Here is a 144179-nt window from a genome sequence, read left to right as displayed (position 1 = left end):
AGACAGATAGATAGACAGATATCATAAATCAAGTCAAAATGCCAAACACAAACTGAGAATAATGTTTGCAATACATGTTTACAATAGGGAATACTCTCCGATAAATGGTGTTGGGGAAACTGTGGAAAGCCACATGCAAAAGAATGAAACTGGACCACTATCTTATACCGTATACAAAAATTAACTCAAAATGAATTGAAGACTTGAATATAAAATCTGAAGCCATAAAATTTCTGGAAGAAAACATAGGCAGTAAGCTCCTTTGCATAGGTTTTGGCGATGATATTCTGAATCTGACACCAAAAGCAAAACAACAAAAGCAAAAATAAACAAATGGACCAACATCAAACTAAAGAGCTTCTGCACAGCAATAGAAAGCATCAACAAAATGAAAGAGAAGATATTTGCAAATCACATATCAGATAAGAGGTTAATATCCAAAATATATAAAGAACTTATATAACTTAATAGGGAAAAAAACAATCTGATTAAAAAATTTTGGCAGACGATCTGAACAGTCTTTTTCTGAAGAAGACCCAGAGATGGCCAACAGGTACATGAAAAGATGTTTATCATCATTAAACATCAGGGAAATGCAAATCAAAACCACAGTGAGATATCACTTCACACCTGTTAGAATGACTATCATCAAAAAGATAAGAAATAACAAGTGTTGGCAAGGATGTGAAGAAAAGGGAACACTTGTGCGCTTTGGGTGGGAATGTAAATTGGTGCAGCCACTAGGAAAACTGTATAGAGAGGTTCATTAAAAAACTAAAAATAGATATACCATATGATCCAGAAATTACGCTTCTGGGCATTTATGCAAATAAACCAAAAACATTAATTCAAAAAGATATATGCATCCACATTTATTGCAGCATTATTTATAACACCCAAGATATGGAAACAACCTAAGTGTACATCAATGGATGAATGGATAACAAAATTGTGGTGTATATATATATATAATAAACATAATAGAATATTAGTCAGCTACAAAAAAGAATGAAATCTTGCCATTTGTGACAATATGGATAGACCTTGAGAGTATCATGCTAAGTAAATGGGCCAATCAGAGAAAAACAAATACCATGCAATTTCTCTTATATGTGGAATCTAAAACAAATAAACAAACAAAAACAAAAACAAAAAAAACAAATTCAAAGATACACAAAGCAGACTGGTGGTTGCAGGGGTAGTGTGAGAAATCAGTTAAGAGGGTATTAAAATATTTAGAAAGAAAAGAAGGAAAGAAAAAGAAAGAAAGAAAGAAAGAAAGAAAGAAAGAAAGAAAGAAAAGAGAAAGAAAGAAAGAAAGAAAGAAAGAAAGAAAGAAAGAAAAAGAAAAAAAAGAAAAAGAAAGAGAGAAAGAAAAGTGGCATTCTTGGGATAGGCTGAATATTCATAACAGGTAGGGAAATAAAAACACTAAGTATGCTAATTTATTATGTGTTGTGATATAAAATGGTTTGTGGAAAATGCTTTTGAGACACCGTATCTACAGTGGTAAGGAACTCATTTTGGATCTAATCATCATTTAAATGTAATAAAGAAAAAGGAATTTGAGTCAAAGGTAAGTTATATAAAAGTAAATAAAAATTACTAAAATTGAAACAAAATTTTTAAAAACAGTATGAAACTTTACCTTATAGTAACACATCTAGAGATCTTATGGTTGTAGATGGTTAAACACAAATGTGGTTTGCTGAAATTTTATAGCTATTCTGAAAATATTGCCTTCTAAATGTTTGTAAAGAGTAAGAATTAAGATTTTAATCTGTAGTCTATTTAATAATCAGAGAGGTAATATGTAAGCAAATTTTTTAAAAAGCCAAAACCAAACGGGGAATAATACTTGCAATTCACACTCAAAAACATCTGATTTCTTTAACACCAGGAGCTTCTAGATATCAATAAGAAAAGACCAATAAAAAGTAAGCAAAATTTAGAAACAGACAAGAGTAAATACAAATGTCTCTTAAAAATATGAAAAGATCTTCAAATGAAGAATAATTCTAAAATGATAATTAAAACTATATTGAAATTCCATTTGTCACCCATCAGACTGGCAAAGTTCAACAAGTTTGGTGAAGTACCATAATGGCGGGTATATAATAAACCAGGAGTTATGTTGCTGCTAGTGGGTGTGCAAATGAATCCAACCTTCATGAAGCACAACTGGCAGTGTCTATCAAAAATTAAATTGTGTGTGGGTGTGTGTGTGTGTGTGTGTGGGTGTGTGAGTTTATTTATTTATTTTTTGAGAGAGAGAGAGAGAGACAGAGAGAGAGAGAGAGAGAGAAAGCCAGGGAATAGCAAAGGGAGAGAGGGAGACAGAAATCCCAAGAAGGCTCTGCACTGTGGGACTCGAACTCACCAACTGTGAGATTAGGACCTGAGCCGAAACCAGAGTTGGACGCTCAACCAACTGAGCCACACAGGCGCCCCAGTATCTATCAAATTTAAGTGCACATACTTATGATCCAGAAATTCTACCTCTAGGAATTTATCCTATGGAAATACTTAGGCATGTGCAAAATGACATTCACATAAAGCTCTTCACTGGAGCACCACCTATATTAGCAGGAGTTTGGAGAGTGCCATCAATTGAGCCTAAATAAGTGGCAAGTCATCTAACCATGGCAGACAACACTCTTGCTTGTCTATCCTATGATCATTCCCCAATTTTTTTTTTTTTTTTTTTTTTTTTTGCTATTGGGCCATATTTTTCTAATCCTCTCCACAACCCCAGGAGATTAATCTTGAAGATCCTAAATCAATCGCAGTCTTTTCATTCATACAATAAAATCTCCAGACTACTCTCTCTGGAGGAAACCAAAGGCTAGAGGCTGAAAGATTTACTTTTCTTGAAATACCCCTTTGAACATGTCCTTTGTAACAAGGACATGTATGTATGGGGGAAAAAATCATAAAATTTTTAAATAATTTATCCTCCTTTATTTATTTATTTATTTATTTATTTATTTATTTATTTATGTATGTATGTATGTATGTTTATTTGAGAGAGATAGAGAGAGAGAGAGAGAGAGAGAGAGAGAATCCCAAGCAGGCTCTGTGCTGTCAATGCAGAGCCTGACCGGGGCTTGACCCCATGAATCGTGAGATCATGACCTAAACCGAAATCAAGAGTTGGACACTTAACTGACTGAACCACTCTAGCACCCCCATCCTCCATTTTTTAATTTAAAAACCTGAAGCCTAAAAAAAAAACTCACAGATTTTTAAAACAGTAGTAGAAATACAACCTAAGTTTACTGTACTCTAGCTGTAAAGTGAGGTGCAGCAAGGCTCAGCCTTTCTGGAAGTGAGGTTTGCTGCTATTTGTTTTAATAGCATCTCTTCACTCCCCAGTGGATATACAGAATGGTTTAGAGGCTGATGACTACAAAATTCGGCAAGAAAAGCTCAAAATCTGTCTCTACCACTCCCCCTACCAGCTACATGACTTCAGGCAGATAATATACTTATTGGAACCTCAGTTGATTCATCTTCAAACAGGCTAATAATGAAACCTTAGAATTGTGAGAATTCAATGAGTTTATTTGTTTTATTTTTATTTTTTCAATTTTATTTAAATCCAAGTTAGTTAACATTCAGTGTAATAATGGTTTCAGGAGTAGAATTTAGTGATTCATCACTTACATATAACACCCAGTGCTCTCCTTAATGCCCATTCCCCACCAGCACCCCTCCAGCAATCCTGTTTGTCCTCTGCATTTAGGAGTCTCTTATGGTTTGCCTCCCTCTCTGTTTTTATCTTCTTTTTCCTTCCCTTCCCCTATGTTCATCTGTTTTGTTTCTTAAATTCCACACATGAGTGCAATCATATAATATTTCTCTCCCTTAGCTCTATGCTGAGCTTTACTGAGTGCTCTAGTGGATGTTGATTATTGTAATGTGTTCACTGAAGTAAGGAGATTTCTTTTTTAATGTTTATTTTTGAGAGAGAGAGAAAGAGAGAGCACAAGCAGGGCAGGGGCAGACAGAAGGGGAGACACAGAATCCAAAGCAGGCTCCAGGCTCTGAAGCTGTCAGCAAAGAACCCGACATGGGGTTGGAACTCATGACATGAGCCAAAGTTGGATGCTTAACCAACTGAACCACCCCAACGTTTAACCAACTGAGCCACCCAGGCGCTCCTAAATTTTTTTTAATGTATATTTATTTTTGAGAGAGACAGACAGACAGGGTGCAAGTGGGGGAGGGACAGAGAGAGGGAGACACAGAATCCAAGCAGGTTCCAGGCTCTGAGGTGTCAGCACAGAGCCCGATGTGGGGCTCAAACCCACAAGTGGTGAGATCATGACCTGAGCCGAAGTTGGACACTTAATGGACTAAGCCACCCAGGTGCCCCCACCAGGCACCTCTGAATTAAAGAAGACTCAGTGAACTTTTGGTTCCAATCAGGAATTTTTCAGCATTTCTCAAAATAATCAAAACCACCACACCAGCGGTCATGAATCTGAGGTTGGCATAACTCCTATCAAATTAGTAAAAGGTTTTTCTCCTACTTTAGCTTTGCCAGAACATTAGAATGACCTAGCAAGCTTTGGAAAGTACTGTTGCCTGGGTTCCATCTTCAGAGATTCTGGTTTCATTGTTTTGGGCTGCAGTCTGGGCAGCAAAACCTTAGAGGCATTTTTGAGGTTCTCAAGATTGAGAACCCCTGGCCTAGGCTCTTCATTAAATCATCCGCTATTAACTTAGTTGTAGCTATTCTCATCATATTGGCAGAGGTTTTGAAGGTCAATGCATTTCCCCCATAGATCAGAAGTTTCATCAGGGCAAGAGTGATCTCTTTTTTTTCTTCTTTTTTCTATTCTTTCTTTCTTTCCTTTTTTTTTTTTTTTTAATGTTTTAACCTCTGCCTTCTATCTTCCCTTTAGACTTGCGAAATACCTAGCTGAATCTCAGTATTCTCTGGTGATTGATCAGCTATTAAAAATGGAAAAGTCTTACAGCAGCTGGAGGCCTCCCTCCAGTAGGGTCTCCCTCCTCGGGTGGTAAACTGTGAAGAGAATCACAGTCAAGTGGGGCACATCTGCCACACTGCTCTTGCTCCTTCTATGAGCAAATATTTTGGAGAGGGGTTCCATTCTCAGCCAAAACAGTCATGTTCCCTGTTGTTTTTCTTGTCCTCCCAATCATTTGCAACTCTGACCGGATAAAATAATGCACACAAAACCATGCCCAGAAGTAACCAACAATTTTGGTTTTGCTTGCAGACATTTAGGGAAGGAATGTGATATATTAGAAGAGCACTGGATTTGAGGTGAGGACAGGGGTTCAAGTCCTGCACTACCACTTACCACTGGGGAGTCACTTTGCACCACAGGTAGGCCTTCATTTCCTATTTCATAAGACAGGTAATGATGATATAGTATTGTTAGGATAATGAGATCATGTGGGTGAAATTCACTTTATAAAATATAAAGCATTTTTCAAATATTAATTATGGTTGTGAAAGGAATCAGGGACAACACTAAGCAACTGATTATATTGACTGTATTCAACAATTATTTAGCATCACCCATTTACAATAAAAATATTTCCCTTAGGTCTTTCCTTGTTTGCCTAATATCAGATTCTATATCCCTGTCTAAAATTTAACTTGGTTATTTTTATTCCTAACATTGTAACAGGAGTCCAATTTGTCATCTAAACCCAAAGCAGGTGTGTCATTATTGAGTTAGTCCTTTTTCCAACAAGCTCTTTAGAAAGAGGACATGTGGGGCGCCTGGGTGGCGCAGTCGGTTAAGCGTCCAACTTCAGCCAGGTCACGATCTCGCGGTCCGTGAGTTCGAGCCCCGCGTCGAGCTCTGGGCTGATGGCTCAGAGCCTGGAGCCTGTTTCCGATTCTGTGTCTCCCTCTCTCTCTGCCCCTCCCCCGTTCATGCTCTGTCTCTCTCTGTCCCAAAAATAAATAAACGTTGAAAAAAAAAAATTTAAAAAAAAAAAAAAAAGAAAGAGGACATGATATAAAAGGCAAAGTGAAGGAAGCTGATAGGTACCGCTCATTCATCCATTCCGTAGGATTGTGTTATTGAGAAACTTCCAGGCATCTTGAGAGCCCACCAGGGGCAAGTGTTATCTACGGTTGAAGGAATGACCAGGTCAGACACTGGTGGAGCTTCAGTCTGGCAGGGGAACATGTGATAAATGTCTCAACTGGGAAAGATGGCAATCATTAGCAGGGCACTCCACATAGTCAAAGGCTGTAAGAATTCACCAGCCCAAACAGAGCTGGGCAGGACTGGTGCCCAGGCATGGAGAACAGGAAGGTCTGGGCAAGAGACAGCATGGTTCATTAGAATAACTGAAAGATGTTCAGTGTACCTGGAATGTCTGAGGGAAAGTGGTTGAGAGAAGAGCCTGGGAAGGTAAATATTAGTCATAAGCCATGGAACCCCTGTCAAGGAATTTGGAATTTATCCTAAGGGCATTGGGAAACCATTAAAAGACTTGAAAGAGGAAAATGATATAATCAGATTCCTAGGGGTTTTGTCTGTGGGTTTTGCTTGGTTGAAATGTGGAGCACGCATTTAAGAGGAGAAGGAAGGGGGAAGGGGACTGGATGTAATGCTCCTGAGGAGAGATGTTTGTGACCTGGTCTTATGTTAGGACAAAAGGAGTTGGAGAGATGGAAGGGAGCAATGTTCGTAAAACTCAAATCTGATCATGCCACTCCCATGTTTGAAACTCTTCAAACTTTTCCCATTGTTCTTAGAATAAAATTTCAAAAACTCTTAATGTGACTTATAAGGGTACTTCATGTTTTGGCCTCCTTCCGCTTGCATGCTGACCTCTCTGTTCTTTTTATGCATTAAGTTCTTTGGACCTGAGGGCCATCCACACAACCTGCCCAGAAACTTCACACAGGCCATGACTGGTCCACTGAGCAATGAATGAAGTGGCTGATTTAAGAGATATGGAGGAAGTCAAATCAATAAGACTCAGAGGCTTATATTGAGTCCGAGGTGGTTGCAAGCTATCTGAGAGGAGATGCTAACTAGGCAATTGGAACTAAGTACTTAGCACATGCCAGATTCCATGCCAGACATTTTCACATGTATTATCTCATGTAATTAACTAAAGCCAAAGGTAAATCAAAACCATTAACTATATGACCTAATTTTAAAGTAGGCTCCACACTAATTATGGTAATCTGGACTATGAGAAGCCTATACCTATTCATCCAGGGAAATGAGCATTTTATCCTGAAGGAGTAAAAAACTGTGTAATGATTGAGTCACTTCATTTCCAAAGTATCCTTATGGCATGATTATGGGAACACTTAAAAAACAAAAACAAGTATAGATGGGCTGGTGAGTAATTTTATTCCCACAGAAGAGTTTTAGGTGCCCCTGGTCTTTTGCATGAATAATCACAGGGCCCAGTTCATTTTAAATAAACCAAGTAGAGGGGTGCCTGGGTGGCGCAGTCAGTTAAGCGTCCGACTTCATCCAGGTCACGATCTCGCGGTCCGTGAGTTCGAGCCCCGCATCAGGCTCTGGGCTGATGGCTCAGAGCCTGGAGCCTGTTTCTGATTCTGTGTCTCCCTCTCTCTCTGCCCCTCCCCCGTTCATGCTCTGTCTCTCTCTGTCCCAAAAATAAATAAACGTTGAAAAAAAAAATTTTAAATAAACCAAGTAGAGGTACAGAAGAAATGTCCTAACATCTTCACCTCCAACAACACCCCTCAAGCCACATGACCTTCTACACCAATTTCTGTAAGGGCTTCCCCTTCCTACTTTTGGCAAGGTATTAAAGGCCAGATCTGTCAAGTATTTCTTGCACCTAGCTTATACTCACTGTGTATCTAGGTGCACCGTTAGCGTTCCAGAATACATTTCCACTGCGCCTTTCAACCCTCAGTTTCTAGGTTCCCCAGCAAAAGGACTAAGCTCTTTGTTCCATAATCGTTCAGAAACATGTTCCTCAAGGTATAATCTGTACCCAAGCACACTGGAATCAACAGAGCCGCTTTCTTAAAACATAGGCTTGGGCCCGTGCCCCCCATCTACTAAGTCAGCATTTCTCAAAATGGGGCCCCGGAGTCTGCATTTAAAAAAGAAAAATGCTGTCCAGGCACTATTAAGCAAACTAAAGTTTGAGAATGTTGAAAAACATTTTAAGTATGGTAAATAATTCTCATTACACATTTTGCTACCACAAATAATTGCAGAATATCTCCTCACAGAAAAGTAATATACCAGAACAATACATACATTAAATAAATAAATAAATAAATAAATAAATAAATAAATATTTGAATCCTCAAGTAAAAACAAGAGACGATTTGAACACTCCGAATTGGACTCCATGAAAGAAGGCTTTAAAAGATTTTACCCATCTACTAGAGTAATTGATGGAGAACAGAGTTGTAAATGTTTTACACAGAAGTACTTAATACCAGATCAGTATTCACTGATTACAAAAAATAAGCTAACTGAAGGGGGTACTTTATAAATAAGATGTTTTATTGAGAGGTGAGATTTATGTTACAGAGTAGTTCCTAAGAAATGAGGTTTTTGTTATTAGATTTTGTTTTCTGTTCTGTTCATTTGTTTGTTGTGTTTTGGTAAGTGCTTTTCCAAGAAGTTTCCCAAAAGGAATGGCAGAATTGACTCTGTGAATTAAACTCTCAATTATTACCAACAAACTTTTATCCAATGCCTGTATCATTACTCACAGAAAGACTGTGTGTGTGGGTTTACATATATATATATATATGTATATATATATATATATATATACACATATATACACACACACACACACACACATATATATATATACACACACACATACATACATTTTTAATATGTACACATATATACAAAATACATAGAGAAATATTAAACTCTCAACCCAAACAGGGATATTTCAGTGTGACTAAAACTCTTTTGTTTTCCAAGACAAATACTATTATTTGAAAGATACTGGATAAACGGAGGTATATGAGACTAAATCCCCACTTAATCTGTATTTTTTAAATTTGAAAAACAGAAGAAAAATCATTTCTGTGAACGTTTTCATTCACAAAGCTGCAGTCTTTTTGTTGTTGTTCAGATACCAAAAACTTAATTTTTAAATACTTTTCTTTTGCAAACTAAATAGAAAATTCTATTATCCATCAATTAAACGTAGGTAAGAAGTAACAGACATTGAACAGAAGAGAGATACATACTATGCATGCCAGGAAAATTAAAACTTGGATGTTGGGGAAGGGGGGTATGTGCTTTGATGTACAAAAGAACCATTGTTTATGTGGGACAAAATCTCCCCAGTATGGAACAGAGATAAAAAGGAAGGAGTTTCTAGCAGATCAAGGTCAACTGAGATCTATGAATAACATAAATGCTATTAACCTAGTACCGAGTGAATCACGGGAGTTGAGCAGGGGACGGTTATGTGGCAGAGTGTTTTATGTCACTTTGTGTTATATAATGAGCATATGCAGCAAGATTCCTAAATACTATCCAAACTGCCATAGAAGAAGCTTTAGGGAGCTTGAGAGAACAAATCAAAGAACCAGATCTGAGGCACAGCAAGGTAATAGGGATGTTCAAACAGTGCAGCAAGTTTACATATTTGCAGGCATCCGCACAATCTCACTCTGCAGGAAACAGCGTGAGAAAGGATTCCTTAGTCGGACAGCTAGAGGCTTATTATGTACAATGTCGCCTCCCTCATTATGTTCCTAGTTTATTAGTTAGAAGAGATGCAGATGCAATACCTTCCTCTTATGACTAATTTAAAATACTGGAAGCCTTGGTGGCTCAGTCGGTTGAGTGTCCGACTTCGGCTCAGGTCATGATCTCGCAGTTCGTGAGTTCAAGCCCCACGTTGGACTCTGTGCTGACAGCTCAGAGCCTGGAGCCTGCTTCGGATTCTGTGTCTCCCTCTCTCTGCCCCTTCCCTGCTCAGGTTCTGTCTGTCTCTGTCTCTCAAAAATGAATAAACGTTAAAAAGAATTTTTTTAAATAAATAAAATAAAATACAAAATAAGCTGTGTCTCCTTTCTTCAGGGGAACAGTAAAAAAAATCACTAAGTATCATTCTTTTTTCAGCTTAATCTACCTGAATGCTTGTGATCTCTTTCATCTAAATCTTACTGAAATATATATTTACTGAATATATTGAAATACATAGTCATAGAAAAAATACATTTTTTCTTTTTTTACATCGCAGACCCATACGTTTTGAAAGCACAATATAAGGAGTTGAAAAAAGGAAAAAACACAAAAAAGGAAAGAAAATGAGAAGGAAACAGAGGACCTGTAACTGGTAACAGTAAACTAATCCAACAGAAAATAGGAAGAAAACAAAAGAGGGAAAAAAGAAAGTAAAAGTAAAGAATATAAAGGTAATTTGGAGGTGGCGGGGGGCTGGGTGGCTCAGTCGGTTAAGTGTCTGACTCTTGGTTTCAGCTCAGGTCATGATCTCACAGTCTGTGAGTTCAAGCCCCACGTTGGGCTCTGTGCTGGTAGCTCAGAGCCTGGAGCCTGCTTCAGATTCTGTGTCTCCCTCTCTCTCTGTCCCTCCTCCCACCTCAAAAATAAATAAACATTTTTTTTTTAATTCAAATATAAAGAAAGGTAATATTGAGGGGGAGCGTGGGTGGCTCAGTTGGTTAAGCATCCAACTCTTGATTTTGGCTCAGATCATGATCTCATGGTTGGTGAGGCTGAGACCCATGTCAGGCTCCATGCTATCTCCTGCCTGGGATTCTTTCTCTCTCCCTCCCTCTCTGCCCCTCCCTTGCTCTTTCTCTCTCAAAATAAATATTTTTTTTTAAAAAGGTTAATTTTTTTTAAAGTAGACTACACAGTAATATGCTTTTCACTAATGGATTGCATATCCATCAACCCACTTGAGGTATAGAACCTTATATAAAAACACTGAAAACTCATAAAAAGCAAGCACTCTACAAGATTAGCCCATGAATGACATCTTAATTTGAATGCAGCTGGCCATATATATTGGGTTTCTACCACTCAGACCCAATTTCAACCTTATCCATCCATTTATTTAACAAGTATTAAATGCCTTCAATTAGGCACAGAGAATACTGCAGTGAACAAGACACAGAATTACTGCCCTCACAAAATTTCTTATTTTAAGACTGATTTGGGTGGTTATAGTGAGTTGAATAGGGTTCTCCCAAACGCCAAGCCTACTCAGGGACGCCTAGGTAGCTCAGTCAGTTAAGGCTCCAACTCTTGATTTCGGCTCAGGTCATGATCTCACAGTTCGTGGGATTGAGCCCCACATTGGCTCTGGGCTGACAGCATGGAGACTGCTTGAGATTCTCTCTTGCCTTCTCTCTCTGCCCCTCCCCAGCGCGTGCATGCTCTCTCAAAATAAATAACTAAACTTAAAAAAAAAAAAAATTCAAGCCTATCCAGAACCGCAGAATGTGGCAATATGGCCTTTACAGCTGTAACTAAGGATTTTGAGATTTAGGGTGGGCCCTAAATCCAGTGTTTGTTGTCCTCATAGGAGGAGTAGACACAGAGAGAAGGCAGTCATTGGAAGATGGAGGTGAGACTGCAGTGATGGAGCCACAAGCCAGGGAAGGCCAAGAACCACTAGCAGCCACCAGAAGCCAAGAGAGAGGCATGGGACGGTTCTCCCACAGAGCCTCCAGAAGGAACCAACCCTGCTGAAACCTTGATTTCAGACTTTCTGGCCTCCAAAACTATGACACAATACATTTTTTTGTTTTATTTTTTTAATTTTTTAATATTTATTTATTTTTGAGAGAGAGACAGAGTACAAGTGGGGCAGGGGCACAGAGAGGGAGACACAGAAACTGAAGCAGCCTCTGGGCTCTGCACGGTCAGCACAGAGCCCAACGCGGGGCTCGAACTCACAAAGCGTGAGATCATGACCTGAGCCGAAGTCGAACATTTAACTGACTGAGCCACCCAGGCGCCCCAAAATTTCTTTGTTTTAAACCACCAAGTCCATGGCCATTCATTATGACGGCCCTAGGACACTAATACAGTGGTGTTAATGCAAAAATCAGCATGCAGATTACAGTCTCTCATCGCAGAGTGCCACTGAGCATGTGAGTGGCCAGAGGAAATAAAGGTACAGATGGGCGCTGGCCTTAACAATGTCCTCAATAAAAGGACCAAAGAACAGAGGTGAGTTTACTAAAAGGTTCACAAACTATTAAGGCCTGCAGAAATTTTGATGATGTCAAGATTCATCCAATTCATTTTACAGCTGAAGAAATTGATGTGGTCTGTCTTTTCGCTTCCCTTTCTCCTCTGCCTCAAGTGAGGTGCAGATGGTCTGTCCTATCTCAGGCAGGAAGTCTCTGTCTGGCTGACACCTGGAATGATTCAGCTGGATTCCCATAGGTGTGGAGGGGATATTTCTTGCCAGTAAGATGGTAACTATAAAATCCATTTACTTTCCAGTTATTACTACTTACTACTTACTACTTTCCAGTTATTATTACTTACTACTCTGTAAGTAACAATGGGAGAAGCAAGAAATGTGAACTTCTGTCCTATAGAAACACATTCACAATCACAAATATGAGATATGTCATATTTAAACTGTAAGTAAAGTCAAACAAGTACCTTTTTGGTCCCTGGGTTAAAACTAAAGACTCAAAACAAGGCAGAAGAAAAGGAAACTTTAGAACATTTCTATCAGTGGCATTTAAAACAAGAGCAGTCCCTGATGAACATGGGTGCAAAAATCCTCAACAAGATATTAGCCAACTGGATCCAACGATACGTTAAAAAAAATTATTCACCACAACCAAGTGGGATTTATACCTGGGATGCAGGACTGGTTCAATATCCACAAAACAATCAATGTGATTCATCACATCAATAAAAGAAAGGACAAGAACCATATGATTCTCTCAATAGATGCAGAGAAAGCATTTGACAAAATACAGCATCCTTTCTTCATAAAAACCCTCAAGAAAGTAGGGATAGAAGGATCATACCCCAAGATCATAAAAGCCGTATATGAAAGACCCAACGCAAATATCATCCTCAATGGGGAAAAACTGAGAGCTTTCCCCCTAAGGTCAGGAACAAGACAGGGATGTCCACTCTCATCAGTTATTCAACATAGTATTGGAAGTCTTAGCCTCTGTAATCAGACAACACAAAGAAATAAAAGACATCCAAATTGGCCAGGAGGAGGTCAAACTTCCACTCTTCACAGATGGCATGATACTCTATATGGAAAACGCATATATTGCAGGATATAAAATCAATGCACATAAATTGGTTGCATTCTTATTCACCAACAATGAAGCAACAGAAAGAGAAATCAAGGAATCGGTCCCATTTACAATTGCACCAAAACCATAAAATACCTAGGAATAAATCTAACAAAAGAGGTAAAAAATCTATACACTGAAAAGTATAGAAAGCTTATGAAAGAAATTGAAGAAGACACAAAAAAATGGAAAAAGATTCCATGCTCCCAGATAGAAAGAACAAATATTGTTAAAATGTTGATACTACCCAAAGCAATCTACATATTCAATGCAATCCCTATCAAAATAACACCAGCATTCTTCACAGAGCTAGAATAAATAATCCTAAAATTTGTATGGAACCAGAAAAGACCCCAAATAGCCAAAGCAATCCTGAAAAAGAAAACCAAAGCAGAAGGCATCACAATCACAGACTTCAAGATGTATTACAAAGCTGTAATCATCAAGACAGTATGGTATTGGCACAAAAACAGACACTCAGATCAATGGAACAGAAGAGAGAACCCAGAAATGGACTCACAAATGTATGGCCAACTAATCTTTGACAAAGCAGGAAAGAATATCCAATCGAATAAAGACAGTCTCTTCAAGTCATGCTGGGAAAACTGGACAGCAACATGCAGAAGAATGAACCTGGACCACTTTCTTACACCATACACAAAAAACAACTCAAAATGGACGAAAGACCTAAAGGTAAGACGGGAAGCCATCAAAATCCTCGAGGAGAAAGCAGGCAAAAACTTCTTTGACCTTGGCCGCAGCAACTTCTTAACACGTCTCCAGAGGCAAGGGAAGCAAAAGCAAAAATGAACTATTGGGACCTCATCAAAATAAAAAGCTTCTGCACAGTGAAGGAAACAATCAGCAAAACTAAAAGGCAACTGACAGAATGGGAGAAGATATTTGAAACGACATATCAGATAAAGGGTTAGTATCCAAAATCTATAAAGAACTTACCAAACTCAACACCCAAAAACCAAATAATCCAGTGAAGAAATGGGCAAAAGACATGAATAGACGCTTCTCCAAAGAAGACATCCAGATGGCCAACCGACACATGAAAAATGCTCAACATCACTCATCACCAGGGAAATACAAATCAAAACCACAATGAGATACCACCTCACACCTGTCAGAATGAGTAACATTAACTCAGGCAACAACAGATGTTGGCAAGGAGGTGGAGAAAGAGGATCTCTTCTGCATTGTTGGTAGGAATGCAAGCTGGTGCAGCCACTCTGGAAAACAGTATGGAGGTTCCTCAAAAAACTAAAAATAGAACTACCCTATGACCCAGCAATTGCACTAAATACTTAACAAGGTATTTATCCAAGAGACAAAAGTGTGCTGTTTCGAAGGGACACATGCAACCCCACGTTTATAGCAGCACTATCAACAATAGCCAAAGTATGGAAAGGCCCAAATGTCCATCAATGGGTGAATGGATAAAGAAGATGTGGTATATATATACAATGCAGTATTACTTGGCAATCAAAAAGAATGAAATCTTGCTATTTGCAACTACGTGGATGGAACTAGAGGGTATTATGCCAAGCAAAATTAGTCAGCCAGAGAAAGACAAATATCATATGACTTAACTCATATGAGGACTTTAAGACACAGAAGAGATGAACATAAGGGAAGGGAAGCAAAAATAATATAAAAACAGGGAGGGGTGCAAAACATAAGAGACTCTTAAATATGGAGAACAAACTGAGGGTTACTGGAGGGGTTGTGGGAGGGGGGATGGGCTAAATGGATAAGGGGCACTACGGAATCTACTCCTGAAATCACTGTTGCACAATATGCTAACTAATTTTGATGTAAATTTAAAAAAGAAAAATTAATTAATTAACTAATTAATTAAAAAAACAAGGGCAGAACTTTGCTATCTGGCTTTGAGCAGACTAATTCTACTTAGAAAAACCAGACAAGGGGCAGCTGGGTGGCTCAGTCGGTTAAGCGTCTGACTTCAGCTCAGGTCATGATCTCATGGTTCGTGAATTCTAGCCCCACATTGGGCTCTATGCTGACACCTTAGAACCCAGAGCTTGAGATTCTGTGTCTCAATCTCTCTCTGCCACTCCCCCGCTCACACTATTCTTTGTCTCTCTCTCTCTCAAAAATAAATAAAACATTAAAAAATTTTAAAACCAGACAAGCAGGACCATACACACATCCCCCACCCCCCCCACACACACCCACACCCACACCTATTTAATGTGTTGAAAACTATCAAAGTAGCTCCTTGAAGAGATCAAGATCCTTGAAAGAAGAAAAGTTAATCAAGAGGGTGGGCAGAAAGTGGCTGCTGAGATGCAGAGAAACTGAGCAAAACTTTTAGCAGTCTGATGGAACAGGAGAGTCAAAAATGGGAGGTCAGGATTATCAAGAAACCCAAGATATAAGAAATAAAGATCCTGGACAGAAGGTATCCATAGGAAAATCAGCCTGATAGTCTGACCCATGTTTCCTCTGGATAGTCATCCATTTGTCTGTGGTGCTGGCCAAGAGATAGAGAAGCTGATCCAGAAAGTGCTTGCTAAGTGGCTGGAACACTAAGCAGAGCTATTAAGAGTCTCACTGTGCTAGGAAAAATAATAATAATAATAAGAGTTCAGGGTCACCAAAGTGGAAGTGCCCAGGCAAACTGTCCAGTTTGAGCCCTGCACAGGGCTTGGCACTGACAGTAAGGGGCCTGCTTGGGATTCTCTCTCTCTCTCTCTCTCTCTCTCTCTCTCTCTCTCTGCCCCTCCCTTTCTCTCTCTCTCAAAATAAATAAATAAACATTAAAAAAAAGGGGGGGCAAACCTTAAATAGTCAAAGCCTATAAGAGGGAGACTCAAGCTCAAATTGGTTTCCCTCTAATGGATTAAGGTGATCTCCACTAACTGCCTTCCAGAAACCAAAGAACAACCTCTCCAAAGAGAGTATCATCTAGACCCTCTACAATGTTTCATAAAACTTCCCTGGAAGATTATCAGGCACACCCAGATGGAGAACTACGATTAAAAAATCAAAATAGAAACAGACGCAGTTGTGATTCAGGTATCGAAATTATCAAACCAATGTTAAAACAAGGGCAGGTTCCCCTCCCCCCTCCACCTCTACCACAGATCATTCACAAAGTACCACAGACAAACTTGTAGTGCCTGAAACCAGAATGGGGCCCTGCCCAGCTAGGAATCTTGGTAACTCAGAAATGGGCTTCTCCTTGGAAGACATGTGTGTGGAGAGACCTTGAATAATAGCAGGGAAATCTGACTGCCATCCCAGAGGCTCATTCATTACACTTAGTGATTACTCACATGAACCCAGTACCTCCCCAAATCTCCTAGAGTCTTGAATTGTTGCACAGCCTTTAAATTTCTTTTAATGATTATTTATTTTTGAGAGAGAGAGAGAGAGAGAGCACAAGCAGGAGAGGGGAAGAGAGAGAAGGAGACACAGATTCCCAAGCAGGCTCCAGGCTCTGAGCTGTCAGTGCAGAGCCTGACGCGGGGCTCAAACTCACAAACTGTGAGATCATGACCTGAGCTGACGTCAGATGCTAAACCGACTGAGTCAACCAGGCGCCCCTGAATTTTTTAAGTAAAGCTGAACTCTGTGCGAGGACAGGCGTTAGGGTAGACTGGCTTTGTGGTCAGGAGAAGAGCAGGGGGCTCAGAACATCAGCAGAGAGTTTTCTAGGAGTTGCAGTGCAGGCTGGCTGCTGACCAGGACTGTAGGATGGAAGAAAATGGAGATCCCACAAAGATTTAATTAATATTCCTTTACTTTTATTCATAAGAGGCTAGGGATGAACATGGAAGAGGGGCTGTGAGAATTTCAGCCCCCTGCCCCTGTCTTCTCTTGTCCCCATATTCAGTCAGTCACAAATCAAAGAATTAATAAAACTAAGACAAGCCTGGGGCAGCCGGGTGGCTCAGTTGGTTAAGCAGCCGACTTTGGCTCAGGTCACCATCTCACAGTTCATGGGTTTGAGCCCCGCGTCAGGCTCTGGGCTAACAGCTCATAGCCTGGAGCCTGCTTTGGATTCTGTGTCTCCTTCTCTCTCTGCCCCTCCCCCACTTGTGCTCTGTCTCTCTCTCCTCTGTCTCTCAAAAATAAACATTTAAAAAAATTAATAAAACAATTAGAAAAAAACAAGATAAGCCTCCCCATTACCTAATTCAATTTATTTTCTTTGGTCTTTTCATTCTCGTTTCTTCTTCCCAGATTCCCTCCATGGATGCTGCATTTTATCCTCTTCTTTTATGGTGCCCTTAAAGCTATGCACACTCCCCCCACCCTCCCACTAAGCCCCAGCACAGGCCTGTCCCTGTGGTAACAGCTTCTGGAACCAAGACAACCAAGCAGAAAGGAAACTAAGGGGGTGCCCGGCTTTCTCCACCGGCAGCATCAAGTGTGCTCAGAAGGCAGGCAGGGGCTCTGACCCTGATCAGTGCACACACAGGAGTGAACCATTCTCTCCACTGGGCCAAGACACACAGCAGGCTTTGCTCTGGTCACATCTGTGCTCTGTGTGTCCTTGCAAGCTAAAAACAAAGGAGAGGGTTTTACCCCGTCTCTCCCTTCCCATAATTACTTTTAGTGGTGAAGCAGTTAATGCGGTATTCCTCCTCTTGGCTCAGAGTTTTCATTCTTTATTGGCACCGTTTCATCCCAGGAGACAATAGCAGATTGTTTCTGGTGTTCGCAGAAGGATCTTGTTCTGGCAGGCAGGCTTCCAGTCAACAAGCTTGACATCTTCTGCAAAGAACGTGCATGTGCTGTGTTTGAACCTGACTTTCAAGTGTCTTGTATAAAGACAATCATCCTAATCACAACCTGCAACTGTGTTAGGAACTTGCACAAAACTGAAACCAAAAATACTCCTGAGAGAGACTGAGAGAGAAGCAAAGAGAGGAAAGAGTAGGCAAGGGGTACTGAAATCCTTGGACCAAAATGCTCTGGGCTCTCTTCGTGTCACCTGATTAGAAAAAGCCCTTCTCTTCCTCATCCCTCTGACCTGGTTAGCAGCCTTAAAACAGCGATATTGGGTAATCTTAACCACAGCAATCACCCCAGATGAGGAACTTCCCTGGCAGGAAGAGAAGAAATGGAAAGCAATGCAGGACTCCCTACTGGGATCTGTGGGTCCCTCCAGAGCCAGCAACTGCCCCCTGAGGCCTCAGATCCCCCTCCACCAGTGGCCATTCCACTGACAGCTAGGCAGAAAGCACGCGTAGATAACCTTCAGGAAAGGCTGTCACAGGGGGGACAAGAAAGCTGAACTAAGAGAAGCAATCATCAAGTCCTTCCTATAGTCACAGTTCATAAAGCACAAAGCATTTTGGCCTACCATGTCTCAAAACTCTATGTGAAGAAGACAGATTTTTAAGATAAGGAAACAAACTCATCGAGGCAAAGCGACTTGCCAGAGGTCACGTGGCTAACCAACAACAAAGCTAGCTATTATAAAATAAACTTTCTGGAGGAGGAATGACAAATCTGTCATGCAGAAAAATTCCAAATAATCCACTGAGACGCTCTGCTTTCAAGGAGGTGGAGCACAACTCCCCACTCCTTGAGTGTGGGCTGTGCATAGCGACTTCTTTCCAAAGAAGCTGCCATGGAACGGTGAGCATAACTTCACAATGAAGAACCTAATAAACACAACCGCAGACAAGCGGTCAAGGTCAATATCAACTTATAAGTCATGTTGATAGCACGTACCCTAGATCTGATGTGATGAGAATGGAACTTTACCTCCATAGTCTTCCTCCCCAAAACCCATAACCCCAGTCTAATCATGAGAAAGACACTGGACAAATCCCAGCTGAGGGGCACTCTACAAACACCTGACCAGTGTCCCTCAAAATTTTCCAGGTCATCAAAGACAAGGAAAATTTGAGAAACTATCACAGCCTATGGAAGCCTAAGGAGACACGGTTACTAAACGTAATGTGGTACACCAGACGGGATGCTGGAACAGAAAAGGGACAGTAGGTGAAAACTAAGGAAACCTGAATAAATTATGGACTTGAATTAAAATGTACCAATGCTGGTGCATTAATTGTAACAGATCATACTAATGTAAAATGTTAATAATAGGGAAACTGCACTGGGTATACGGGACCGCTCTGTAGTATCTTCTCAATTTTTCTGTAGATCTAAAACTGTTCAAATATTAAAAGTTTATTTAACTAAAATATCAGGCTCTGAGCTCCAACTCACAACTTTCTATAAGAGCACACAGTTCTACCTCTTGTTAAGCAGGCATCTTCTTGGTCTGCAATTCAATCAACATCTAGTTCCCTTGGCAAGCACTAGATTCTGAGAACGCAAGCGCCATGTCAGCTTTTGCTGGGCACTTGACCCCCTAGCGCATTGCACACCACCTGGCACATAGTAGGTACTCAATAAATATTTGCGGAATGAAAGAAACCAGGTTCAAGGGTGTTTAGAACTGGTTTGTCTAAACGTATTAGATTCAAACATTCAACCCTAGGTCAGAGAAAAAGCTAAACTATTTAAGGTATCAAAATAAGAAAATAAAATCCCAGACCCTATTTCAGTTGGTAAAGTGTTAATTCCAATGGTGGTGGTAAACATGGTCATTTAAGAACAAAGCAGAAACTACAGCAAGGTTACAAATGTGATTTGGAACTCACATTGCAAAGAAGAGGAAAAGAAGAGTCCGTGAACTCTAAGCTACAAGCTGGTGTCGCATTAAAAGTCAGTGTTATCAGTGTGTACTCACAGAAATGCATTTGGAGCCCACACGTTATTCTTTCACTCCCGTGGCTTCTTGGCTTTACTCAAAATACAGTTTGAGATTCCCTACAGAAACGAGACAAAATAATAAAATGATTACAGAATAAACAATGGCCCCATGAGGGAAAGTTTAAAAATTGAGGAAGTTTAGCTAGAAAAGGGAAGAGCTGTTAAGTGACTTGATAATAATTACTTAATATATAACAAGTTTTTATAAGGAGAGAACTAACCACTTCTGTGGCTTGACAGAAAACCAGACAAGAGAGAATTGAGCTTGAATTGCCATCAGGTTTTATCATCAGAAATTTCCTCTTTTATATCCTGGATAGCTTTAAAATTAGAATGGTCAGCTATCTGGTCAACATGGCCTACTAAGAATGGTGGCCCTGATGATACCCTTGTTGATCTATGAGTCTATTATCTGACTCAGTCTTCATTCTGCACATGGATAAAATGATGGTACAAGGCTTTCTTCCATCACCAACCAGACCACAGTCTTTACGTGGGCAGAAACCACTTCTGTGTTGTGCACCTCTCCCCTTATCACCAAACATTATTTCCTGGCAGTGAGTGCTCAATAAATACTCGCCAAAAAACAAGTTAATAAGTAAATCAACCCTGAATAATGAAAACGATGACCAATTATATTCTGCATTTTTAGACTTAAGAGAACATGAAGTAGAAGAATGAGAGCAAAAGAATGTTGCTTTCATTGATCACTATTTAATCATCTAAAAGAACTTAAATAGATACTCTAAAGAAAAGCCTAGAGGGGTGCCTGAGTGGCTCAGTCAATTAAGCGTCTGACTTCGGCTCAGGTCCTGCTCTTGCAGTTCGTGAGTTCAAGGCCCACGTCCAGCTCTGTGCTGACAATTCAGAGCCTGGAGCCTGCTTTGGATTCTTCGTGTGTGTTTGTGTGTGTGTGTGTCTCTTTGCCCCTCCCCTGCTAGCACTCTCTCTGTCTCTCTCTCTCAAAAATAAACATAAAAAAAAAAAAAAAAAAAGCCTAGAGAAAGGCATTGACACAGTCCCTGACACATTACAAGCTCTGTGGCAAATGTATTTTCTAAAGATGGCCAAAGTTAACATGACCCCTCCCACATGTTCTTACCAAGTGAGACTGACACACCTCTACTAGGGTCTGTTTCCTTTTCTTGAATCTAGGCATACCTTGCAACTGTTCCAAAAGTTGCAAAAATGATGCTGTGTAACTTCTGAGTCAGACAAGGCAACATATGGCTTCAGCTTCTCTCTCTTTCTCTCTTTTAGGATGCTTACCCTTGATTCTCAGCCACCATATTGGGAAGCAGCCCAGGCCACGTGGAGAAGCCAGACATGCTCACACCAACATCAAGCACTAGACATGGGAGTGAATGCGACTTCAGATGATTCCAGTCCCCAGACTTCAAGTCATCTGCCTGTGGACCTAGTCCTCATGGAGCCCTCTTTCCTGTGCTAACCCTGAATTTCTGACTCAGCAAAACTGTAAATAGTAGCGTATGATTATTAGCGTTTTAAACCACTAAATCTGGGGTTATTTATTACACAGCAATAGATGACTAATACAGGTACTTACTAAATGTTAGTTTAACTGGTTTAATTGACTTGAAGATCCCTAATTTAACTGCACAAATTTCCTGAATACCTACTCCTATGTGTCTGGCACAGAGTTAGGCCCTAGGAACATACACAGTTAAGACATGGCCCCTCCCTTCCACCAGCTTCCTGTAAGGGGATTAAACACAAAGTAAAAAGTTCATTTCAGAATAATATGATCTATCTTATACTATAATATATAATATATATCTTACACTAGTAGATACTTCCGGGCTGAAACTGGTATCCAAAATCAGGAAGCAATTCCCCTGTCCCTGTGGGCCCCTATTTACTTGAACTGATGGGCATGCGGTCTCCAGGCTTATCCAGTGAGGGTACCGACCAGAACTGTAGCTAAAGAAGGAGTCAGAAGTTATGTTTTCAGTGGCGCCTGGGTGGCGCAGTCGGTTGAGCGTCCGACTTCAGCCAGGTCACGATCTCGCGGCCCGTGAGTTCGAGCCCCACGTCAGGCTCTGGGCAGGCTCTGGGCTGATGGCTCGGAGCCTGGAGCCTGTTTCCGATTCTGTGTCTCCCTCTCTCTCTGCCCCTCCCCTGTTCATGCTCTGTCTCTCTCTCTGTCCCAAAAAATAAAAATAAAACGTTGAAAAAAAAAAAAAATTAAAAAAAAAAAAAAAAGAAAAAAAGAAAAAGAAGTTATGTTTTCAGTGCACCGAAGCTCCGGAGAAGAGAAGAGATACAGAATGAGGGTTGGTATGTGTTACACAGCGCAGGCCTGATTCTGAGTCTCTCTGAGAGAGGGGTAAATTGAGAAGTAGAAAGAGTTAAGTTCCTGAAAGATCTTGCAGGACCTTCAGCTCTGGCAAGACTGTCTCAGAGGCCCAGTGGTAAAGGTGCAGTCTGTAAGACTGCAAGTATGATGTGACCGCCTTAGTGATTTTTCACTCAATTAATACAAAGTCTATGTTTTGTTTTGTTTTTAATGTTTGAGAGAGAGCGCGCGCGCAAACGGGGGAGGGGCAGAGACAGAAGGGAGAGAGAATTCCAAGCAGGCTCCACACTGTTAGCACAGAGCCCCACGCGGGGCTCCAACCCATGAACCGGGAGACCATGACCTGAGCCAAAACCAAGAGTCTGGCGCTTAACCGACAGAACCACCCAGGCGCCCTTAGGGGTTTTTTCTTTTATTGCGGCAAAAGAGACCTAACATAAAATTTACCATTTTAGCCATATTTAACTGTACAGCTCAATGGCATTGAGTACATTCACAATAATGTGCAGTGATCAGCACCATCCATCTCCAGGGCTTTTTCATCACCCCAAACCGAAACCGTGCACCCATTAAGCAGTAAGGGCCCATTCCCTCTCCCCCTGCCGCTGGTCACTCCTATTCTACTTCCTGCCTCCACCTACGACTCTTCTAGGGTGGGGGCTTCCGCGCTGAAATTTGAAACTGGCCTGGTGGAGGGAGGGGTAGGAGAGATGGAAGAAAGAGGCAGACCCCCTTCCAGGCTGCTAGGCGGCAGTTTTTTAAAAAGCAAGGGGGACAGTTTTAAAATAAGCCTACTTACGAGGCTTGTCTTCAGCAGCCGTAAGACCAGACCGTTTATAGAGGCCTTAACGGGGTTCAGCCACGTATACCATCTAGACGGTCTAAACAACACGTTGTGCCCTCAAGGCTGTGCCCTCGAAAAGCGACCCCGCCGTGGAACTGGTGGGCGGAAGGTACATTCCACGGAGAGCGGAAGGGTGGGGAACTTCTGATTACCAATCCAGCTCTGGGTCAACCAGCGGTCACGTCCTCTGGATGACCTCCTCCTCCAACACTGCAGCCCCGGGCCTGCGCTTCCACTCTTACACGCCCCTCCCACCCTGGAAGTGTGTCCTGAGCGGTCCGCAGGGGGCGTTCTTGGCACGGGGGTGCCTCCTTTGGTAGCTAACTGGCTGCGCTGGAGGCAGACGCCACAGTAACAATTTAGTATCTGCGAGAGAAAACACAGATTAAGACCATGATTCACAAAGTGAGTACTAATTTTGTCCATTAAGAGCCTCATGATCTGAACTCTGATTTATTAAGTCCCCTAGGCTGGGAATTGGATCCCTCAGGACATTTACTTGTGTCCTCATGTGATTTAATAAAGATGATACATTAGTATGTAGGAACACAAAATATTCTGTTTGGATAATGGCATAGGTTCCCCCTTGCCAGACATAATGTAATACTGTCCAAGTCCACCTTATTTTGGAAGACAGTTTTTCTCATTAGGAACGTTTCAGTGTTCAGGGCCACCAGGGTTGTTCAGTCCGTTAAGCATGGGACTCTTGGTTTCTGCTCAGGTCATAATCTCAGGGTTAGTGGGTTGACAGTGTGGAGCCTGCTTGCAATTTTCTCTCCCTCTCTCTTTGCCCCTCCCCTGCTCAGTCTTTCTCTCTCTCAAAATAAATAAATAAATGAAACATTTAAAAAAAATAATAAATTAAAACACGAATCGTTTTATTTAAAATGTTTAATTTATGCATGAGCAATAACATTCAGAAGGTCCCAATTGTACTATGGAGATACTTTTTTGTAGAACACAATGATTAAAAAATGTTCATGCACACACCACTTAAGATGATTACCCTATGTAAGTGTCCTATAATTTGGAAAACTGTGCTCTGTAAATGAGAAGATTAAAGGCACCTGCTCAGCCTCTGCAAGCTGGCCTGCAGCTACAGCCCAGAGATGCCACCACCTGGAATCTTAACTCTGTCACCCATTGTCCCACGAGGAAATGATCCAGCAGGAATCCCCTGTCCCCTCTCCTGGGGAGCTATTCTGTCTCCCTCGTCTCCCACTAGGACTTCATCATCGGCCCCTGCTTGAGTCTCCAGGCTCTTCCCCCATTACACACTACCCTTGACTTTGTGCTCACCACACAAAATTCCTTGAGTTTTGACATTTATTGTTTTCTCTCCCCTTCTTACCATTGCTCAGGATCTTTTCTCTGTAATTCTTTTTCTCTACCTCCTCTCTTCACTTGAAAGAAAGAAAGAGAAAGAAAGAAAGAAAAAGGAAGGGAGGGAGGAAGGAAGGAAGGGAAAGGAAGGAAGGAAAACAGGGGCGCCTGGGTGGCTCAGTTGGTTGAGCGTATGACTTCAGCTCAGGTCATGAGCTTGCGGCTCTTGGGTTCAAGCCCCACATCAGGCTTTGTGCCGACTTTGAGCTCAGAGCCTGGAGCCTGCTTTGGACTCTGTGTCTCCCTCTCACTCTACCTCTCCCCCATCTGCACTCCATCTCTCTCTCAAAAAGAAATAAACATTCAAAAAAAATTTTTAATTAAAAAAGTTAAATAAAAAAGCAAAACAACAACTTATGGACCTAACAGAAGAAAAGATTTACTTCTCTTTATGATCTCCAATTTTAAATGGACACAGCATGTGGACAAGGTGTGTAATTTTGCTCAGTTTTACCACAATGCCTCATTCCCAGCTATCGCTTTTATAAAACTCTGTTATAAATTTATTTATATTACTTCCATTCTTTACTCTTGCATCAAAATGCCTTGTAGATTTATAAAACTGGCCATAATGCTCTCAAGCCCAAAAGCTCAGACCTAAGTAAACTGTAAAAGAAATGTGTCAAAAATGTCTTTTTCCACAATATAAAGTCACTTTCAGTAGACATAACTTCTATCTTTATATGTAACACAAATCAAATATTTAAACCATATCTTGCTACCAAAGTTCTAACTTAAGAGATAGAAGACAATATAAATATTTAGAAAGCTTATTATACTTAATATAATGATCTTTTGGTTATCAATTAATAATTATAGAATTACTATATCTAATATAAAGCCTTTAATTTCTCCAAATTATTTAGCCAATGTAATCTCTCCTAGAAAACTTCAAATGGATGAGTCTTGTCAACCATGTTCTCATTCAAGACAATATTAGACAAAAAAAAAAAGTTAAAATCTAAATTCAAAGATGATTTTTAAAATAATGTGGCAATGTTTATAGGAAAGATACTCCTTTATAAAAACCTAAGCCTCAAGTATCTTATTAAATTCCTTCTTAAGTTTTATTTTTCCTAAGTCACAAAGAAGAACAGGAAATTTATTTTTTTTAATTTTAATGTTTGTTTCTTTTTGAGAGAGAGAGAGACATAGCATAAGCACGGGAGGGGCAGATAGAGAGAGAGGGAGACAGAATCCGAAGCAGGCTCCAGGCTCTGAGCTGTCAGCACAGAGCCCGACACGGGGCTCGAACTCACAAACTGTGAGATCGTGACCTGAGCTGAAGTTGGACGCTTAACTAATTGAGCCACACAGGCGTCCCAAGAAGAACAGGAAATTTAGTCTACCACCTCAGTTTACAAATCTAACAGAATGCCAGCAACCCTCTATTACAAGAGTAAGACCCCAGAACTTAGAGGGTCTTTCATCTCATAGACCCTGGATTCCACTGTGTCCTGGATGGTAGTTGTTGAAATAAGGCACATCTCAAATACTGGTTTTTCAGAACACACCTATAAAAATAATATTTTTTATTTTGTTCATAGTTATTCTTGAAAACTGCGAAGATAGTAGTTTCTTAGGAAATAACATATTTTATGCTTTAAGTTTCTCAATCTAATGGCATCTTATATTTTTTGGTTTTTCTTACATCATTTGTTCATCTTTTGCTTGTCTCCCATCATTTCATCTCCACTGTCACCCTGTGAGGCGGCAGGGTTGTGTGGCAAGTGCTCTCTTTCCCCTTGTTCACTTCTGTCTGAGAGAGTGTTACCTCAGTCTGCATTTGGGGAGGCGGTATGCTTCAAGGAAGCTGGCTGTTCCTCCATCTTGTTAGCCTCGGCCATCATAATTATATTGCTCTTGCCAGTGAACGGGTTAGGAATGGCAAAAAGATGTGAGGGAAGGCTCTGAGGGGCTTCTGAAGAGGTTTTAAAACACACCTGGGGGGAGCCTCTCTCTTTTCCTGCCTCTGAATGTTGTAGTCACAGAGGAAGAAAGGGAGCCCATGAGAGACTATCGGGCCCAAGCCCCATGTGTTAATGGGAGTGAATGGGAGGGAGTAAAAAGGGAAAATACTTATGACCAGTGGACAATATACATAAAATAAATATATATAAAACATACATGAAAGTGTACAATAATAACAGGCTGACATAGGTCCTTAATGACTCAACCCAAACTACAGAACAATAATACACCTTAACAAAAGAGAAACTAGTGCCAAGAAAATCAAGAGATGAACTACAACCACATGTATTGTTATGGATGAATCTCAGCATTGATAAAACATCTGCAGAAGAATCCACCTAGGACGGTTGCATTTATATAATGTCCAAAACTGTGCAAAACTAAAAAACATCTCTTGGTTATAAAGTTGTAGAAAAGTTGGGGCCCCTGGGTGACTCAGTCAGTTAAGCATCTGACTTCGGCTCAGGTCATGATCTCGTGGTTCATGGGTTCAAGCCTCAGGTCGGGCTCTGTGCTGACAGGTCGGAGCCTGGAGCCTGCTTCAGGTTCTGTGTCTCCCTCTCTCTCTGCCCCTCTGCCACAAATTCTCTGTCTCTGTCTCTCTCTCTCTCTCTCAAAAAATGAATAAAAGTTTAAAGTTACAGAAAAGCTATAAAGAAAAGCAAGAGGATGACAAATACAAAGTCCAGGAGAATTTCCCTGTGGTACAGGTAGAAGGCTAGGGTCCAGGAGTATCCACTAGGCCTTGAAGAGCCCTAGGATTATCCTATTCACAGGCCTGGTGGCAGGAGACAGGTGTTCACGTGTTCTAGTTACTATTGTTCTTTATGCATTGCAGGTTATAAATATCCCTGCATAGTATTCAATATGTAAATTCTAAAAAAAAAAACTATTTGCAAAATAAAGAGAATATTGTCAAGTGGCCAGTTAGGAACTTGCAAATACTGCAATATTTTTATTTAGAGAACAGAGTTCCTTTGACTCTCTGAGAAGGGTAAGGCCTCCTACTTTCATCTGAGGTTGCGTGATCAGATCCTGGGTCAAGGCAACTCACAGTTAAGTGGGCTGTCAGTGCGAGGTTTCATGTTTGTCTGTATAGAAGTCAGATTGTGTTTACTCTTGTGGCTGCAGGTGTCAGAGGCTAAAATTCCTTCTACCTTCATTGTTTTTTGTCTCCCCTGTTGTCTGTGGGTTTCCCTAGACACTCCTTCTTACATAGGATCTGAGGCAGACAGTCCCTTCTGTTGCAATCCCTAGTTATTATACAGAGGCACAGGCCATGTGGTAGTAACAGGTGGGGAGAGGGGAAGTATTCTATTAGTCCTATGACCAGGTCTCAACCTTTTAGTGAGCCCGTGCCCCTGGGATGTGATCTTCAAACATGCTCCTCAACTTCAGATGAAACAGGAAGGCTAGAGGGGGCAGTAGTTGGGTGTTTTCTTCTCCCACATGGAAGGCTAGAGGGAGGTATAGTTGGGTGTTTCCCTGCCCCTAAGTCAGGGAGCCTCTGATAAATAATGTCTCCAGCAGGCAGGATTTTGTTCAAAAGAACAGAATGCTCTGGGCAGATTTCAAAGAGACCTTACCCCTTCCTGCCACCAGACACACCAGATTTTTCTCTGATTTTCACCTTGAGAACTTGGTGGGGCACTGGGAGGTAAATCTAACAAAAGCATGGCAGACTCCTAAAACTGAGCCTCCTAGAGATTTTAACTCTCTAGCTCATCTGCACTAAGCCTCCAGAAATTCATCAGTGTAAGTTTTTCTACCCTGGGACTGCCTTCTGCTCCCATTAAACTGTAATTCTCTGTGTTCACCTATCTCTTCAATACTTGAGGCAATGTCTGGCCTTGTGACCTGCATCCTCTGAGAAATCTAAGTGCACGTCTTGATTTTCAGTTTGTTCAGCTTTTTCTTGTTATAAGGACAAGAGGGACACGCAAGCCCTTTACATGTCTGATGGGAAATGGGCAGCTCACAGTTCACTCTGCGGACTTTTAAATTTTGTAAGTAAAACTGTGAGTAAGACATTCATAGTTTCTTCCCTTCGACCTAAAGAGTACACTTACAGGTCTCCAAGGGAAAAGGGAAGGGAGGCAAAATGAAAAGTCATGGTGCTGGCCGGGATGAGAGGTTTCCTCCAGTGGGCAGACTCCCTGGGACAGAGCAGGACTCCAAAGAGCAGACCTGTGCAAAAGGGTGTGTGGGCCACTTAGGGCTCTCTAAAATTCGGTGTGAATTATTTTAAATAACATTTACAGAATCAACAGGAATAAGCCAGAAAAGAGTACTCCAGAATCTTAATTTCACTTTCAAGCAGCCCTAATATTTTCTCATCAGGAAGCACATATAAATATTCTCTAGAACAGGTTTCAAATGCTGTCAAGAACAGTTTCGCTGAAACAGAAAGACACGTTTTCGGAAATCCTCTTATCAAACAATGTAGGCAAGAAGCATTTTGAGAGACAGATTTTCCTGAATGATAAAAGCATCCAACCCAGTATGAGAAGCTTAACAATTATAATACTAGATGCCCAGTGACCTAGCTTCAAAATGTATACAAACAAAAAATTGACAGAATTACAGCGGCCAAGTCACAATGGGAGCCCCCAGGCTGTTAACATTTTTGAGAGAAATACAGCACCATTTATCGGACAGTGGACAAACAGCTCATTCGAATTAGTTTCACAACGTTAACATGAGATCACACTATATTTGTTTCCATAACACCATACCTTGTGAAGCTGAGTTGTCAGCGATTGCTGTGATAAAAAATAAGCAAGCATGACTTGGAAACATCAATTTAGAACAGGAAACAAGGGTGGTGGTGTCTAATCTGATTCCAAGGTTTGAGAAGTTCTGTAGTACCCAACAGGTGCATACATGCCATTGTTAAGTAATTGTGATGATCTAAGAATAAATTAGATGAACACAGAAAATTATTTTTCTCTTTAAAAAAAGACTCCAGGAACAAGGGCTAAGTTTTACAGGGTTGCCTCAACAACCTTTGTGAGCTGATTTCAGGAAGAACACTTGTTAACGTGAGATGTGTATTCAGTCAGGAAAATAGAGGCCAGCATCCCAAGCAAGACCTGATTTCACCCAGGTCATTGGAGTAGGGCCTTGTTGCCTAAATGGTTTCTAGTAAATTTATAAGTAAGTAGGATTTTAGACCCCTTTGTTTTTAAGGACTAGAAACCAATCTAGTTAAGCAAAACTGATGGAAAGATGTTTTTAGAAAAGCTGATGAAATTCAAGGATTGATGAAAAACAAGCTTTCAGGATCCACATAGGGCTGCTCTGGGAACCTCACCACATGAGTTTCCAGTGTCTCAGTTACCAAAAACTCCTAGTCTCTGTTTTTAAGTTCTGAATTTCTGGAACAGAATCTGATTGGCCCGGCCTAGGTCAGTTGTATACCTTTGGACAAATTAGCTGTGTCCATGGGACTGCAGAAACACCATAGCTGGTGGACGCGTGGGTGACTTAGTCACTGAGCCTCCAACTCTTGATTTCGGCTCAGGTCATGATCTCACGGTTTCGTGGGTTCGAGCCCCAGGATGGGCTCCGTGCTGACAGGGTAGAGCCTGATTGGGATTCTCCCTGTCCCTCTGCCCCTTCTCTGCTCGTGCTCTATCTCAAAATTAATAAATAAACTTAAAAAAAAAAAAAAAAGAACCATGATAGCTGGAAGAGCACCTCCATGTTCAAAGCAGAAAGCTCTTCTCAAAGAACCAGATACAGATTCAGGTTAATAGTGAAAAGGCAAAGTTCTAACCTATTGACTCCCCTGAATCAAAGTCCTCATTTAAACTTAGTTTAAATGTTACAATATTTTTTTTCCACAAAGGAAACTACTGTAACAGCGCTGACATTTATGTCATAAGAACACTGTGGAAACTGAGCAAGATCCCCTTCCAAATTCATTACATTTTGATGGAATGAATTTATAAAATGAAAATCTCTCTCCAAGGGTTGATATTTAACCTTTTACATGTGATTATTTTAAGATGCTTAATTTTATTTGGATATGCCAGGTTCTGATATAAATTTTTGATGAGGTCTTTGTACTAATAACTATGTAGAGACATTGAATCTCATAGCCTGCGAGTTCAGATAGGCAAAAACATATCTATTTTTCTATAACTAAACTTATTTTCTTTCTCGAGCCCTCGTTTCACTGATGACATAAAATTAATGCTAGTCCGGCAGAATTTCCTTGGCCAATTCACAATGCCCTTCCCATCCCCTTTCTATTTCTCCAACATTGCATCAAAGATACAGAAAGATCTACAACATCCAGGCATAGGCAGCAGGTGTGCCTCGGGGCCCAGCTGTCATCTGCTCATCCTGGCATTTCCTGCTGGTCCTCATTCTCACTGGTCTCTAATGTGGGACATCTATAGTCCATAGTCCCATGGCCATAGTCCCACCTGGCCCGCAGTCTAAACTCCTTGGCAGGTCTTCTGCATCACTCATGTCCTAACTGTGGGGTTCCATATGTTCAACAGCCCTCTCTGCCTGTTTCTGTGTCCATCTTAGGGAGAGGGTAAGGCTTTCGATGCTCTCTTTGCCACTTTGCCTAGACATCATGACCCATGCTGTAATGTAGGAGAAATCTGGAACCTTGCCTGTCACCCAGTTCCCACCAAGGAAACAAGAGTTGCAGTGCACTCCTGCATGGAGTCCTTCATTCCCTCCTTTCATCCCCTAATCGTGGCTTTCCTTGCTTACTCTCTTCTTCCCCTAGAGAGATATAACTTTGTCTAGTCTTGGTAGGTGGGCTACCTGGATCTGTGTAATAGCCCTCTCTACCTTGTTTTTGTGGCATAATATTTTATATACTTCAGTTCTCCAGAGTTCTGAGTTTTGACACTGATTTTCCTACAACTCAAAAAACTTTTCCTTTCCAACTGCTATTCCTGCAATGAATGTGTTATTTGAGAACATGAAACCTAACGTTCACTTTTTTTTAGTCGAGCCCCTTACTTATTAGTCCTCGCCTTGCTGTTCTAATAACCATACACCGAGAAATGTTAATATTAACCTTCCCTGCTGCCTGGCTGAGGGGCACATGGTAGGGGTCACAGGGGAGACCAAAAAAAAAACTGCATAGATTAATACTGTAGGCTACTATCTCATTGCACTAAAATATTTTGCAATCATTTTTGATATTCATTTCAAAATAAGTATGACATTTAAAATGTAAGATATTTTCCTTTAACTTCCGATGAATAAGTGAAATAGAACACTTATTTTATTTTTTTTAACTTTTTTTCCAACATTTATTTATTTTTAAGAGACAGAGAAAGACAGAGCATGAGCAGGAGAGGGGCAGAGAGAGAGGGAGACCCAGAATCCGAAGCAGGCTCCAGGCTCTGAGCTGTCAGCACAGACCCTGATGCAGGGCTCAAACTCACAAACCTCGAGATCATGACCTGAGCCAAAGTCAGACGCTCAACCTACTGAGCCACCCAGGCACCCCTGAAATAGAACATTTATTAATGAAGTATCAATGAACAATGAACCTATTCATGAAAACCCTAATCCACTTTTATTTTTAGTTTAATTTTTACATATATTGAGGGACCTTTGTTAAAGATAATGACATGAGGGGCTCATGGGTGGCTCGGTCGGTTAAGCGTCCAACTTCGGCTCAGGTCATGATCTCGCAATTCATGAGTTCAAGCCCCATATCAGGCTCTGTGCTGACAGTTCAGAGGCTGGAGCCCGCTTAGGATTCTGTGTCTCTCCCTCTCTCTGCCCCTCCCCTGCTTGTGCTGTCTCTCTGTCTGTCAAAAAATGAATAAATATTTTTTAAAAATTTAAAGATAATGACATGAAATTAAGACATTTCTTAGGGGCACCTGGGTGGCTCAGTTAGTTAAGCATCCAACTCGATTTTGGCTCAAGTCATGATCCCAGGGTCATGGGATCAAGCGCTAACAGCATGGAACCTACTTGGGATTCTCTCTCTCTCCCTCTGTCTCTCTGCCCCTCCCTCACTGGTGCTCCCACTCTCTCTCAAAATAAATAAACTTTAAGACATTTCTTAAATATATTACCAGTGGAATAAGTATACCCAGTGAAAACACAAAGTCCAAATTTGACCTGGCCAATCTGCCCTGCCTGTATGGATATAGGTCAGAACAGCAAGGATACTGTGGGCATCAACCATGGCCTTGGCTCTTTCCACTGAAGGAGCATTTGCAGTTTGCGTTGGGAGCTGGACATTCTGATTTGTGTGGGACCTGCCCCACCCAGGCTGCCTGCAGCCAGCATCTCAATTCAGCACCTCAGTGAAGTGTAATCAGTCCCTCCACATGGTATCTTTGCCATTCTGACCTATATCCAGATTCCCTTATTCTGGTTTCCGGAGCCAGGTAACCTAAGTCAGCCCAGCATTTTAGTCCCTCGTTATAGAAAATCCTGAGGGGAAAGAAAAACGTCTACAATTTGTCAACTCGTCTCTGCTTGTGGCACTGCCACATTTTAGGGTGTATTTCACTTTTGTTCTAACTGCCATCCCCGGGCCTCTCTTACTCATTTCTTCTCACATTCTGACTGTCAAATAAGACGTTTTGTTGGAAACATAACACAGAAGGCAGCACAGAAATATTACTCAACCAACCCCGACACTCGACCATTAAGAGTCCCTGGAGCTGACCAAAGAGTGAATCAGAGTGTTCAGCCTTTCGGCCACTATTGAAAACACTAATGTCATATTCCATGCAGTTTATAGGCCATGATTTACCGTTGCTGGACAGTGACTGTATTCATTATTTTACTTTTATATTATTCAGTAATATATTACTATTATGTGATCATTACTTTATGTATTATTATATGTAAGGGTGTCATGAACATCTTTATATAAAGTATTTTTTCTTTGCTGAATACTTTCTATATGATAAGTTCCCATAAATGAGATTATTACAACTATCACAAACAGTAATTATGATAATTGTATAAAAAATAGATTTTAGGGTAAAACATTGTTAAGGAAAAAAGAGAACACAATTTGTTTGAAAAATAGTAACAACTGCATGGGGTCAAAATCAGGAAAAAAATGAGCCAAAATGAAAATTTTGTCAAGATAATGAGATTAGAAATGATTTCTGGGTGTGTAGGTGGCTCAGTCGGTTAAGCGTCTGACTCTTGATTTCGGCTCAGGTCATGATCTCACAATTGTGACATTGAGCCCCGCCACCCCGCCGTCAGGCTTGACCCTGGGTGTGGAGCCTCCTTGAGATTCTTTCTCTCCCTCTCCCTCTCTCTCTCTCTCAAAAAAAAAAAAAAAAAAAAAAAGGAAGTGATTTCTTTTTTCTTTCAAAACTTGACAATGTTTAAATTTTGTTGAAATTTTTTTATGTTTTATTTCTTTCTTTTGAGAGTGTGTGCGTGTGCACACACACAAGTGGGGAGGGGCAGAAAGAGACAGAATCCCAAGCAGGCTCCGAACTCTCAATGCAGAGCCAAACGGGGGGGGTGGGGGGGGTGGGGGGGTAGGGGGTGCTCCACCTCGCAAACCATGAGATCATGACCTGAGCCACTATCAAGAGTTGGCTGCTTAACTGACTGAGACACCCAGGAGCCCCTGGAATTTTTTTGAAAAGACCACTGACATCTTCTGATTATAGGGGCACATGAGTTCTCCATTGAAAAAGTAGTAATTCTTATTCTTCAAAGAATATGTGAAAAAAGAATGGCTTTTCTTTAGAGCATTATAGTCCTTCGATGACATAATCAAATTTGTACTGGTTGCATGATCTACTGGCATTTCAGTGTTTGAAAAGCAGCTGACAAACAGTAACAGCACAGAGTCTCAAAGTACCCCGTTTTAATTGTACTGCTCTTACAAACATGCACATTTGAGGGGGTGTGGTTATGGCTGATCTAATTCAACATAACTGAATAATTTTTTCGGAATTTATTCCTCATTCAAATTCTAAATTTAATTCACATTTTGTATGTACATTCCAGAGGAAAGACAGAATACACAATAAGAAGGGAATAATACTCAGAGTTAAGTGGCTTTGCTTTGTTTGAACAGTAAATCAAATCTTTTCTCTATTTGTAAAATTATCTTACAAGATAGCTAATAGCACTAATGCATTCTAGTTGCTTACTTTAAATCAAAATATAACAGGTCTCAACCCTTTCTTCCTTTTGTTTCCAGGTATCATTATATGTCACTTTATCCTTCAACAATTAGGTAGGTTCTAGCATTTACTAAGAAGCGTTTGTTTTATGTCTAAAAACTTCCACATAGGCTAAAACAGATACCATTTTTATTCATTTATTTATTTTTTTAATTTAAATTTCAGGTAGTTCATTTTTTTCTAAATCAAAGTGCCTAACGCATTTCACCCTTTTCTAAAACCTTTTTTTCTTTTCCAGCTTTAGCAAGACATAATTGACAAATACTGTCATACTAGCTTTAGCTGTACAACATGATTTCACATCATTTCACTCTGAAATAATAGTGCAAAAACGCTGTAAACTACCACTGTAAATGTTGGCTTTTTGTTTTCCTTTGGCCGCTAAGTGTACTCTCTGTGGTGTGTGTGTGATTCCTGCCTTGGTAAGTAAGGTTAAGCGGGGGAAATACAAGGAAAGGGAAATTATAAGAAAAAAGGCATAGACGTTCCCTATCAACTTGTGTTTGCCAATCCGGAAGGGAGGTTTGCAAATAGGGCCCTCATTAAAAGTTTATATGGTAAATTCAGGAAGGCTGAACCTGAGGAGAGCAAGACTAAAGGTTTTATAGAGAGCATTCTGGGTGGGCATCAGCAGCGGGCAGAAACCAAAGTTTACATAAACCATTTCTCTGATACTCATCTAGCCCCTCAAAAAGCATTCAGTTATTACTTACCCTTAAGTCAACACATCTGATCTTTCTCTTCCCCTTCTTCTCAGACATTAAAAGAAGGCAAACTTGGTTACACAATTAAACAGCTCATTCATCCCTCATACCCCCATTACAGATATGTGAGAGCTAAGCGTGCCAGACCTGTGGGATGGGAGTGGTACAAAATAAATTATTTAAAGAATTGGCAGTATTTTTCTTCACTTAAGAATGATATCTTTTTCGCTTTTTGAAAAATGTTCAAAATTCATCCAGAAATCTGTGGACTGATCAGCAATGACAATATACAGGAGCAATGGAAATTGTTAAGATTTTTTAAAGCATTTTTAACTTTTACTGACATGGGCAACTAAATAGGCCATCTACTTACTTAGAAAAATATAAAATACCTCTCCAGTAAAAGCAAAACCATACTCCTCCCTCCAAGAATCTTACTAGCTTTATTTTCCAGAAAAATTCCCTAGTGTATAGATCCCATCGTACATCTTGATGCTTTGATCTTGTAACTCAAGATCCTCATGGTTCTCTGGATAATCTTGTTCCTTCCATTCTATTCTCCTTTCAAACTCTCCTCCCAAGGGCTCTATCTTTCATATATGCAGCACAGCATAAGCTCAGGGCCTAAACTCAGTTAAAAGTCTTTATCTGCTTCTACCTGTTAGCATTCTTGAAATATGTTGAAATAAACAACTGAGGACTGAAATTACTTGGATTTCTCTCCAGTCTAAGTTGTAAGATTAGGGCGCCTGGGTGGCTCAGTGGGTTGGGCATCCGACTTCAGTTCTGGTCATGATCTCACAGTCTGTGGGTTCAAGCCCCACATCAGGCTCTGTGCTGACAGCTCAGGGCCTGGAGCCTGCTTCCGATTCTGTGTCTCCCTCTCTCTCTGCCCCTCCCCTGCTCATGCTCTGTCTCACTCTGTCTCAAAAATAAATAAAAACATTAAAAAAAAATTTAAGTTACTTGTCAGATTAAATACTTTAGGGACACCTGGGTGGCTCAGTGGGTTAAGCAACTGACTTCAGCTTAGGTCATGATCTCATGGTTGGCGAGTTCAAGCCCTGCATGGGCTCTCTGCTGTCAGCACTGAGCCTACTTCAGATTCAGTCTCCCTCTCTTTCTGCCCTTCCCCTGCTCACTATCTCTCTCTCTCTCAAAATAAATAAACATTTCTTTTTTTTCAACGTTTATTTATTTTTGGGACAGAGACAGAGCATGAACGGGGGAGGGGCAGAGAGAGAGGGAGACACAGAATCGGAAACAGGCTCCAGGCTCTGAGCCATCAGCCCAGAGCCCGACGCGGGGCTCAAACTCACGGACCGCGAGATCGTGACCTGGCTGAAGTCGGACGCTTAACCGACTGCGCCACCCAGGCACCCCAAACATTTCTTAAAAAAAGATTAAATACTTTAACAGTCACATGAGCATTTCTTGGCCTTTATTTCCTTGTTTAGATTTTAGTAACTGTACCATTGAAACCCTTTTTGTGATGCATGATTTTCTAATGAAACCTGGACATTTCATATTGTGTTATGAGACTCTGGATCTTCTTGAAACCTGTTTTAGCTGGCTTTCTCTGGCAGGAAGGGTGTTCCAGCTCCCCACATGGTGACACTGGGGTGGTCCTATTACCACTGGAAGACCAAAGTCCTGACTCCTGGTGGAGGGTGGAATGCCTCATAACCACCTGGTGAGCGTTGAAGTCTGGACACCACGCTTTGTTGGTCAAGGTTGGAGGAGACACAATTTGTTTCTGTGGTGTTGGTTGCTGTAGAGTAGCTGTTGTCCAAAAGTTTTCTGTCCTGTTAGGTTGCCCCTTCTCTGGTCCTGTGGGTAGAGAGACCACGGTTTTGCTGGGCACTTTTTGTGTCTGTGGCCTTTGGTGTTTCCAGTTGCTGGCTTCTTTGGCTCCATGTCTGGGATATACAAGGCAAAGGAAAGCTCAAGGTATTCACCCCAGTGTTGTTTTCGAATCCGAAGGTCCCTAGCTGGTCTGCCTTCCTCTCTCCACCTTTTTTGGTAGATCTGTTTTATATAATGTTCAAGGTTTTTAGTTATACTCAGTGGGTGGAATAGAAAAGCATGCCCGCTCCATCTTTCTAGAAGCAGAGGTCCTCAGAAAAAATCCTTTAACAATCTTATTTTGCCTAGAACAAAATCTGGAAAACTGTACCATTTTGACAGGAAGACAACTTTCACTCAAACTCCATTAAGTTTAAGCCCAAATCAGTTCTGACCTAAGATGAAATTTCATCCTAGGTTGGGGGATCCTCCACCTTGATCATATTTCTAGAGGTACGCAGTATACTAAAGATGCAATAATTGCCTTCTCATTTCTATGCAAGAATCCGCCCCTGCCACGGCTTCAGATGAAAGCAGCTGTGACCCTGTCCTTCCATCCTGCCGGGTGACGCTGTGGGTGAGTACCACAGACTGACAGAATCCAGGGCGTCTGGGAGAGAGGCACATGAAATTCCATCTCCAGAGAGTTTGAGGTTGGGACACAGAGAGACTTCATAAGCTAACTTCTGTTAAGTTCAAGGTCAGGTCCAGTAAAGGGCTGAGGCAGGCACTTGGAGATGACTGTTATGAGTTAGGCACAAGAAGGAAAAACTGAAGAAATCAGTCTGTAGGAAGAAAAAAATAATAACAAAGCAGACACACAGGGAGAAGAGACAAGAAACCATGGGGTTCCAGAGAAGACTTGTGTGAATGTGTTTCTGACTTGGCCCCTGCTCACTGTCCAGTGACCAGTTTCAGGTCTTTTTGCATATAAGCCACATTTCATGCCCTTAGGTTTCCTGAGTCCCAATATCCCTACATCCGTCTAATAACTTTCTCACGTAGATTTCTGAGCTTTGCAACAGGAGTGTCTACTTGTGGAGTTTGGATGAGCACGGACCTCTGGTCCTGCTGCTGCAGCTCTCCGTATGGACCATGACAGGAAACATCTACCATGGCTGCTAGAGTCACTGCACAGCCTGAATTATTGGCACAACATACGTTCCCTTCCTATGTAGTTGCCTTCTTGTCTATGGCCACGCGACCCTAATGCCCTCGCTCTCATCTACATATTTACCTTCTTTCCTTCCACTCTCCCTCCTAGCTTTCCTTCTGTGTTCTTTTCCCACTTTCTCTTCTGTTCTTCAACATAATTATTGAAATTTGAGAAATATTACACAGTTTGGGAATACAAAGGACATACAACTGGCCAAGAGTTGCCAAAAGAAGTTGCCATCGGGGCGCCTGGGTGGCGCAGTCGGTTAAGCGTCCGACTTCAGCCAGGTCACGATCTCGCGGTCCATGAGTTCGAGCCCCGCGTCGGGCTCTGGGCTGATGGCTCAGAGCCTGGAGCCTGTTTCCGATTCTGTGTCTCCTTCTGTCTCTGCCCCTCCCCCGTTCATGCTCTGTCTCTCTCTGTCCCAAAAATAAATAAACGTTGAAAAAAAAAAAAAAAAAAAAAAAAAAAAAAAAAAAGAAGTTGCCATCAAAGACGACAAGTTAAAACCAGAAATGACCATATCATGTGGTTAAAAACAAACAAACAAACAAACAAACAAAAACAAAAAGAAAACACAGCCTCTTATAAAAGAAGGTCCAACAGCTATGGAAGCTCAAAGGAGATAGATACCAACTCAAATTTCCTTTTGCTAAGTCACGTTACTGCTCACACCAAGGACTGTTAGGGCATGTCTGGCATAAACAACAGACTGAAAACGGGCACTGTGTAATTTACTGACTACTGGGATTCCTAAATCCAGATGACAGTGCAGAAATCATACAACCAGGAAAATGGTTAAATTATTGGAGGGGACAATAGCTTATTTTTAAGAGGATAATTCTAATGTTTTCTGAGCTTTCTGTATACAATCCCAGTGACGTCTGTTCAATCTTACAAAAAGCAAAACCCTCTTTTTAGCACTGAATATTCCATTGTCTGATACTACAGTTTATTTATTCATTCACCTACTGAAGTACATTTTCATTACTTCCAAGTTTTAGCAATTATGAATAAAGCTTCTAGAAACATCCATGCACTGGTTTTTGTGTGTTCATAAGTTTCCAACTCCTTTAGGTAAATACCAAGGAGTGCAACTGCTGGATCCTGGAGTATGTTTAGCTTTGTGAGAAACTGCCAAACTGTCTTCCAAAGTGACTGTGTCACTTTGCATAATAACCAGCAATGAATGAGAATTTCTGTTGGTCTGCATCCTCTCCAGAATTTGGTGTTGTCCGTGTTCCAGATTTTGGCCATGTTAATAGGTTTGTAGTGGTGTTTCATAGTTATTTTCATTTGAATTTCCCTGATAACATGGGATGTAGAATACCTTTTCATATGCTTAGCTGCTATCTACGTGTATCTTCTTTGGTGAGATGTCAAGGTCTTTCGCCCTTTATTAATTTATGTATTTTTAAGCAGGCTTCACACCCAACATGAGATCAAGAGTCACACACTCTACCAACCAAGCCAGCCAAGGGCCCTCTTTGGCACATTTTTTAATCAGGTTGTTTGTTTTCTTATTGTTGGATTTTAAGAGTTGTTTGTATATTTTGGATCATAGTCCTTTATCAGATGTCTCTTGCAAATATTGTATTCCACTCTGTGACTTGTCTTCTCATTCTCTTCACACTGTATTTCACAGAGATTGAGTTTTTGGTTTTCGTGAAGTCCAGCTTATCAATTATTTCATTCATGGATTGTGCCTTTAGTGTTGCATCTGAAGAGTCATAACCATACCCAAGGTCATCTAGGTTTTCTCCTGTATTATTTTCTAAGATTTTTATAGATTTGCATTTTCCACGTAAGTCTGTCATCTATTTTGAGTTCATTTTTGTGAAAGGTGTAAGGTCTGTGTCTAGATTCATCTTTTGCATGTGGATGGCCAGTTGTTCCAGCACCATGTGTCCAAAAGACTACTTTTGCTTCATGGTATGGCCAGTGCTCCTTTGTAAGAGATCAGTTGACAGTATTTATTTAGGTCTATTTCTGGGCTATTTTGTTCCATTGATCTATTTGTCCCTTCTTTCACCAAGAAAAGACAATACTTTCTTGATTTCTGTAGCTTTGTAGTAAGTGATGAAGTCAGGTCAGGTCAGTTCTTCAACTTTGTTCTTCAATAATGTGTTGGCTATTCCGGCTCTTTTGCCTCTCCATATAAACTTTAGAATCAGGTGCTTGATATCCACCAAATAACTTGCTGGGATTTTGATTGGGATTGCATTAAATCTATAGGTCAAACTGGGAAGAACTGACATCTTGACAATACTGAGTCTTTCTATCCATGAATATAGACTATCTCTCCATTTACTTCTTTAATTTTATTTATCACTTCTATAATTTTCTTCATATAGATCTTATACATATTTTGTTAGATTTATACCTAAGTATTTCATTTTGGGGGGGTGCTAATGTAAGTGGTACTATGTTTTTAATTTCAAATTCCACCTGTTCATTGCTGGTATAAAGGAAAGCAACTGATTTTTTTTTTTTTAATATTAACCTTGTATCCTTTAACCTTGCTATAATTGCCTGTTGGTTCCAGGAATTTGTCTATTCATCTCAAATGTGAAGAACGACAGTTTTATTTCTTCTTTCCCAATCTGTATAGCTTTAATTTCCTTTCCTTGCATTATTACATTAGCATGGACTTTCTGTACAATTTTGAAAAGTGGTGGTGAAATGGGAAATTCTTGCTTTGTACCTGATCTTAGTGGGAAAATTTGGAGTTTCTCACCATTAAGGATGATGTTAGCGCTAGGGTTTTGGAGACAGTCTTGATCAAGTTGAGGAAGTTCCCCCTATTCCTAGTTTACTGAATGCTTTTATCATGAATAGATGATGAATTTTGTCTGATGTTTTTTCTGCATCTATTGATATATTTATGTGATTTTTCATTTTTAGTTTGTTGATATAATGAATTACATTGATTTTTAAATGTTGAACCAACCTTGCATATCTGGTGATAAATCTTACTTTTTATGCACTGTCAGATTTGATTTGCTAATCCGGATTTGTAATGAGGATTTTTGTGTCTATGGTCATGGGAACAACTGGTCTAGTTTACTTTTCTTGTAATGGCTTTGGTTTTGGTATTAGGGTATTGCCAGCCCCATAGAATGAGTTAGGAAGCATTCCTTCTGCTTCTGTCTTCTGAAAGAAATTGTAGAAAATTGGTATAATTTCTTAAATGTTTGGTAGAACTCACCAGTGAACCCACCTGGCTTGGTGCTTTGTATTTTAGAAGGTTATTAATTACTGATTTGATTTATTTAATAGAGACAGGCCTATTCAGATCATCTGTTTCTTCTTGGTGAATTTTGGCAAATTGTGTTTTCCAAGGAGTTGGTCCATTTCATCTAGGTTATTAAATTTGGGGGTATAGAGCTATTACTCATATTCCTTTATTATCCTTTGGGGTTTGTAATGATGATGTCCCTTTTTCATTTCTGATATTTCATTTCTAATTTGTGTCCTCTTTTTTTTCAGCCTGGCTTTATATAGGTTTATTAATTTTCTTTATCTTTTCAAAGACTTAGCTTTTGGTTTCCTTGACTCTGTCTATTGAAATTCTGTTTTCAATATCACTGATTTCTGCTCTAATTCTTTCTTCTGCTTACTTTGGATTTAATTCACTCTTTTTCTAGTTTCATAAGGTAGAAACTTGAATTATTGATTTTAGCTTTCTTCTTTTCTAATGTATGCACTGTTATAAAGTTCCCTCTATGCACTGCTTTCACCACCAATTTTGCTAAGTTGTCTTTTTTTTTTTTTTTTTAAGTTTATTTATCTTGAGAGAGACAGAGACAGCACGAGCTGGGGAGGGGCAGAGAGGGAAAGAGGGAGAATCCCAAGCAAGCTCCACACTGATAGCTGTGGAGCCCAATGCATGACTCAAACTCATGAACTATGAGTTCGTGACCCAAGCTGAAATAAAGTCAGTCACTTAACAAACTGAGCCACCCAGGCACCCCAATAAGTTATGTTTTCATTTTCATTTAGTTCTAAATATTTTTAAATTTCTCTTGAGATTTCTTATTTGACCCATGTGTTATTTAGAAGTGTGTTGTTTAAAATCTTCACAAATTTGGGGATTTTCCAGTTATCTTTCTGTTATTGATACTTAATTCCATTGTGATTTGAGAGCAGAAATAGTGTTATTTCTATTCTTTTAAATTTATTAAGCTCTACCTTGTGGCCAAGAACGTAGTCTACTTTGGTGAATGAATAATGTGTCTTGTTAGATGAAGTAGTCTGTAGATATCAATTATATCCAGCTCATTGATGGTGATGAGTTCAGCATATCCTTACTGATTTTGTCTGTTGGATCTGTCCAAAAATCCTCCTCTGAAAGATTTCAAATTTAAGAATTCAGATAGTCTTGCATTTGACTCATGTATATTGAAGATGGCTAATGAGACATCTAGTCAACAGCAGTCTAATGGGATGTGTATTGTGAGTTTCTGACAGTCCCAGTAAAGCACTTCTCTTTCCCACGTGGGTTATATATATGTAAGCAACACAACAAAAGAGTGGAACATGGAGAATTAAAATACTAATTTTATTGCTGATAAAACTAGATTGGAGGGTACAGTTTAGTTAAATGAATTCCAGAATTAGGCAGATGTACCCTACCCAGGTCATGTGAGACTTCCCTGAGCAGGAGCAGAACAGAGCTTGCCCTGAAGAACAGAGCACAACTGCAACCCCTGTGAGCTGCTAGCTCCCCAGAGGAAGAAGAGAAGCTGAGCAGAACATGCCTAGGTGTTTACACTTCAAATTTATCCATCGAATAAATTACTCCCCAGGGGAAGACCTAATAAAAAGGGAGGTCAGAAGTTATACTAATTACATTTCATCCACAAGGAAGAAACATCAAAAGTGGTGGAGGAACTTCCCCCCATCTTCCAACAGTACATTAAATCTTAAAAGCAAACAAACAAACAAACAAACACCTCTAGTTCACAAATTGTAAAATATTAGCATTATTAGAAACATTTCCCTAGAATTTGAGGTCCCAGAGATTTGCCAAATGTAGACAAATGGCTGAAGTTAATACACAGGATGGGGCTCACATTACAAGTAATTTCTCATTCAGAATTTTTAATATTTGGCCTTTACTCTTGACTTCAGACAATGACAAACTAGGTTTATGTTAGCAAAAAAATGGTAATTGAAGGAAAAGGCAGAAGAGGGAGAAAAGGCAGGAAGTAAGGGAAATAGAAACAAAAGAGGGGAAGGGCAACCGCTGTTAACAAGTAGGTATAAACAGTGCCAGACTTCTTTCTCTACATCTCCTCTGCACTGTGCTACACAGAGTTGAGAGGGAAATCAATTTCAGAATCTGGAACGTTAACAAGCAAGAGGTATGTATTTCTATAGGGCTTCATTACATATTCTTTCTTTAACTCTTTGAGAAAATAGGTTTTTTTCTGGGGAATAGTTTGGAGTGAGAAAATATGGATTTCCAGCTAACATTGAGGGGGAAGGCAAAGCAAAGCTCCAAACTGTACATAATCATTGCAAATACACTATTAGGGAAGTGTCTGCACAGACTTCCCTGGTGGGGACAGCCAATGAGTCTCAGAGTCATATCTCCTGTACTGGTCAGAGGGCAGAATTCAAGGCAGGTGAGAGTGGAGATGGTGTTTTGGGGGGCCTATTTGGGCAGCAGGGTCTCTATCTAGAAAGCTACTTGGCTCCAAAGGATCAGACTTAATTTCATTTCTGAAAATACAAACCAAAATCATAATTTGGGAGCTAGATCACTGTAAAAAGAGATTGCCTAATTCACCTGAGCCATTCTCATTGGTTGTTTTACCAAGCAATAATTTAAAAATGGCACCTGCTTCCCCTAGCAAAGTTTTGTTGACAGGAAGTGTGGACAGCACTGAATGGTCTCTGCGATAGGGGCTGAATTATGGCTACTGATATTTTCACTAGGCCTATCTGTTAGCAGTTGTTGGGAAGTTAGTCGCTCCATGGGACTCCCAGTTAGAGGAAAAAAAAGAGAATGAAGGGGTGAGCAAAGCAGATGTAAACCCGCTGCTTACACTGCCACTGTATTGAGTTGACTGACAATCAATAAACCAAGTGCAAGGAGACTGGATGGTCAGTGATCCCGTGGGCAGGCTCATGTTGGTGGCTTCTTGATGACCTTGAGCTGCTCTTCTGGGAAAATGGGTGGCTTTGGGGAAATGGATGGTTACACCTATATCAGTCTGAATTGTTCTTAAATATCTGTAACAAAAACCTGAGTAACAATACCTAAGCAATTATTTTTCTTTGAGCAGTAAGTTGGAAGGTAGGCAGGTCCAGGGCTCATGCAGTGCCCCGTGATGTCAGCAAAATCAAGGCTCCTCCTTTCTTACTGCTGTCATACTTAAGTCTACCAACTGTTGCTTCAATGGCACAATAGTTGCTTCAGCTCAAGATGTCACACTTGAGCTCAAGAAAGGAAAAATTGGGAAAAAGAGAATGAGGGGTTGCCAACGTCTGTTGGTTTAGCCAGAGAATAGTGACTGCCACATCCTGGAACACAATTTTGGTCCTGAAACAAGGGGAATTAGTTTGAAACCCAGAATCATTTTGGTCTTCCCTAAACCTACCCAGCCTGGGTATTTTGTCGACTCCGACCCCTTTCCTCCTTATAATAACCTAGTTCCAGAGAACTTCTCACCAAAAATAGACCTATCAAAAGATCACAAAGCAGGACATCTAAATGCTGCAGATATCAGATCCTGGAATAGCCCAGCTCCCAAAGGCCCTGAAGTCACATGTCATGCCTCATCTAGAGACTAAAGAACCAAGAAAATAAACCTTGGTTTCTCAGGAGAAACAAAGTACACTTGCAGGAATAAACAGTAATCTCCCCCTGAGAGTGGTCTCCTGGGATACAGAGAAAAAGGCACATTGTCTCAGACGTTGTACCTCAGATCAGCTCACCTTCATATGAAACCAGTTCTGCTGACATCATAGAAGACAGGGTCATCCTAGTTAAAAAAAAAAAAAAAAAAAGTATGTGGAAAAAGTCTGTAGGATTCTGTAATAGTTAACAGTGATTGCTTCTGGAAAGGGAGAGAACATTGGAAGGTATGTGAAAAGGCGAGATCACAGTTTATTCTAATACGTCTTGTACCAGTGTAATTAGAGGGTGCCTGTACCATCATTAACTTCTGAGGCCAGTAGTAGCTGCAGTGGCAAAGCGAGTGGTTCACAGGGTCATGTGGAGAACCTCAGGCTTGGTTTTCCAAGCGCTTCCTCTGTGCCGGGCACATCAGAGGCTAGGAAGCTACAGCAGGCACAGGCCCAGCCTCCAGAAGGAGAGATGAGGCATGAATTGCCAATCACTGCCACACAGCAGAAAGCAGATTAATAACGGGGCTCAGATGAAGTGTCCTGAGGATTGGAAGAACGCTTATTTCCTTCTGAGGAGGACCAAGGAAGGCAGAGCATCATGGAAGACATGGCAAACTATGAAATGTTTGTAATACACATAAACATACTTGCACATCTGTTTTCTCTAGATCTAGTTCCAGTGTCACCTCCGTAGTGAGGGGAGCCCTGGTTCTCCCAGAGGTCAGTTGTTCAGATCCATGATTTCTGTCCCTACCTCATATTAGCACATTTTTCTGTTTATAAATCTTCCTCCACTGGACCCTGAGTTAAAGGGCAGAAAGTATTTTCCGTATCCTGATGCACACACAGCTTGGCACTAGCAGCCATCCCATCCAGCCATTTTCTGAGCTGTGCTGGGTGTCGGGGAGGCAGGCAAAGTTGAATAAGATTTAGTATCTGCAACTGAGGATAAAAACACGAAAAGTCAGTAATGATAATGCGGTGTCCTGAGTGCCTTGATAGAAATAATACACATGGCTATGAAAACCAAGAGGACCAGAATCAGAGTGAGATGGTGAGAGAATGGCCTTCCCAAAAGCTCTTTTTAAAGAAGGTGGAAAAATGAATAGGGTATATGGATTTCATGTGAAGGCAACAGCACCAGCCCTTCAGCATTCAAAAATATTTAGTTGACCCCAATTATGATCAGGGTAGAGTCTAGGGAGGGGACTTAACTCCCATCTAAGTATTTCCCTTCCAATGTAATAGACATTTTTGAAAATAAATTGAAGATTAAGAAACCATAATTATAAGAGAAAGCTGGTGAGTCCTAGAATTCCTAGAATCAGAAACAACCTGCCCACAAACTATCTTCCGATCGCTTCTCAACCAGGATTTTAGCACACGGGTCCCCTGAGTTAAAGCAATATGTCACCAATTACAGGTTTCCCCCGCTATCCAAAAGTAGAGCATTCCTATGAAACCTTTTGTAAGCCAAAATGTATAAAGCAGCAATTACCACAGATTTATATGAAAGCAATTACCATTAAGTTTATTACCATTAATTTTTGAGTATTCCTGGATCCAAAAAATCATCTCTCTCAGGCTTTTCTGGTACCTTAGGAGACATCTTGCTAACAAATGCACAAAACCAACCATGATTAAGTCACAGATGCTCACACACACAGTTCAGAGCTCTGGCAGCCTGATGCTGAGATATTAGGAGCCGGTCATGGGGAGCAGCTTGACGGGGCCACTCTGGCCACCTGGGGTGTGCACTGCTCCTTTAACAGCTTGCTGCAAAACAAATGCTGACTGCTATTTTTGCTTTTCACCTTTCTTCATTAAAGCTAAAATCTTCGGATTTCTTTCAGTTAGCAAAAACGAGAACATAGGTTTTCACAGAAGTGAAGTGGCATACTGCAGACTTTCAAAAAGCAGGGGATACTTATAAAAAATAACATCACTACAAAAAAAAAAAAAAGTAACCTCATTCCAATTCAACAGCAAAGCTTGGAGGGACTGGTTTGGGGGCCTCCACGCTTTGGCCTGGAGAGATGTGTGTGAGCTTCTTCTCTCCCCACCAGCTAGAGTGCTTTATTGCTCATCAAACAGGCAACTTCCTTTCCCTTGGCATGATTGTGTCCTTTAAAGTCAATTGTCACCTAAGAAATTTTGCTTTGATTCCACTTGCTGCAAAGAAGATACAAGGAACAAACATTAGATCAACAGGATATTATAATCACCCTTTCTTCGGCAGGTGCAATGCCCACATCAGGCAAGGGTCGGGCTTGTTTCAAATCCTTGAGGCATCTGCTGACACTAACAGGCAGTCTTGGTCAGGAAACACTGAGCAAAGGCATAATATTGCCCACCTTGTTCTTTTGCTTAAACCTCCCCTAATCTTCAGGTACATGTTGTGCCCCTTAACAAACGGGTGAGGAAACTGAGGCTTTGGTTAAGCAAATTGCCTCAGCTTACATGGAAGTTGATATTTGAGCTCAGGTTTTATTAACCTGGCTCCCAAACCCAGTCTTTGTTACATAAAGCTGCTTCTCTTAATAATCCATAGGCTCCTCAAGGATAGAGAAGGGAAGGTGCTAGTGGAAAAGTAGTTACGTTTTTTGAGGCAAAATCAACTGTCTGAAAATTAATCCAATTCTGCTCACTTTACAGGATTATGGAGAAAACAACTGCCTTCTCAGCACAAACAGTTCTATTCTGCCACAACGCTCCCACACTGCCCCTGTTGATACAGCCCTGCAGAGCCTCGCTGTGTGTATAAAGGCACGAAAACCAGAAGGGTTCTCATTCAGAGAAGTCATAAAGCAAGAACTCAAGAAATGCTCATTAACTCTTTAAGATCTGTTTTATGTGCCTTTTCCCTTTCCCCGCAAGAAGTCTTCCATTGATCCTAACATTGTTAACTAATCACCTGTGTACTAGGAGCTAGCTAGAGAGAGCACACAATGGTGAAAAAGGAATCAGCAGTACCATCAGACCCAAATCCCGGAACTTCAAACTATGGGAAGGAAATGTGCTGTCCACTGGGCAGGTATATTGCACTGGACCCTCTGGAAGTTGAAGCTGGAATGTTAATTTACCCAAACTTCCAGGTGATTATAATGCACCATACACAGCTCTAAGAGAGGTCCTAAGAATCATTCAATCAAGAATTCACCCCTGAGATCCCACTCGATTAGGGAAATGTTAAGACTCGTTTATCTTTTAAAAGTTCATACCTCTCAATGAACTGATGTTCTTTTCCATAATCTGCTGGCCATTTTAAAAGCTGGATTTAGGAAGTGATATTTCCCATTTATGCCATCACCAATGCTTGGTAGAAATTAAAGAGTCTTTAGGTCTTATCTCTGAATAAGATGAAAATTAAAATTGTAGAGCCCAAATCCCATACATAGATTTCATAGCCAAACCAAATCACCAAGCAGGAATTCAGATGGCTGGTAAAGTAAGTTTGATGGGAAAGGAATGATAAATGTATTTCCACACAGGGGATTTATGTACAAGAACTGTTCTTGAATCTCTGAGTAGTTCATACTTTCCAACAAGGTTATCCGCTACTTTTCATATGCTGAGGGCAGAGGCTCTTCCAAATTTCTTTGGAGCTTTGAGTAAACTTATGTTTCCTGACTTTGCTATGCTTCTGACAAAGCTAAAAGAGGAAAGTATGCTGTAAGGATAGCCTATACCCCTTCTTGTGTCACTGAAGGTAAAATGTTGATTTTAAGTAAAACAAACACACAAGGAGTGGGAAAGTAATGAGGTGACTCATTTTGCAAGTGTGAGAGATAGGAAAGCCACCTGTAAGTTTCTGTAAACCAGGAGTGTATGACGTTCGCTTGCCGTTAACCTCAACTGCTAAAACAGTAATACTCTAACTACTGAATTTTTTTACGGTTTTCATGAAAATCAAGTGGGTTTTTAAAAGCTGGTAGCTCAATCTTTCAAAACCAAAATCAAAGAATGAAAGCTAAGCTGAAAACTTCAAGAAAGAAAAGTTAATGCAAACATGTGGGGTTCAAAATAAACATCTTTAAAAACTTTTATGAAGTATGGAGTGAGCTTTTTGGTTTCTTTTTTTCTAAGTAACTTGAAGTTTTTTGCACTTTAGGTCTTATGTCCCAAATGAAAATACAAGCCCATAACACAGGCAGGTCTGGCCCATGGTTACCACTGATATTTTGCAAAGTAGCAATGAACATAAATTATTTCCATAAAGCTTGTTTTTTGCATTTATTAAAATTAAACTACAATCACCTCCCAACAAATTACTGTGACAAGTTAAATGTTGTTCCCCACTCTAACCTAATTCCATGCCAGGTGTTTTCATCTTAAATGACGTCTACCATATAACCATTTTGTGAGGCCAAGGTGGCAATAATATGTTGTCAGTCTTAAACTGATTTTCAAAAGGATGCACAGGTTCACATTTCCACATCTATAGAACTTTATTAACAAGTAAAACACATGTCAGCATGTTTTATATATGGGCAAGGATATTCTTACAATAATTGGCACATCATCATCTAACAGTTGAACTTTATCCTGAATGAGATTTTTTAAAAGAATACACTAACATTTCATATGTCGGAGGAATTATATAACTAATAAACAATTAACATAACATTTAACAGCAGTCTTAAAATATAAAAGCTCATTGTTTACTCTTTACTATAAGCTGGAGTCATTCCAATACAATTTCTATTTAAAAAGAAAAAAGAAAGAAAAAAAAAAAAAGATACTGTGCGTATTCTACAGGCCAGACAAATGCACTGGCTAGGAAAGGCTGTGACAACAATTAACTCCTGACCTAATACGCCAGCTCCTTCTCCCAAAGGGCAGTGGGCTTAGGCAGTCCTTCTCAGTGAAAGGTACAGCTATATAGACACTGTGTTCATATAACTTATTCTCCTTTTTAGGACACTTTTCAGAGAAGAGGCACTATTTAAGCTGAGAAAACAAATAATCACAACTGTTTCTGAGCAAGCTCAGGACATGTCACTCCAGTTAAATACAGTATCACATTCACCACTGTTATGTTTGTGCTTTGGGGGACAGAAAGGACCAGTTGAAAAAGAAATGTTAAATTAAGAAACCCTGATTTTTTTTTTCTCCAATTGGACTTTTTGGATTTCACTTTTCCTGTGACGAAAGGTTTTGCTGGGAATTAGTGATTACTGTCCTAACAGGTTAAAATTTATGAACAACCTCAAAGGCAAGGGAGGTATCTCACGGTCTCAAAAGGCTAGACATTAGTATTTTTTTTCTCTGTTAAACGGAGATTTTTATTTTAACTGAGTATAAGATCTTCTAATTTCAAATTTCTAATTCGATCCTGAACACACTGTACAGAAAAATGTATTTTTACCTTAAATTCAGTTGATTTCATAAATACATAAAAATGGATTATCCTGGCCATAACTAGCTTACTCAAATATAATCAATATAATAAATATTCACATTAACTTCCAAGCCCCGAATCATATTCATTCAAAAATTATTTAGGCATCCTAACAAAGATTCCGATTTGTGAACTTCAGGACAGAGTGCAAAGGTGGTTCAGAATCCCCCAAGCACAACAGCAGCTGCTCTACCCCAGCTCACAGCAAATGAAGGGAAGTGTGCAGGATTTCACAGATCCAGAAGAGAATGTTAAGTTTTTAAAACTAATATTCTGATTCCCCTGACTAATGAGATTTAAGGCTACCATTGAATTGTACCACTTAGAAAGCATCCGGCAACATGCACACTTGAACCTTATAGATTTGAAAGGAGAAAAAAAAAAAATCCAAACAGAAAATGAAGTTTTTGATGTTGGACCAAAAGTGACACATCCATAATCAGAAACCAAGTGTAAATACCACAAGAACTAAAATACTACATTTTAATAAAGTGATGTGATAGGTGATCTAGTAATCTAAAATTACCATGTATGAAAGCTTAATTTCATTTAAAAATTACCACAAAAAAACAAGTACAGGTGTACAGGAACTTAATATGAGATAAAGAAGAGATCTAGTATTAGATCATATTTCTTATAAGTACATTCTAACTTTAATTTCCAAATCAGGCAACTAAATTAAATATTTTGTTTTCTTTACCCCATGCTACTGTTTGACCTCAAGGGGGTAACACAGGTACCTCAATCAACAATAAGAAATTCCATGCAGGGAGAATGAATGAGGAAAAACAATAGGCTCAATTAGCAAAACAAAACTGCATGTTTTATTTATCAAAGACAATGAAATAAATCAGAAAATACAGAGAAATACAAAAGAAGTTATAAAGTATAACTTATTTTTTCAGAAATGGAAAAATGTCCCTGAATACTTTTAGATGTATTTTTTAGTAGTCAGTGTCAAATAATAAACGAGCAACCAATTTTGTATGTTCTATATATCCGTATTAAATGATTTTTAAGTTGAAAAGAGGATATAATTTCCATCATTTTTAATGTTGGCATTCAAAAGCAAAAATCTAACTAAAAAGAAAACAGATGAGACACAAAATGATTTGCAAAATGGCAGTAGCTTATGAATGTAGATTCCAGTTGTAATAATGGTCACAGACACACATATTCTTGCAACACAAACACACACACACACACACACACACACACACACACACACACACCACACCCCCATATTCCACACGTTTCCATAACTTGAAGACAGATTAGTCTGCATATCTCAATTCAAGATAGGATTTTTATAGGTTATTCCTATAATCAAAGCAAGAAGCTACTAGTACAAGTTCTGATTTGCTTCGTTTAACAAACTAAACCTCTAAAGAAAAAATTATTACAATCATAATTGAAAGATACTTTTATTGGCTTTTTAAAAGACAAATGCAAATGAGAGTATCTTATTCAGAAAATTAACTTTCAAAAACATCTTAAATGAAATAAATAGAACATCTAATACAATCTCTTCCTCCAAGAATCTCTAAGATGGCAATGCTAAAAACCAAGCTTCTCAATTAAGAGTCCCTAAAACTGGCATGTCCCTTAAAAAGAAAAAAAAAAACAGGAAGATTTTTTTTTTTTTTATAAAGGACATGTGGAATACCCACATTTGCTTAAAATTTGTCCTAAAACAAACTATCTTTAACACCCAAATTTTCTCTATATATTAAGTTCACTTAATTTTAAATTAAAAGATATCCAGACAGTTTCTAAAACAATGCAGAAAGTAATTTATGCATGGTTATTTACAGAAAGAATATGCTAAATAATAATGTAAATATCATGTTCACAAATCTGACAAAGCTTTTCTATAATCAGCACTGCAGGTTTCAAAAACCTATATATAACAAAGGATGTTCCATGTGTAGAGTTACTAGATGAATCTAGAAGCCAGAAACTATAAAGCATTTGACATGGTTAATAATTTCATTTTATTATACTAAATGTCAGGTCAAAAGTCAATGGCATTTACATGCTGGAAGACTGTTTTTTACTCAGCTCTTTCAATTATACCAAACACCGAATGACCAAATATGACTGGACTTTACTGATACAACTTTACGGTCTCTTTCAAGTATACGCAAATCTTTTAAATGGGCACATATGCAAATGTGCAAAACGAATGAAATATAAATATTTAAGAGAATGAACAGAATTGGCCTTTAAGCATAAACCACCCTGCCATTCAATCTTGAAGATCTATCTTTTCTTCACTAATTTGTCTTCTGCTTTTAGTAGTCTTCTATTCTATTAAAGTTGTAGGTTTACAGATGATCTGGAAATTTCACATTGATATAAGAAAAGAATGTCTGGTCGATGTAGTCTAGGGACAAAGAAAGAATTAGTCTTAAAGTATATTAAAATGCAAATATCTAAATGATAGTACAAAAACCCATTTTATAGCAGTAGTACATCAAGTATATAATGCTCTTTTGGTAAAGATGACATAAAACAGCATATATCAGAATATATTTCAACATTTAAGCTTCTATAGAAAACCATCTAGAAAATATGTATATTATAGACTCTTGAAAATGCAAACAAGACAATCACAATACACTCAATGTTATTTCTTGCAAAGACATTTTAGTGGCTAAAGAGAAAATTGACCTCTTCTAGGTAGAGGTAAAAGAACATTCTTTAAAAATGCTGGTTTATTTTTGAGAGAGAAAGGGAGAGCGCGCGTACGCACAAGCGGGAGAGGGGCAGAAAGAGGAGGAGACACAGAATCTGAAGCAGGCTCCAGGCTCCAAGCTGTCAGCACAGAGCCCGATGCAGGACTTGAACCCAGGAACTATGAGATCATGACCTGAGCCTAAGTCAGACACTTAACCAACTGAGCCACCGAGGCGCCCCGAGGTAAAAGACCATTTAAAAGTATACTTTAATATTATCCAGAAATACAACTACATTCACTCTACTCTTCAGCAGAAATAAATAAATTATATTAGATAATGTAAAACTCATGTTATAAAGTTTAAGCGCTCAAATAAAAAAACCATACAATTTATTTATAAAAAGTATATTTAGTTATAGTAACTTTGGAACGTTTTGTACTTGTAGACAGATACAGAAGTTAAGTGTTTTAGCAGACATTTTGCTTATGGAGTTCAAATACTTTAAAAGTTCAAATCAATTATAGACATGAAGTATATGGTGCTTGTTTTAAAAATAGTATAGAGGGAAAATATATTTGTAAGCCATATATTCAATAAGGAGTTAATATCCAAAATAAAGAACTTGTATAACTTAATAACTGAAAAACCAAACAATCCAATCAAAAAATAAACAGAGGATCTGAACAGACATTTTTCCAAAGACATACAGATGGCCATCAAGCACACGAAAAAGATGCCCAACATCACTATACATCAGGGAAACGCATATGAAATTCACAATAAGATTATCACCTCATGCCTGTCAGCATGGCTATAATCAAAAAGATAAGAAACAAGTGTTAACAAGGACATGAAGAAAAGGGAAACCTTGTGAGCCGTTGGTGGGAAAGTAAATTAAGGCAACCATGCTGGAAAACAGCATGGAGCTTCTTCAAAAAATTAAAAGTAGAACTACCCTATGATCCAGCAATTCCACTTCTGGCTATCTGTGTGAAGAAAATGAAAAGAGTAATTCAAAAAGATACATGGACCCCTCTGTTAACTGTAGCATTATTTACAATAGCCTAGATACGGAAACTAAGTGCCCATCAATAGATGAATGGATAAAGAAGATGTGGGTGTGTGTGTGTGTAAAATGTAATACTACTCAGCCACAAAAAAGATACTGCCATTTGTGACAACATGGATGGACCTTGAGGGTATTATGCTAAGTGAAATAAGTCAAAGAAAGACAAATGCTGCACGATTTCACTTATAAATGCAACCAAAAAACAAACACACACACACAATAAAACAACATCCAGACTCATAGATACTGAGAACAGAGTGATGGCTATCAAAGGGGAAGGAGTTTTGGAGTGAGGGGGGCAAAATGAGTGAAGCGGATCAAGAGGTACAAACTTCCAGTTACAAAACAAGTAAGTCATGGGGAAGTAATTTACAGCATGGGGAATACAGTCAATAATACTGTATTAACTTTGTATGGTGGCAGATGATAACTAGACTTACTGTGATGACCAGTTCACAAAATATACAAATGTCAAATCACTGTATTATACACATGAAACTAATACAATATTGTATGTTACCTGTATTTCAATAAAAAATAATCTATTATAGAAAATAGAGATACAAGGTCCCTTCAGGTGAAGATACTACAGGTTGCACACAGCCTCCAGAAACTCACTGGATAACTAGTAAGAAATCCCTGCTCGTTTCTTTATTCCCGTTTATTCAAGTTGAAGCCTTCATTATTAGTATAAACTGACACACTTCAAGTAAACAATATCAGAGCTCCTATTTTCTTCACACAACTTTTACTCTCCGATCTAGTTTGTTAAGATCAGTGCACAGAAAATTACTTTCCAATCACAAATTTGTTTCTTGTTTTCTTCAACACATGTGTGACTTTCACATTGTTTTATACAAAGTGCCCATCCCTTCTATGTAAGTGCCTTATCCTATTTTTCCGACCTTTTAAATTTTGTGCTAATGGTTACATCCTGTGGTTAATCTTTAAAAAAGAAGTGTAAAAAGTCTGACTTAAAGTTTGCTTATTCATTATATATTTAAAAAATTGAAATTTCCAAAGAAATTCAATTTTTAAAATCTATTTTAAAAAGTTCACAACTTATTAAATTTTCATTAGTTAATTAACAGTATATCAATATATTAAATATGCTAAATTTAAGCAAACAATATGAGTGCAAACAATATGCATCTGGTGAATATGAATACATGAAGGGAACAGTTAATATGTTAAGATTTCTTACCTCTATAATAAGAAGAAATACCTTGTTCTATGAGCAGCTGCCATACTTTCAGACATGTTTCTGACTTTTAGATAATTAACAAATCCTCTGAAGAAAAGAAGCAGGCCTGAGAGGTTAAAATCACAGATACATTATGTTCTTATACAGAGGGGGTACCACAAATTTAAAATAGACAATTATAAACAAGATCCTCTCGGCTTAAAGAATTTAATCTGTAAAATTCCATTCATTCCATAACCTATTTTACATTATAATGATAATTCCATCTTAGAAAAATTTAATAAAAGTTTACTGCCTCCCAAAAATTCTTTCAATTTGTTAAGTCCAGATGTATCTAAATTAAAGTAAAGCAAATCCAGCCATGAAAATCCACAATTATAAAAAATATATACATTTATTCCATTTCTTTAAATAGAAAAGCTACCTAATGCATTTAATGTGATTCAACTCACAGAAATCCCATTTTTATATGAAACTTTTCTTTTTTTTGTTTTTAAAGAAATTTCTGGGTTTTTAAGTTTATTTATTTATTTTGAGAGAGAGCAAGCAAGAGAGAGGGAGAGAGAGAGAGAGAATCCCAAAAAGGCTGTCATATTCAGTACGGAGCCTGATGATACGGGGCTTGAATTCAAGATACATGATGAGATCATGACCTAGCTGAAGTCAGATTGACTGACTGAGCCACTCAGGCACCCCCATATAAAACTTTTCAATTAATACAACTACTAAGCAAACTTAAGACATATTTGCTAATATAAAGTATTCAAGAAGGAATATATGCGTGTAATTTGCTAACAACTGTGGGATAAAACCAAGAAGCCTGTCTAGCAATATCAAGTGCCTGTCATCTGTGAAATCTGTATTTGAAGACATGTGTGTTACATAAATAATTTTAATTATTACTTCTTATTTTCAAGTAATAATAAGACTAATTTATAATACAAATTCACATTAAGAAGACTCAGGAAAGACTTATGAAGCAACCACTCTAGTGATTTCTTAAATGATTTGGGATAGATCTTACTATATCTATTTAGTATTCTCTGTAATAGGAATTTTAAATAACAGCCATTTGCTAACAGGTCTCCTTAGTAATTGAAGGAGAGCAAGCATTGCCTGTGAAATGCTTCAAAGTTTCAGATGAAAAATATTAGTTAACCACAAAAAGCATTAGCATTATTAGTAAATTCTCTGATATACTTATTACGCATAGAATTCTAAGGGAAACATTTACTAACTTCAGTAAATATTTAACTAGTAATGGGAGGGGATGCAAAACAAAAACAGAAGATATATATACATATAGCAAATATATACAAATGCAAAGTTCCAAACTAAATTCGTACCCCAAATGCAAGACAGTAACCAAAGTACTAAAAAAGAGCATGGTTGTAATAGACAAAAAAGATAGAAGATACACAAATAATGACTTAAACAAGTGGTATAAATTTCAGCTAAATCTGATCACATCTGCTTCCCATATCCTAACTCCTTCCATTTGTGACTCCCACTCTGAATTCCACCTCATGCTCTTGCAGATGCTGTTCAAACATAATGCTATTGTGATCCAAATGTAAAAGCATTATTGAATAATGTAAACCAAAATTATTTGTGAAATCCCTTCTTTTGTCTATGAAAACTGCTGTTTCTAAGACATATTTTATTCTGCTCAACCATTTTCTAAAATAAACCAATTCATACCTAGAAACCAATCAATCATTCAGCAGCTATCATTTCTCAGTGTTCTACAATGTACTCAACATTCTTCTGAGTATATGTGAAAGCAACATTTTCATCATGGATTAAATTTTCGTATTTCCCTAAATGCTAGATAGATTATGGTTCTGATGTGGAAATGAGGTCATCCTCTGCATTCCACTCAGGCCTATAGTTGTCTTCCTAAGGTCCAATCATTAATAATATATTCAGAAGCAACTATACTCACCTAATATGCTTAAATATCTAATAGACTATATGTTTTTTTTCACTGTTAAATAAGTAGCTCAATAACGATCACAGAATTCAGGCAGTCAGAACACAATTAACAATGCAGAAAAACTGCCTAAACCCTCGTAAGAGTCTGGCTCCCTCACAAAATCACAACAGCAGAATAATTTCACTATAATTATTAAATAAAGAATACAGGATCTTTAGTGACCTTATCTGATCGCAAGAATTTGTTTCCATAAAGATCCTAAAGATCCAATAGCAGGACTAAACAAAAACTCAATGAGAACACTGCCACCTACTGAAATGCTATTATTTTCTGGTACAATAATGTTCCTAGAGAAATGTGGGCTTTTAAACTTCAGTATATTCTTCACGCCAGTAAATAAATCTGAAATGTGGATTAAAAACATCATGTGATTTTAAGATTAACTTATCATACATCTAAAGTGAAAATCACCAGGCAACAAAAATTGGAAATCCATAAAATTCATCAATATTAATAAAAAGACATGCCTTGTAAGAAGAAAACTCAACAGAAGTACTGGGGTCGTTAGGCATGAAGTCTTCTGCCTGGCTGATTAATGATTAATGCAGGGTATGTTTCAAAAGTATAAAGAACGTTTCAATGTTCCAAAAATAAGTAAAATGCATAGAACAACTATCCTACTCTCAACATCTCCTAGGATCGTTAAAAGAAATTATGCATGTATATTTTCCAAGATAAATGCCAAAGACATTTTTTAAAATCATTTTAGGGTGTTCAAGTTTTATATATTTAATTATCATCCAACCACTGATTTTTTAAATCGACAGGCTCTGGATTTTAAATCCAAAATCTAGAGTGCTATGTATAATTACCCAAATAGCTTAGATGATTTAAGTGCTAGGACAGGAGAACTTTACAACAGAAAAATTATTACCACCTAAGTTCCAACACAATGGGTTTACATCTTACAATTTGAGGAAATGTCAAAGTTAAACTAAATGTAAATTAAACTGAAATTTAATTAAGAATAAACTTACCAAGTACAAGAAATATCCACCAAAGCCAATACTGTCCATTGAAATATCCAGTAAAATAATCAGAAAACTATGGAGTGAACATAAATATATTAACCATATTTATGTACCTGAATTTGAAAATGAAAGATCAGCCTCAATTTCAGAATCATGTACCTCAAATAATCTCTAGCACTTAACACAAAGAGAAAAAAAAAATGCCTAATACATTATGTAATACATACATAATTACTTAATACATTATGTAATATATACATAGTTACTTGAGGAGAAAAAACTCTTTAAAATCTTTTATACAATAGCTAACAAACTTATATAAAGTATTTTAGAAACAAAAATGAGTTTCAAGATGCTTGTAAGAAAGAAAGGTAAATTCTATGTATCTGAATCCAACTTTCTCATTAAAGAGTTCACATGTCGGTTCTTTCTTCATAATCTCTCAAAACCACAACTACCATCCCAAACACACTACAGCAACCCGCTGCTTTAGATATTAACACCAAAAGCCACATTAGTTTAATCTTATCAGATGGGGATGTTCGGCTGACCTCTAAAAAGAAGAGCTTTTGACCTTCTGTACACCCCCTACTGTTAATCACTGCCAAGAATACTAGGCACATAAAGACCCCCAACTCACTAGACTCTTTTTATTTTCAAACTAGATGCTCCAGTATTCAGCTCTCAACAGTGAGCTGAGAACAGCTAAATGAACCTTGAAGTGGCATTTCAACAGTTCCTATTAGTGACCACGGTAGACAGTTTTATATGTTCTGTAAAATGAGAATATGAACAGGCAGATGGGAAGGGAGAGTTTGATGACAATGAACACGGCTATCTTTTCCTTGATTAGACTCTGGACGTCATGATTTTAATTACTGAAAAAAATTTTTGTAAAAAGTCAAACTAATTTTCTTCAGAGTTACTTCAGATAATTCTTCTCTATGACCCTTTAGCATTAAACAGTGTTGCAAATAGTTGTTTGTTGAAAGTAATATAACCTAGTCTAAAACTATTAAAAATTACGTTGTTTTATCTACTGTTTCCATTGGTCTCCAAACTGAATCTGATTTAACTAAAAATGATTTTATCAAATGGAGACTTGCCCTCAAGTCTGAAATTAAAAGTATCTACCTCCAACTTTTTTTGATAATTATTTCCAACTATCCGTTGGTATTTTCCACAGAAGCATTTTTAAAAATCCTATAGGTTTGGTAATAACCAAAATGCTTATAAACTGTAATAAAAATATCACTACGGAGGATGCAAATGTACTAAAGATTATCTAAATCTATTTTTAAAACCTTAAATATTTCCATAGGAAGTATTTATAATTAATAAATCAACTATAATCTAAATTCTCAGCTTAGAGTTTCAAAAATTTCAGAGATTAAAATTTTTAAAGTGCCATTATAGATGCAAATTCCAGACTCCTACATCATTAAAATAAGTACAAGGGAGAGCTAAAAAATTAGGAAAACATAGCTTGTAAAGTAGGACTGCACTATATTTTTTAATCAAGTGATTACTAATTATAAATAAAAGATTTTCATATGGGTTTTAGAGTCTATAAGAACGAAAAGAAATAAAGAAGCAAAGCAATACATTTAACTAATATTTAAATATATTGTAGAATATATTTAATAAATAATACTAACAGGCAAGAGACAACCAGAAAGAACATCATCATTCTTCACCAAAAATATTTGCCAAAGTTAGTTTTTACTTACTTCTGGGTAAAAAATATAATTACCTTCACCTTGAAATCAAAGAGAGACTTTGTAAAGTCCACTACATAAAAAGGATAAACTAATAAGCTTTTGAACTCATTACTGAGTGAGCAAAAATGTTTAAAATACCAACAGTCGCAGGGCTGAGCCAACTTGGGTTTTTTAATGAATAAATCCATCATGTTGACTGGCCAATCACAGGATGCAAAAAAAAAAATTTTGAAAAATAAATTAACTGACAATAGGAATTTATCTAATTTTATTTTATTAATGTAACACCAGCATTTTATTGTTTACATCCTGTCTACTTTCAAAAAGAGTTGTTAGTTTTTAACAAAACACATATGCATTTTCAAACAAATAATAAAAAGATCAAAAGCCGTAGACAGAAATAATACCAGAATTGGCTAAAGATATTTACATTAAATCTGAGGTTCATGGAAACTCAGAAACAAAAAGAAAAGCTGCAGTATGATTTATAAATTACTTATTGTCTAATAAAATAAAACAGGTTTTCAGGAGAAACCCTTTCTCTCAGCACTGAGCTCCACAGGGAATTTATTGTTTGGAGCATTATAATAAAAGTCAAAATGCAGTGTCATAGAGGCAGTACAGAACCAAGAGAACATGCACTGAACTGGGATCAAGCTAGTTTCTAATTCACATACAAACTATGGGATGTGGAGCAAGTTATTAGACTTTTTTTTATTCTTAGCTTCATCGTCAATATAATGGCTGCATTGTCACGAGCATCACTGATACAGGTAGGGGGTCAAGAATTTGATGTTGGTAACGAATTCTGCTTGGAACATAGTAAGTACTCAATGAATGGCTGCCATTATTACTTTATACAAAAGATCTTTAAAAATCCTTTTCTTGTATCAATTCTCAGTATACACTAAAGGCATGACATTAACCTTAACTCAGTAGCAGTACTTTATTTTTTTTAAAGGCACATTTTATGGTTTGGGTTTTTTTTTGTTTTTTTTTTGTTTTTTTTAGTTTATTTTTTTTTTAGTAATCTCCACACCTATGTGAAGCTGGAACCCACGACCCTGAGATCAAGAGTCACATGCTCTTCTGATTGAGCCAGTCAGGTACCTTTCAGTAGCGCTATTATAAAGGGAAACTAAACAGTCCTGGTGATCAAACTTGATGCTAGTATATACCTTACAAAGCTTTGAGCACCTCTAGTCTTTGAATTTAAGTTCCCCACCTCATCACATTAACTGGAGTTAATTACTAGATAATCAAGCCCCTCCCAACTAGGGCTACTATGGGAGAATTAGGAGCTAATACCCCTAGGGCATAGGTTGCATATAATGGACTAGACTACCTTCTTTTTTATAAATTTAGAATACACAAATTTATTAAGCTTAGGAGAACTGAAAAAACAGTCCTCAAATCATTTTGTGTTCTGTGACTAAGATGAGAAATCCTATTTGAATAACAGTAATTAGTTCTATTACTAATATAACCATAACCAATGGACATATCTAACTTCAACTCTTTTGAGGTTCTCTAGTAGTAACTTCTACATCATCTACTCCTATATCATCTCTTTATATTTGTATGGTCCATAACACCTTAACAGATTTCTGCTCATCGTGGGAATCCACTCCACAACTTTTGAAATGAAATTATAAAAAGAATCTGCCAGGGGGCTATTCTTACAATAGCTCTAGTTTTAATCATCTTAGAATCCATGCAATAAGGTCTCACCCAAGAATCAACTGATTAATAGCCAAAACCTTAATCTGGTCTGAACACAGACAAGGTCTGATAAGATTACTGAAACTCTGGGAGGCAGTAAGTTTAAAAATAAAGCAAAAACACATTAAATCCAGTTTTAATTTTTTAAATCAATTTGATAATATAGATGCATAACAAGTGTCTGAAGCACGTAAGGGAAGCTGACATTTTACTATGTGACTGTACCGAATATTTTAGGAGCATTTGAGCATTCATTCAATTAGAAATCAATGTTTAAATAAATATGATTTGTTGAAATTATGCATTTTATCAACTGTAGAATAGCATTTAAATGTATAGGTTACTTGTAAGAAAACTTATTAAAACAATAAATAAAGGCACTCCTGATCATTCTCCTAGGCCTTACCCTAAAGAAACCAGGGAAAAGGCTTCATCAAAAGGAGCCAAAGGGGGCCTTCAAAAGGCAAAGAGCTGGGGGAAAGCTATGCTAACAACACTACTGCTGGTGGAATGGACACAGAAAATTATTATGGGACAAGCTTTGAGATGGGAGAAAGAAGAGGACTTGGCATTATCTCCCAACACACCATCTCGTAAGTGATAAGAAGTAGACAGAGGGTGAATCCCAGGAACAACAGAGAAATGAGAAGAAAGGCTGAGAAGGAACATAAAGGAAAAAAGGTGAGTTCTGATAGCCACCTCAGGGGCCTTAGTTTACTTTTGAGTTCTTAATGCTACCCCCCCCCCAAAAGAGTGGGAAAATAACTAAATCCATGACAATTTACTAACTGATAGAAATTTTTATGTTTTGACTGATCACAATAGTCATAGACACAGTTTACTGAGCACATTTGTGCAGCAACTGGGTGAATACTTTAATTCTATCACCTCTAAGACTCACAAAAATCTTGAAAGGCAGCTATTACCAACCCATTATGAAGAAACTAATGCTCAGAAAAATTAAAAATTTAAGGTTAGAACACTGATATAAGTAAGACTCAAACTCAATTTTTTCTGTTTTCAAAGCTCTTTCCACGTAGTAAACAAGCTCTCATTTAAAATGTTCATCTCACAGAGATCACTACAATAATAAGAGGTAAGAATAAGTCTCAAAATAATTGAACTCCTAGACATAAAATGAACATTCATGAACCACAGATTTTCATACATTTTAATTTTAGAGATAAGAGTAATAGACACTATCAAAACACTCACCCTAACGATAAGGATCCATTTGATCAATGAAAGTCCAAATCCACATATGGCACCATATCTCCCAGCTATGGTATTGGTGATACAGAAGGATAAACAAAACCCAAGCCAGTTGAAAATAAATGCCACTAAAAGCAAGAGAAGTAAAAAGTTCTTTTAAAGATCACACTTTGGAAACAAATTAACAAAGACGTAATATTAACACTACTTTACTGCACAATGGAAATAACACTCCCGTTTCTTTTGACTCTGTACCAATTAAGTCTTCTTTACAGACTGTAGTTTACCTTTTGCAAATGTATTAGCTATTAACTATACATTAACAAACAGGTACGCTTGGTTTCTTGTCAGTTTGGCCAAGAGGAATCAATTCCTTAAAATGTGTCACCACTAGGTTAAACTGCATTTTTAAACCAGCTAATAAACCAAGTCACAGGGTAGCTCCCTTGTGATCCCACCCTAAGCAATCAGCCAACCAAACTGGATTTTTTAAAAAGCAATATTAAAGATGAATCACATAAATTATAAAATATTTCCAGAGAAGATACTGTTCATTGCCTCTTCCTCCTACTTAACAAAACCTGTTTTTCCCTCTCCTGAAGAATCCACCTACCTACAAAGTCTTTAGTTTAGGGAAGTCTGGACTCCATACTTAACTCCAAAAGGTGAATCCTGAGTAGTCTGGGGGGAAAAAAAAATCACAGGAGGCCAAAACTCCCTGCCAATTTTTTTTTTGAAATAGGATTTCTGAAAACCATTCTTCAGTTCTTAAAAACACATCAAGGAGATGGAGAATGGAATATAGGTTAAATAACAGTGGCTCTAAATTAATCACTGTTGAATCTGAATGATAAATACATAGAAGTTTATTACATTCTTGCCTAGTTTATGAATTTCTACTATATGTGTGTGTGTGTGTGTGTGTGTGTGTGTGTGTATACATACTGTGTTTATTTTTTTAAATACTGCTTTCCCCCAGATGTCTAGTTTGGATGTGATACCTGGAACCACTGCAGGGATCTTGCTATCAGCCTGAGGATTAAACTGTAACTCCAAACGGGCTAGAGAATGAAGGAAATCCAGGAGGAGCAGAGCTATAGCACTGATACTTGCTACGGCTGGGATCTGCTTGTTCATGGATTTTCTGTTTTGTGAGATAATCTCCTAACTATTTAAAATAGTTGAATGAGGGTTTTCTATTACTTGTAGCAGAAACCATTCTGACACAGGTCCTTGAGATATAATCAGAGTGCCCTGTGTCCAAGAGAGTAACATTACCAAATAATAACAGTAACAACAGTAAAACCGAAGATCAATTTGAACAGAACTTTGTCCTATTCACTGCCCATCCTCTTACCCCAAATATCTCCACCCAACTCTCAGGGTAAACAAAGTAAATTATCTAGAGAAATGCTGACTTTTTCAGAATTCTGAAGACAGAGAGGAAACATTTTAGGATAAATTTAAATGAAATAGCTATTTCTTCAAAGCAATTTCCCTACTCCTGTAATTTCTTCCTTCCCAATGTCTTCTATAATTTCTTCTTTCTCCAAATGCTTTCCTGATCATTTATGGTAAGCTATGTTATATGGTGCAACAGTCAGGAGAATGAATTTTGAAGTAAGAGACCTGTGTTTGAGTCAAAGTGTACTCACTCACTAGATAAATGACCTTGGACTCACTACTGACTCTGGTGAGCCACAGTTCTCTGATCTGTAGTACTACTTCACAAGGCTGATAAGGGGATTAAGTGAGATAATCAATTTAAAGAGTTTAACATGGTATAGAATCTGGCACATGGTGATCCCTAAGTAAACGTTAGCCATTATTACTACCCATACAAGATGATCTCTTTACAGAATAGGTTATATCTTTTCAAAAAAAAAAAAAAAAAAATTCAGGTGACACTACTGGAAATAAAACTTGTTTACACTCCACACTTTCTTTTTTGTAAACCCAGATACTGATCAGTACTTCGCTGTCCTCTGCATCTGTTATCCAGTGCCCCCCAGCCACACTGCTTCTTCCACTTGCTCCAGGAACCTACCCTGCTCTACAAAGCGGGATGTTTACACTTTAATTAATTAAAATGACAGGAAATTTAAAATTTAGTCCCTCAGTCACACTAGCCACATGTCAAGTGCGCAATGGTCACATCTGGCTTGTAGCTACCATATTGGACAGCAGAGATACAGAATATTTCCAGCATCATAGAATATACTATTAGACATAGCTGTTCTACATCCAATGGGTTAATATTTGTGTTATCTGTGGAGAAACCATGCAACAGCTTTATGTAATATCTTCCTGTCTATTTAAAATAAAGAATTTACATTAATAAATAGCAGTAAAGATTCCCAACCTATGTGCCATATGTGTGCTGTGACTGGCTGAGGCAGTTACTCTCCTCCTCCTCAGTGGGTGGGTGAGGTCTGGGGCAGAGGACAGACTGCCAGCAGCCATGAGCAACTTATTACTTTATCCCAGTGATGCCTCAGTCTATCATTTTAAAAGCATGTCACATGGTTAAAACACAGGAAGCACTGATGGGGAAAATACAAAACAGCGAAATATTCCAAAAGTGCATTTTCACCTCTGAGCATGTTTAGTTCAGGGGAAAATTCAACATTGTTTTCTTCAAAATCAGATCTACTGGTATCTAGTACACATACCACTGTACCCACACCAGAAATAAGATCCAAAAAACAAAAAAGTACCTATTGAGTCATCATGTTTTCTCTTTTTGCACTCTGCCAGCAGCAGGGATTCCTACAAGCTATGCTCGTGCAATATAACGTATTATGGACTGAACTGTGTCTCCTTAAAACCCTAACTCCCCAGTGTGACTGAATTTAGAGATAGGGCCTTTATGGAGATAATTAAGGATATAAAGGTAGAGCCCTAATCCACTAGGATTGGTGACCTTATAGGAAGAGGAAGAGCACTAAGGGAGCTCTCTCTCCACCCACATGTAGAAAAGAGACCATGTGAGACACAGCAAGACAGCCGTCCACAGCCAAGAAGAGGACCCCTCACCAGAAACCAAATTTTCCAGCACTTTGATCTTGGACTTCTAGCCTCCAGAACTGTGAGAAAATAAACTTGCACTGTTTAAGCCACCCATATGGTAGTATTAGCTCTAAGAGACTAATACATAACTTTATCCATCTGTAATTGATTTAAGCACTAGGAAAAAAACAAAGTTGGTGACTACTTGAGTGTAGACACATTCACTTTTTTAAAAAAATTTTTGAATGTTTATTTTATTTTTGAGACAGAGCATAAGCAGGGTAGGGGCAGAGAGAGGCAAAGACAGAGGATCTATAGAGGGCTCCGTGCTGACAGTAGAAAGCCCGACGCAGGGCTTGAACTCACGAACCACAAGATCATGACCTGAGCTGAAGTGGGATGCTTAACCAACTGGGCCACCCAGGGGCTCCAACAGATTCACCTTTTATGGCCTTGGCCTGTAAGATAGCAAGTAAAGCTGAACAGGTCTTAAAACACAGAAAGGGCAGAAGCATTAAATTCTGAATCCTCTATGACATGTCTGAATTGGCAAAAAAGAAAATAAATGTATGCTAAACCTTAAGTGTGTAAAATCCATAAAAGAAACATGTAGTAGAGGCAGGTGAATGTAATATGCCTAGGGAAAAAGACAGGAACACTTTTCTTTCAGCTTTACTTCATTTGTGCCATGTTTCCCTGGAAACTTAGGACAAAGCTTAAAAGGCATAGGGCACCTAGTCCCCACACAGTCAAGGCCCAACATGGAATCCAAAGAAGGAACAGACTTCCAAAACCTATATTCCTTAGAAAAAATAAAACTGGGGGGAGCAAGCAGCTGCAAAGCAGGGCAATTAAGAAAAGTTGGTAAAGAATGCAAAGTGTTGCTCCAATTACACTCTCCACAGTCACGTTCACAGTGCCCTTCTTTGTATGAAAGTGAGTCAGACAGGTTAATGACATTTGAAAGAAGGCTGCCAATCAGTTTAAATCATGTAAAAGGTGAATTCTCAATTAAGGATGTGGAAGGAGAACATTACTACAAACTACCTTCACCCAAAAGCACTCTATAATTTATGACATTTCACATATTTTAACTTATTTGATCTTCTCATTAGCCTTTTAAGAAGGGCAAAGTCAGAATTAATTCCATTCTACAGAAGGACAAATTGAGACCTAGAACAGCAAAGTGCCACATAAACTCACAAAGCAAGTAAGAGGTATAGGTAGGATAGGCACATCCAAGCCTTTCATGTCTTCTATGCACTGATCTCTTTCTTACATATACCTCCCATCTACAGAAAGAGGGTAGCAGAACAGCCTAGAAAGCAATATTGTACACTAGTTATCCATTAATAAGACTTTACTTTTAAATTTTCAAAAGCCACAAGACACTTATTAATTACAAAAGGAAAAAACAGTGAAGAAAGCTAGCAGACACCACCTTAACCTGATGAGAACTGACATCACCAGTAAAAAGACATAACTGGATCACTGCCTCCTGATACAATGCACTGAGAAGGACACATCGTATCTATGGTATTTGTGTAGCAACTGGGCGAATGCTTTAATCATATCACTTCTAAGCCTCACAAAAATCATGAAAGGCAGCTGTTACCAGCTCATTATGAAGAAACTAATGCTCAAAATTATTTAAAATTTAAAGTTAGAACACTGATATAAGTAATACCCAAACTCGATTTTTTGTTTTCAAAGCTCTTTCCATGTAGTAACGGGCTCTCATTTAGTAAAGTTACAAAATGTTCACACCACAGAGATCACTACAGTAAGTATAAAAGGTAGGAATAAACCCTAGAAGTAAAGTTTTCTAAGCAGAGTCCATTCCATTTTTAAGCACTAGAGTTCAAGGTCATTTCCAGACCATCAATTATCCAATGAATTCAATCTTAATTTCTAGCTTTTAACTAACAACTGACTTTCATTCCATTGTCTTAAGAAGTCTGTTAAACAAGCAAGTTAGGCATGTATGAGACATTTTGCTGTGACACTTCAAGGGATTATGAAAAGCAAAAATTATCAAGGGATACATACATTTCTTTCTCTACATTTTCTGGACATAAACATGCAATTATTTTACAAATTTATGTGTAAACTTTTTTCAGGATTACATATGGTAAGAGACTGAAAAATGGATGTTGAAACAGAATAGGCAAGAATTAAGCCACCAAAGAGTTTTAACTGAAATATTCTTACTGATATTCACCGTAGTTTGTATTCACACAACTTTTATTACCTGAAATGCTTAAGCTATAAACCATATTAAAGAAAATCTATTTCTGACAACCAATAAGTATTGGTGAGGATGTGGAAAAAAAGGAACCATCACACACTGCTGGTAGGAATGCAAACTGGTGCAGCCACTGTAGAAAACTCTATGAAGTCCCTCAGAAAGTTAGAACTGAAGTATCCTATGATCCAGTAATCACACTACTGAGTATGTACCCAAAGAATATAAAAACACTAATTCAAAAGGATATATGCTACCCTATGTTTATTTCAGCATTATTTACAATAGCCAAATTATGAAAACAGCCCAAGTGTCTACCGATAGATGAATGAAGAAGATGTGATGTGTATACACACACACACACACACACACACACACACACACACAGAGTAATATCATTCAGCCATTAAAAAAAAATGAAATCTCGGGGCACCTGGGTGGCTCAGTCAGTTGAATGTTCGACTTCGCCTCAGGTCATGATCTCACAGTTTATGGGTTTGAGCCCTGCACTGGGCTCTGTGACAATAGCTCAGAGCCTGAAGCCTGCTTCGGATTCTGTGTCTTCTTCACTCTCTGCCCCTCCCCTGCTTGCACTCTGTTTCTCAAAACTGAATAAACATTAAAAAAAAAAAAACTAAAAAAAAAAAAAAAGAAATATTGCCATTTGCAACAACAAGGATGAAGCTAGAGAGTATAATGCTAGGTGAAATAAGTCAGAGAAAGACAAATATCATATGATTACGCTCATGTGGAATTTAGGAAACAAAGGCAAGCAAACGAAAAAAAAAAAAAGAGAAACAAACCAAGAAACAGACTCTTAACTATAGAGAACAAGCTGACAGTTACCAGACAGGAGGCGGTGGGGGAGGGGAATGGGTGAAATAAGTGATGGGGATTAAAGAAGATACTTATGATGAATACTGAAAATGTACAGAACTGCTGAATCACTATATTGTACACTTGAAACTATTATAACACTATGTATGTTAACTGTACTGAAATTAAAATGAAAAATTTTTAAAAATTAAAAAAAATCTATTTCTGAACCACAGAAATAGAAAATAGAACAGAATCTAAATCTAGACAATAGCTACTATTAGATAGTGGAAGCATGAAAAATATACCAAGTTGCAATTTGAAGAACAGCCACTAGATGGTAGTGATTACAAATAAATCTATGCTCATCAAAGCAAATAAACTCAAACACTGGCCTACAGTCTACCACAAAAAAATATGTTAGGAAATGAAGTCTGAAAATAATATATATTTTTACTCTTATAATATTGGTGCAGTACTTATAGAATGGGATGCATAAAAAAATAAGGTGTAGAGGCATTAGTAAAAATGCAGTAAAAGTAGGTGATTTACACTAAATATATTAAATATATTTATATTAAATTATATACCACCACAGGCCAAGTAAGGTCAACCACGTGTCTAGGTTACCAAACACAACACTGTTTAATCAAGAAAAATGTTTTCAAATCTAAAAAAAAATAAAGGTTAAAAAGATAGCAGGGTTGGGGCGCCTGGGTGGCGCAGTCGGTTAAGCGTCCGACTTCAGCCAGGTCACGATCTCGCGGTCTGTGAGTTCGAGCCCCGCGTCAGGCTCTGGGCTGATGGCTCAGAGCCTGGAGCCTGTTTCCGATTCTGTGTCTCCCTCTCTCTCTGCCCCTCCCCCGTTCATGCTCTGTCTCTCTCTGTCCCAAAAATAAATAAACGTTGAAAAAAAAAATTAAAAAAAAAAAAAAAAAAAAAAGATAGCAGGGTTAAGTGAAATCGAGAAATAGAGAAATAATCACTAAGCTCTGAGTCAAATAACTAGATGGTATTAAATCACATTTTTATTCCTAAGAAACAGGTCTTTATACTAAAAATAGCCCAATTAATTTAAATTCTCTTTTCCAATTAAGATTTTTAAAAGCTATAACCATTAGAGGAATTAATATTTACGCTCTTAGCAAAATATGTGGAAGACTTGATAATAAAGGCTTACTAGTTAAACTAAAACTAAGAAAAAAGTCAGTTTACTAGACTGACAGCACAAGACAGTAGTTATCTGTAGCCAAAGTGTTCCTTTCTACTATACCCAACATTGTATCTAATTACAAACTTTAACTAAAACCACAAGATTTAAATATTGCATATACATCAGCTGGCTGCGAAGCAGAACATAAGGTACTGAATTTGAAGAGAAAACGTAACCATCTTCCCACTAACCTACCATTTCTGAGTAGTTATCTACTTCTGTTCTTCAGCAGGTGAAATGAAAGCAAGCAAGCAAGAAACCATTTCAAAATGGAGGATTAGGGATTTCCCAGACTCAAAAGTAACTCAAGAAGAATTTTCTATTTTTAGATTTGAATGTGATACTTTAAATAAGTAAAATATTCCTCAGTTTTATTATCAAAATAAACATTATACTTAAAATGAATGAAATATGCATTCTGTGAAAGCTTGGTCATTTAACCAGGTTGAGGGCAGAAATTCACCATATCCTAGTCTAAGAAATTTACTTACATGAATATTGGGTTTCTAAAACTTAATTTTAGCAATTAAACAATTCAAGTGTCATAATATTATGTACTGAGTATACTATATGCCAATCCCTGTATTAGGAATTTAAATAATAAGACTATAACACAGTCTTCCCTCAAAGCATAAAGCATACTTTATAAGTTCAGATATTAAACTAAGAATTCTGCAACATGTTAAAAAAAAAAATCTTACTTAGGTTTCTGGTCTTCTAATCATTTACCATTCCCCCAAAGAAGACATACTTGATTTCTTTTGTGTCTCAAATCACATTATTCCAGTTGCCCAAAATATTTCCTTTTCCAACCCTTCTTTCGTGCCTTATAAAGACGCTCAAATGGAAGTCCTTTGCCCCAAAAGCAGAAGTTAATAGTTTCATTCTGCCTGGTCCTACATCACTGCATGGACATGCAACATTTTTCATGCAAAAACATATTTAGCTTGGGGCGCCTGGGTGGCGCAGTCGGTTAAGCGTCCGACTTCAGCCAGGTCACGATCTCGCGGTCTGTGAGTTCGAGCCCCGCATCGGGCTCTGGGCTGATGGCTCAGAGCCTGGAGCCTGTTTCCGATTCTGTGTCTCCCTCTCTCTCTGCCCCTCCCCTGTTCATGCTCTGTCTCTCTCTGTCCCAAAAATAAAAATAAAACATTGAAAAAAAAAAAAAATTTAAAAAAAAAAAAAAAAAGAAAAAAAAAACATATTTAGCTTAAATATGCTTATATAACTCTATACAATCAGTATCTAGCATAATGATTGCAATACACAGTTGTGTTTAATAAATTCTAGGATTTTTATGGTCTCACATGATCACATATCAGAAACAATTTATATTTTACACTAATTAGACATACTTTAACAATATTTGCCTTTCTTCACTATCTATGTTACTTTAAATACACATGTAGCCAGTATACCCAAAGAAACAATGTGGAAATGAAAAATCACTTACTGAAAAACGCCAGCATAAAAATTCCATCATTACCCACTCGGAGCTGGTCTGCATCACTAAAGTCATCTCTTGGTTGACACTCTTCCTCCTGAATCTGTAAAACATGTAACATTAGACTAGCACACTAAAAACTAATTACAACTTTATTATCTTAAGTATAAAGATAAAAAATTAAATAAAATCAAATGTCCTCAATTTGTTGTATAGACAAAATGATACAGAGAATACAATATCTGGCACAAAGTAATCAAAAACATTAGCAAGAATTCATTTTTCATGGGCACCCTTAAAAAGGGTTAAACAAAAAAGATAAAAACTAAATACTGGATTAATGAAAATGATATCAAGAAAGATGTGACTGACACTGTGCATTTGCATCCAATGGGAAAGAGGAATTTTCATGATCATTGGTGGAGTGTAAATTATATGACCTCTATGGCTGGCAACTTGGCAATATTTATCAAAAATAAAAATGTAACCTACAACTATATGGTCAATTAATCTTCAACAAAACAGGAAAGAATATCCAGTGGCAAAAAGACAGTCTCTTTAACAAACGCTGTTGGGAAAACTGGACAGCAACATGCAGAAGAATGAAACTGGACCGCTTTCCTATACCATACACAACAATAATTCAAAATGGATGAAAGACCTAAATATGAGACCCAAAATCATTAAAATCCTAGAGGAAAATCCAGGCAGTAACCTCTTTGACATTAGCCGTAGCAACTTCTTACTAGATACATCTCTCCGGAGGCAAGGGAAACAAAAGAGAAAATAAACTATCGGGACTTGATCAAAATAAAAACCTTCTGGGGCACCTGGGTGGGTGGCTCAGTCGGTTAAGCATCTGATGTCGGCTCAGGTCATGATCTCACAGTTCATGAGTTCGAGCCTCAGGTAAGGCTCTGTGCTGACAGCTCAGAGCCTGGAGCCTGTTTCGAATTCTGTGTCTCCCTCTCTCTGCCCCTCCCCCACTCATATTCTGTCTCTCTCTCTCAAAAATAAACATTAAAAAAATTTTTTTTAAGTAAGTAAATAGGGGCGGCTAGGTGGCTCAGTCAGTTTAGCATCCCACTTTGGCTCGGGTCATGATCTCGTGGCTCATAAGTTCAAGCCCCACATCCAGCTCTGTGCTGACAGCTTGGAGCCTGAAGCCTGCTTCGGATTCTGTGTCTCCCTCTCTCTCCCCCTCTCCCCTGCTTCCGCTCTGTCTCTCTCTCTCTCAAAAATAAATAAGTAAGGGGCGCCTGGGTGGCTTGGTCGGTTAAGCATCCGACTTCGGCTCAGGTCATGATCTCACAGTCCGTGAGTTCAAGCCCCGCGTCGGGCTCTGTGCTGACAGCTCAGAGCCTGGAGCCTGTTTCAGATTCTGTGTCTCCCTCTCTCTCTGCTCCTCCCCTGTTCATGATCTGTCTCTCTCTGTCTCAAAAATAAATAAACGTTAAAAAAAATTTTTTTTAATAAATAAATAAATAAGTAAATAAATAAACAAACAAACAGCTTCTGCACAGTGAAGGAAACAAAACTAAAAGGCAAACTATGGAATGGAGAAGATATTTGCAAATGACATATCTAAAAAAGGATTAGTATCCAAAATGTATGAAGAACTTATAAAACTCAACACCCAAAAAATGAATAATCCAATTAAAAGGTGGGCAGAAGGCATGAATAGATTTTTTTCCAAAGAAGACATCTAGATGGCCAACAGACACAAGAAAATACTCACCATACTTCATCATCAGGGAAATGCAAATGAAAACTACAATGAGATACCACCTCACACCTGTCAGAATGGCTAAAATCAAAAACACAAGAAACAACAGGTGTTGGTGAGGATGTGGAGAAAACAGAACCCTCCTGCAGTGTTGGTGGAATGTAAACTGGTGCAGCTATTCCGGAAAACAGAATGGAGGAAGGTTCCTCAAAAAGTTAAAACAGAAATAACTCTATGATCCAACAACTGCCCTGCTAGGTATTTACCCAAAGAATACAAATATACTACTTCAAAGGGAGACACGCACCTCAGTGTAGCATTATCTACAACAGCCATATTATGAAAACAGCCCAAGTGTCTGCTGATTGATGAATGGATAAAGAAGACATGGTACATACATACAATGAAATATTACTTGGCCATAAAAAAGAATGAAACCTTGCCATTTGCAATGATGTGGATGTGATGTGGAGCTAAACACAGTATTTTGCTAAGCGAAGTCAGTCAAAAACAAATACCACATGATTTCACATATGTGAAATTTAAGAAACAAAACAAAGGATCATAGGGAGAAAGAGAGAAACCAAGAAACAGACTTAACTATAGAGAACTGATGGTTACCAGAGGGGCAGGGGATGGGTCAAAAAGGCGATAGGGATCAAGGACTGCACTTGTTGTGATGAGCACTGGGTGTCATATGTAAGTGTTGAATCACTAAACTGTACGCCTGAAACTAATATCACACTGTATGTTAACTGGAACTGAAATAAAAACTCTTAAAAAAGAAAAAAAAAATTTACCCACACACCCTTTGACCCAGCATTCCAGTTCTTGAAATACTCTGTACAAATTTACTTCTTATATTCCCACTTACAAGAAATCATGTATTAAAGATAATTTGTTGCAGCAATGTTAATAAGAGCAAAAGATCAGATACAATCTAAACGCCCACCAACAGTGGACTCTTGTCAGGAGACAATTCTTGATGAGTCCTTCATGTTTCTGATTGTCTTCCAGGTGGAGGCAATGGCTGCCCTTCTTCTGTACTATCTTTTCAAGGATGTTTATATTGCAGACGGCTTTGAAAGAGAGAGCGTGTCACTCCCTAGGGCAGAGATGTGGGCATGTTTAGTGACCATTAAAAATACATTGGGTTCACTAAACTCAAGGTTCCACACTGTGTGTGGAAACATTACTTGGTCCTCTTTGTGTTTCTTAGTGGGAACTGAGGCTCAGGAGACTGGTCAAGAAAATGCTAATATATTCATGGCAGTCTCACTACATACACTGCCAAAAGAAAAAGGCTTTCAGAACCATATTGCTCATTATTTGGGCCAAAAGATCCCTCAAGTACTCTGCAATCATATATCGTAGAAAATTCAGTGATTGGCAATGACTAAATACACAATAAGATTTTGTATAATTTCAAGTTAATTCAAGAAATGAGCATTAAAACCCAGTGTAAGCCCCTCCAAACCAGTCAGTATGATAGCAAGAATATAAACATTTCATATTTTTTTCTAAATATCAGTCCAGATATTTTTATCACACATCATTTGTAAAAAGAAAACATATATGCAAAGATATCTTTACGACATTAACAATGTAAAACATACACACATCAACACACATTTCAAAATAATCTGATAACTTTACCAGAGAGGAATGACCACTAAATTACAGTAGCATAATTGATTCCATGGAATTTCACTAAACCATTAAAATAACAGAGAAACATTTAGATAAAATGCTTAAAAAATAAAAGAAACTCTGTGATAATTTCAACAACATTAAACACAGCTTTATAAATCCCAAAACTGGTAAAAGACACCAATATATTTTAAAATGAAAAGCTGTAAGAGAACAAGTGTGGTATTTTCTTCTTCCTAATTTCTTTCTCTTCATTGCTAATTTTTAAAAAGTATTCAACTTAATAAACTGTAATTTATTAAATACCAAGTATGTGCCAGATAATAGCGAGGTGCTAGAAATGTAACCACAAGGTCCTCGTCCTGGAGTTGCTCACAATTTATAAAGTGTTAGTTTTTGTGTCAAAAGACAAGTTACTGACAAACTTTAAAATAAGGTACAAAAAAACAAACACTGCTCACTATTAGGTTGTAAGATAAGACTACCTGGTGAATAAGCCATGTTCTAAAAGCTTTTCCTCACAGAGAGCAAGACAAGGCTTGCTTCTTTCTTTGGAGAGTTCTACCCTACTGTGTGCAAGTTAGGGCAATAGAGGTCCCAAACTTGCTTAACATCCTTTTAAGGACCTCTGCCATTTCCAAGGTCTCTAGAGAGACACTCCCTGAGAAAAAGAGTCCTTCTGGTTCACGGAGAGTGCATGCATGCATACAATGCATGGACAACCACATATGTGCCAGGCAACCTAGAGTTGATTTTGATAGAAACTCCACACTCTATACAGATCTATGCTCCTTCTCTATGATTCTCTCCTCCAAGCATCAAAAAACCCTTATTGACTGAGCTGTATTTATGCCACGGTCTTAACAAAGACTTGCTTTCCCCCTCAGAGGGAAAAGGCATAAATAATAAATTTGAGGCTTGCTGTTTTTACTTATGTGCCCAAAGCTATTTATGTTGACATTTAACTCTGTGTGTTGGAGTACAAGAGTGGGAGCAGGCATGGAAAGTGCTGTACTGACAAAAGAAACCCATCCAGGAGAAAACACTCACCTATCAAATACACTACTTGCTGGGCTCTGGCCTGATGGCAGGAGAACGCTGTGCACAAAAACTCCTTTCTCTCCCTTTATCCCTCACCTCATTCTAGCTTTCTGTGTAAACATAAGTTTGGGTGTCTTTTCCTGAAAAAAAATGGGATGAATCTAGGACTCTGAAATGGTACTCATCTCTAACGTCTAAAGCAAGAAAAAAGGGCAACAAACTCTAGCCCGGCTTGCAGCCATGCTGAAATGAAATAACTTCCATCTTTTACTGGACTGTAAAATAGCGCACATGCATCTTGTTGACTGTCCACTACTGAGATAGTCACTCCTTTACCAGAACAAGAAGTAGCATCCATATGTATCACTGGCTCTCCTACTGAGACAGTAAGGGGAGAAGGGGCAGGTGAAATCCTTGACCATCATTCTAAACTTCTAGTGTGGGATGTGTTAAAATGCCAACAAATATTAAAAAGTTAGTTGACAAACATAATTTGGAGGCCTTGTAATGTTATTTCTCTGTGTTTTTTAACCTACACTGAGTTCATTCAGAGTCACTAGACTGGCTATACTAATATACACAATTGAGTAGGGGAAAAAAAGATGCTTTATGATTGTAGTTAAGGACCACAAAATCCAAATTATATAAAGAAGGAAATAAGGATATCAACAGTGAAGAGGTCAATGGGATACAGTAACTAGAGTGAGGGGGGTAAAAGCACGTGAGGGAAGACAAATCAAGACTTAGGAAACATATTGGTAAAGATAAGGACTAGGATGTCCACAAACTAAGATGGAGTGTAGGAGGAAGACTGATATAGAAATTAACAGAAAAAGAAATGGTGGAGAAGGTGGATTTAACTAGGAGAGTGCCAATTTCACCATAGCATGACAACACACATAAGCAGTAGTAGAGAAAATACTAAAAAACAATCTACATGCACAAACACTCTTAGAGAACTATTTCTGACATTACTGAATGTACTCAGAATTACTAGACGATATTCTCAAAAGGAAGCAATCAGATCGCCTTACTCTCTGAGCTGTTTCTGCTGCTGCAGCCGCCATGGCAGCAGCCTTGGCCTTCTCGGCTTCATCGTATGTAGGAAGGGAGGTAGCGACACTGTAGGGAGGTGGCACGGGATAAAACTCACTGTAAACTTCTGAATCTGAAGAAAGGGATTAAAAAAGGACAACCATTAAAACAAACTATTTTTTTTTTAAATATTAAACAATATTATTTAAATATTAAATATTAAAATTAAATATTAATTTAATTAATTAATTAATTAATTAAATATTAAAACAAACAAACTAAAATTTTTACAGTCAAAAACATAATTTAATAATTTACAACAGGCTACTAAAGACTATTACTGCTATTTGTAGTCTTATTTTATAAAGCTAGGTAGTATGTAAGTTACTAATTCAATCCTATGTGTTAGTTTAGTCCCATATCTATTATAAAGGGAAAAGACTCATAAATATCATCTAAAGGCTGTTACAAAAAACAAAAATATCAAGAATGAAATCTGAAAATCTGTGCAAGACAAGGGAGGTGAGAAAGTCATCACATATGAGCATCCATTCTACCTACTGCTATGCTCAAAGAATTTAATTTACTTGCTCATAATCTCATAGCCTAAAAGTAGAAGTATCAGGAATAATAACACTTGTATAGTACTCATTATTTAATATGCCACTTCTATAGACATTAATCCTAGCAACTCTCAAGTTCAGAAAACTTAAGGAATTTGCCCAGTATTACACAACCAACAAGTGGCAGAGTCCAGGGATTTCCTAATTACCAATATTTGCTCTCATAACATGTAAGGTTCATTTTTTTTTTACATGTCAGTTTTAGCAACTGTCCAAATCTCTTCAGCAAACTCAACATTTCTCTTTCCTAAAAAAGACTGGTGATTTTTAGTTCTTTTTTACTCCTCTCCCCCTCTTCTCATTTTTTTCCGTATCTACCTAGTTTTTCAGAGTTTCTTTTTATGAAGAATTTTTCCCTCCCCAATTTTTAGATGATTTTTAAAATATGATCTTCAGAAATATAACACAATAGCAAGGGGAGAGTGCTAATTTTACTTTTTTTTTAAGTTTATTTATCTATTTGGAGAGTGACAGAGACAGAGCAAGTTGGGAAGGGAGCAGAGAGAGAGAGAGAGAAGGAGAATCCCAAGCAGACTCCACACTGCCAGCACAGAACCTGATGCGGGGCTCGAACTCACAAACCTGTGAGATCATGACCTGAGCTGAAACCAAGAGTTGGACGCTTAAGCAAATGAGCCACCCAGGAGCCCCAAAGAGTGCTAATTTAGAAAAAAAACCTGCATCACTTATCACCAACTTCAGCAGTACAGGTAAAGCGATACATACAGGTTGATATACTGATTAGACTCATGCTAGCATCACTGCCAAGAAAATCAGACTCTCAAAGTTATCCACACCCCAATGTCTGACATCACTTTCGTGATTTCCTCGATTATAAATACAGCATTTGCACATTTTCTATATCGGTTTATAATTTTCTCTATCAGAATTTCTTGCATTTCCACATGAAAACACATTTCACTCTAGCAATTCTTTTCCTTTTGTATTTTAATGTATACTGGTTTTAAAAGAAGTTTTTTAAATGCTATCAATAAGAGCTAAGGATATGAAGCTAGGCAATTTTTAATCCAATGACAGGTAATGCTAGTAGCAGCAGAACACTGAGTACCACCAAAATGGTACAAGGCTCATAAATCCTTAGAAATGACTTCTTATTCAGATGTAAAAACACCACACACAGTCAGGAAAATAGATTTCTTTAGTTCTGAAGCCTCGAATAGAAGCAAAATTTAAGTGAAAGCAATGGTTATAAATTTTAAGGCAGTAACATTAAAATTATAAATTTAAAAACTGGAACAATGACATACATTACCCAAAAGGATGAGATCTTTTACATTAACAACAGATATGTAATTTTTGAAAAGTTTTAACTCCCGTGAAAGGCAAAATGAAACTAACAAATGCAATGCAAACTGGGAAAAAGCACTGCTATAGTTTTAACTTTCACTGGTTAATTTTACTTATTTTTTATCTACCCTTTAAGGCAGCAGTTCTCAACCAGAAAATTTAAAGTCTGGGGAGCGCCAATCCTAGCTGCTCGTCTTAAGCTGTGTGACCTCAAGCAAATCACTTAAGCACTTTATGAAGCTCTACTTTCTCATCCATAAAACCGACTCAGTAAGGCTGTTACTTGCTGTTATACGACAGGATTTAAGAGTAGTCAAGAGGACTCTGTAAACTGTAAAGCATTATACAAATGTCAACTATTATTATTGATGGCGCTCAGATCTATAAAACCAGCCATAAAGTGACCTACTGAAGAACATAATCTCCACAGAAAACTGGTACTGTCCATGCTTAAAATTTAACAGTAAAAGGCTGAAGAAAAACACTATTGATGTTTTTCATTAAAGAGAAGCAAACTTCTAGAATTACTCAGTTCTTGTGTTCAATTACAGTCATGAATGGCCTTTTAGTACAAGTGTAAAAATAAGAGACCAGTAGTCACACAGATTATAAGAATAACTGAATACCTAGGTAGCAAGGACAACCTGTCTTAAATGGAAATTTATCCAATCTCTAAAAATGACATGATCTGTGTGGCACCTGGGTGGCTTAGCTGGTTAAGCATCTAACTCTTAATTTTGGCTCAGGTCATGATCTCATGGTTGTGAGATCAAGCCCCATGTCAGGCTCCACACTAAGTGTGAAACCTGCTTGGGATTCTTTCTCTCTCTCTCTCTCTCTCTCTCTCTCTCTCTCTCTCTCTGCCCCTTCCCCACTAACACTGTTTCTCTCTCAAAATACATAAAAATTAAAAAAAAAAAAATGACATGCTCCATTATCAAAACTATTCTAGAGCACAGAAGAATGAGAAGCTTCTCAATTCATGCTATGTTGCTTCCATACATAATATTAACACTAAAACCACAAAGACAGTACAAGGGTTAAAGATCCCACTAATAAAATTGCAAAACTTTTGGGAAAAAAAACATTAACAAATATAAATCCAGAATGGATTAGAATATGGTAACAATTTAGTCTATGAATGCAGAAATGAATTGGCTTAAAAAGAAATCTAGTAATAACATATTTCATTATGTCAAAAATTAAAGGAGAAAAAAACATAATTCTGTGATAAAGACCCAAAAAGATGCCTTCAAGGTTTCTGGCCTAGTGGAGCCATTTACCGAAGTGAAGACAACTGACAAGGAAAAGGTTCAGTGATGGAGGAAGAAGCCACTGACAGTTTTAAAGGTACTGAAACCTCCTTTATTCTTTCAAACTCTTCCCATCAAGAGGTAGAGACTAATTGTCTTGAATAAAGACTAACCCCAGATATTCACTTCTAACAAATCAAATGTGGCAGACGTGACACTGTGTGACTTGAGTGGTAATGCCACAACAGGTGACACAGATTCTATTTGGCTTGTTCTTGGAACTCAGCCTCCATTCAGTGAGGAAGCCCAGGCCACAAGAGGTCACGTACAGGTGTTCTGGCCAACAGTCTCAGCGGAGGCCCCAGCGGAAGCTTGCATCAGCTGCCAAATATGTAAATAAGGAAGCCTCAAGATGACTCCAGCTCCAGGTCACCAAAAGATAATAATAACATGAGATCCTGGGAGACAATCGCATAACTGAGTCTAGCCCACCCCAAAAACCATGAGAACTGATAACACTAAATGACTGCTACTTTACTCTGTTTGTTTTATGGTAGCTTGTTATACAGCCAGGCAATGGTGGCCACAAGAAAAAAACCTGTAATTTCAATCTTAGCATTGTCCATCATTCAAACACAGGCAAAGCATCAGGAAAATACCTCCTTTTCTTTCTTCAAGACTACCATCAAATAGATTTATTTTTCTTTTACCTAGACTAGAATAGCAAATTCACTGCACTATATTCTGGAAACTCGTAGAATAATGAAAAAAAAATTAGCCCAAAATAAATTTTAGCTAGCACCAATCCAGCTGTTAAATCCTATGGACAAAGACAAATAAAACTGATATAAATCAATATAAAAACTGTCCATCAAACTGGGCACTAAAGAAGCACATTGATCAAATAAACATTATATACAAACAAAAGGAGTAAGCATTTACTAAATTAGTGAGAATACCTTCGTAAGAAAATCATTTTCAGCAATTGCATAAAATTGTAAAGGGAAAAAGTAAATGGTATGATCTTTTTACACACCCATATGGTCTAGATAAAATTTGTAGAAGCAGAAATGGTAACAAGATAAGGTTGGCAGAAGTTTGAGAAGTATTGATATTGATTACAGAATAAGAGATAAGAAAGATGAATACTCTAGTGAAGGGTCTTCTAATATTAAAATGTTTCTTATAATAGATTTAAAAAGTGTTTCCTAAAGAATACATAAAATACGTAGAGGTTATTTACAATCGTATACAAAAGCACATTTAAAAATTTAAATATTTATTTTTGAGAGAGTGCAAGCAGGGGAGGGGCAGAGAAAGAAGAGGATAAAGGATCCAAGCAAGCTCTGCACTGACAGCAGGGAGCTCCACGCGGGGCTCGAACTCACAAACTGTGAGATCAGACCTGAGCCAAAGTTGGACGCTCAACCAACTGAGCTACCCAGACGCCCCTAAACTTTTTTCAATTATATAATGATTAACTCCAAGAAACAACAAATGTTTGCAAGGATGTGCAGAAAAATAAACTCTCATGCACTGCTATGGGAATGCAAACTGGTGCAGCCACTGTGAAAAACAGTATGGAAGTTTAAAAAGTCAAAAATAGGGGGTGCCCAGGTGGCTCAGTCGGTTAAGAGTCTGACCTCAGCTCAGGTCATGATCTCACCATTCATGGGTTTGAGCCCTGCGTCGGGCTCTGTGCTGACAGCTCAGAGCCTGGAGCCTGCTTCCGATTCTGTGTCTCCATCTCTCTCTGTCCCTTCCCAACTCTCACGAGTGCTCTCTCACTTTCTCTCTAAAAACTAAATAAACATTAAAAAAAAAATTTTTTAAGTCAAAAATAGAACTACCCTATGACCAAGTAATCGTACACTACTGGGTATTTACCCAAAGAACATGAAAACATTAATTTGAAAGGATATATGGGCCCCTGTATTTATTGTAGCACTATTTACAATAGCCAAATAGCCAAATTATGAAAGAAGCCCTAGTGTCCACTGGTAGATGAAAGGATACAAAGGATATGGTGTGTATGTATATAGTGGAGTATTATTCAGCTTTTTTAAAAAAGAATGAAATCTTGCCATTTGCAACAACATGGATGGAGCTAGAGAGTACAATGCTAAGTGAAATAAGTCAGGGAAACACAAATACCATATGACTTTACTCATATGTGGAATTTAAGAAACAAAACAAATGAGCAAAGGAAAGAAAACGAGACAAACCAAAAATGAGACTATGAGACTATTAACCACAGACAACAAACAAATGGTTATTGGAAGGACGTGAGTAAAGGGATGAATGAAATAGGTGAAGGGGATTAAGAGTACACTTATGATGAGCACTGAAATGTACAGAACTGCTAAATTATTGTACACCTGAAACTAATATAACACTGTATGTTAACTGTACTGGAATAAAAGTAAAGAATAAAAAATAAATTATATAATGATTAGCTTAGCATTCCTGGGAAAATACAAATTGTGGCCGGAGAAACTGAGGAGGATATCTCTTTAGAATGACCTGAAAAGATAAGATGAACAGTAAGAAGCCGGAACCACTGTTGTATGTCCAGGAATTACTACCATATGTATGTGATAACATTATGTACACCCTTCACCTCCGTTCACACATACCACATTCCTGCTCACACTCAGCATCAATAATACCTTGTTTTACAACTATGTAAGTAAATATACACAAACACAAATATATAAAAATATGTCGTGTACATACAATGTATTTATTTCTTCCAAAAGCAATATGCTACTCTGTTGGAAATAGTAATAAGCATAAACAAGTTTATACTTATAATTTTTTTTGAAAACAACAAGAACATGAGGCAAGTAATATATGAGTAAACATTTCACAAACTATCCTTGGGAAAACCTTTTTTTAAAAAAATCATAAAACCAGGAAGCCTCTTAATAGACTCGATAATTACACGAAACCATACTGGTTAAAAAAAAAAAAGGAGGGGCGCCTGGGTGGCGCAGTCGGTTAAGCGTCCGACTTTGGCCAGGTCACGATCTCGCGGTCCGTGAGTTCAAGCCCTGCGTCGGGCTCTGGGCTGATGGCTCAGAGCCTGGAGCCTGTTTCCGATTCTGTGTCTCCCTCTCTCTCTGCCCCTCCCCCGTTCATGCTCTGTCTCTCTCTGTCCCAAAAATAATTAAAAAAATAAAAATAAATAAATAAAAAAAAAAGGAGATATTAAAAATATTACTTGTCGTTTCAAACTAGAAACAATACCTGAAGTTGTAGGTACTTCCACAGTAATACTGCTATAAGGTGGAGGAGAAGAGTCAGTTTCAAGTACTGATGCAGAAGGAGCAGTCTGCGGTGTTGAGTTTGAAGTCGATGGTTGCTCTACAGCAGATGACTCTGAATTATCCTCTTCATTGTGAAGCTAAGAGAACAAGGAAAAAGAAAACAATAATGTAATTCTCATTATTATTTTTAAAAAATTTAAGCTGATTTTCAAAGACTGTTTTAGGCAAAGGATCACTTTTTAGCTAAAAACAAAGAAAAATAGCATTTAAAAAGATGAACAAAATTTGTAAGAGCCCTACGCAGTCATTAAAAAATTGTATTTTTGGTAGTTTCTTTACAATAAAATTGAGGTTCAAATTAAGCACTTGTAAAGAAAAAAAATCATGACCAAAATACATTCAAATCCATTCAATCCTAAGTTAATTATCATCTACCATGTATTAATCGCTACAAAGAAAACAACTAATACAACCACAATACCATTTCTATTACACTAGCATCTAGGATAAGAAATGTAACCTGAATTAATAAAATGAAATAATAATATATAAACATTTCAAAAATGCAGAATACTCTAAGGAGGTCTTCTCAAGTACCAGAAGAATTACTTATCAAGCAAGATGAATCAATGTGTATATAAAATCTTGGAAGACGCTCTTCAACACAACAAACGGACTGAAAGCTCAGAATTGCAAAATAATACGTTGGATCTGTATTTAACTCATTTAATCCTCACCACATATCTATGAAATAGTATTATCCCCATTTGACAGATTAAAATGGGGGAAGGGAACAACCCTGAAAGGGCTAGAGTAACTTGCTAGACATCACAACAGCCAGGACGGGTAAGGCCAGGACTCAAACCTGAGCAGCAGGGCTGCAGACTTCTTACTTCATTTACAAGTAACCTTTTAAAAAGTCTTTTAAAAACTTTAAATTTGTTAGAAGGTGATGATAACGGCATACAGTCAAACTAATTCGAGGTCAACCAAAAGCATCAGTATCTAAAAAGTGACTCATCAAAAAGGTACTATAATTGATCCCTATATTTGCAAAAGAGTTCTTATTAACTATTTAAAAGAATTTTAATATAATTTATTGTCAAGTTAGCTTACAGTATATACAGTGTGCTCTTGGTTTTGGGGGTAGAATCTCAAGATTCTTCGCCTACATACAACAGGCAGTGCTCATCCCAGCAAGTGCCCTTCTCAATGCCGATCACCCATTTTCCCCTCCCCCCAATGCCCCCCCATCAACCCTCAGTTTGTTCTCTGTATTTAAGAGTCTCTTATGGTTTGCCTCCCTCCCTCTATTTGTAACTATTATTTCCCCTTCTCTTATGAAATATTTTAAGATACTTTTAAATCTATTAGAACCTTGTTTTGAAAAGAAACTACAGGTCTTCAATATTATTCAATTTTCACATCTTAATTTATTCTTGTAAAGAAATTCAATGTTAAAAATCCCCCAAATAAATTCTGTCACACAGCAAAACTGTATAAACACAAATCTGAGTGTTGTGATGTGGTGAAATGAACATGCACTTGGAGTTTAAAAAGAGCATGCAAATTCTTGCTCTACCTTTTAGGAGCTTTGAGAAACCTCTTCTCTGTGCCTCAGTGTCTCCAAGTTTAAGTTCTAAATGCAGCCAAAATCCTCATAGCATTGTAAAATAATATTTGGAAGGCACCTAATATTAACATCTAACACACAGAAGGCATTTAATAAATACTAGTTTCCTCGTTCTTCCCCTTTAATATACTTTATTCTGTGACCTGAAATAATTGGGTGCTATCAGTCCAATAGTCACTCATATGCCTCTAAAAAAATTAAAAATATACATACGCAAAGTAAAATTTACTTCACTGCTGTTTGCATGTGTCTTGGTAAGTGATCTCACTAACACAATACTTTTGTCGAGTTCATAAATTTTAACAGAACTGCCATAAACATACCTAAAATCACTTCTCAATTTACTAAGACAGTTTTTTTCTCCATAACACCAAGGTTTATGTGACAGAATTCACTCACAGAAACTGAACTGTAAGGTCAAAGAATCATAAAGTGAATTTTGCATGAGCTTTGTATTTACCTGCAGTTTTCCAAGCAGGCACTACACGACCACCCTCCTGACTAGCAACACTGCCTCAGAGTCACAAAGCATCTTCCATGTTTCCTAGTACAAGTTACGCAGGGAACACCTAACTTAGTCATCTTTGATCATATTTTGAAAAGCAAAAATGTTAGACGAGCAAATTAAGGCAAATAAAAGTGAAGTACAGATATATACTAACATTCACAACTAAACAATTAACAGCGACGGTGTCAAAAAAGGAAACCACTGCTCCATCGCTACCATTAACAATGCAAATGTAAGTGAACTGTACTAAAGAAAACGCCTTATGACAAAACAGCTCTCCTCTGGTTCCTAAGAAACACTCCTTACCATATCAAATACATAAATGTGTTCCCCAGAATGACCAACTCATTTTTAAAACCTATCAAAATGTACTCAAATAACTGCAATAAAAAGAGTTAACTACAGATATTTTTATATATGATCTCAGAAGTAGAGCTCGGAACTTGTAAAACATACCCTAAATTATTTCAAATGCCCTACAGTTCCAGTTTTATTTTTAAAAAAAATTATACAGTGAACATTTGCCATGTATCAATAGTAAAACCCAATAACTCAGTCAATAATGTCTATCCACTGTAGCAGAGAACTTCCAAAATGCAATTTTTTTATTTGATCTCTTTGGTGCCTCTGTAAATTAACCTACTTTGAGTGCCTTTTAACTAAGTCCATTCAAGGGCTCAAACCAAATCACATGTTTATCAAAGCAGACAGTGTCATTTGTGGAAATTTTTCCTTTATCATGCTGTGCAATGATTCTATTTTACATTCTGTAAGGATTACCATAAACAGCAAAAAAAGGGGCAGGGATAAATAGAGTAGGACCTACATAAATACAATAATGAACAACGCACCTCCAAAGTTATCTTCCTAGCTTATCCTATTTATAAGTCTCCTGAAAAAAAACATGGGCACAGGAAGGGGCACCTGGGTGGCTCAGTCAGTTAAGCCTCTGATCCCTGATTTCAGCTCAGGTCATGATATGGTTTGTCATACTGAGCTTCCATATAGGAGTCTTTATCTCCCTCTCTCTCTACCCGCCCCTGGCTCGCTCATGTGCTCTCTCTCAAACTAAATAAATATTTTTTAAAAATAGCACATGAAAACTAAAACATGTCTTTTATATAGTGACCAGGGTGATGAAAAGTTGCACAGGGAGCCACAGCTTTTTAGCCTAAAGGATACTAGGATAACAAGAGGGCTATCTTCAACATACCTGTAGCTAATCCTTACTGATGTATGCTGACTATTTTTAATGATAAGACAACCTTAACCATTATGATTAACTCTACCTTGCCGTCCAGCCTTCTCATGTGTAAACTACTATTTATTTTCCTTTAAGCTCTCCTATGCTATGGCACTTCACTCTATCTTAACGTGATAAAAGATTAACATAATAACTGTGAGCTTTGCTTCTGAGAAGCCAGAAACCTAATGAATGTTTTCTAAACATACCAAGATGAGAATGTATGGATGTACTATGAAGTGTTCAGTGAGCAGTGTTTGAAAGAGAAAAAAAAAAATTGTAAGTTATTGGGGGGGGGGGGGGAAGTACGTGAAGAACTAATGTATATTTTGTATACTACCATATTCTTACATTTAATTTTAGCACAAAACAAAACTGGGAAGAAGAGTTCGTAGACGCAAGGAGATAAATTTTACCTCAATAAAAAACCTTTAAAATTTTTTAATTAGATATTTTAAATTATTAGAATGCTAGCTTTTCTGAAGGGCAACACTTTCAGGCAGATTTTGTATGATTCTCTGGCAAGGCTGCAGACCATATAACTGTTTTTCCCAGAAGAGTCCTACTTTTTATATTTACTGTTGCAGGGCTCCATTCAACTTAGCATTTTCTCCACCCCTTTCATTCTTAAGAAAACTGAATGGTCAATTCAATAGTCAACCTACATATAATGGGATTCTTGCCCTTTATATAATATTAATAGATGGCAAAGGCTGCTATAAGATAACATGACTCTAGCAAAAACCTATGGTAGTCTCTATTATTCTATGTTGCCTTAACACCTCAATTAAAGGAGAAAACAGATTAGAGTTGCAATAAAATCAACTGGTAGAGTCCAGCTACTCATTTTAATCACCCAAGAAGAAAATGAGCTACCTTATCTATGCCTCTAGGGATAAGGTGATAATAGCAGGAGCTACGAAATCCCTGCAGACAGCACAAGCGATCTAAACCAATAGCGTGGAACACAGGTTCCCACAAAGCACCGCTGCCTGGTATATGAAGTTAGATTTTCTACCAATAAAACTAAATTATAGCAGTCTTCCTTATATATATAAATATGCTATTAAGCAAAGTAACAGAACTGTCTTAATGTTAGGGTGTTTTTTCTTCGCTATAACTTTCCTGTCTCTGGACATTTATCCACTAATGAGAGCTAGCTTATGATAAAGCAAAAATATAAACAATTAGGAAAGAATGTATAAGCAATGAATGAATATTAATAAAAAACTGTCAGTTGGCAAATCATGCTTAATTTTCAGCTTCTTCTCTTGAAAGTACAGAATTTTAGTTGTTTTATATTTCATAATATAAACATATTTCTGCTAGTAAAACCTTTCTTCTTAGCATGAAAGAATATCATTATTTCATAGTGCTCCACAAACGGTACCATGAGTTCTAGATGCTCCATCACCTGAACAAGGCTGCAAAACAACTATTTAAAACCAAGTGTCGGGGCACCTGGATGGCTAAACTGGGTAAGTGTCTGACTCTTGATTTCAGCTCAGGTCATGATCTCATGCTTCATGACTTTAAGTTCAAGCCCTACATTGGACTCTGCACTGACAGTGCTAAGCCTGCTTAAGATTTTCTCTCTCTCTCTGACTCTCCCCTGCTCACACTCTTTCTTACAGAAAAACAAATACATAAACTTAACAACAAAAAAAAGTGTCATCAGATATTTTATCAAGGCACATCTTAGTTTTCTCTTAAACAAATAAGGGTTTTGGTTTCATTTCAAAACTGCTATTGTCTGCTTCCAACACGTCAACTGAAAAAAAGAACTGAGATCTCAGACATTAAAATAGAGTGAAACTATGAAAATAAATGTCACCACACATGAAATAAGCCCCTAATTCAGCAATCAGAATTTGAACATTCAAGAGCTTTTAAAATCAAAACCATTTAGGCACAAGAATGAAAAACAAGATCTAGTCAATTCTAATTGCAACCATTTCCTTCCAGCAAACTACCACTTGCAAGTCTGTACTGTGCTTCATGATGCCCTGTGGGGGCTTAGGGACCCTGACAACCTCTAATTAGATTTGGGAATGTTTCCACCTTCCCGATCAGATCATAACCTTCAGAAATTTGGAAAGTATGCTTTATTCATCCTGGTATACCCTAAAACAGGTAGCTGAGTGTAGAGCTTGAGTAGGCTTCACATAAAATACAGTTGTCTAAGCCTCCCAGAGTTTTTTTACCAAAATGGGGGAGGGAGTTTAGTCAAGTAATAGATGCACTTAACATTTCAAGATCAAGAATCATACTTCATATATTTCTATGATTTCCTCGGTGCTCTACATATAGTAGACACCTGAAATATTTAGTCATTCAACTTTTGTGGGCAGTTATTATTAATTAATAAGAAAATGTTTGTTATTAAGCCTACTAAAATTAAACCATATTTTCAGAAAAAAATCTCTGAATTACATTAAACAAGAAAATAAATTCCAACCCCACATCACCCAAGTCTTCAGAAAAACTACACTAGAGTCAGCCTTTCTTACCACAGCTAGACAAGACAACCAACAACAAAGAAAGTCACAAAAATCACATGCAGCTATCCTCTCCCATAAGCAAATCAATGAGTTGGCAAGGGTAAGGGTCACTGGATTACAGACAAACTACCTGAGAGTGTACGTACAGATAGAAGCATCAGGGACTCAGAGCACAAAGAAGTAGCGAAAGTTCATACACAGGATTTTTACTCATCAAAAAATAGTTTACTATGAAAGAATATAAGTACAAAACCAAAAACAGGTCATAAAAGGGATGATCTTTTGATAAAAGTTAGTAGAAATGAAAACTCTAAGAAAACAAATTTTACTGGACATAAGAAACAAAACAGCATCACACAGAAGGAATATAAATTATTAATGAAAAAAAGAAAATATTCCTAATAATTAAAAGAGCACAAACTGTTAGGAAGGATAGTGTTGGGACTCAAACTAAACTAGTAAGAGTATAAATTCACTGAACTACCTTGAAGAGCAATTTGGCAATTCCTATGAAAGCTGAAGGTGTGTAGGATACAATCATTCTACTTCCAGATGTCAACACTAGAAAACTCACTAGGACATAAAAATACATGTACAAGATTGCTCTCAGCAGTACTATCTGTAATAGTAAGATACTGAAAACAACAGTCTGCCAGCAGGAAATGAATATTATTTCATGATTTTATAACACAATTCAACACTTTAAATTGATGAATTTGATCAATATGAATCATCATAGATAAATCTTTAAAACATTCCAGGTGAAAAAGCAAGCTGCAAAAGTATAAAACAGCAAAAAACTGTAATAAGTACATTTTCACATAAATCTAAAACCTATCTATTTCATATAGTAAAAACATCCATAGAAATCATACACATCAACTTCAAGATAGCATACAAGGAAGAAGGGGGAGGCATGAATGCAAGGCTTTAAGCATACCTTTCCTTAAAAAAAGGAAAAAAAAGTTCAAAACTTGAAACAAACATGACAAAATGCTATTATCTCCATTTGCCATTATCTCCACAGTGGATATAAAACTATCTTGTATATTATTTTCTGTACTTTTATGTCTGAAATGTTTCATAATTTTAATATTTACATTTAAAACAAAAAGTTGAGCTGGCCAAGTTGTCTCCATGTATATTTATAGCACCCACGACTCCTTAAAAAAAATTAATCCACAATGAAAAACAGGCAATCAGAAAATGAGTCAAATACAGGGCAAAGAGAAAAGTATTAGGAAAAGATATGGTGGTTAGCACTGAATCCTCTTAAATACAGAACTAATGCTAAACATGGAGCTAAAGTCTAAGCTGCTGGCAGAAATCAGGAGCGCCTGGGTGGCTCAGTCAGTTAAGTGTCCAACTCTTGACCTTGGCTCAGGTTATGACTGCCCAGTTCGTGGGATGGAGTCCCACATTGGGCTCTGCACTGACAGTGCTAAGCCTGCTTGGGATTCTCTCTCTCCTCTCTCTCTGCTCCTCCCCTGCTCACGCTCTTTCTCTCTCTCATTCTCAAGATAAACAAATAAACTTAAAAAAAAACAAAAACAAAAACAAAAATCTGGAGCACCTAGGTGGCTCAGTTTGTTAATAGTTACGTATCCAACTCTTGATTTCAGCTCACATGATCTCATGGTTTGTGAATACTTGGGCTCTGCACTGACAGCCTGCTTGGGATTCCCTCTCCCTCTCTCTCTCTGCCCCTCCCCTGCTTGCACATGCTCCCCACCCCTCTCTCATTCTCAAAATAAATCAATAAACATTAAAAAAAAAAACTTTAACAAAAAAACCCAAAAAGCAAACATTACATAACCTAAAAAAGTAAAAATATATGTAACATAGAAATGAGGGACTGAGGAAAAAAAGAGATGAGAGAAAGTATCATTTATCTCATCTATCACAGCTGGGATTTAATCTCCAATACCTAAAATTAAAACATGCAGTTTTTTTAAATTATCCTAATTCCCTACTGGTTTTTGTATTTTTTCTTAATTTTGATGAAATCTTACATAACCGAACAGCTCTGTGTTAAACCTTTATCTAGAATTCAGCTGTTCATTTAGATTTTTTCCCCTGGTGTTGAATTCAAACAAAATCATATTTCATGTTTTCGTTTTTTAAAATAGCATAAATGGCATTATCCTATTTTTATAACATTATTCCTTTCTATAAGCACAAATGAAATTATGTGCACCAAATGCTAACATAAGTTATTTCTGGTTGCTAAGGTATGGATGCCTATATTGCTTCTTTCTTTGTACTCTTACTGCCTACATTTTTAAAAATAAGTATATATAACTTTTTAGAAAAATTAAAAAGGTCATTACAAAAACACACTTTAGTCTAGTAATTCTTACTTTAAGACTACACCCAAACAAACTAATCAGAAACTTAAAACAAGATTTCTTTATAAAGCTGTTCATCACAGTTTTACAGTAATGGAAAACTGGAAACAATCTATTCATCCAAATTAATATAGGAGTATCAAAAGAATGGAACCATTTAAGATGGTGTTTCTAACAGGATACTTAATGACATAAGGAAATGATCATGATATAGTATTAAAAAACTGACAAAATTGTGGATAAATTATGTATTATTCTATGTTTAAATAAGAAAAAGTGTTTCAAACTGACAGGTGACAAAATGGGCAGCATGAGTGCTTGCAAGTTGTACTTTATGTTTCTTTGTTTTTTACTTTTCTATTTTCTCCAAGTTCTCTAGAACTGAGATGAAAGTAAGAAACATTCGTTTTTATTCTTAAGACACAAAGTGATATATTAAAGACATTTCCATCTATGCTTAAAGAAAGAAGTTTCTGTAAGCTAGAAAACAGACACTATAAAATTTCTCCATTACCAAATTAAAAAAAAATCACCACATACTCTACATACATCCAATAACCTTTTATAACCATTATCTTTACAAGAAAAGAAAGGTATATAAACTGATATGATCTTTATTTTCCATCAATTAGTTAATAGCACTAATACATAAAGTAATACCAATATGTACCCATTTTCGTGTGATGATTTTCTAATAAAACACACTTTAGAGGCCAAAATTACTCAAAAGGGCTTTTTCTTGGTCTCTTATCCATCTTATAGCAGAGTTTGCTTTATGGGGTCCCTTTGCCTTTGTTAATCACATTACATATTCATGTACATCATTTACAAAGTCATTCTGTTTGCACAGGAACACTATCTAGTCCTTAATACTCCAGTTACAAGGATGGCACACTTACATCGTCAGCAACATGCCGCCAATATTCTGTTTTATTCAACAACTCAGCTAATAAACGACTCTGCAAACTTTCCACAAACAACTCTGTGAGAAAATGCTCAGTAAGCACCCAGTAAAGCAATAGTAAGCTACTATGGCAGTGACTGTTGTGCTGGTCAGTTTGCTTCCACTATAGCCCTATGTTTAAGTGTAAACAGTACTTCCTCAATCCAAACTAAACTCTAGAAATCAGATCTTTCACATTATCTAGATTCTGTATGGTAGGAAAGTGCAAACATGATGGGGACATATCAAAGGACATGGGAGATGAAAGAGGAAACCACTGGTCAAATCTGGGATGAGCTGAGCCTCATAATAAATGATAATAGTATCAAATTATAACCAGTAGAATAAAATAAGAATCCATTAATTCATACTAATATAAATGAATAAATAAACTGGAGGCAAGGAAATGTTTCCTTGTACAACTCTAAATAAATGTAGAAGAAATGAAAGAACTAGAAAATTACCATGACGACTACCATAGGTATAACTATTTCAGGCAATAATAACCAGTAAATTCTAAAGCCAGTTAGTGAAAGTATTGTTAGGAAAAAAATGGACATTTGTGGAGTATACTACAAAATAGCAGATGTGAATCTTTCCAAAACATTGTCATGAAAGACTTAAAAAATTAGACAACTGTTCTAGATTAAAAGAGACTAACAGAAGCACAATATTTAATAAAGAGCTACATCCTGATATTATAAAAAATATTTTCTTTTGCTATAAAAGATCTTAGGGAAACTAGTGAACTTTGCAGATTATATTATATCAATGCTACTGATTTTGATAATTTGCACTATAAGTTTATAAGACAATGCCTTTGATTTTACAAAATATACACGGAGATATTTAGATGTAAAAGTACAGCATGTCTGCTATTTACTTTCAAAAATGCTTGGGGGGGGCGGGGGAGGAAACAGTGTATGTTTGTATATATACATACAATGTAACGGGAATATCACAAAGCAAATATAATAAAAAATCAACATCTGAAGAAACTGTATACACGCTATACAGGATTCTTTGGAATCTTTTTCCACACTTTTTATAAGCCTAAAATTATTTTAAAATAAAAGTTAAAAAACAAAATGCTATACAATAAGAAAATAGAACAATATGTTGTACAAAAACCAACAGATTAACTTAAACTCTATAATCTGGCTTCTAACAATTTCCATTCCAGCATTAGAAATCCTATAAGATCATGAAAAACCTCCACACCTTCAGTCACTGTAGAAAATGGTTTCTCCACATTTAATCAAAATCCAACTTCCCCGGATGGCATTACAACCCTCAAAGGCCTCTCAAATATGTCAATCCTCCCACAGCTCCCCCTTATCTGGGAACAAGAAGAAAAGGGACATTTTCTTGGATATTGCCAGATCTAGATCAAGAGGCTCTCTTAAAGTTTACACTATCTATACAGCTTGTTAGACCCACTTTCATCTTATTATTACTATTCACAAGGGTCAAAAATCATTCCCCAGTTAAGCCTGACAAGCCAGCTCTCTACCCCCAACATCCCCTCTGCCTTAAGTCCTACTATGTTACAGGATCACTAAACCAACTTAACACCCCAGCTATAAAACAGGAAGTGATGATATTCAGAGTTGAGTTATCCAGAGACTACCTCAGTTCACCACTTTTCCTGACCTGACAGTCATCTATTCCTGCTTCTATAAAAAAGATTTCTACATCTAGTACTTGGTTCACAAACTCCTGGCATTTGCCTTTCTCACTTCCTTACTTCCACTAAGTCTATTCTTTGGGCCCTCCATTCACTGCCACTTGGTTTTACTTTCTATCCTATGCAGCCAGGATTATAAAGTGAAAAATTTACATGGCACACTCAATTTTCTAGCTCCTATATCCTCTGCTACATGTACACTACTGAGATCCAATCTGGAATGAGTCTCTCTGCTATTCTCCAGGTAGAAAGAGGAAAACAAATCACACAATTGTGCCACGAAAATTTAGTTTCTCATCTCAGCAGGGCCATCAGAATAGTCCTCACCACGACAGGTGTTTCAGCTCTGTCAACCTCCTATCCTCCACTTCCGACCGTGGAGCTCAGTCAAAATCTTTGCTTCCTACTTCACAGAGGAAAACAGGTTTTCAAGCAAAAATTCCTTCAACTTCTCTCCCCTGCATCTCTAAATTTAGCATTATGGCATCCATCCTAACATATTCTTTACTCCTAAATGCCAGACAACTGCACAGAGAAGATCCTGCCTCCCAAAGGCTCATTTTCTCTTTAAATTATGTCTCTCCTTCCTTTCTCCACTAATTTCTGCCTCTCTACCCACATGTATATTCTATTCATGCCATAGTTAAAAGAGAAAAACTGCCATCAGCTAAAAATAAAGTTTTTTTTCCCCTGTGCTTTTTGAACTATTTCCATCTTGCCTTTCTTTCCTTCCTTCAGTGACAAACACCCTAGAGAGAGAGAGAGAGAGAGAGAGAGAGAGAGATCTATTCTTACTCTGTGCACTTCTAATTCTCATTTCCTCTCAATCCATCACCAACTGGCTTTCACTCAAAGAGCTCTTGCTAGGAACACCTACCTCCTAATTGTTAAATCCCAAAGCCTTTTTTTCAGTCCTCATTATAAGAAAATCTTTAATACATTCAACTCGATTGAGTGTACTTCTAATTGGTTTTTCTTTAGCCTCCACAGAACTATTTCCTTCTGGTTTTCCTCCTACCTCTGACTACTCATTTTGTTTCTTTTGTAGGGGTCCTTATTTTACTCTGCCAACTTTAAAAAGTCTTAGCTAAAACTGAATCAAGAGCTGTGGAGACTGCCTCGAAGACAGACTGGACTGAAGCTGGATAGTGTGTAATTGATATGATTTAGTTTCATTTACCAAGGGCATAAGCAACTAACCCCATGTAACAATGCTGAAGTTGCTATTACAAGCATTCACCATTTAAAAAAAATAGCACAGTGTACTGTCTTCTGATTTTACATTCTCTTAGATGGCTGCGTAGCTGCTAATGAATAAACTAGAAAAGAAGATAACCTAGTATCAGAAGATCTAAATTTCCCACCCCTCCTAACTGCATAATCTTCACTGGTCTTTGGGCTTCATCTTCTTTCTGTGAATCATTCATTTTCATTCAGTAGTCAGTTATCTAACATCTACTAAGTGCCTAATATGTTCTAGGTACCAGACTGGCTGCAAGAAATGGGTATAAATTCCAACCCATCAATCCCTAGAACTTCTAGCTTCTAACAACTAGGAGCTCTAGGCAAGGCCATGATACAGTATAACTAGGGCTGCAACAGAGAGAATAAAGGAAAATAAAAGTCTGTATCGTCTATCACAGATAAACCAGAGAGCCAAGACCAGCAAGGACCCAGGCCTGAAACATCAATTTTCCCTCAGCAAACACAGAGAAGCTACGAACAGAATCCTCAAGCAAAACTAAATACAGTAATAACAATTATGAGAAAAGCTGTTAATGATTCATCCAGGAAGGATAGCAAATGCCAAGATGCCACTACAGGCAAAAGTCAAAGGACTCATCCATCAGTGTTACATGCAAAAGCAAACCTTCAAAAGTTGGTTGATAAATCAAATACATAATCTCAATAACTTCACAATATCAGAAGCCAAACACACACACATTCTCTCTGTTCCTTTCAAAAAATCATGTGTTTCTACACTGACTCACACTATGTATTTTATTCCCATATAAATATTAGTTATTCTCATGCTATAGTGATCACTATATTGCCACATTTCTAAAGGCATGGTCAATACAGAAACACCATTATGCCTAGGTTTTCCACACAACTTGATGTGACTGCTGGCATTTTCTAATAAAAATTTACACACATGAATTCCATTACTGTATTGATTTGCCCTAGGAGCAAAGATGCACAAGACAAAAACATGTTATAACTTGTGCCTCTGAAGAAACCAGAGCAAAATTACTTCCCAGAGAGAAGCTGAGTAGGTGGTTCTCTATGTTACTCAAATTCCAACTGTCAGCAAATCTCAGCACACATAATAAAACAAATTTACCAAATAGGTTTTTCGGGGGGGTAGGGGGTGGGGGAGGGGGAAACCTGGTAATCTAAATGCTTTACTCTCTGCAAAACTGAATTTTGCTTTCAAAAGAAATCTTTAGTTAGCGTAAGTAAAACAGTGAAAGACTTGAAAGTACATATTTCATTATACAGTAATTTTGCTTTTAACTAGAGTCAATGAATAGCACTGTGTAGGCATGTATTACGTATAGACAAATGAAATAAAATACTAGCACAAACAGTTCTGAGCCCATCCTCAATCACCTGAATTGGGCTAAGAATAAGAAGCATACTGGGTTTAAACACAACAGGGTTGGAATCAACTTTTCTAGATTCAAATCTAGGCTCCAGCACTTACTAACTCTTGTGATCTACCTGGGCTTCAGTTTTATCATCTTAAACACAAAATGGTTACTCACAGGGTTTCTATAAGAATTATAAAATTAACACCTGTAAACACTTCGAATAATGCCTGACACAGTAAAACTCCAATAAGTGTTAGTTTAAAAAAACAAGACAAAGCCACTTTACATGTATCACCCACTTCTGTCTCTACGATAACCCTCTGAGTATGGCTGAGTAAAATGAGCACGGTGGAACAAGTATGAATTGAACTGACACACCTAGTTAGAAGCAGAGTCCAAGATTCAAATACAGGTTGTACTGTCTCTAAATTCAGACTCTTTCTATTTCAAAATGCCTCCAATAAAAAAATCAGGGGTAGTAATCCATTCTGCCACAAAATAACCTTTTTGAGTACTTCTTATGCTTATTCAAGTACGTACACACACACACACACACACACACACACACACACGCGCGCGCGCGCGCGCGCGCACACACACCCCATCTTTGAATCCACCCATCTACTTCCCTTCAGCGCCACTCCTCTAATCCAAGCCACCACTATCTCTTACCTAAACTATTGCCATAGCTTCCTAACTAAATTGCAGACACTAACATTTGTTAATTCTTGGTTGGTTCACCAAGAAATAATACAACACTGAAGCCCACCTATGTCAGTCAAGAACACATAAACACATCTTATAAAACACAAATCTTTTAGAAAAATATCTCCTTTAGAGGAGTACCCAACTTAAAGAAAATCTCCAACATGAAAGAAAAACAAAACAAAAATATTAAAAAGAAAGTTAACGTAGGGAGTAGAAAATAAAAAATCTCACTAATCTACAGTTGGATCTAGTTCCAGCATGGCAGTATAGGCCCCCTAAAGTCAAACCCTCCCACTGATAGCAACTAAAAACTTGGGACAACATACAAAGCAACCCAACTGCCTGAGCACTCTGAACACTAAAGAAAATAGGGATGTAGAGGAAAGTTAAAACTTGATGAAACAACCTGCACAAAATACCAGCACCCCACCACCACCCGCCTTTTATTTCTTTTTGCAGCTTTGCTCTGAGGTAGAACCACAGTTGTGGAAAACCACTGTGGCTTGGGCTACTAAAACCCCAATAGAAATCCTATTCCTGGCCAAAAGAAGCATGGAATGCAGCCAAACCGGCCAGAAAGTACAGAAGCATCACTACCTTTGGAACCATGTAGGTGTAAGACTGACCCAAAATACATCAGTAAAGGCCTAAAATTTAATGTCATATTTGAACCACTGCACACATAGTGTGAAGCAGTACTTAAAATCTAAAGCTGAGAGGATGGCTCTTAAAACAAAACAGCTATATTCTCCAGAGGACCACAGCAAAACTCAGAAGATCCAGGATAAAATCCAAAATTACTAGAAATAAAAAATACTAGAAAATATAAAACATTCTCCAGGAAAAGGGCAATCAAGAGATGCCAATTCCAAGATGACTCAGATTATAGTTACCATGCAAGCATTTTAAAGCAGCTATTATAATTATGTTCCAGGAAGTAAAGCAAAATTACCTTGAAATCAATGAAATGACAGAGAATCTGAGCAGAAAAACAGGAAAAAAAACAGCAACAAAATTTCTGAGTGAATTTTACCTCCAAGCATCTTTTCTTAGGAACCTACCAGAAAACATGTCACAATGAAATAAAAGAATAAATCAAAATCAGAGTAAGACTTGTAATTCAAGAAACAGAATCCAACATAGTATTACACAAAGAAGCCTCAGTATGACAGCTCTGTACTAAGCCTAAAAAACAAACAGTACAAATGGAAAAAGGAGGAAGAAGGGCTCTAGAAGACTATCTTCAAAGAACAAAATAATAATTATCTGATACAAAGAATACAGCTGAAGACCAAATTCTGAAAAACCACCATTGGGTATGCAAAGAATTAACTCAGATACAGAGAAAAATAAAGAAATAAAAATTAGGCAACTCTATTAAAAATATTAAAAAGTTCCACAAAATACACCACCTGACTCAGTAGCGAACAATATTTTCATGTCATAAAATGTAAACACTATTACTGATTTAAAAATTAGGTAAATTTCATATATTTAATCCTCACAATAATCTTATGAAGTAGGTCCTGCATTTGTACTGCCCTTACTTTATAGATGAGGAAGTTATAGCACAGAGAGGTTAAGTAACTGGCCCAAGGTTACAGTGCCTATAGCAAGGAGCCAAGATTTGGACGCTAGAGGTGAGACTACAAAGATCAAGATCTGAAAGGGGAAAGCAGGACATGTAAGAAAATACTGTTGACCCTTTAACAACATGGGTTTGAACTGTGTGGGTCCACTTACATGCGGATTTTTTTTCAATAAATACAGTACTGTAATTGTATTTCCATTATAACTTTCTTGGGTTTTGTTTTGTTTTGTTTTTGAGAGAGATGGAGGGAGAGAAAGAATCTTAAGGAGGCTCGCACCCAGCACGGAGCCCCATGCAAGGCTCAATCTCACAACCACGAGATCATGACCTGAGTTGAAATCAAGAGTCAGACACTCCCAACTGAGGGACCCAGGTGCCCCGAGGAGAGAAAATCTTAAGAAAATTATAATGAGGGGCGCCTGGGTGGCTCAGTCAGTTAAGCGTCTAACTCTTGATTTTAGCTCAGGTCATGATTCCAGGGTCATGGGATCAAACCCCATGTTGGGCTATGCGCAGAGCATGGAGCCTGCGTAAGATTCTCTCTCTCTCTCTCTCTCTCTCTCTCTCTCTCTCTTTCTCCCCCCCAACTCCCTCTAGCTCTCCTTCTGCCTCTCTCTCCTTTCCCCCGTTTGTGCACTTTCTAATAAAAATAAATAAGTTAATAAAAAAAGATTTTCTTTTCTCTAGCACACTTTATTATAAAAATACAGCATATAATACATGTAACATCAAGTTATACCTATGTTGTCCAAGGATCAACTGTAGAATTAATCAATAAGTAAATGAATATACATATTATATGTTAAAAATGCAGAGTTAAAGCAGCTAAAAAAGATTTTTTTTTTTTAGGAGAAAGGCTTAGAGGACAAAGAATGGAAAAGGGGACTATTTCTCAGTATTTGACATTAATATTAATATCTACTACTGTAACATATATTATAAAATGTAATATATTTTAACTTAACTGATATGTTTGCAAGTAATAAAGTAACATCTGTCCTCCCACCTTTGCTGCACAACCTGGAACAGACCCCCCTCCTTCAGTTAATCTATAAAATGAGAAGAATGAAGAAAATGATCACTAGCTAACTTCCACAATAAATGGAAACAGTTTATTCTCCTTCTTTCCATAAGTAGATCAAATAACCTAACCATGGTTCACTATCTTGCAAATACAAGCCACCAGTCAGATGAAGAATTATGTAAAAATTGCAGAATTCATCTAAACAGATTCCTCAGCACTATTCTAAAAGAAAGTACCTACCCTAATTATGGACATCAAGAATATCAACATTGTATAGGCTAGGCAAAACATCGTTGTTGGGTTTTTTGGTCGTAACTTTGGAAAACTGTTCACTTTACAAATAAAAGATAATACACCAGTAACTCATGCATACACCTGAAATCATTCAGAAAGACCTGATCTATTTCTTCAATAAGTATGCACTATGCATCTATAATGGGTTCAGAACTATGATATATACTATCACAAACAAGACAGACCTAAGCTTTACTTCCCATTGGGTTTACAAAATACATACCAAAGAACAAGAACTATGATAGGGATCCATGCACAGTATTAAAATAACCCACAGAACTTGGTAGTAAAGGGTGGGAAATGGGGGAGGGAGGAAGCAGACAGTGAGAGAAGATTTTCTGGAGGAAAGCACATCTAAACAGATCTGAGTAAAGAACAGAAATTAATCCTGAGGAAGGAGGGACATAAGAAAAAGGGGGGGTAATATGTTCAAAAGCCAAAAAGCAAGAGAGCATGCTTCGGAGTGGTGGTTAGAGAGGAGCAGAGCAAGAGAACAAAAGTAAAAAGAGTTCAAAATATCCTTAGTGCACAGCGCAATAACAAATCAAGCAGAGGCTCATGTTGTTCTCTAAACAAAAACTCAAAAAGGGTCCAGATTTATTTCAAGGCCCTTCCTCTTTTGGGGAAATCACACAGAAGTCATCCTGATATAAATGAAAGCTCTAAGTGAGAACGATGTTCTATAAAAACTGTCACTACTGGATTTCTTCAGTCCAACATCTAAAGTCTACAAGTCCTAAGCACCTCAAAATTAGTAAAGAGGTAAAACCACCCAGTTTATCTCCTGATTTTCAAAGCCTATGCTAAACAGCACTCTCTTTATATAAGGTAACTGGTAATTCTGGAGAAACATCACAAACTAAACGACAGCACATTCCTAACTTTAAAATATTAAATTGTTCACGTTCAAACAAATCTTAAAAGTAAGCAAGTTGAAATAATCTGATAGTAAATCTTAGACCACTGCAGCATTTCCCAACTTGCATTTGGCATGTCTTTAACAAGAATTTTATCCACACCTTAATTCCAGCTATGTAATCAAACTCTGGAAGAAACCATAACAACAAGACATGAAAACACAGACACAGGATGGATTATGATCACATGCTAGGCAGGCTAGTCCAAATTACAAGGATCTTGTCAGTAAATTTACATTTAATAAACATCAGCAGAATAGAATGTATTCTATAGTTATTTAAACTTAAGTCAGGCCTATAAACATAAAATATATACAAAATTCTGAAATATTATTAATACACACATAATCAGACAATGTTTTAGAATGTAAGTCTGACATTAAGGAAAGAATAAAAAGAAAATAGTCGTTAAGTAACCAATATAAAACAGATGAGAAAACCAAAGGAGTACTCACAGCTCCATAGTTAAGGAAGATACTAAGCCGGCCCACTGCAAATGGCTTCATGGGTTAATAAACAACTCTAGGGGGTGTCAATCATGTATACACAGAAAGACAAGGCAATACATGTTAAGTTGGAAGGTAACATAAACACACACCACCACCACAACAACCTTAGAGATCCCGAGTGTCAGTAACAATGAAAAACAAATATAAAAATAGAATAAAATAACATAAGCAAGGTTTTGAGTGTACGAAATTGGTCTGGAGCTAGCATCATTTGTTTATTCGTTCTCATCAGATACTTCTAAGGGCCTCCCATATACGAGGTATTGAAAGATACAGCAGTGAACTAAACAGACAAAATCCCTGTCCTTATGAAGATTACACCTGTGGTGAAAGGAGGAGGTAGGAATTAAATATGCAAAATATTTAGAGTATCAGTTGGTGATAAGTACTATGGGAAAAAACTGAGAAAGTGGAATTAGGAGTATTGTAAAGAAAGTGTAGTTATTTCAAGTAAGAGGGCCAAGAATGGCTTCAATGACGTGACCACTCCAACAGAATGAAGATTCTACCAGACATGAGAAACCTGTCTTTGCCATTCTCACAGCAAAATGTTATACTCTATTCCACTATCCATTCATCTCTACCCCCATTCTAGTGACAGACTAGGTAGCTGCCCGATTACAAGTAAGTGACACAAAACCTTACCACATTCCTAAGGGTTTGTTTTGGACACTGGGTGAAATAAATAATTTGGCAAAAGCATCTGGCAAAGGGCCCCAAATTCAGGACTGATTGAGGTACATTCCCAAATCATTTACAACAGGGGTGGACAAATTACAGCCAGCAGGCCTAATCCAGCCCACTGCTTTTGAGCCACATCAATTTGTTTACATATTAAGAATGGATACTTTTGCACTACAACGGCAGATTGGAGAAGTTATGACAGAGACCATGTTACCCTGGAAAGCCTAAAATATTCACTACTCGGCCCTTTACAGAAAGTTTGACAACACCTGGTCTAGATCATCATCATAATCATCATCATCATCATCACCACCCCTTCATAGTAAGACCACTTTCAGGGACATCTTCATGAGCACATGACCAGTGTAGTCACACAGAATCCTGACTCAAAAAGGCCCCATGCTTGGGGTTTAATGCTTTGTGGTCACCATCTTAAAATTCTTAATAATTTTATCTTTGAATCTGAGTTTTTTTTTAAATACGAAATTTATTGTCAAATTGGTTTCCATACAACACCCAGTGCTCATCCCAACAGATGCCCTCCTCAATGCCCATCACCCACTTTCCCCTCCCTCCCACCCCCCATCAACCCTCAGTTTATTCTTAGTTTTTAAGAGTCTCTTATGGTTTGCCTCCTTCCCTCTCTGCAACTTTTTTTTTCCCCCTTCCCCTCCCCCATGGTCTTCTGTTTTATAAGTGAACTCCAAAGGGACAACAGACCATGTGCCAGGGGCTTAGAACCTTGGTTCATAAGCAGCCTGCCTCCCAAGGAAGAATTCTCAGTCAGCTGAACTCTCTGGCTCAGCTTGATCTCCCCACCTTTGCCCCATGAGTAGAGGGGCAAAGTAGATAAGACCCCATCCCAGGCTGGTATCACCATGACACGTTCACAGGCAAACCAGCAAGGTCTTCTCCTATTGCTGATTCATGTATGGAGCAAGTCCTAGCATGGAGGATGCAATCCATTGGGAGTTGTCCATCTGCTGTGGGTTGAGACAGCAGACCTACAGAAAGGGACTGCCCCAGGGCAGGACACCACATTTTCATTTGGCATTGGACCTTGCAAATTATGTAGCTAGACTTCACTGTTTTCATAAAACAAAAATTATAAACTGAAGTTGTAAGTGAAAGTTCCATTCTTCAAATTCATAAAATTACTATGGTTTGTCCCATTACACTATGAGCCAACTCCCTTCATCTTGCTCTACCACAGTTTTCTTCATATTTCTTAAATAAATTCATTTCCACCATAGGCCACTACCACACCTGAAATACTCACCAACTACAACAGTTCAATCAAGTCTCATCCTAACTGTCATACCTTCAGAATGGATACAGTTCTCTATTATCCTGATTCCAATCAACCAAGGGGTCAAACCAACTGGTGTGACATCTCCAAAGATGGTCACTACTAATTTATTACCACCATGTACATGCATGTCTCTCCTTCACTGAAAGATGGAGTTCATTTCCTCTCCCTTTGAATCTGGGCTGGACCTAGGACTGCTTTAATTTTTAACACACAAGAGAACTGAAATGAGTCAGTCAACAGTGTCAGCTGGGCTCCCAATCAATAGTCAGCATCAACTGCTAGCCAAGTGAGTGTTCAATCCAAATAAGCCACAAAATGGCTGCAGACCCTGCTAACATCGCATGGAGCAGAAAAACCACTCTGTTGATAAGAGCCAACCCATGGGATCCTGAAACATAATAAAATGCTTGTGTATGGAGTAGTTTGCTACAAAGTAATATAAAACTAAAACAGGGGCACCTGGGTGACTCAGTAGGTTAAGTGTCCAACTTCAGCTCAGGTCATGATCTCGTAGTCCATGGGTTCGAGCCCCGCACTGGGCTCTGTACTGACAGCTCAGAGCCTGGAGCCTGCTTCAGATTCTGTGTCTCCCTCTCTCTGCTCCTCCCCTGCTCGCTCGCTCTCGCTCTCTCTCTCTCTCTCTCTCTCTCTCTCAAAAATAAACATTAAAAAAAAAAACAAAACTAAAACTATATCTGAATACAAGATCTATCACAGCTGGGCCTATTATTTAACCTCTTTATGTCTCATTTTTTCTCATCTGCAAAGTGAGGATCATGACATTATTTCATAGAAGTGGTCCAAGGATTAAATGTGCTCATATGCATAAAGCACTTGGCAGAGTTCTCAGCATATTCCTGACATAATGCAAAGTCATTACTGTTCTCTTACTGCTATTTTAGTATTGATGAAATGTATTATTTATCCCACAAGGCTGTTTCATTTTCTTTAAACTACCTAGTTCTACCTCCTCCACCAAAGTATAAGCCATAGGACAAGAACTTAACTGTTTTGTTCACCAGCACTTAAAACAGAATTTGGCAAAGATACTTCATAAATTATATATTGAATAAATAAGTTATAGGACCTCTTTTTCATAATCAATAATGATATCTAACACTGTTCCCATACCTTAAGTGTAAATCTGACAAGAGGTACTCAAAACATAAAATAAGCATATAAGCTACAATGTGATATTTTCATGATATAATTCCAATGCATTTACTTATTACTGCACAAATCATTTACAATTACTAGCTCATGTAATGAACAAATACGCCCTAATTAATGACTAGCATTTGATTCAACCTCCAATTACGTGTGCTAATACAGTATACTCATTTGTATAATTTTTTAATAGAGTATTTTAAGCTTTTTAAATTCCAGTACAGTTAACTTACAGTGTTACATTAGTTTCAGATGTACAATATAGTGATTCAACAATTCTATACATTACTCAGTACTCATCATAAGTATACTCTTTAATCCCTATCAGCTATTTCACTCCCCCCCCACCTCCCTCTAGTAACTATCAGCTTACTCTTTATAGTTAAGAATCTAATTCTTGGTTTGTCTTTTTTTTTCTTTTGTGTGTTTGTTTTGTTTCTTAAATTCCACATGAGTGAAATCATATGGTATTTGTCTTTCTCTGACTTATTTCATTTGGCATTATACTCTCTAACTCCATCCATGTTATTGCAAATAGCAATATTTCATTCTTTCTTATGGCTGATTTATATTTACGTGCCCACACACACACACACACACACACACACGCGCGCACACACATCCCACATCTTCTGTATCCATTCATCGATCGATGGACACTTGGGCTGCTTCCATAACTTGACCACTGTAAATAATGCTGCAATAAGCATAGGGACTCATGCATCCCTCTGAAGTAGTGTTTCGTATTTTGAGGATAAACACCTAGTAGTGTGATTACTGAATTGTACGATAGTTCTATTTAAACTTTCTGAGGAATTACCATAATGTTTTCCACTGACTGCACCAGTTTGCATTCCCACCAATGGTGCACGAGGGTTCCTGTTTCTCCACGTCCTCACCAAAACTTGTTGTTTCTTGTTCATTTGCACAATTAAAAAAAAAAAAAGAGCTGCTCTAATCAAATCAGTAACCCACTTACAGTAAATATCACTACAAGCACAGAAATAGCCAAAGAACCTAATTATGCCCTCCATTCAAAAACAAATTACCCTGACAACACACAATAACGTAATATTAATCTTCAAGCTATAGAAACGTGATATAAAATACATTTGAGTGTGAATTTCCTTAATTACAGTTTTTATAAGTTTAAAACCTATTTTAAAGAGATAAAAATCAGACATTCACAGGAACCCTGATGCACCTCTGAAATACACCAGTCTAGAAAGCAGAAAGACATACAACAACGTGATTCATTATAACTATACTGTGATTCTCAACTTTTCTCTGCCTTGATGTAGATGACAGACACAAGTAACTTGCCCTACCTTTCAATTATGGTTTCGTAGTTTTCACATTTAAGAACAGTATTTTACGAGGCAAACAAATCAGAGGGGTGTGGTACAGAATGTCAGACGATAAACAAACATGTAGAACCAAGGAAGTAAAAGAGAGAATACATTATGGCTACAGAACTAATAATAAGTAGTACTGCTGGGACAACAGCAGTTAGTGCATAAAAATTAAAAGGGGGAACTGCTAAGATATTGCATTGTACAGGTATGAGAAGACCCATCCATTCTGTCTGTACATTAAAAACAAAAATTTATACTTCAAAATGCCAATCAGTCAACCAGAATGGCTAAAATTAAAAAGACTGACAACACCAAAATTTTGGAAGTTGGTAGAACAACCAAAATTTCATACATTGTTGGTAGAAGTGTAAAATAGTACAACTACTCAAAAAAGTCTGATGGTTTCTTATAAAAGTAAACATACACCTACCCTATTACTCAGTTATTCCACCCAAGACAAATGAAGACTTATGTCCATAAAAAGATTTGTACAAAATTCCTACCAGTTTTATTCATAATAGCCCAAAACTGTAAACAACCCAAATGTCCATCAACAGAGCAATGGATGAACAAACTTTAGTGTATTCATTCAATTTATACAATGAAAAACTATTCCCCAATAAAAAGGATGAGTTACTGATATACACAATAACACAGATCAATCTCCAAAACTCCATAGAGAGTGAAAGAAGTTTTGCTGACTATATGCTATATGATTCTAGAATAAGCAAAACTAATTTGAAGTCAAAAAAATCAGAACAGCGATCAACTAGAGAATAGGAATCAATAGGGAAGAGTCATGAAGGAACTTTCTAGGGTAATAGTAATGTTTTCTATCAGGGGGTCAATAAACATTTTCTATAAAGGGCAGAATAACAAATACTTCAGTAGCCCTGTTTCAAATATTCAATTCTGCCATTGTAAATGAATAGACATAGCTGTTACCATAAAACTTTATTTACAAAACAGTACTTGGAACACAGTTTGCTGATCCCTGCTCTATATTTTGAAAGTGACTTGACTTACCAGGTGTATGCATTTGTCACAACTCATCCAATAAAGGACATAAGATTTATGCATTTCACTCTATGTTAATTTTAACCTCAAAGAAAGAGAACCATGAAATATCAAACTCTAGGCTAATGATAAGCATGTGGTTTGCAGTGAGGTACACTGCAAGGTATCTGCAAGTTTGAATGCATCAAAAAATAAGAAGAAGAAGAAGATGGACTGACAGGTATACAACACAAAAAATTAACTGCTGGCAACTGTAGATCCTACAATTGGTATTTGGTATATGGGGGTTAACAGTATAATTTTTCAACATTTCTATATATGTATTTTAAAGTTTTAATATTAAATGTGGGGAACAGGTCATTCAATTAAGAGGCCACTGAAGATTTTTGAGCAGAGAAATGAAAATAAAATTTAGGTTCTACAAATAGGACTCACAGAATGCAAAAGACATTCTGAAGAATGGTTGGATGAAGGAAGAAAGTAGTAAGTAAGCTATTACAATAGTTGATGCCTTAGAAAGTATTAACATTTAAGGAGTAAGTACAAAATGAGTTACAAAGAGAAGTCAGAGAAGTAAAGAGTAGAAAGTGTCTTCCTCTCAGGAATAAGAAGGTTCCCAGGGTCAATGTAACAGAAATCAAGATGAGAACTGAAAAGTATCTATTGGATTAAGCAATGGGCAACTCTGATGATGTAAAAGTGGTGTGGTAAGAATATAAACCAAAGAATCCTGATAAATTCAAAGGAAACAAACAATTAAGGATCAAAGGAACAGAGGTGGGCCAAGAAAAGAAGGCAAAACTAGACAGCAACATAGGGTAAAAGACTGCAATATTTCCTTAACATGGAAAACAAAAGTAAATGACTACACCTAAAAATTCGCATCTATTATCTCACCCAGAACATGTACTATTTATTTGGTATGGCAGTCTGCCATGGGCCTAAGTGTCTGTGCACATTCTTGCTGAGTGTTAAAGTCTGCAAAACTTATCTATTTCCTGGTACTGAGTGGATTCTTGTAATAAGTCACCTAGGCAACAAAGAAGGTCAAGGTTACCACAGCACATAACTCTACTCCTAGGGAGAGGTTAACTAGCTTGTTTGTTGCTTGCTAAAGTGCTAGAGCCTTGGTCCTGAGTTCCTGTGCTGTGACCCACCAAGTGCATCTATCTAGACCCATCACCATAATGGGATGTGGGTGCAAGGAAAATGTACCCAAATATGTTGACGTTCATGCAGCTCGCTGTGCTATGAGTAAGAATGCTATTTGTTTCTCATCTGGGAGTCTCCTGTTTTCTGCTAGTAACCATGAAACATTAACAAACTAACTTCTTAGCCTGTAAATAGGATAAAATCAAATCTTAAGACTTTTTTCACAGTACTTGACATGAACAAGAAAGAAGTAGTTGATATTCCTGTTGCTGTATAAAAAAAAAATACAAAAGTGGTCACAAACAAAAACTGATATATAATACTTTACAGTTTATATGCCTTGTTATTCGTAATATTTACCACATAACAATCTCTGTATTACATCTTTTACGTATATTACAACGTATAATTCTCATAATAATCCTTATGAGGTAGGTACTGATATGACAAAACTGAGGCTTCAAAATGCTAAATAAATTAACTAAGGTAAGAGCTCACAAATTGTAAGCAGCACAACCTAAATATAAGCCCAGATGACTTTAAAATGTGTTTTTTTTTAACCATCAACAGTTAATCCCCTTCCCTGATTTATCAAGGACAACTCTAATTCTCCAAATACAAGGCCAAAGTATCTAGATCTTTACAGTATGAATACTTCATTAGGTTCACAGAAAACTAACATTTTGGAAATGTTAATATAATCTCAAAATTTTCTTTAAAAATCTGTGATCAAAATTTAGGAAGAGCTAGATTAAATATCTAAACCATTGTCTTTACTGCAGAATTTCTCATTGTTTTAATATGCAAATATTTGTTTTAACACGCTAACATATGCCATAAATCTTCTAAGACCATCTACTACATCATTCTGGAAAACAGTTTGGGAAACTACTGCTACAATCAACAATGCCAACTTAACCTGTATACAGAACATCTCTGAAACCTTAGTAGTCAGCTTGGTATAGGTACATAATCCTTTACAATAGAAAACATCAAAGTTAGAATGTGGCCTAACAACTCCAAGCTAAAACAACTACATAGTTTGGCAACATTGCTCATTTTCTACCAAACAAAACTTAATCCCGTAACCCAAGGAAACCATATAGCATATCTAGCTTTTTCTAAAATTAGAAGGGTAATAATTCAGGCTTTTTGTAGCGCTACATTATTATCCACTGCTTTACTTAACAAAATTCAGACTCCTATAACAACAGAAGGGAAGAAGACATCACAGAAAAAGCTGTTTCCACATTAAACTTGTACACTGGTTAATGGTCGTGAGTCATTCTGACGGTCATCACCACTATCTTTCCAATATGGAAACCTAAATTTTAACTCTATCAATAAGAGATAAATTAACATTACAGACGATTGTACTCCTAAGCATATCTGCCTGTCTCCTACTTAGCTCTTAACATTTAACAACTGAAATTACTTATTGATCAATAATTTATTAATCATTCCAGAGTTTTCAAAAAAACTGAGTAAAGACAACTACACAGCAGTTGTGTTCATCATATAATCCAGAGCTGCAGACTTGTCCCCAAATAGTCTAATAGTCAACAACTCAGCTGCTTCTTCAGAATACCTAGATATAGTTATTCATCAGGCCATCCTCAATAAAACCCAGAGTTATACTAGACAGATGAAATAGCTATGTAATTACAAAGCAACAGGAATTAAAATCCAAATTTAAACTATGCTAAGATTCTCAAACATTTTGCCTTACAAAGAAAACAACTGATATCCTACCAGGAGTAGTATCTTTACAAGAACCAATTTTTACCCTCTGCTCTGAAGGAACGCTTCCACCCATTCAAAGTCTATTTCAAAGTTTATGTAGGACACATCTCCAAGTGGGCGTGGGAGCGGGGGGGTGGGGGGGGCGTGGGGGGGGTGGGGGGGTGGGGGCGGGTATGCAATACCCATTTGTTGCAAAAGGAGTTGTAGAGAAAAAGAAAAAATATCTTAAAACTGGGTAAGTAAATTTCAATACACTGATGTCAGAAAAACATTTTTTTAGTAATAATTAAGTCAAATCTCAACTAGTCATAATTACTGAAAGCAACTGTAACAAATTATTTTAAGACACAGCTACATCAGTTAAAAATGTTTTGAGTAGTGACTTGTGTATAAGAACACAGTTGATTCTGACACACAAAACCCCAACGAGAAAGAATTCAAATAAAGCTAATGCCATTAAGGGAACAAATAGGAGTAAGAAAAGAAAGGGATTAGAAAAAAGACACTGGAAAGAGTACTCAATATTTTCTGCATTTTATTTTAGCTAACATCTGCAAAAAGAAGGTCTTTTTTAAAAAAACTATCCAGGGGTGCGCCTTGGTGGCTCAGTCGGTTAAGCATGCCGCTTCAGCTCAGGTCATGATCTTATGGTTTGTGGGTTCAAGCCCCGTGTCGGGCTCTGTGCTGACAGCTCAGAGCCTGGAGCCTGCTTTGGATTTTGTGTCTCCTGCTTTCTCTGCCCCTCCCCCTCCCTCTCTCCATCCCTCTCTCTCTCAAAAGTATAAACATTGAAAAGAAAAGAAAAGAAAAGAAAAGAAAAGAAAAGAGAAAAGAAAAATGCCTTCCACAGTGGCAGCAACATTTTCTAAACCGTTCTGAAAATAGATAAATTTTCACAAAATTCAACATAGATCATTTGAAGGTTTACAGGATGTAAACCAGATGAAATGGAAGCATCATGAGCTTGTATCTTAGACAAATGCACAACTGCATACATTGGAATTCCATCTTTCAGTAGCCTTCGTTCGTATTCGTCAAAATGCACTTATTGATAGGAATTCTTTGTTCGTAACTAAGTCTCACATTTGCAAATACATATTTGAGAGGTGAAATCTGCACTAATATATCTACATCTGCAAAATTTCACAAACAGCACTATTAATTGCACCATCAATGCTACATATTAATGCTTTCCTATTCTTCCTTAGTGAAAAGGTTTAATTACCACATGAAAGTTTGTAACATGCTACCTAGCTACAACCAAACAGTCAACTATTGCTGAGCCCATTTTTTAAAGAGGGTTTAGAAGAGAAATCGCCAACGACACTACCAGAATTAAGACTACAGGAAAAACTACATTAGAGAAACTGACACTGAAAATGTAGAGGGACACTTTTCACTCATTTAACATACCAAGATTTGTGTGGTTGAACTGGAAAACCCTGTATTTAGTGAAAAATAATTTTCAAACAGGATTTGCATTTTTTCTAGCAAAACCTGTTTCCTCTCCTGCCTCCTCCCCCCCCCCCCCCCAAGTGAGAATAGAAATAAAATCTGAATACTAACAAAATGGAACAGGACAAAATGGCAAGGTTAACTAGAGCTGAAGACACAGATCAGCACCACTATTCTCCGCAGTTACACAATTTTTCAACCCACATTTTTCACCGAATCCACATCCCACCCTACATCGTGCTTACATCTCCTTCCCCCCTACCCGCTCCATTTTTGACGGCGATCCTCTTCCCAGCAGGTACGTGAACTCAGCACCATTTCCAGCAGACAATCCACTGGAAATATCTCAGAAGTGACTGGGTCAGGAAATAAGGAAATGACCAAGAAGGTGAGAAGGAAAACAAATAGAAGTTTTAGGAAGGGGGAGGGAGAAGGGTATCTTACAGCCAAATATAGGGTGCGGGTGAGGGATGGGGAGGCAGGAGGAGCCTTGGGTTGAGAGGAAAGGGTCTCGAAGGAGTCAGAGACAAGCTCCACAAGGAAAGGTGTGAAGAAAAAAAAGAAGAATTAGGCAGTTTTTAGCCGGAGGAAGGGGACTCCCGGGTCCACGGCGGGAGGCAGCTCTGGGGTCCTGGGCAGCGCAGAAGGCCGGGGCGGGGACGCAGGAACTCACCACCTGGTAACGACCAGTCCCTGGCTGGTGATGATCCATCCTGCCCGGCTCGGGATCCGGCTTCCGAGCGGGCGAGTCCTCTCGGCTCTCGGACCCCTCGTCCACCCCCGTCGACGACGTCCTGGCCGCAGCGCCCCTTCCGCTGCTGTTTCTGCCGCCGCGGTCGCCCGGCCGGGCCGCTTCACTTCCTGTCGCTCCCGCAGCAGTCGCGGAAACCTCCGCGTCGGCCACCGCGCAGCGAAGCTCCAGAACGCCGCGCGAGCTACTGAGCATGCTCGCAGTGGTCGCGCATGCTCGTGGGGTCTTCCGGCGTCCGTTCGCGTCGCGAGCGGGGGGGGGGGGGGGGGGGGGCGGGTTTGGCTGGGTGGAAGGAAATGGAAAAGTAAGACAAGTCCGGGGAACTGTCTAGGTTGTCTGCTTGTCGGGAGTGGGCGGTGGCAAAAGGGACGGAAAAAAAAAAATCACCGTCCTTGATAGGTCTTTTCTATTGGACGGGTTTCGGCGCCGGCACAGGCGGATACACAATCACACCACGCAGACACCGGAGTCGAGGAGGAAGGGAACGCATTCCTAGAACACCTCAGGATGGGTCATCCGTTTACCCAACACTTCCTCGTATAACTCACCCAGGCTAGGACAATGCGGGGAGATCCGTCTCTAAGACGTCCCTAAAACGCTCGTTCAAAATCATTAGTGAGGTAAAGGATATCTTTTTAAATACTGTTTTGTCCCCTTCTTGGTAGTATGAGATTTGAGAATCTAACAGGGACTTTTCAACCATACTCACGTCTCGCCAAGGAAGGAGGCCTCTAGAGCCCTAGGTTACTGGAAGGATACAAGAAAATAAGGCAGTACGATAGGACTATTTTGTCATCGTACTCACTTCAGTAATGCCAAAGGAAATAACAGTAAGAAATCACTTGGTGTGCAACATTGTAAGACAGACAGTCTTAGTGTCCGGTTAGGCACACGTGACCTACTATGTGAGAGTATCTCCCAAAGGCCACAAAGCATGTTTTTCTACGGAGTAGAAGAGTATGATGGGACAAAGTAAAGTATCTTTTAACCTTTCTATACCCCAAAAACTATGATCTCACATAATCTGGCCCAGCGATCTCCTTTACTTTTTACTTCCTTTCTGAGTTTCCAAAGGAGAGTCCTGGGATAAAAAAAAGCCACTGAGTGAGTCTGATAGGCTAGTTAAAATAGCAAAAATACAATAAAGACAAACTCACTGAGAAATAATCAGCTAAAAACATTTAAGCTTTCTTGATAGTTTTATTCAAAGCATTGACCAGTTCTTCCTATTTTTACCATCTCAACACATCTAATGGTAGAGAGTATGAAGAGACTAACAATAAAAGGAGGCAATAACATACTGAAATGTCTTTTTTTTTTTAATTTTTTTTTTCAACGTTTATTTATTTTTGGGACAGAGAGAGACAGAACATGAACGGGGGAGGGGCAGAGAGAGGGAGACACAGAATCGGAAACTGGCTCCAGGCTCCGAGCCATCAGCCCAGAGCCCGACGTGGGGCTCGAACTCCCGGACCGCGAGATCGTGACCTGGCTGAAGTCGGACGCTTAACAGACTGCGCCACCCAGGCGCCCCCTGAAATGTCTTTAAACTTGTTTTTTTTTTAATATAAATTCATGTATTTTGGATTCGAAGACAATAAACATAGGACATTTTATTGTATTATTGTACAAGAGGTCACCTTCACAGTTTCACCCCAAATGATACCACCTTTAAATAAAACAACACACAGTGTTGAAACAGACAGAAAAATGAAATTAGATTCCTACATCACTTATGGTCTGTACTGTTCCTTTAGAACTTAATTTTATATGTGCTTGTGTTTTCATTAATCATTTATATGCCCATTTTTTGTTTTTCAAATAGACTACTGCTCAGCGCAGTGGCCATTTTTTGCACCTAGCATACCCAGAACACTACTGAGAACATAATGGTGAAAAGCAAAGACCAAAAGCAGACATCCTGAATCCTGTTAAAGTAACAGATTCTTTCAATTTTACCCTCCTCCCAAGCTTTGTGAACATTTTGCTAATCTAGACAGCAGACAACAAAATTCAACAGAAAGTGTTTTTTTCAGTGAAGAAAAGGAAGAGAAAAAGAGGAAAGAAGTAGAATAACAGCTAATGGATATTTAGCCTTTCCCCAGCCAGGCGTTGCATGTGTTATGTCATTTTAACCTCACAGCAACTCCATGAGGTAGGCACAACTATAATCCTTGTTTAACAAGTCAGGAAACTAAGGCACCAAGAGGTTCAGAAACTTCAGAATACTGGGGCAGACATGGAGATAAACTGCCTGGATTCCCTATCAAGAAAATACTCTGTGACTAGTTATAAGGAGTGTGATTAACTAACAACCTCCAGTTGTTTTGCCCGGTTTTCCTTCAGTTTTCAACCTGTGGTTGTTTTAGTTCAACCTGTGGTTGTGTGGTTGTGTGGTTTATTTCAACCACAGGTGGTTTATTTCAACCTGTGGTTGTGTTTATTTTCAGGGTGGCATCTGGCCATCAACTGGTGGTGGTACAGGTGGAGCCACTTTTGCCTGACACCCTTTTAAGAGGCAATCTTTGCTTCCAAACTGCCTGCTAACCTGGCAGAGACTTTGTTAGCTTTGTAGTATGTTGTGATGACTCTCCCTGCCCAATCCTTTTCTTTTTCACAGATGTTAACTCCCCAATAAATCTCTTGTACTCATAACTTCATATCAGCATCTGCTTCCTAGAGAACCCAAACTAAACACGTGCCAAGACATAAAGTGATAAAACATGGTCAATATCAAAATTGTATGAAGTGACAACTGTCTTTTCACATCAATTGATGCGTCATCCCCAGAATAATCCCCCCCCCCCCGCCCCCGTTACCCTCCATTTTTACCATTTTCTCATGTGGGCATAATGTATCTACATTCTTCCCACCAAGAACGACTTTGAAGTTCTGTAGAGTGATGCTATCTAGTCATAGAGACCCCTTTTCCTGGGATATACTTCCCACTGGGAATCCCTCGTACCTTCCCAGAAGCAGAGCCATTCCCTTTAGAGATAAACTGATTTCTTATCATCCTCCATACCCTCCTCCTAGTTCAAACCAGATATGCTAAACTGCATGTACATGTGCCAGGATTCTTTGTTGTTATTCTCACCAGTTAAAGAGCAGTGGACAGACGTGCCCTTGCCAGCACATGGCTTTCTACACAGGCCTAAATCATAGGTAGGCAAATGCTCCAAATTTTCCTTACTTCTTGACTTCTAGTTTTTTATCACTTCCACTACAACATAGAACATACAACATAAAACTACTCGCCAAGTAGCTGCTGATGGTTAGTGTGACCATAGATCCTAATGGTTAATTGCATTTGGAATATGTATGATTTTGTATATTTATCTAGAGAATGATTAAAAAGAGGTAAAATTGCATTCTCTGTCTGAAGATTTCTAACTCTACCTAAAAAAATTCAGTAGCCATTATTTTCTGCTCACTAAATTCTGAAGTAGATTTTGGAAAATACAAGAAACTATTGTGTCATTTTGGTAAATGAAAATGAGCATAATTATTACTCCAAAGTTTTACCTCTATTACCATGTACGTGGATCTTTTAGCAGTTTGGAGGCTTGTATCTCAATTTAGCTTCACATAGTGTTCCTTATTTAACTGGTTCTGAGATTCCTGTCATCTGTTCAGCTCTATAATTTAAGAGAGGAAATCTGAGTGAGCAATTTGACAATCAGGTATCTACTTCCTGTCTCTGTCTTTATTCTCATACACTATGTTGAATATCAATATAGTAAGAATATAGGAAGAATCTAAAATGCAGCTCATGTTTTTTATAAGTCAGGACTCAACCTAAGAAAAAGAACCAATAGAAGATATATATGAAGAGATTTATTGTGAGGAATTGGCTTAAACTGTTGTGAGGGCTGGCTAAACATCCAAAATCCATAGTATAGGCCACTGGAACTCTAGAAGATTCTAGAAGTTGCTATCTACAGGCAGAATTTCTTCTTCCTCAGGGAAGCCTCAGTTCTGCTCTTGACCTTTCAACAAATTAAATCAAGCCCACACAGATTATAGAAGATAATCTCCTTAAAGTCAACTGATCTTGGACTTTGATCATAGTATCTAGAAGTACCTTCACAGCAACGCCTAGATTAGTGTTTGAGTTTTAATTGGAGCTATAACCTAACCAAGCTGACACAGAAAACTGACTATCCCATGTTTATTAAATACTACAAGCTGAAACTGTCTCTATAAAATAGAGAGAGAAACAGAAGAGAGAACGAAGTACAAAGAGTTAGCTTAGAGATTAAAATAAATTTCCATAATAAGTATTTCCTATCAGCTTTATTTTAAATACATACTGTTATATATATGGAGGCATCACCAGGCAACAATTAGAAAATATTTGAATTTTGACAAGCTGTCCTAACACTACTTTTATTTATCATTTTCATTTTTGTTTAGTCATGAGCAAATCAAATCAACAGCCATTTTGCCTTAGGGATTACGTATTTAAAATTGGGCTAATTCATAAATTATTAAAATGTTCTTTGCTTTACCTTGAGTACAGAAGGCTGTTCTTTGACCATTTTAAGGCAGGATTTTATGTGTTATTTGTCTCCTGTTTTCTCTGCAAGCCTGATAATCACTTTCATCATAGAAGAGCAGAACTGGCACTGAGTACATTGCCTATTATGACAGGTTTCTCTTGACTAACTACCGCCAAGATGATCATGGAAGAAGACAAATACTATGTGTGCATGTAGGGGTGTGTGTGTGTGTGTGTGTGTGTGTGTATAAAATACTAGGAGAGACAAATGTCTCTTATATATCAAGATTTTCGTAACATCTAAGACATTGTTTGCTCTCCTTCTGTAACAGGAACCAGGCCTCATTTGTTAAATCATCTGAAGTCAGAATGCCACTTCGCTATTAACAACATTGTACAACATTACCAATAAGGTTGCCGTATGATAAAGGTGCCTCGTTTCAGTAGTGAGGATAAAGGGCATTCAATATCTGAAGGGACAAAATGATGACAGTATTTAGACAGAGTGACTTACAAGATGCTGCCTTTCCATAATTAAGAAGAAATTCATACCCATTTCCTGGTCTTAAGATTCAAATAGGGAAAAACAAACAAACAAACTTAATGGCCTTACAGAGCCTAAGTAAGTCAAGATAATGAAAAAAAAGAGTTGTTTTATATATGCTAGATATCATAGAAAAAATAAAATATTTATACTATTCCACTTCACCTGTCAAAAATATGTGAAGCTCCCATGAAATGTCTATAAATTCTCCTTACGAAGAATGATCACTGAGAAATCTGGCATGATTTCCCCAATAAAGACATCAAGCTCAAATCTTCTTTATCCAGTGTCTTAGTGTGTTTAGACTGCTGTAACAAAATACCATAGACTGGGTGGCTTATAAACAGAAATTTATTTCTCACAGCTCTCAAGGCTGGGAGGCCAAAATCAGGATACCAGCATGGTTGGGTTCTAGTGAGGGACCCCATGCAGGTTTCATCCTGCCAGCTTCTCATTGTATCCTCACATGGCAGAAGGGGTCCTGAGGGATCTATCTAGGGACTAAAAGGACATTAATCCAATGCCTCTGGACCTAATCACCTCCTAAAGATCCACTTCCTAATACCATCAACTTCAGCATTAGATTTTCAGTATTTGAATTTGGGGAGGGGGGAGGGGAGAGATACAAACATTCAGATGATAGCATCCAGATACTGACTTTTAAAAACAAAAGCATAGGGCCGCCTGGGTGGCTCAGTCTGTTGAGCGTCCGACTTCAGTTCAGGTCATGATCTCACAGTTTGTGAGTTCAAGCCCTGCGTTGGGCTCTGTGCTGACAGCTCAGAGCCTGGAGCCTGCTTCAGATTCTGTGTCTCCCTCTCTCTCTGCCCCATCCCCACTCATGCTCTGTCTCTCTCTGTCTTAAAAATAAATAAAACATTTAAAAATTTAAAAAAAAAAGCATAAATGTTACGAAAAATACATGTGTACTTACAAATATAGCACATAGAATAGAAAATCAAATTTAATTCCTTCAGTTTGAACACAACAGATGATTTGGCTCACAGGTCACTGAAATTTCCTTAGAGCCCAAATGTCTGAAAAAGAGAGAAATGTGTGTTTTCATGGATTAATAAAATTTTAGCATTTCAGGGGATCTTCCTTGTCATCTATTCCAAAACCTTCATTTTGGAGATACCGAAACTAAGGCTGAGAGAGGTAAATGTGCCTTGAAGTGATTATCTGTGAAACTACCACTCCACTTCCAGCTTAGTTCAAATGTGGTAACTTATAAAACATTAAAAAATACCCCATTGACTGTTCCTACCACATCCAACAAGAAACGGCCCTCCAAAACATTACTAGTAAAAATAAATCTAGAACTCCAACGCATCATGAACTCAACATGTCAACATTTCTTTTGGAAGAAATATTATAGTGAAATGTATTGCCACCAAACAGGATAAATTTTAAGATTGTTGCTAATTCTTTCAGGGGTTGCTGCTTCAGAACAAGTAAAACATCTACTTTTTTTTGTCCTTTTTGTGTGTGTTTTTTAAAAATTTTATAAACATATTAAATATTGTTTTATCTCTTGTCCTTTTAATTTATTTATTCATGTATTTGTTTATTTATTTATTTGTTTACTTATTTATTTATTTTGAGGGGTAGGGGAAGGGGCAGAGAGAAAGAAAGTATCCCAAGCAGGCTCTGCACTGTCCCTGCAGAGCCCATAATGGGGTTTGAACTCACAAACCATGAGATCATGACCTAAGCCAAAATCAAGAGTTGACACTTAACTGACTGAGCCACCCAGGGGCCCCTCTTTTTTCTTTTATTTAAAGTTTATATATATATATTTTTTAGTATAATCTATACACCCAACGTGGGGCTTGAACTCATGACCCCAAGATCAAGAATCACATGCTCTTCCAACTGAGCCAGCCACGTGCCCCTCTTCATATATATATTTTTTCAAACCCTTTCGTTGAGGCCTGACTTTGAATAGGTCACAGTGAGAGATCTGCTCTGCTAAGTATGAAACCCCGATGCAGAAGCAGAAGCAGGTCGTCTACAAATGGTTTAGCACCAGGTTCCCCATGAAAGTCTACTTTTTAACATACAATAAATGAGCCCTCCAAAAAGATAATCTTTGAAAATACAATAGATACCTAACATTAGTTACAACTAAAGTTACAGCTTGCATGCAAGCTTAAAAACTAAACAATCCCAATCCCATACAAGCATGCCCATTCAGATAAGGTTGGGATATAAGATGTGTAAACACATACAGTGAACAGGATGCCAGCTCTCAGTGCCGCCCCAACCCCTTGACCATGGGACTTTGCCATGATTCCTGGAAATGATATACATTGCACATACATATGATAGCTACAGGTGATCATTTACATTTAAACGAATATTAAAAACGTGGTTCTTCAGTGATACTAACCATAAATGTTTAACAGCTACTGTGTTGGACAAGGCAAATAAAGAACACTTGCATCATCACAGAAAGTTCCATTTGCCATCATTGCTCAAGCAAAGGTTCTCTTACTATTCATCTTAAATTACCCTCCTTTTTTAAAAAAAATTTTCAATGTTTATTTTTTGAGAGAGAGATACAGAGTGTGATCAGGGAAGGGGTGGAGACAGAGGGAGACACAGAATCTGAAGCAGGCTCCAGGCTCTGAGCTGTCAGCACAGAGCCTGAGGCGGGCTTGAACCCACAAACCGTGAGATCATGACCTGAGCTGGAATCAGGTGCTTAACCAACTGAGCCACCCAGGCGCCCCACCCTCCTTCTTTTACTTCCTGAATTATCCGCCTAATTTTCTAATAGCTTTGGTCCCAACTCTGAATATCTTAACAGTGTGGCTCCTAGGCAAGTCACTTAACCTGCTGAGCTGGTTTGCTCCTCTTAAATATCAGAATACTAATGCCTTCTCTCTCTGTCTCACAGGCTGTTGTGAAGCTCAAATGAAATGTAGCCATACAAATAAAAAGTAATATTAATCCTGGAGGTTCTTTTCCTTTCTTTCATTTTCTAGTGACTGCAAGAGAGAAAAAAAGTGATGTTTAATACCTTTTATACTTAAAATGTGGAATAAATATTATAGTTTGGAGAAGATGGAGACTTGCTGAAAGAACCCAGAAGCTGGTTAGGCCTCCCAACTTGGCCACATCTTATTTTTTCTAAGCTAAGTGTCTGGGCGTATGCTCAGCAGGAGTCATCCTAAAATAAATAAAAGACTCCAATATGTGTAACCATAGAAAATATGTCATTTGTTTATCCAGAAGTATGTTTGTCAATCATTATAATTATGGTAATAATAGCTAACATTCATTAAATGCTGCCAGTCAGTTTGCTAAGTGCATCATACCTTTTACAACAAACTATGCAATAAGTGTTATTGTTACTACCACTTTATATATCAGAAAACTGAGACCTAGAGTCTCAAGAAATTTACCAAAGGTCACCAACAACTGAGGTAAAAGGAATTTTCTGTTTGTTTTTGTTGTTTTTGTTTGTTTGTTTGTTTGTTTACTTTAACAACTTTTTATTGAAATGTATATACTTGGGGTGCTTGGGTAGTTCAGTCAGTTAAGTGTCCAACTTCGTCTCAGGTCATGATTTTGCAGTTTATGGGTTCGAACCCCATGTCAGGTTCTGTGCTAACAGCTCAGAGCCTGGAGCCTGCTTCGGATTCTGTGTCTCCATCTCTCTCTCTCTGCCCCTCCCTTGCTCATGCTTGGTCTCTCTCTCTCTCAAAAATAAATAAACATTACAAAAAAAAGAAATATACATACTTGTATGCATTTCGTAAGTGTACATACAGCTCACAGATTTTACATAAACTAAAAAATCCATGCAACCAGAACCCATATTAAGAAATGGAATAGTTCCAGAACCTCAGAAAAACCCTTGGCCTAATTCCTGTGTCTTCTCCCAGACAAACAGTAACCATAATCCTGACTTTTAACACCATATAGTAGTTTGGACTAATTTATAGTTTTGACTTTTATATACATGGAATCGTAGTATATGTACTCTTCTGAGTCTGATTTTTCTGCTTAACTTTATATTTGTAAGATTTATTTACACAGTTGAGTATAGGTGTAGCTAGTTCATTTTGTTGCTGTGCAGTATTTCACTGCAAGAATATATCATATCTTAATTACCTGTTTTGCTGAATAAATACAGCTGATTGAAATTTGGGTTGCATCTAATTTGGGGCTCATATTAGTTTCCTAGAACTGCCATAACTAAGTATCACAAACTGAGAGGCTTAAGCAACAGAAATGTATTATCTCATGTTCTAGAGGATGGACGTCTGAGATCAAGTGTCATCGGGATTGACTTGTTTGGAGAGATGTAAGGAAGAATCTATTCCATGCCTTTCCCCTAGCTTCTGGAGGATTTCTGGCAAACTTTGGTGCTCCTTGCCTTGTAGAAGCATCACCCCAATCTCTGTCTTCATCTTTACAAAGGCATTCTCTTTGTGTGTGTGTCTGTATCCAAAGTCTCCCCTTCTAAAAGGTCATTAGTCAGGTTAGGGCCACACCCTACTATGACCTCACCTTAAGAACATCTGCAATGACCCTATTTCCAAATAAGGCCCCAGTTGAGACACTGGGAGTTAAGACTTCAACATGTAAGTTGGGGGTAGGGAGAGGCACAATTGAACCCATCACAAGGCTACTAGGGCCAACACTGCTAACAATATTCTTGTACATATTTCAGTAAATACATGTACTTATTTCTGCTGAGTATACTCCCACAAGTGGATATGATAGATTTTAGAGTACGTATATGTTCAGTTTGAGTAGGTACTGCTGGTTTTCCAAAATGATTATACCAATATCCCCTCCTCTCATCGATGTATGAGAATTCCAGCTGAGCCACAGCCTCACAAACATTTGGTATGGTGTCTTTTTTATCTAGACCATCATGATGGGAAGATAGTTGTATCTCATTGTGATTTCAATTTTGACTTCTCTGATGATTAATAAAGTCGAACTCCTTTTTGATATCATTTTAATCATGTGGAGATCGTTTTGTTGATCTGGTCATTTGCTTTTTTTTCTATTTAATTACCTGCGTTTATTTGGGACTTGCAGTAACTCATTTTTTCGGAGATAATGGGTCCTTCATATATACACATATATCCCTTTTCACTCTTCTCAGAGTTAGGAAGTAGGCTTCAGGCAAGTGACAGATATAGGTAATTTGCTTCACTTTCTGCCTTCTCTTATGCACGTGTTTAAAATGCCAGGAGTAGAAGGTGAAAAATCATATCCTAAAATAGTGACAGGAGGAATAAATTAGTGCAAAACTATCCATCAGCATCTGGTCTATTTGGATTTTTTTTTTTTTTAAGTCTGACCTTTGGTTTCAGCGAGTGAGTGCGTGCATGTCTGTCAGAGTGCCACACTGTCTATCTGCCTCGTCTTTTCAACATTCCTTTCAAAGGCTTTAGCCACTTGGCCTGCTCGCCTGTCTTTTTTACAGCTTTTTATGTATGCTCACTTCCCCTGCCTACAAGCACTGGCTACAGAGGATAGGATGTATGTGTTTGCTTTCAGTACCTAATATGGGTCCTTGCATAAAGTAGGCCCTCATTATTGACTTGTTGACTGTAATTGATTGAAGCCTCCATTTGATTGCCATGCAATAGATGCATAGTATATCCATTCATAGAATGTTGTCTTGTTTCTTAAGAATTTTTAACATCAAAAAAAAAAATATTTCAAGAGATAACAAAAAATGCCATACTTTGTAAATGAGGTTTAGAAAGTCTCTAGTATTTCTCCATGAATATTTTCCTGGTTTATACGAAATGTAAATAGAACTAGGTCTGACCACTTAAATAGCATCTCACTAATGATCTCCTTCCCACTTTTTTTTTTTAAGTTTATTTATTTATTTTGAGAGAGACAGAGACAGTGAGAGTGGAGGAGGGGCAGAAGAGAGAGGGAGACAGAGAATTCCAAGCAGGCTCCACACTGTCAGCTCTGAGGCTGATGCAGGGCTCGAACCCACAAAACCATGAGGTCATGTCCTGAGCCCAAACCAAGAGTCAGATGCCTAACTGACTGACCCACTCAGGCGCCCCGCCCCACTTTCATTTATTATTACAGATAGAGTCTCATGATTCTCAACCTTGTACTGGTTCTATAATGGGCTATAACTCTACTTAAGAGTTTTCATGAGGGGGCTCCTGGGTTGCTCAGTCGGTTAAGTGTCCAACTATTGATTTCGGCTCAGGTGATGATTTCACAGTTCTGAGTTCGAGCCCTGCATTGGGCTCTGCACGCCAGTGCAGAGACTGGGATTCTTTCTATCTCTCTGCCCATTCCTCCCCACCCCCCCCAAAATGAATAAATAAGCATTTAAAAAAAATGTTTTTGAGAGAGAGACAGAGAGAGAGAGATAGAGAGAGACAGAGAGACAGAGAGACAGAGAGCAAAAGCTGGGGAAAGGCAGAGAGAGCAAGGGAGACACAGAATCTGAAGCAGGCTCCAGGCTCTGAGCAGTCAGCACACAGCCTGATGCAGGGCATGAACTCACAAACATTGAGATCATGACCTGAGCTGAAGTCTGCTGCTTAACCAACTGAGCCACCCAGACACCCCCACCCCCCACCAAAAAAAGGAATTAAAAAGAATTTTCATGAGGTGCCTAGGTGGCTCAGTCGGTTAAGTGTCCAACGCCTGATCTCAGCTCAGGTCTTGATCTCAGCTCAGGTGCTGATCTCAGGGTTGTGATTTCAAGCCCTGTGCTGTGCTCTGTACTGGTTATAAAGCCTATTTAAAAAAAGGTGCAGTGGGGTGGGGGTGGGGGCACCTGGGTGGTTCAGTCGGTTGAGCACCCAACTCCTCATTTCAGCTCAGGTCATGATCCAGGGTCTTGGGATCCAGCCCCATGTCTGGCTTTGTGCTGAGCATGGAGCCTGCTTAAGGTTCTCTTTCTCTCTCTCTCTCTGTCTCTGTCTCTGCCTCTCTGTCTCTCTCCCCCTCCCCCCACCCCATCCCTCTTCCCAGCTCACACTTTCTTTTTCTCTCTCTCTAAAAACAAAAAGAAGAGTTTTCCTAAGTTACTTTTTATTATACATAACATATATTTATACATATACATATAACATATAACGTAACACATAAATATACATAACATAAAATTTACCCTTCTAACTATTTTTAAGGGTACAGTCCATACTTTCACACTGTTATGCAACCACCACCATGATTCATCTCCAGAACTCTTCCATTATCCCAAAGTGAGACTCCATACCCATGAAATTCGAATTCCCCATTCCCCTCTCCTCCTAGCTCCTAGCAAGCACTACTATCTCTATGAATGTGACTATTCTAAGTACTTCATGTAGGTAGAATCATAGATTCATCCTTTTGCGTCTGGCTTATTTCACTTAGTATAATGTCCTCAGGTTTATCTACGTCATAGTATGTGTCAGAATTTCATTTTTTTTTAACACTGAATTATACATTGTATGTATATACATTGTATATTGTATTGTATATTGTATGTATATACATTGTATGTATATATCACATATTATTTATCCATTCATCCATCAGTGGACATTTGGGTTGTTTCCACTTGGGTTATTTTATTTAATTTTCACAATTACCAGTCCTGGTAGGCCTGAATTTGAAAGCTGAGTCTGTCACTTACATAGCAACTGACTCTGGTCAAGTTGAATTTTCCCGTTGCATATTAATTTCCCCACTTGTAAAATGGAAATGAAATTACCCACCTCACTGGGGTAAGGATTTAATAAGATAACAAAATACCTAGTGTAGTGCCTGTCATATAATTGCTATTAAATAAAGGGTAGCTAGTAACATAATGATTCATGTTGATGGCAAACAATTCAAGAGTCTGTGCCATTCATCTCAGAAGTCCAAACTAACGTACTCAATGTATCTCCTGCATCACCTGCTTTGTGAAAAAGTCATCTCAGGTCATATACATATGGCATACGCAAAAGGTATTTTTGACTTCTAAAGTGTGCAAATCACTTGGGGCACCTAGTGGCTCAGTCAGTTAAGCATTTGGCTCATGTCATGATCTTACTGTTTGTGAGTTTGAGGCCTGCATCCTGCCCACTGCTGTCAGCACAGAGCCTGGTTCAGATCCTCTGTCTCCCTCTCTCTCTGCCCCTCCCCCACTCTCTCTCAAAAATAAACTTTAAAAAAATAAAAGAAAATATCCAGATCACCCAAGGAAGAAAAGAATCATTTGTGAAACATGCATTTTTTTTTTTTTTTTTTACTCTATCCTCAATCTATTTGCCAACTTCAAAGAGGTTAAAATGTTAAAACTGAACTTCAAAGAGTTCACTTTTAAGGAGAATCAGTGATTTGTCTCTTCAGGGAGAAAATGTTTCATTTTGTTTTTCTAACAAGTAAGTAGAATCATATCTTTAAGGAATATGGAATTAATAACTTATTAAAAATAAAAGCATCTTCAGACTGAACTAATTCTCAGAGTTAGCATCTGGGAAAATAAACAACCAAACTATTCAGACAAATTTTTTACGAACTTTTATAATAATATAGTTTTTTATTTTTTCTGATATAAAATATTAATTTATACCATAAAGAAATTTTAAGTATGCTTTATGATTATAATAAAGTTTTATAATTAACATTTTTTTAATTTTAGAAATCTGTATATATAAAAAAATAGACAAAATATTTATTTCTGATTTCTTTTCCTGGACATAGTTTTTTTAGGGGGCTAATGGAGAGAGTAAACATAGTCAATGATACTCTATATTCAATTTTATATCCTTTTCCACTAGAACTTATAATACTTTACATACAATTTTTCCAAGGTGATGAAAATCTCTAAATTTATGAACATGTTTTTAACAACTAACTAATTATTCTTTCTTAACTCCTTTCCTGGTAACTTATTTCAAGAGATGAAACATACAAAGCAATTAAGAATGTAGACCTAAGCCAAATTTGTGTGTTCAAATCCTAGTCCCACCAGTTGCTAGCATTAACTTGAGTAAGTTATTTCTTCTCTGTCTCAGTTTCTTCATTGAAAAATGGGAATATCGGGGCGCCTGGGTGGCGCAGTCGGTTGAGCATCCGACTTCAGCCAGGTCACGATCTCGCGGTCCAGGAGTTCGAGCCCCGCGTCAGGCTCTGGGCTGATGGCTCAGAGCCTGGAGCCTGTTTCCGATTCTGTGTCTCCCTCTCTCTCTGCCCCTCCCCCGTTCATGCTCTGTCTCCCTCTGTCCCAAAAATAAATAAACGTTGAAAAAAAAATTAAAAAAAAAAGAAAAATGGGAATATAAAGTGTACCTACCTGATAGGATTGGTATAAGAATTAAATGTGTTAACCTACCACACATTAAATACACACAAAATTATTAAGTGCATATTTGGTATGCTAAATACTGAAATCTTAAACAAGACAAATACAATAATTAACTACTCTTAAAATCTGTAATATTATTTATAGATTATTTATACAGCCTTCTGTTTAAATTTTAACATACTATAAAGTACTATAAATACTATAAAGTATTTTAGGTCACGTAGTAGGACTTCTAATTATATAATTTTTAATATATGGTGGGACTAAGTTTATAATTTTATTTTTCACTTGTCCAAGGGATATACATTTTCACTGAAAAACATAATTTCTCAGATATAATGAAAAGTGCTTAAAAATACAAGTGAAAATCAATAAAATTTAAATTTCCATTTCCCAGTCCCACAAGCCACTTGGTTACACCAGCCAGCTCAATAGCCATATGTGGCTAGTGGCTACAATATTGTATAGAGCTGATATAGAACATTTTAATTATTGCAGAATTAAAATATTGTTGGATGGAGCTGTACTATGGCTTTAGGCAGAAAGTGGCATGTTTGGATTATGCATTAATTCATGAGTTATGTTTTTTGCCTCCATTTTATTCAATAAATTACTCAATTTTTGGTAACAGAAATTTTTTTTATAGTATACTACAAACTTAATATTATTTCAGAACTAAACTAATCATCTATAGTAAGGATCAAATGTAAGAAAAATGATATGTGAGTGTGATACAAATGTTTTATTTCACATTTTTCTTTTCTGCATTAAGTGAAAACTTACTCCTATCATATTTAACAAATGTCATCTTCTCACTTATTTGTTCATTTATCTCTCTATTATTTATTTATTTATTAAAATTTATTTATTTATTTTGATATAGAGGGAGGGGTGGGGGGAAGGAGAGAGAGAATCCCAAGCAGGCTCCAAACTGTCAGCAAAGAGCCTGATGAGGGACTCAAACTCATGAACTGTGAGATCATAACCTGAGCTGAAATCAACAGTCAGATGCTTAACCTATTGAGCCACCCAGGCAACCCTGTTATCTTTTTAAATACTTAATAGATCAAACTCTGATTAAAACAAACTTTGTATAATGAAAAATCACAATTTGCTCAGAAGTAGAGAGACTGACATAATAAATCTTCCTGGGTTCATCAGGTAGTTTCAACAATTATCAATTAATAACCAATCTTTATCTATAACCTGCCTTCTCTCACCCCTGGCCTCCATTGGATTATTTTGAAGCAAATTTCAGACATTATTTCATTTTGTCTATGTACATTTTAGTATGTATCTCTGAAAGATGATAAGTTTTTTTGTTGTTGTTTTTATTTTGTTTAAATTTTATTGAGATATAACTGACATCCAGCACTGCATAAGTTTAAGGTACACAGCATAATGCCTTGCCTTACATATATTGTGAAATGATTACCACAATAACTAAGAACGCTTTTTTTAAAAATATATGAAATTTATTGTCAAATTGGCTTCCATACAACACCCAGTGCTCATCCCAAAAGATGTCCTCTTCAATACCCATCACCCACCCTCCCCTCCCTCCCCCCCCATCAGCCCTCAGTTTATTCTCAGTTTTTAAGAATCTCTCATGCTTTGGCTCTCTCCCACTCTAACCTCTCTCTTTTTTTTTTTTCCCTTCCCCTCCCTCATGGGTTCCTGTTAAGTTCCTCAGGATCCACATAAAAGTGAAAACATATGGTATCTGTCTTTCTCTGTATGGCTTATTTCACTTAGCATTACTCTCCAGTTCCATCCACATTGCTACAAAGGGCCATATTTCATTCTTTCTCATTGCCATGTAGTACTCCATTGTGTATATAAACCACAATGTCTTTATCCATTCATCAGTTGATGGACATTTAGGCTCTTTCCATAATTTGGCTATTGTTGACTGTTCTGCTATAAACATTGGGGTACAAGTGCCCCTATGCATCAGTACTCCTGTATTCCTTGGGAAAATTCCTAGCAGTGCTACTGCTGGGTCATAGGGTAGGTCTATTTTTAATTTTTTGAGGAACCTCCACATTGTTTTCCAGAGTGGCTGCAACAGTCTGCATTCCCACCAACAGTGCAAGAGGGTTCCCGTTTTTCACATCCACTCCAGCATCTATAGTCTCCTGATTTGCTCATTTTGGCCACTCTGACTGGCGTGAGTGACATCTGAGTGTGGTTTTGATTTGTATTTCCCTGAGGAGGAGCGACATTGAGCATCTTTTCATGTGCCTGTTGGCCATCTGGATGTCTTCTTTAGAGAAGTGTCTATTCATGTGTTCTGCCCATTTCTTCACTGGGTTATTTGTTTTTTGGGTGTGGAGTTTAGTGAGCTCTTTATAGATTTTGGATACTAGCCCTTTGTCTGATATGTCATTTGCAAATATCTTTTCCCATTCCGTTGGTTGCCTTTTAGTTTTGTTGATTGTTTCCTTTGCTGTGCAGAAGCTTTTTATCTTCATGAGGTCCCAATAGTTCATTTTTGCTTTTAATTCCCTTGCCCTTGGGGATGTGTCAAGTAAGAAATTGCTATGGCTGAGGTCAGAGAGGTCTTTCCCTACTTTCTCCTCTAGGGTTTTGATGGTTTCCTGTCTCACATTCAGGTCCTTCATCCATTTTGAGTTTATTTTTGTGAATGGTGTGACAAAGTGGTCTAGTTTCAACTTTCTGCATGTGCTGTCCAGTTCTCCCAGCACCATTTGTTAAAGAGACTGTCTTTTTTCCATTGGATATTTTTTCCTGCTTTGTCAAAGATTAGTTGGCCATATGTTTGTGGGTCTAGTTCTGGGGTTTCTATTCTATTCCATTGGTCTATGTGTCTGTTTTTGTGCCAATACCATGCTGTCTTGATGACAGCTTTGTAGTAGAGGCTAAAGTCTGGGATTGTGATGCCTCCTGCTTTGGTCTTCTTCTTCAAAATTACTTTGGCTATTCGGGGCCTTTTGTGATTCCATATAAGTTTTAGGATTGCTTGTTCTAGTTTCGAGAAGAATGTTGGTGCAATTTTGATTGGGATTGCATTGAATGTGTAGATAGCTTTGGGTAGTATTGACATTTTGACAATATTTATTCTTCCAACCCATGAGCACGGAATGTTTTCCCATTTCTTTACATCTTCTTCAATTTCCTTCATAAGCTTTCTATAGTTTTCAGCATACAGATCTTTTACATCTTTGGTTAGATTTATTCCTAGGTATTTTATGCTTCTTGGTGCAATTGTGAATGGGATCAGTTTCTTTATTTGTTTTTCTGTTGCTTCATTATTAGTGTATAAGAATGCAACTGATTTCTGTACATTGATTTTGTATCCTACAACTTTGGTGAATTCATGTATAGAACTCTTTTTTAAAGCATAATCAAAATATCCAAGATCATAGCTAAAAGCAAACTGAAAAAAAAAACCCTTAACAATAACTCTTAATATTATCAAATACTGAGTCATTAAACAAACAAACAAAAAAAGCCAATTGTCTTTTCTGACTTTAACACCAAATTTCAAGGTTGTCATCAATTCAAGGTGACTGATCACTTGGTGTCAGAAGCATTAGAGGTCAATATTCAGGAAATGAGCTCAGTGTGTTTTATTTATTATTTGCTAACAACTAAAAAAACTCCACAAACATACTTAAAAATAACTTTAGGCTATTCAATTATTTAAAATAGGCCAAATAAACCTAATAACAAAAACAAGTTACTGCCTCACACTCATTAAGATGGCTATTATCAAAAACAAAACAAAACAACAATAGCAAAACAGAAAATAAGTGTTGGTGAGAACGTGGGGAACATAGACTCCTTCGGCACTGTTGGTGGGAATGTAAAGTGGTGCAGCCATTGTGGGAAGCAGTATTGTCATACCATTTGATTCTTTTAAAAATCAAAAATAGAATTACTATAATCCACCAATTCCACTTCTGGGCATTCACTCTAAAGAACTGAAAGCAGATTCTTGAAGAGTTATTTGTACACCCATGTTTATAGCATCATTATTCAAAATAGCTAAAATATGAGCAACCCAAAAGTTCATGGACAGAGGGATGGATAAGCAAAATGCAGTATATACATACCATGGGATATTATTCAGCCTTAAAAAGCAAGGGAATTTTGACACATGCTACAACATGGATGAACATTGAGGACATTGTGCTAAGTGAAATAAGCCAGTCACAAAAAGACAAATACCGTAGGATTCCATTTATGTAAAGTACTTAAAATAGTCAAAATCATAGAGACAGAAGGTAGAATGGTGGTTTCCAGGGGCTGAGGGAAGGGTGTAGTGGGGAACTATTGTGTAATGGACTAGAATTTCAGTTTTGCTGGATGAAAAGAGTTCTAGAGATGGATAGTAATGATGATTGCACAACAATATGAATGGACTTAATACCATTGAACTCTGCACTTAAAATGGTAAGATGGTAAATTTTACATTATATAGTTTACTACAACAAAACAATTGGGCAAGAACCATATGATTCTCTCAATAGATGCAGCGAAAGCATTTGACAAAATACAGTATCCTTTCTTGATAAAAACCCTCAAGAAAGTAGGGATAGAAGGATCATATAACTCGAGAACATAAAAGCCATATATGAATGAACCAATGCTAGTATCATCCTCAATGAGGAAAACCTGAGAGCTTTCCCCCTAAGGTCAGGAACAAGACAGGGATGTCCACTCTTGCCAATGTTATTCAACATTGTATTGGAAGTCTTAGCCTCTGCAATCAGACAACACAAAGAAATAAAAGGCATCCAAATCGGCCAGGAGGAGGTCAAACTTTCACTCTTCGCAGATGACATGATACTCTATATGGAAAACCCTAAAGATTCCACTAAAAACTGCTAGAACTGATTCATGAATTCAGCAAAGTTGCAGGATATAAAATCAGCGCACAGAAATCGGTTGTATTCCTATACACCAATAATGAAGCAACAGAAAGAGAAAGCAAGGAATCGATCCCATTTACAGTTGCACAAAAAAACCATAAAGTACCTAGGAATAAATCTAACCAAAGAGGTTAGATTTCAAAGAGGTGAAAAACCTATTACACTGAAAACTATAGAAAGCTTATAATTATAGAAATTGAAGAAGACACCAAAAAATGGAAAAAGATTCCATGCTCCCAGATACGAAGAAAAAATATTGTTAAAATATTGATACTACCCAAGGCAATCTACATATTCAATGCAATCCCTATCAAAATAACACCAGCATTCTTCACAGAGCTAGAATAAATAATCCTAAAATTTGTATGGAACCAGGAAAGACACCGAATAGCCAAAGCAATCTTGAAAAAGAAAACCAAAGGAGGAGGTATCACAATCCCGGACTTCAAGCTATATTACAAAGCTGTAATCATCAAGACAGTATGGTACTGGCACAATAACAGACACTCAGATCAATGGAACAGAACAGAGAACCCAGAAATGGACCCACAAATGTATAGCTAACTAATCTTTGACAAGGCAGGAAAGAATATCCAATGGAATAAAGACAGTCTCTTCAGCAAGTGGTGCTGGGAAACCTGGACAGCGACATGCAGAAGAATGAACATGGACCACTTTTTACACCATACCCCAAAATAAACTCAAAATGGATAAAAGACCTAAATGTAAGACAGGAAGCCACCCAAATCCTCGAGGAGAAAGCAGGCAAAAACCTCTTTGATCTTGCCCGCAGCAACTTCTTACTCAACACGTCTCTGGAGGCAAGGGAAACAAAAGCAAAAATGAACTCTTGGGACCTCATCAAAATAAAAAGCTTCTGCACAGTGAAGGAAACAATCAGCAAAACTAAAAGGTAACCGACAGAATGGGAGAAGATATTTGCAAATGACATATCAGATAAAGGGTTAGTATCCAAAATCTATAAAGAACTTATCAAACTCAACACCCAAAAAACAAATAATCCAGTGAAGAAATGGGCAAAAGACATGAATAGACACTTCTCCAAGGAAGACATCCAGATGGCCAACCGACACATGAAAAAATGCTCCTCATTCATCATCAGGGAAATACAAATCAAAATCACAATGAGATACCACCTCACACCTGTCAGAATGGCTAACATTAACAACTCAGGCAACAACAGATGTTGGCAAGGATGTGGAGAAAGAGGATCTCTTTTGCATTGTTGATAGGAATGCAAGCTGGTGCAGCCACTCTGGAAAACAGTATGGAGTTTCCTCAAAAAACTAAAAATAGAACTACCCTATGACCCAGCAATTGCACTACTAGGCATTTATCCAAGGGATACAGGTGTGCTGTTTCAAAGGGACGAATGCACTCCAATGTTTATAGAAGCACTATCAACAATAGCCAAAGTATGGAAAGAGCCCAAATGTCCATCGATGGATGAATGGGTAAAGAAGATGTGGGATGTATATACAATGGAGTATTACTCGGCAATCAAAAAGAATGAAATCTTGCCATTTGCAACTACGTGGATGGAACTGGAGGGTATATATGCTAAGTGAAACTAGTCAGTCATAGAAAGACAAAAATCATATGACTTCACTCATGTGAGGACTTTAAGAGACAAAACAGAGGAACATAAGGGAAGGGAAACAAAAATAATATAAAAACAGGGAGGGGGACCAAACAGAAGAGACTCATAAATGTGGAGAACAAACTGAGGGCTACTACAGGGGTTGTGGGAGGGGGGATGGGCTACATGGGTAAGGGGCACTAAGGAATCTACTCCTGAAATCGTTGCTGCACTACATGCTAACTAATTTGGATGTAAATTTAAAAAAAAATTAAATTAAAAAACATTGGGGGTGGCACCTGGATGACTCAGTTGATAGAGCACATGACTCTTGATCTTAGAGTTACAAGTTCGAGCCCAATGTTGGGTGTAAAGATTACTTAAAAATAAAACCTGGAGAAAAAATTAATTCACAGACTACACTGTGCTACTTGCAACATAAGACAAACTATAGCGTAAAAGGTGAAACAAGAGATATTAATAAATATTTTGAACATGTGTCTGAAAACCTAGCATAGACAAATACATGAGTGATCCCTGTACATCCTGAAGAAGAACAATATTATCATATAGGAACTCAGTCTTGCTTGGAGATTTTATAATTTCTAACTACTGTGGAGAACATGATTAATTAGAAAAAAATGCGAAGAAAACATAAAAAGTTGATGATAAATGTTTGTGCTGAAAGGAAATAAATTGTTTCATTCAGTTACAACATCCTACTCACAGGCAGAAGTAAGAGAGATGGGGGCGCCTGGGTGGCTCAATAGGTTAAGCATCCAACTCTTGATTTTGGCTCCTGTCCTACTCTTACGATTCATGAGTTTGAGCCCTGTGTTGGGTTTTTGTCTCTCTCTCTCTCTCTCTCTCTCTCTCTCTCTCTCTCTCTCAAAATAAATAAATAAGCATTTTTTTAAAAAAAATAAGAGAGATGGGCTGTTAAATGTTTGACCTATTTAGCATAGATTCAGATACAGGGATGACTATCATCCTATCATCCTATATATATATATATAGGATCATCAGAATTGAGGTCACTAGTTACATTTACTAGATGCATTAAGGAATGTGGTAGCCATAGTGTGATTTTATGGTAAAGAGAAAGAAAAACAAAGAAAAGACAAAGAATCAAGGGCAGAGAAAAAAAAAAAAAGAAAACAAAACAAAGCAGCAAACATAGCTGAATATGGACTCAGTTTGATAAGGTGTATGTGTACCTCTGAGTTACATTTAATTTTTAAATTATGTGAATCTACAGTAACTATAAACTAGACTATATGAACTCTGCAATCCTTTTCCTTTCTAAGTATAATATTCTAAGTTCCAGTTGTCTTTTAAAATTTAAAAGGCATCTTAACACTTCTTCCTCAAGAAATAACTTGTTGGCTGCTTAATAATTTTTTAATTTAATCATTCAGTACTTCATCCAGACACTCTTCCCTTGACAGAGTACCTACCACAATAGCTTATGATGTTGTGGTATATAATGAGGTCACCAAAATGAATCTAATACTTTGTTTGCCACTTTGTTTGCTCACTATCAATATAGCCAAGGTACAGGAGTTAACCCTAATCCCTTCATCTTAAACGATAAGGAGTAAGGTTAAGAAGTGGGCTAAAGGTGTTCCAGGTATGAGGGGCTTTGAAGGTGCACAAGAAAAACCTAAGAAACGAGAATGCAGTGCCTAGAGAGATTGTAGTGGTTAAGGATTCTTGGGGAGAAGGGTACTGAGTGAGTGGTTAGGAGTAGCCATATAATTAAGAACTCTATCTGGTATGCTAAGGATCTTGGATTTTATCCTGAAGACAAGGGGAAGTCAGTAAAGAACTCAGATTAGAAATGTGACAAGATAGGGGCACCTGGGTGGCCCAGTCAGTTGGGTGTCTGACTCTTGGTTTTGGCTCAGGTCATGATCTCACAGTTGTGAGGTTGAGCCCCGGGTTGGGCTCTGAGCTGGGCATGGAGCCTGTTTGGGATTCTCTCTCCCACTCTCCCATTGCCCCCCACCTCTCTCTCAAAAGTGAAAATTAAAAAGTGGAAAGCAAATTAGTCTTTCTTCTTGGTTTCCTCTTTTGTTTAAGACACACTTGAATACTCAAAAGTCTTAATTCATAGAAGTGTGTGTGTGTGTGTGTGTGAGAGAGAGAGAGAGAGAGAGAGAGAGAGAGAGAGAGAGAGAGGGAAGAGGGAAAGGGAGGGAGAGATTTTAGTAAAGGAATAGCCATTTAAAAATACAGCACTCTTGGGCGCCTGGGTGGCTCAGTTGGTTGAGCATCCAACTTCGGCTCAGGTCATGATCTCACGGTCTGTGAGTTCGAGCCCCGCATCGGGCTCTGCTGACAGCTTAGCGCCTGGAGCCTGCTTCGGATTCTGTGTCTCCCTCTCTCTCTTCCCCTCTCCTGCTCATGCTCTGTCTCTCTCTGTCTCAAAAATAAAAAAACATTAAAAAAATTTTTAAAAAATACAGCATTCTTACTATAATCCCTTGCTCATCTCCATCTCATTCCCCAGGTAAAATTCTTTTAACACTTACACTTTTTTTTCCTGGTATTTACCTCCATTTTTCTAAATAATCTGCTTATATTGGTATGTCTTATTTAATCAATTTCAAATTTATTTATTGATATCCTATTATGGTAAATGAGGATTCACATCTCTTATACCACCAATCCCACTTCCTTATATTTGCCACCCTCCCAAGATAGTTACATCACAATTTTTGGATACATGAATATTCAGTATTTACGTTTTTATGGCTGTGTAAATATTCACACTTCAGAGTCATATTCTTTGGTATAAAACGTTGTTCTTCCTAGCATTAATTGCCATACTTTGTCATTTCCGTTTTTTGAATCTTTACTTATTTTTGAGAGAGAGAGAGAGAGAGAGAGAGAGAGAGAGACAGTGCAAGTGGGAGATGAACAGAGACACAGAATCCGAAGCAGGCTCCAGGCTCTGACCTGTCAGCACAGAACCTGACACGGTGCTTGAACTCATGAACCATGAGATCATGACCTGAGCTGAAGTCAGACATTTAACCGATTGAGCCACCCAGATATTCCTGTCATTTCTTAACATTAGGAACTGCTCCATTTCTCAATTTCTCATGAGCACTTTTTATACATCAAGTATCATTATTTTTCAAGTGCTGAAACATAACAAATAATCTATCAATTTTATTTTTTTCCCAGAGAGAGCCTCCCCCATCCTCCTGTTCTGATATTCATTGATGTATTATTGGGCTTGTTGCCCAGCTCTCACTTAGGGTGATCTTTCACGATTATTACTCTGGGACTTTGCTTTGCCTCCTACCTGTGTTGGATCCCTTTCTTCCTGTAGTCTCTGAAGTTTGCTATCATGTATACTCCCTCATCTGCTGGAGTATATTCTCCAGTAGTTTCCTGCAAAAGTCATACATTTGAATTCCCATGTGTCTGCAAATGTCCTCATTTACCCTCATATTTGACTGTTAACTTGTCTAGGTGAAAATCATTGTCTCACAAATAATGGAAGAATAGTTATACTGTCCTTTAGGATGCTAAATTACTGCTAGCAAGTCTGACTCTTTCATCCCTGATATTCTGAAATTCCATGACTGTATGCCTTGGTTTGGATCTTTTTCCATTTATTCTGCTGGTAATCAATGGGGTCCTTTTAATCTGAAGACTCATGACCTCAATTCCAGGAAATTTTTTTTGTTCTCTTTTTTCTGGAACTACTCTTTTCTTCAGATGTTCTCCTAGATCAATCCTTAGGCTCCATTACAGTTTTGAAGGTCTTTTTCTTTGTCCTTTTGTCCTATTTTTCTGGGAGATTTTCTTAACATTATCCTTCATCTCTTCTAACAAAGATTTTGTCTATTGTATAATTTTTAAGAACTCTTCTTTACCATTTTCCACTTCATCCTGTTTTTTATTTTTATTTTTTAGGAATGCAGTATCTTGGGGGAGGTTAGGTATGCACCAGTATATTAGAATTTGGGGATTGGTTCAGAAAAGATCGTTGAAAAGTCTTTAGAGAAATATGAGGAAATAATGCATTGACCCACTTTCTAACATCATCAGGAATGATTTAGGATCTGACTTTTTACTTCTCAAAGTAGCTTCAGGACTGCCCTTGTCTAAATCAATGGAACGACAATTTTTGAATTCATTTTTTTAAATGTTTTTATTTATATTTGGGAGAGAGAGAGAGAGAGAGAGAGAGAGAGCGAGAGCATGAGCAGGGGAGGGGCAGAGAGAGGGAGACACAGATTCTGAAGTAGGCTCCAGGCTCTGAGCTGTCAACGCGGGGCTCAAACACATGAACCGCGAGATCACGACCCAAGCCAAAGTTGGACGCTTAACCAACTGAGCCCCTGGGCAGGGCGACGCGGAGGGGGGCTACAATTTTTGAATTCAGATACAGCTCAAATTGTGTGGATTAGCTTACAGCAGGCATTCGACAATATAACAGATGGAGAATGATTTCTAAGAAAAGAAGTCTATTTTCTTATTACTGAGCTCTCACAAGAACCAAAAGATCAATTTATATTTCATTTTGTCTTCTAATTTTCTGGCTATAGGATTCCTTAGGTTCAGATGTAAATCACACTGCTTTAGAAAGAGGGTTTCTGTTTTGATATGATGCACAGTAATAATTGAGGTCCACAAACTTTATCACCCAGAATGATTCCCCTCAGTTTCGTTCTTTATGACCCTCTTTCCTAACTGGGCTAAACTTACACTTTGTAGCTCTCTCAGGTGTTTGTTGCTGTTGTTAGTTAGGTCTTTCCTAAAAGCCCAACCAAGTAGCCAAAAAAAAATTTTTTTTAAGTTTTTAAATTTATTTTGAGAGAGTCTGCGCACAAGCAGGGAAGGGGCAGAGAGGTGGGGGGTGGGGAGGGCGGGGAGACAAAGAATCCCAAGCAGGCTCTGCAATGTCAGCATGGAGCCCCATGCGGGGCTCTAATCCATGAACTGTGAGATCATGATCTGAGCCAAAACCAAGAGTTGGATGCTTAACCAACTGAGCCACCTAGTCGCCCCAGCCAAAAATCTTTACACCTTATCTAGCTGTTGAATTTGCCTTGGATTTGTTCTTTTTCTCTTTCTACCCCTCCCCTCCCCCCAAATGATCTAACAGCATTAACTTCTCTTTATGGAGTTCTAGGACAATTTGGGTGGGCAGGGACAAACATCACAGCTTCACCCTTCCCTCCAGCTGGTTAGCCAACATTTTTATTCAGGTAGAATTTCATTATACAGACACAGATCTCAGGACTGGGTCTAGCAGTGGCTGAGCCACTTCCTGTCTCAGAAGAGACTCCCTGCCATGAATCACTGCCCTGCTGTTGCCAGGTACTTGTTTGCTCAGTAGTAACATACTCCTCCCGCACCTCCCCACACACAGAGTTCTGGGGAATTGCCCCAATTTCAGCTCTGCTGAGGTGCTTTATGACTCATCCTCTTTCTCCTTAGGGCCATTTTAAAGGACAAACATAACTCCTATCTTTATTTATTTACTTCATTTATTTTTGGTCATTTCTCTTGTAGGCATCTCCTTACTTATTTGAACACAAGCTAAATTAAGTCTAAAATCAGTAACTTTGTTTTGCATATCATTTATATAAAATCGGCTTTCTTTTCTGCTGCTCAGTTAAATATTTTCTTTCCATCGGGGGAAAAAATCCATGCAGGAGGAAGATCTTATTTTCTGTGGTACAGTCAACTGTATTTCCCACTAAATGCTATCAGTAATTGTCCAAAATAAGATACAGAACTGCAATCCTTGGCATTCTATTTGGGATCTGTTTATTCATAGCTTTGCATACAATACCTCTCCTGGAATGACAAGGATTCCCAATGCAACTAGAGTTGCAGCACCTGATCTCTGCACTATTCTGCAATGTCAATGGATTTTTTTAAAAAAAAATCATGATTCTGGTATATTCGTTTCTTTATTTTATTTTATATTATAGCTTAAAAGTGTTACAGGTCAATATCCTCCACCTTTTAGAATTGATATCTTATGTTGGAGATCTTGGCATGCTTATTTGCAACTTAACCTCCCATACAGTGGAGTACCCACGTGGAGGGGCTATGAAACATGTGTCTTTGTGAATGTCCTCAACTCCTGTCACTAGCCTGGAGCCAACTGGATTAGAGAATTTTAAGCAGCCCAATTTTGTTGGAACACAAGGTGCGAAGGTGGGAATGGCAGGAGATGACGTAGGAGAGACAGTGTTAAAGAGCTTAAGTTTTGTAATTTTAGAGTTTGTCATAGGTCTGGAGAGAAAAACTGGGCATAATCTAATTTTGGGAAGTCTAAAATCTAAAATAAATCAATTTTCCTAAATTTAAGAAACTATATTTCAAAAAACTCAGAGGAACAGATTCTAAGGCTCCTATATAGCTCAAGAGGGTTTAAAACTCCAGAAATCTAAAAAAAAAGAAAAAAAAAAAGCAACTCCAGAAATCTATTTCTCATTGTATAGTTCAAATGGCATCAGTAATCACACCAATAAATACTCTAGACTATATAGTGTTATTGGTTTAGTATGAGTGAGTGAATGGGGGGATATCAAAAGAAACAATATGATTCACAGTGAATTTTTTAGTAATCTCTCATTTAAGTTATATTTTTGATTGTGATATTACTTACACACACATGCACACACACATGCACACATGCATGTACGTATGTATATGTAATGGAAATAAAAGCATGTAACTATGGGCAATGTCAGAGGGCAGTAATGTGCCTAAATAAAGTGAGATGATTTTTAAAATACCATACACAGCAAGTTGTTTCTTTCCTTTCTGCTCACTTCCCTGCATCCCCCTTCTCCTCCCTTCTTCCTTCTTTTTCTGTTATATTTCACAAAAAAAAGAAGGAAGGAAAAAAGAAAGAGATAAGGAAAAGGAAAAGGAAAAGGAAAGGAAAAGGGAAGGAAAAGGAAAAGAGAGGAAAAAGAAAGGAGAACACGAAGTTCAAGCTCCTAAGGCTGGCACCCACATGTGATGGGTCCCAGCCAGGCCTGCCATGCCACATGCATGTTTGCAGACTGGTCACTGTTGCATAGTGCCAAGGTAACATGACTGCAGTGCCACTCTACATGGATAAGCCCTAGTCATTTTTATATAACCGATGTACCATGTAGCAATATGGTATTTATGACAATAAATATTGTTTCGGGTGAACATAGTTTGAATAAGAAGAACAGTAACAGATTCAGGTTTTCTGTGGTCTGAAATGTAGTCAGTTTGGGAGCAGGGCCCTATTTAAGAAATAAAAACTGACAAATTCAAAATTTACATGGTCTCTCCAAAGGCCTGGGGATAGGCTTAAGCAAGCAAAGGCCCCTAAAGCTTGAGCTTAAATCTGCCTTTGCTCCAACAGGGGACTTTCTTTAGTGTGGCAAGACCTTACCCTGAACAATCACAAAACCATCAGCACCATTCTGTGGGACACTAGAAGCCATATTCTCTACCCATCTCAACCAAAGAACATGGAAAAACGATTTGAGTGACAATTTTCTTAATTTTCCCAAGTTGGTTCCATAACTAGTACCACTCTAGATGCATAGGAGAGAAGTCAATCCATTGCATGCAAGGGATGCCTTATTGCAATAAGGCCTGATTCTCTCCTGGAATCAGTTAAGAAAGACTTCCCTAGCTTCATACCTTCTGTTATTCTTTCCTGCAGATGTATCACTGTAAGTTACACAATAAAATGTATAACACATAAATGTCAGAGTGCTTACTTTTGCTACTCTAAAGCCAATTTCTACAAAACTAACATTACATTATGGTCCCAGAAATAGGGCTTACTCAGAGAGGACACATATAAGTGGATATGATCCTCTGGTTAGTATCAGAAGAATTTTATCAATCATTAGGAGCAAGAGGCAAAGATCAGATCATAAAAAGCAGGAAGTGAGGAAAAGCATCAGGAACCATGGTAGGAAAGAAATATCAAGTCTAAACATAGAGGAAATGTTGCAATCCTGTTCTTAACACTGCTACCCACATGACACATGAAAGACAGATGCAGAGAAGGAGTAAAATAAAGATTATATAACATTCAGAAGAGATAAGATCATTCCATAAATTTTTGAAATGATAGATTCCGGGAGGATTCTAATTGGATTATTAAGGAATGCTTCATGTCCTCCTAGTTCCCAGCATGGATTAACTTGAAAAGATCAACACACCCTGAACTCATCTCTCCAAATTTCACACTTACCATTCATTACTAGGAATAGAAGAGTGTGTTTGTGATCTTCAAGAAGAGGGAGAGGGGAAAAGGAGGGACACTGGCTACAGGGCTGCAATTTAAGTTAGTATAATATTACACTGAACATTAGGGCAGGCAATTAAAAGTCTTTGGCAATGGGAAATGTCAAGGTCAGGTGACTGAGGAAAAAAAGAGAAAAAAAATGTGCTAACTTGCAATAATGTTGGAAAAAGAGTTACAGGAATTTAAGGAAGAATGTGGTGTGAAGAATATGGAACCCCAGATAATAATACCAAGTGCAAACAGTTTGGGACTAAATGGAAGGAAAGGGAGAGAAATGGGAGATAATAGAGGAAGTAGGCCCTGAGTGGTTGCTCTAGAAAACATTGGTTCTTAAAGTGTGGACCCCAGATGAGTATCATATGAAAATTTGTTAGAGATGCAGGTTCTCTGGTCCTGCCCTATGACTACTGAATAGGAAACTCTTAGGCGGGATCCAGCAACCCAGATTTTAACAAGCCCAGGAGGTGATTTAGTACACGCTAAAGTTTGAGAACCACTTCCCTATAACATTAGTGTTTGCAGCTTTTTTAAAAAAATGTTTTAATGTTTATTCTATTTTTGAGAGAAAGAGAGCACAAGCAGGGTAGGGGCAGAAAGAGAGGGAGACACAGAATCTGAAGCAGACTCAAGTCCCTGAGCTGTCAGCACAGAGCCCAATGCGGGGCTTGAACCCACAAGCTGTAAGATCATGACCAGAGCTGAAGTCGGATGCTTAGGATGCTTAGCCACCAGGCACCAGGCACCAGGCACCAGGCACCCCTGCAGCTTATTTTAATGAGAGTAGGAAGCTCAGTCTAACTCTAAGGGCCAGTATTTGTCTTGATTGTTATATGTTAACGGTTTTTATTTAAAAAAAAAGCCATCCAAAATTTTTGCATTGTGTTTAGATTTTCAGGAATCTGTCACAAATCCTTTTGTTGAAAAGGTCTGTTGCAGAAAAAAAAGTGACTGTTTTTTTCTAACTACTGAGAGTTACAATGAACTTTTCATAGTGAAAATGAAAGACTTTAAAAAACAGTAAACTTGCTGCTGATTCATTTGCACCAACCGATAAAATTTACGAACCGTCATCAATTTTCACTCCATGACTTTTGGCAATTATTTATGACAATGTTTCAACAAAACTTTTACACTTACTCAAGTACAAAGGTTGCTATTGTGTATTTCATAATAGATGAAATCAAGATCCATAGCACATCTTCTTTTTGGGGACAGGAGCTTAGAGAACAGAAAGTTCACTATAAAACAAAATGCAATCTGATGTAGGACATTTATTCGTAACCTAGTAAACCAATGAGCAATAGGCAATTTGCGATTCAAAAAAATGATACTCTTTTCAAAGGGTTTATGAGTCAGAGTCCAGTCAGGAGACAGAAATCACACCAGTTATTAGAACAGGAATAACACAATATAAAGAATTGCTAGAACAGGAATAACACAATATAAAGAATTGCTAGAACATCTACCAAAATGAATAAAAAGAGTCCAGAAATGTCAGGTGTAAAAAAGCAGCTACTTTTTATAGACTGTGAAACCATAGATAATAAAGGAACTAGTCACCAGAAGCAGGCTATCCCATAGCTCAGGCTGAGATTCTGATGTCTTCAGAGAGAAAGTGGCTACCACAGTAGCACATAGCCTGCTGGTAGCCGAAGAAGTTGACTGATTATAGGTCTGCAGAAAAGGGTGCACCATTGCTGGCAGTTGTGAGTGGGCTGGAGCTGGTTTCTAGAAGTGATACACCATTGCCTGAAAGCGTAGGCAGACCAGAGCTGCTCAGGCTTCTGGTAGGGAGATCATAACCTTAGGGTATGCCAGGAGCTCCTCTGAACAGCCAGCTGCTAATCTGCTCTAAAGAATAATATTGGAAGACAGGAATCTGGAAGAGAAGTATGTTCCTGCTGCTATTGCCTGGAGGGTCACACCAGTGTTTAGAGTCCAGCTGTAATATTACAAAGTAGGGCAAATAATGGTGGATTTGTAGCTGACAGACAATAAATCGATAACCTCACAGCCCATCCTCTGGCT

At 37.9% G+C, this 144179-nt stretch overlaps 1 protein-coding gene and 1 long non-coding RNA gene across 4 annotated transcripts; both read right to left on the bottom strand.

Moving 5' to 3' along the window:
* Nucleotides 1–17907: 17907 nt before the first annotated feature.
* Nucleotides 17908–29467, bottom strand: LOC125172499 (uncharacterized). 2 transcript variants are annotated; one of them, XR_007154741.1, is made up of 4 exons: nt 29301–29467; nt 23167–23577; nt 20028–20107; nt 17908–18034 (listed from the first exon to the last, which is right to left on the bottom strand). It is a non-coding gene; the product is annotated as an uncharacterized LOC125172499 (long non-coding RNA). The 2 variants fall into 2 exon arrangements; XR_007154742.1 differs by having other exon boundaries at nt 23364–23577.
* Nucleotides 29468–51830: 22363 nt separating this feature from the next.
* NDFIP2 (Nedd4 family interacting protein 2) lies at nt 51831–117639 on the bottom strand. 2 transcript variants are annotated; one of them, XM_047870668.1, is made up of 10 exons: nt 117547–117639; nt 116561–116673; nt 112958–113317; nt 83880–84036; nt 77446–77579; nt 72004–72097; nt 63271–63395; nt 58619–58685; nt 55646–55751; nt 51831–53077 (listed from the first exon to the last, which is right to left on the bottom strand). In XM_047870668.1, the coding sequence occupies exons 2-9, from the start codon at nt 116570–116572 to the stop codon at nt 55648–55650; spliced, it is 1053 nt and encodes a 350-aa protein (XP_047726624.1). In that variant the 5' UTR covers nt 116573–116673; nt 117547–117639; the 3' UTR covers nt 51831–53077; nt 55646–55647. The 2 variants fall into 2 exon arrangements, with proteins under 2 accessions (XP_047726624.1, XP_047726633.1); XM_047870677.1 differs by having other exon boundaries at nt 116570–116673; nt 117547–117638.
* Nucleotides 117640–144179: the final 26540 nt, after the last annotated feature.

Source organism: Prionailurus viverrinus, chromosome A1, assembly GCF_022837055.1.
Source record: "Prionailurus viverrinus isolate Anna chromosome A1, UM_Priviv_1.0, whole genome shotgun sequence".
In the NCBI taxonomy this organism is placed as follows: domain Eukaryota; kingdom Metazoa; phylum Chordata; class Mammalia; order Carnivora; family Felidae; genus Prionailurus; species Prionailurus viverrinus.
The sequence above is the reverse complement of the archived record's forward strand: the minus strand, read 5'-3'. Positions and strand labels throughout refer to the sequence as shown.

Coding starts and splice junctions, on each gene's coding strand:
- NDFIP2 (XM_047870668.1), bottom strand. Junction 77,580..83,879: donor GGAAGTACCTACAACTTCAG/GTATTGTTTCTA, acceptor CCCTTTCTTCAG/ATTCAGAAGTTTACAGTGAG. Junction 58,686..63,270: donor AATGGATCCTTATCGTTAGG/GTGAGTGTTTTG, acceptor TTCACTCCATAG/TTTTCTGATTATTTTACTGG.